The following is a 144,179-nucleotide window of genomic DNA, read 5'->3' on the forward strand; positions in this document are numbered from 1 at the left end:
CACTGGAGACTAGGTATGATTTTCGGGGGGGACAGACACTGTCTATGGTAATGCTCACTGGAGGTTCCAAAATAAGATGCAGTAATAGTAACCTGTCTTCTCTTCTTCAGTTCTCCAAACTAGAGGGAGAGACTTTTGGTAAGAGGAGTGAAGGGATCTTTAAATCCAGCAGGTGATTACGCCTTTGGAAAACATTTTAGCAAGGAGTTCACTTTTTTTTTTTTTTGGATGGAGGAGACTTTTGATCTGCAGGCACCATTTGTTTGAAAGATGCCATTAATTCTGTAGAGCCAGGATGACTCCCAGAGGAGAGTAAAGAAAGGCCAGCTGTTGAGAACATAATAAAATTTAAATGGTATTCACATTTGCATATTGTCTCCTTTAACTGCTTAGAGCAGAAAAGGTGGGAGGTTATGGCTCCGAACCACTGCTCTGGAATAAGGAGATCCCTGTGGGGTATTTCCCAGAGGTCTGAGGGCAGAGTAGATAAGGATGGGGAAACACCCTCAATTGCTAGTAAAAGCCAAGTGCCTCGGACACAGCATGGATTATGAGTAAAATGGGAACTCCTTTCAAAGGACACATTCATCCACACTGTTTCTGAAGAGAATGGCCTGGTGGAACTGGCATTGTAACTACTCTGGCTATAAACCATCATGTTTTGTCATTTCTCAGCACAATACATAGATGTAATTTTCTCTATCATAGATATTAACCAAGGACATGATAGTTCCATGCCTCAGCCATGATTCTAACTATTCCACTTTGATTCTCAGACATGACTTAGGTTCTTTCTTGACAAACCATTACTTTCAATTTTAGCATGTAGTTATACTCAAGGATCAGTTAAAGACTGCTCAGACATAGCATTTCCTTTTTGTTCTGTTACTCCTAAAAGACCAGATTGAAGGGATCTGTTTTTGTTTGCTTGCTTCTCTTAAATAGCTACTATTTACAAGTGATGCTGTCTGTGGTGCTTGCCGTACAGGGTTTATTTACCAAGATGTAGCATCTTTCTGTGCCAGGAAAGGCTAATACCTGTCTGACTGCCTCAGCTGTTCTGGCCACATGTCCCCAAATCATGCTGGAAAATCCACAGCTGACAATATGATAATCATGGTATGGATTTTTTTAAAAAAGTCAAACTGTAGACATTATTGCAGAGCTGCTTTTGGACTATCTTGAATAATTTACAAATAGCCCATCTTAATTCTCTCTAGTCCATCAGCTCAAATTTCCAGATTAAGGTCTTTTTACTGGGAAGCAAGTAAAAGGTATCTATTTTCCTATAGTCAGTATACAAAAAAGGGAACAAAACTGACCATGTGCCCCCATTCAATTCTGCTTCTCCTGGTTTCATGGTCCTTAGAATCAAGGGTTTATTTTCTCCTATTTATTCCCTAATCAGAGGTGTGTGAACTTAAGTATTTGGGCCCAGTGGGCAGTGAAAGTTTAATTAATCAAAAAGTTCTAGTTAGGTATCACTGGCAGAATCAATTATCTTTGGTTATGATGCAATTTAAGTCAAAATCTATTCACCGTCTGAACTCTTAAATGTCAGTAGTATTACTGTTCTTTTCTTCTTTTTTTAATGAAGAGGAACATAATATTCACATAAAAAAGTTTCCATACCTTCTTCATTCCTGCTCCCAAAGTTAGATAAATGAAAATTGAATTTCAGGAAATTTCCTATACAGATATATTCTGTGTGTGTTTCCAGAGAAACGCATAGCAGTCTCAGGTATAGGTAGGAACTGGTTAGATCATAAGGGTGGAGCCCTTATGAATGAGATTAGCATTCTTACAAAAGAGACCCCAGGGAGCTCCTTTGCTCCTTCCACCATGTGAGGACATAGACACAAGTCTGTAGTCTGCATCTCAGAAGAGAACCCTCACCAGAACCTGACCATGCTGGCACCCTGATCTCAGACTTCCAGCCTCCAGAACAGTTTTTAAGGACAACTTTTATTGCTACCAGAGGCTTTTATCATCAGTACATGGTTGTGACTGCAATACCTTCTTCAGACTGCACAGGGAGCTCAGGACCCAGAAGTCATTAAGAGAAATACAGGTAGGCTGGGGAGGCAGGGGGATTAACTTTTATCAAGAAAATCCTGATAGCTTAACATAAAACTAGGGTACTGAATTCAGTTATTACATGTTACAGTCCCAAATCATAGAGCTGCCCCAACATCTAGACAGTCTCTCCTACTGATTATAAATGAGTGTACAGTTCATTTATAATCAAAATAAATTTATAATCAAAATACATTTCTGTTATTTATAAGTCACTCTGTCTGTGCCACTCTGTTATAGCAACCCAAACGGACTAAGACGTGTCTTTAGTGGCTACCAGGATCCTTTCTTCTGGAGACTGAGGAAAGGGGAGAAATAAACAATGAAATTTCTTTTCCTTTTTAAAATGTGATTTTTTTTCTATCTTTATACATCAGGTGGAAACACAAACATTTATTTACACACATTAATTTAACCATTAAAATAAAGGTAAGGGTGGCTTGTGAAGAGAACATTCTCTTGGCAGCCGTTGTGACAGAATTCACAGTAGTCAAGAGTTAATTGATGTTGATTCCTGGACTTGCCAATATCTGACTTCTAATTTCCTAAACCCCATAAATACATCCCAAACTGGTCAAACTAGAGACCCTGATTTTTGGTTTCTCAAATGTGGTCCTGTGCCAGGATTACAGAGTGGTGATTATAGTATGTATAATGTAATACAATTGGATTTTTAAAAAATAGCAAACACAGAGCCAACACATCCAAATTAGTATTGATTTTGGAAGGCTATTTATGTATTGCGTGAATGCTGGTGTAACACAAAACTTCTTTGGAGCTTCTCTTTCACCTTTTCCTTTGAAGACAATTGGTGAGGTGCACAAGCAGACTATCCTTATTACTTTATATCAAAATTTTGCTTTTAAACCCAAAATGGTACTTTGCAACTCACCACACATCCTATTCACTAAATTAGGCAGCCATTACTTTTGGCTGTATTAAAGGTACAATTTCCCCCAAAGGATAGAGACTTGAAACTGTAGAGAATATTCAAAAGACTATTTATTGGACAAGTGAGTTTACCATAGGCTTTAAAGCCCAAACAACTGAGATGCCCAGGACTCAAAGAACTCACAGAGGGGTAACACAAACCACTGCTGGCAATCTCTGAGAACTCAGAGGGAATTGGAAAGGTGCCAGGAGACTAGAGCTGGGTAAATAGTATCCAGTATCATCTTTGTTTTTCAGTATATCCGAGAATTTATTGTATTTTATTTTACTTTATTATTCCTTTTTTTTGAGAACATTTAAGTTCTCTGTTAGCGAAGTTCAATTATATAGGGACTTCCCTGGTGGCTCAGTGGTTAAGAATTTGCCTGCCAGTGCAAGGGACACAGGTTCGATCCCTGGTCTGGGAAGATCCCACATGCCATGGAGCAACGAAGCCCGTGTGCCACAGCTACTGACTGTGTTCTCTAGAGCCTGTGAGCCACAACTACTGAGCCCATGCGACACACCTACTGAAGCTCGCGCACTCTAGGGCCCCCGTGCTACAACTACTGAAGCCCGTGCGCCTAGAGCTTGTGCTCTGCAACAGGAGAAGCCACTGCAGTGAGAAGCCCGCACACCTCGACGAAGAATAGCCCCTGTTCACTGCAACTAGAGAAAGCCTGTGCACAGCAACGAAGACCCAATGCAGCCAAAAAAAAAAAAAAATTTCAATTATATAATACATGTTAACAACTATAGTCACCACATTATACATTAGATCCTCAGGCCTTATTCATTTTATAGTTGAAAGTTTGTACCCCTTTACCAACCTCTCCCTATTTTCCCCACCCCTTAGCTCCTGGCAACCATTTTTCTACTGTCTGTTTCTATAAGTGTGACTTAAAAAAAAAAGTTTCCAAATATAAGTGATATCATATAGTATTTGTCTTCCTCTTTCTGGCTTATTTCACTTCGCGTAATACTACCAAGGTCCATCCATGGTGTTGAAAGTGGCAGGATTTCCATTTTTCTCGTGGCTGAATGATATTCACATATATATATATATCATATCTTCTTAATCCATTCTCTATTGACAGATGAATTGAAACAATTTCACCAAGTTCATTTATCATTTCCCCAAATTTATTGAATTCACATTTTCAACCTGTTACTGGGTGGCTGTTATGTTAGCACTATGTTCTGAAGACTAGAGATAAATAAGGCTTGACACCGTGCCCCCAAACCATGCCCTGAAAGAGTTTGATATATATATAGAGAGGGACACTTTAAAAATTGATAAATTGGGTAAAATATGAAATAAGATGGTAAGCTGAGAGCATGAGATGAGAGCACAGGTTCTGGTCCCTAGCTACACATGAAAACTAACTGGAGGCTTTTGAAAAAAATAGAGATGCCTTCTCCCCACTACCAGAGCATTGAATTACTCAGTATAGGTGGAGAGTCCAACATCTACATTAAAAAATTCTTCCTAGGTGATTCTGGTTTGTAGCCAAGTGTTGAGGCCCAGTGTGCTGCAGCAGTTCATTCTGCCTATGGGTGTTGTAGAACACAGCAGTGAAGAAATGCTCATTGAACTGAATCTTGGAGAATGAATAGGAGTTTCATGTCAAAAGGTAATCCAAACAGAAGAGACAGGGGTTTCAAAGTCAAGAAGCCAGGCCAGGCCCAGGTTGACCTGGGGATGTGTAAGTGCTTTTAGCAGCATGGTGGGCACGTAAGGGTGTAGTGCAGGTCTTATGTGTGCAGGAAATGGGGGCGAGGAGGGCACGCACACAGGGGCGGACAGACATGAGGGACTGGAGCTCATGGTGAATCCAGACTGGGTGGGCATTAGGGATCCCACGTGGGCTGTAGGAGAGAGACCCGGTCACAGCACCAGCAGTGGAGAGGAGAGAGACCCCAGGCAGCGAGGACCGCTGGGCAGGACTTTGAGAGACATTTCTAAGGCAGAAGTCACAGAATTTGACCAGTGTGCATGCTGTGTTATCTGTTAGTAATATCACTTCTGGAATTCTTTGAGCCTTCACTTCTGTATTTTTTTCCTCACACAGTAGAAAGCATTCCCTTGTGTATACTTAGGGAATTATTTTACCAGTTATTTTACCTTTTCTCTATACACTTAGGGAATACTAAATATGAAAAAAAAAAACTTGTGGCTATAATGATAGAATGAGATTTTATATATATACTCACTTATATACATATATATTTTGTATTCACATATATTTTATTTTTCTTATCATCAACAATCACCTTCCTCAGAGCACATACTGAAAATAAGCCTCTGAACTTTGTTAGCACCGTACCAGGAGAATTCAGTGAGCTCAGACTCTCCCTGTGTTGCATTATGGTCTCAAACTTGACATTTCTGAATGCAAATATGTCTGACAAGTGTAAATAAGGGTGTCACACCTCAGAGTAGTACCCATTCCCACCTTGCCGTTCCTTATCATGCGTGTGTTCAGAGGTGAACACGCCGTTTTCATCCTCTAATAGCTTCTCAGTTGGAATTTTGTGAAGAGTGCAGTGGTGAGTGCTGTGGTTTCCAAGATGTAGAAATGGATCTGCTTTCTTCTCCTTGCAGAGTTCAGCGCATTTTCAAATACCTTGAAAAGATGCCGGCATGAGGAAAAGAAATACTCAGTGTTCAGCCAGCGGACAGAAGAGGCGTCTGCCGAACAGTTCTTCCAGGTCAGGGGAGCGGTCCCAGGTGGAGCTGAGTCGTTTCAGAGTGACACACACCTGTGAATATACCTGGGCGAGGCGGTGGGTGGAGAAGAGAGTGCAGCGGTTTTTTTCTTCTGCCGCACTGTGCGGCATGTGGGATCTTAGTTCCCCGACCAGGGATCGAACGCATGCTCCCTGCCTTGGAAGCGGGGAGTCTTAACCACTGGACCGCCAGGGAAGTCCCAAGCGTGCGGCGGTTTTTAATGTGTGGTCCTCTGATCAGCAGCAACAGCATCACCTGGATTGGGATCTTGTCTCTGTCACTTAGTGAGTTGTCAGGACTTGGGCAAGTTGCTGTATCTTCCTGAGCCTCAGTTTCCTCAGCTGAGGAGCATATTTCATCTGATTGTTGTGGTGATTTAATTTGATTAGAGGATGTATGTGAAACAGTTAGCATGGTGCCTGGCACATAGAAAACTCTACCAAATGGTGGCCATTACAACGATGATATTTATTACTCACTGTCAGTGCTCATGGATTCATACGTACCACATCACCCAGCCGGCTTGCCTCAGGATCACCACCGTCACTGCCTTCTACCCGACCCCACCCTCTCCTGGGATTTCTATCCAAGGCCCATCTTTCTCTCTCGGCTGATGGGACTCATCAGGGCCATCCCTTTTGGCCCCGGCCCCTTTCTCTCTCACTTACCTCTGTTATTCTTGATCTGTGCTCTCTCAGCCTCTGCTTTGGGAGGGGACCCTGGGCACCAATCTGGTCAAGATCTAGGTCTGAATCCGCCATACGGATCAAGAGTCAAAGTTCCGAGGTCTCCTTAGAGTTGTGGGCCTCACACATGGGGCCAGTGTGGAGAGGTCCCGGGTGTGTTAGACCAAGCCTGCCTTGACCCAGGTGGCTGTAAGAGCCAAGTACCCGTGAAGGTCCTGCCTCATGGCGTGTTTACCCTCCCTGTCCTTCTCTCTCCCTTACAGTTTTATGGCTGCCTTTCCCAGCAGCAGAACATGATGCAAGATTTTGTGAGGACAGCCACTTACCACAGAGCCATCCTCCAGAACCACACTGACTTTAGAGATAAGGTAATGCTGGCAGCAGGTTATTAATCTCAAACCATTTTAAGAAACCTTGTCAAAAACTAGACTGAACATTCAGCTTTGATAGAATTACCCTATGACCCAGAAATTCCACTTCTGACTGTATACCTAACTAACTGAAAGAATTAAAAGCAGGTATTGAGGTAACTATTTGTACGTGAATGTTCGTAACAGCACTATTCACAGTAGCCAAAACGTGGGAGCTTTCCAAATGCCCATCAACTGACGAATAGATAAACCAAATGTGGTATATCCATTCGATGGAATATTATGAGTATTGTTTATATTTCTATTATTCATAAAAAGAATGTAACGCTGATGCACGCTGCAATGTGGATGATCCATGAAAACATATGCAGTGAAAGAAGCCAGCTACAAAAGCACATATGATTCCATTTATAGAAAACATCCAGAATAGAAATCCATAGTGAGAAGGCAGACTAGTGATTCCCAGGGGCTGGGGGAGGGGGACTTGGGGAGTGGCTGTTTAGTGGGTACAGGCTTGCCTTTTGGGGTGATGAAAATGTCTTGACAGAGGTAATAGTTGCATAACATAGTAAATGTACCAAAACCCGCTGAATTGTACCCTTTAAAATGGTTGATGGTTAATTTTATGTTACGTGAATTTTACCTCGGTAAAGAAATTAAGTTTTGAGAGCCAGGAACTCAAGAGACTAAATGCCGTATGTTTTGGTGCACAGTAGGAGCTGTATTGCTACATAATGAATAGCTCTTATTGTGTCACTTTACTTCAATTTTTTTTTCATGGACTCCACAAGTGCCTGCATTTATTTCCTTCCCAAAATGGATCTCAATGATGAATGATTGCTAACACTCTATACAAGTGTTGTCCCTTACTTTCCTACCTGTTAAACAGCCAAGGTGTTAAAGATACTATACAGCTCATCTCAGAAACAGGATCACTGGTCAGTGAATCAGCAGTCATGGGGTCTAGTTTCATATTTTCCCATTAAGTAGCTCTGTGATCTTAGGCAAATACTAGATTTCTCTGGGCCTCACAGTCTCTTCTACTGCCGTAGTAATTGTAGACCCGTGGCCTTTGAGATTTGCAGCATTAATTCCCCAGGAGGAATGTGGTAGAACATTGAAATAAGGATCCCAATCCCTGCATCCACACCCATTTGCAAAGTTGTACAGCTGCTCCTTTCATGAAGAGATAGTTTAGTTTTTTATCCCCTATCTCTGTGCAATCCTTGGGATGTACTTTGGTCAACAGAATATGATAGAGGAGACATTGTATGAGTTTCAGAGCCTAGGCCTTCATGAGCCTTGTGGCTTCTGGGCTCACCCTGGTGGAACCGTGAGACCACCATACTGTGAAGAAGCCCTGTCTAGCCTGCTGGAGGTTGGGAGTTCACTTGGAGGAGAAGTGAGGCAGTCCAGTCAATAGCCAGCACCAACTGCCAGACCAATAACTGAGGCCAGCCTGGACCTTCCTGTCCAACCATCCCTCCAGCTGAATGCAGGAACATGAATGAGTCTAGGCAAGACCAACAGAGAAACTGCCCAACCCTCCCACAGAGTTGGGAGAAATAATACATTGGTTCTCGTTCAAGCCACTAAATTGTGTCATAGTTTATGATGCTGAAATAGTTAATTGAAGTAGAGAGAAGACACATGAAAAAATAGTGATAAATAGGCCCCCAGCTAGAAGTTGATTTGCTCATGGGTTGCTTTCTGCTGTCATGTCCATTCTGCTCTAGAGACGTCAGAGAATTCTTAATTTTGGTTATATTTTTTCAATTCCAGAATTTCCATTTGGCTCTTCTTTATGTCATATATTTCTTGACTGAGACTATTTATTCTTCCCTTGATTTCAGTAGTGTTCATGATTGCTGCTTGGAGCTTTATTATAATAGCTACTTGAAGGTTTTTTCCAGATAATTGTAACATCTGTGTCACTGCTGTGTTTGCTTCAGTTGATTATCTTTTCCCAGGGAATTGATATTTTCCTGAGTCTTCCTATGCCAAGGAATTTTAGATTGTTTTCCATACATTTTGAATATTATGAGACTCTGGTCTTGTTTAAAGCCTATGGAGAGCATTAATATTTCTGATTTAGGATGCATTCAACCTGGTTAGGTTCGGACTGCGTGTTCCATGCCACTAGTTGATTTTCCAAGGGCTCTGGTTCCCGTGTCATTTCACTTTTCAAAGCCTTAGCAGTGCAGCTGGGCTCTGTTCCATGTGCATGTCACTGGATGGTCAGTCTGGCACCTAGACAGAGTTCTCAGAGTTTTGATGTGCTAATGATCAGGTCCATGCATGTATAGTTTGAGGGGTGAGTACAGGAATTTATTTTAAAAAATACTTTATAGGGTTTCTTTGCCCAGTTCCTTCCACTCCATGATCTCCCTGATACTTTCTGGTTCCCTGGGACCACTTTTTAGTCTCTGGACAAAAAGCTCACTCTGCCGTGCACGTCTGTGACCTCGCCTAGGTATCGCCAAGCAGAGAGAGGACAAAGAGAGGGGAAAAAAGCAGTGGGGCTTGGCCCCAGTTTGGGGGAACTAGGGCACCATTGAAGGCAGAGGGAGTGAAACCCCTGTCTCATAGTTTGGGCTGATGTGATGCTATGACCCCCACAAGATTTCTGGGGGCTGGAGCATAGAAGAAGGGAGGAAAGGGACGGAAAGGAAAGGAGTGGGGGGGAAGAGGAGGAGAGGGGAGGGGAGAGGAAAAGAAAAAAGAAGAGCAAAGGGAAGAACAATTTCCACACTCACTTTGAGCATTCGGAGTTCCCCTCCTTGCAGCTGGAGCCGGAACAGAGGACACCTCCTGCAGCTCTCTCGCCCGCACCCTGATGTCCATTTCTGGTGTGTTGAGTTCAGGCCACAGGTGAGGGTAAGGGGGTATGGATCAGTAGTATTTCAAGTTCTGATCCTCTTTCCCAGTCTCCCTGCTACTGTTGACTTTTCAGAGGCTTCAAGTAGCTGCTCCATGCATTCCATCCAGGTTTTATAGCTGTATTCAGTGGGAGAGTCAGGGTCAAGTGGGCTTTCTCCTGCTTGCCCAAAACTGGGCATTTTCAAAAACTCAAATATAGGTACTCTGGTGGATGAGGGTGATGGTAAGAGAAAAAGATAAGACCAGAAATGGCCATGCTTGACCACAGGGTCTCATATCTCTTGAGGTACCAGGACCCTTGCTTTGCCAGTGGGGCATTCCTGGTGAACAGTGAGGAAGTAATAAGCATTCCTAATGAGGAGGACCAGGTTATGGTAGGTAGGCAGGTGAGGATGGAGAGGAAAAGCTTGTTTCTTTTGACACCTTACCTGGTGTTCAAGGTTGTGGATAAGCAATCTTACTGACCTAAGTCTTACAGGTTTCTCATCAATTAAAATAATTAAACTCTCAACTGTTGATTGTTAATACTTTTATTTGGGGAAATTTCTCTCCTTCTGAAATTGCTTAGCTTTTTTTTTTAAGATTTTTTTTTGATGTAGACCAATTTTTTAAAGTCTTTATTGAATTTGTTACAGTATTGCTTTTTTTTTTAATGTGTTGGTGTTTTGGCCACAAGCCATGTGGGATCTTAGCTCCCCTGAGGGATCGAACCCACACCCCCTACATTGGAAGGCCAAGTCTCAACAACTGGGCCGCCAAGGAAGTCCCAAAATTGCTTAGTTTTAATCTGTAATCTATTTTCTATTTTCTATATTATCTATAATCTGTTTTTAATTCTGGTTATAGCTTCTAAAGACCACTCCCCCAAATTACTTGCGTTTGATGAGTTTTTCACAGAGTTTCATATAGATTTTGTCATTCATCTATAAAAACAAAGGTATTGGACCAGATCATCTCTAAGGTCACTCCCACCTCTAAACTCATTTGATTCTACAAAATACCTTTTTCCTGCCAGCCTGAAATGGGTTTTTCTGCCAATGAAATAAAATAGGCATCCATCTGTTGGGGTTTATGAAGGTGATAATTAATCACATGAGTGATAATTAATTATATCCCTTTCCCCCTCTGAGTTCTGAACCAGTTTAGAAATAGACATAGATGTCAGGTAGAAATCACAATATCAGCTTTATTTTTGGTAATGCTATTTGCAGAATGGGGCTTGGGCCTGTATCCACATAAGGCTTCCTCCCCCTTTTTTCCCCCTTAAACTGAACTTTTCCTCTCACTTGTATCCTGAACATGTGGTCTCCCCAGGCAAGTCCATAGCCTGCCCAGCAAACTTCCACCTGGGGGACTCAAGAGCACATGCTTGGGTAGAGGATCGGCAGGCTGGCCCCTTCCAAGTACCAGCACTATGCAAGCTCAGACCATTTTCCAGCATCACCAGTCAGATAAGTCACTCCTATTAGGAGAAAAAAAGAGGAAGGGGAGATGAACTCTCTTGCTTCTAGTACTGCCCCCTCCTGGGAGTAAGTATCTTCCCCACTGGAAACTGAAGGAACAAATTGTCCCAGTTTTAATGTCCCAGGAATCCCCTCAGTCCTAGACAGACTAGGATAGTTGGTCACACTAACTCCAAATCTATCAAATCCACCACAAATCCAAAATGTTTAAAAATCCTTTTCTGTTTGCTTCATCATACAGAAGACCCTCCTTGAATGACCCCTCAGTCCATGGAGGATGCTCCCTTTTTACTAAGCTCTTGTGTTCTTTCTCATTGAAATTGATTACCTAAAAGGGCATGGGTTTAGAATGATCGATACCAATGGCTATTATTTATTGAGCAACTCAAGTATCTGCAGGCACCATGCTGAGAGCTTTCCATACAGTTTCTGTCTCAGTTCAGGCTGCTATAACAAAAATACCATAGACTGTGTGTCTTAAACAACAAACACTGATTTCTCATAGTCCAAGATCAATGTGCCTGTAGAGCTGGTGTCTGGTGAAGGCTCATTTCCTTGCTTGTAGACAGCAGCCTTCTCGCTGTATCCTCACATGGCTGAGAGGGAGAGGAAGCAAGCTCTCCTGTTTCTTCTTATAAGGACACTAATCCCATCATGAGGGCTCCACCCTTGTGACCTAATTACCTCCCAAAGGCCACATATTCAAATACCATCACATTGGGATTTCAACATGTGAATTTTGGAGGGCACAAAAATTCAGTCTATAGCAGTTTCCTTTGATCTCCATTACAGCTTTATTAGATAAAGACTAATATTTTTGCCATTTTAGAGATGAGAGAACTGAGACCTGGGAATGTTGATAATTTACCTGATTTTATACAACTGATAAATGAGAAAGCCAGAATTTGAACCCAGTTAGCCTTACTTTAGAGCCCATGCACATAACCTCTGAAAGGCACTGCCGTGGGAAGGTTGGTTGAAATTGCCAAGAGAGACTTTTGTTTCTCTGGGCTTAAGGGTGGAGTGAAAACATTGTGGTTACTTAAACATCCCTATGCAGGTATGAGGCAGCATTGCACTGTGGTTATGTGCATGAGTTCTGGAGCCAGAGAGCTGAGTTCAAACTCCAGCTTGGCCACCTGCTGTGCATGTGCCATAGACCTTTATCCTGTGTGCCTTGAGGTCTTGAACAGGTTATCTAAAGTTTCTGGGCTTCAATTTCCTTATCTGTGAGCGTAGCAGCTACCTCCTAGAGTCCTTGCAGGATCAAGATGATACAATGCATAGGAAGTGCTTAGTACATACATGGCCTAAAATATCAACTCAGTCCATAATAGCAAGTATTATTATTATTGATGGTCTTGGGGATGGTGCTGTAGTTTCTACTGCTGCAATAATTTTAAATCTTTGAGATCTTGATTTCTTCATTCTGCCTCCTCCATGCAGTTTTAATGAAAATCCTTTCTTGGCCAGAGCACTGCTGGCTGAGAACCCCATTTGGAATCTATCCAGGAAACTGACGCTGCTGGAACCCACCCCTCCCCCTCCTCAGAGTTTCTGTTAATTGCCATATGGCTATTTTTAGTTTCTTTTGAGTGTGCACTTGGAACAAGCAGGGTAAGTCCATCCTGCTGAGGGTACTGGGATGTGTGAGCCGTAGGGTTTTAATTTGGAAATGTTTTGACACTTCATTTGTCAGGGCACCAGTTGCTGGAAACTTGTGAGAGTAAGCAGGAGCAGGGAGCGTATTATTTTTTTTAAATCAGCATTTTCACTAAAGGAGAGAATTCCCAGTTGCAACAGCTGCTTAGTGCATCCAAAAGTAAGGTTGGCTTAGGCAGAAGGGATTCAGGGATTTGAAAGCTTAAAAGAAAACATAAATAACTACAACAAACATGCAAAGCAACCTGTTCAGACTGTCAGCTGATATTCAGATTTGCAGAGCCTGAGCTTCTGACTCTTCCAGTTTGAGTGTTCTTTGGTGTGGACTTATCATCAGTTTGGTCGAATGTCCTTGAGTCCATCTCTGATCCTGCTCTGAAATTCTCTGACTTTAAAACACTGCTACTACTTTATTTGGTTAACCTGGCACACGAATGAGGCCCAACCTTAATCACTGATGGAATAAAGGCTGTAGCACAGGCCTGCCGGATAGTCGTGCTGGCATGTGTTAAAACAGGTCTTGCTTCCTGAAAAAATTTTTAACCTCTTTAATGAGGTATGAAGCACATACAAAAAGCTGTACATATTTAATGTATACAACTTGATGAGTTTAGGGATAAGTATACACCCATGAAACTATCATCACGATCTAGGCCATAACCATATCCATCACTTCCAAAAGTTTCCTCCTGTCCTCTTTATTTATAATGATAACTATTATTAATTTGTGATAAGAACACTTAACGTAAGATCCACTCTCAGCAAATTTTTAAGTAATAAATACAGCATTGTTAACTGTAGGCACTAAGCTGTGAAATAGATGTCTAGGAAGTAAGAATTATTCATCTTTTTTTAAAATAAATTTATTTATTTTGGGCTGCTTTGGGTCTTCGTTGCTGCGTGCAGGCTTTCTCTAGTTGCAGCAAACGGGGGCTACTCTTCGTTGTAGAGCGCGGGCTTCTCACTGCGGTGGCTTCTCTCGTTGCGGAGCACGAGCTCTAGGCGCATGGGCTTCAGTAGTTGTGGCACATGGGCTCAGTAGTTGTGGCTCACAGGCTCTAGAGCGCAGGCTCAGTAGTTGTGGCACACGGGCTTAGTTGCTCCGTGGCATGCGGGATCTTGCCGGACCAGGGCTTGAACCCGTGTTCCCTGCATTGGTAAGCGGATTCTTAACCACTGCGCCACCAGGGAAGTTCAAGAATTATTCATGTTGCATGACTGAAACTTTGTACCCTTTGACTCATACTTTCCCGTTTCCCTCTCTCCAGCCCCTGGTTACCACCGATCTACTCTCTGCTTCTAAGAGTTTAACTCTTTTAGATACTTCATATAAGTGAAATCATGCAGTATTTGTCCCTCTGTGTCTGGCTTATTTCACTTGGAATGATGTCCTCCAGCTTCACCCATGTTGTCTGTCACATATGGCAGGATCTCCATTTTTCTAAGGCAGCACGGTATTCCATTGTGTGCGTATGCCACAGTTTCTTTATCCGTTCTTCGAATCCTCCACATCTCGCGGCTGAGTGCTGTTAACCATTGACAGCAGCATCCTCATTTAGAACTGTGGAGGGAAGTGGGAAGAAGGGAAGTAACTCGTGACTCCTGCTAGGTGCTTTGCATATCTTATCTCATTTTAATCCTTGCATGTTAGTCAGGGTTCTTAGCTGCCAGCATCAGAAACCAACTCTGCTAATTTAAGAAAAAAAGAAAAAAGAATTTCCGAAAAGGATATAGGATCATCAGAGAGCTAGGCGTGGAGGCTACAAGGCAAAAAATAATTCCCAGAATCATGCTGCAGAACTGATCTCTGGGAGACATCCATGCAGCCAGACCTGGGCACCGCAACCTGCATAGGCTTCACCCGCTGCTACCCTGGAGTGTTGTCCTTAGAACCTTTCTCTGTTGTGCTGCTGGAACCGGGAGGTGGCCGTGACCGCACCTGAGTGGATTCTGTGCTGTCCTGCGTCTGCACACTGTCAGCTCCACAGTGCAAAGTGCATCTTAACAGGAGAGCCCCGGTCATGCCTGTGCTTTAGCTTCAGGGATGCTGGAAAAGAGCAGCAGACACCTGTAACTTCCCAAGTGGGAGGCTGGTGCTGCCCCAGAAGTGGGACATTCTCCAAGCATAGGAAGGGGGTTCAGATGCTGAGAGGCACAGAAGAAAGGTAAACGCCCACCACACCACACAACAAAAAAATTCAAGATATATTATTAGCCTGATAGTATAGATAAAGGGACCAGGGATACATAAATTTAACTAACTTGCTTTAAGGTACACGACTACTAAGTGGTAGAGCTATATGCGAACTCACGTCTGCCAGGACTGCACAGTGATTTGGGGAGCAACATAAAGCCATTCTCTATATGTTCTAGGTTGATAATCAAACTGATATTTTATTTTATCTATGTGATTTTTGGACCATGTATGAGGGCATGGGGGCAGGATGTGATAGTGAAAAGTGATCTCTAATTCATCTGTATATCTCTGCCTGTCTATGTGTGTGTGTGTGTGTGTGTTTCCCTATGGCTTGGACTTTGGAGGCCGTTTTAGTTTCCTAGGGCTGTCATAACAAAGTAGCACAAACTAGGTAGCTTAGAACAGCAGAATTTTATTCTCTCACAGTTCCAGAGGTCAGAAGTCCAAAATCAGGGTGTCAGCACGCCCATGCTCCCTCTGAAGGCTCCAGGGGAAGATCCTTCCTCGCCTCCTTCTAGCTTCTTGAGGTTGCTGGCAGTCCTTGGTGTTCCTTGACTTGTAGATGCACCACTCCAGTCTCTTCTTTGTCACGTGGCATTCTCCCCATGTGTCTGTGTCTCTATGTAAATTTCTCTCTCCTTGTAATGACTCCAGTCGCATTGGATTTAGGGCTCACCCTAATCCAGTATGACGTTATCTTAATTTGCTATATCTGTAAAAACCCTGTTTCCCAATAAGGTCACATTCACAGGTTCTGGGTAAACATGAATTTTGGAGGACACTATTCGACCTAGTACAGAGGCCAAGGTTCACATTAGGTCATATATCACAAAAACTCATATCCCTGGGATAAATCCTCTGTAATACAGGTGAGGAGAAAGAGGTAGAAAATGTATCTTGGTCTTAACTGATCTCTTTGGCCCCTTAAGCTCTAAGGGGGTGTCCACATAGATTTCCTGAATGTGAGTAAAGCAGATGGCGTGTCTGTGCCAGGATTCTCCTGAGCTTGAATAAAATCTGCTCCTGCAAGAGTACTGGAGAAAGATGCCAGAATCAGCAGAGGAAAATGCTTTCATTTGGTATGAAAGCAAAGCGCAGCTTTCAAGGAGAGCCAAGAAGACTGAATAAACAACCATCACAGACTGTCTTTCAAGGTATTTGGGAAAGAGGGAGCTAGGGGCTTTAATGCAGTCGATGGATTTTCTAGTCAAGATATCTGTGCTCCAAGCCTGTCTCTGTACCTTTCAAGATGCTGACATGTGACCTTAATCTTTTTGGGGTTAATTTTAAAATGGGATAAGGACACTTAACACATGGCGGCTATAAGAATTTAGTGAACTGCTCTACCGGAATCTCAGCACAGCATCAGAATTCTGCGGACATACTGGGAAATTTGAATCAGAAATCACTGGCACTTAACTGGGCTTATTAGGGTAAACTAGGTTATGCTGCTGTAACAGTCAACCCCCAGACCTCAGTGGTTTAAACCAATAGAGCTTTATATAGTGCTCATTTAATCCACTATAGGTTAGCTAAGGGCTGTATTTTGTCTCATTCTCACTCAAGGACCCAGGCTGAGGAAGCAGCCTCCACGTGAAACATGACTAGTTCCTGTTGCAGAGAGAAGCGGAGCGTGGCAAAGCACACTCCTGGTTCTTAAATCTTCCACCTGAAAGTGACCCACGTTAACTTCTGACCACATTACGTGGTCCAAAGCAAGTCACGTGGTCACTCCTAATTCCCAGAGAGCAAGGGATACAATTCTACCATGTGCCCATAAGGAGAACCAGAAATATCTGGTAAGTGGCACTGATGACTATCATACCAGATGCCACTCTCGCGAAATCATTAAAGAAGGGACAGATTGCTAAGGTGAAATTCTCAGTGCCTCAGCTCTGCATGGGAGGGAACTAGGGAAAAAAGAGGTTTGAAAAAAATGAGTATTTCACTGGTATGGTTTCACTGGCTAACTTACTGTTAACTTCTGCCTGGTGGATTCCCTTCCCGCTAAAGTCAAGGCATTTCAGAAACATCCTAGGGTTGAATTTCTAAACCTTTCCCATTCCCTCTAAGACAGTGCCATGAAGGGCCAGTTTGGAGCAATGACTGACTTTGTTAAAGCCTTATATAGAAGACACTGTGCAACAGTAACTTCTGAAGTAGATGTCTTTGTTTTAATATCTGCTTTCCAAGATAAAAATGTAAGCGGATAAATAGGATAAAGTCAGTAAAAAGGAGTTAAATTGCTGTACTAGAACCTGGTCTTTTCCAGCACTGAACCAGGAATTGGGCACTGATGAACTTAAGAGCTTGTGCCTCTATCTTCTTTTTGCTTGATTTCCTAAATCTGAGGTATTGACACAGTCACTCAACTCCAGAGCGATGGCTTAGGTTTAGAATTTAGAAGTTCAGAAACCCGGAAAAGACAGAATCACAGGAAAATTGTCAGTAAACATGTTGAATTTTGTTTCAGTAGCACCATTTGCTTAGCCTCAGTCCCCTAAATCACAAATCATGCAGCAAAGGCTTATGTGGTAGCATTTTCTTAGGGAGGGCAATCTCAGTGGAGCAGGACAGGCAGAGCAGAGGCGGGGAGAGCAGGTGTGAGGGAGGGTGTTACTGAGCTTGCCACAGCTCGATGAAAGACCGATCACTCGGTGTCGCCGGACAGCTTCAGGGAGGTCATATGAAGCCATTCTGTCTTCAAACAGTTCATCGGGGGAGAAAAGGAGAATGATTTCTCCATTGGCTGCCATCTCCCACTGGTGGAGCACGCCCCCGCAGGGTGTTAACCCCCTACTCTTCACGGTGCACATGCACGCGTGCCAAGTGGGTACTGTCGTGCCTGCCCCATGCCTCAGCTGCGACAAGAGCACTGCGGTAGGAGGGAAGGGACAAAGTGCATGTGGCGTGAGTGAGGTGGGCACTGTTCTATTGTACCCGTGAGCAATGTGAGGGAACAAGAGAAGCCTCCGCAGCAAACTCCTTGAGCTGTAGCAGCAGCAAGGAAACTCAGCTCCATGTTTCAAAGACCAGTACAAGCAATTCCTAGGGCCACTCTGGCTGGCCAGCAAGGTGAGCGTTCCATTCTGGCGTGCTACAAAACCTGAAGGTGTTATAAACGTCCCCCAAGCCAGGAACCTGGGAGTCAGGCTAGACTTTTTCTTTTCCTTTCCAGTTTCCAAATTCTTTAGCTTCTATTAATCCAGCATTTTTGCAACTCCTTCTCTTCCCCTTTGTCCCACAGCTGATTCTTTGTTCTCATTGTTACTGTATCTTTCCTGGAGGATTGCAAATGTTTTCCAATTAGTTTCCCTACTTGTCCCAGTTAAGATAGCTTTGGCCTCCAGTAGGAGGAAATCCCTACTTAAATTGGCTAAAATGTTGGAGGTAGTGTGATTCTGAGGTGTTTTAATCCAATTGCTCTGAGCATCACATTTCAAATTAACCATGTCCAAGAAAGGAGAAGCATCTTTCTTACGTCTGTCTTAGAACGGAGAAAACCTTTCCAGTAGTTCCCAGCAGACTTCCCCTCAGGTCTCATTAACAATATTTTATCACACACAAGTGTAGTGGCCACTGGCAAGAGAAATGGAGCCACTTACGATTGCCCTGGACCAATCAGGATCCCCGCCCTGGGACTGGGGATGGTTAACCACACAGAGGAGGATAAATACTCAATAAAGTGAGGTTCTGATAGGAAGTAAGAAGGGACTGATGTTAATTAGGAACCGCCAGTGTCTGCGCTGCACCCTCTGATCTTGTGCCCTCCAATCCACGCCACCACTATGACGCTGCTGAAATACAACTATGAAATAATTCTCTTCCACTGAAAACAGTTCTATGATCCTTCTTTGCCTAAGGATTGAGTCCAAGCTCTTAGTGTCGTATACAAGACCATCTACAAGCAAGCCTCAGCGTTTGCTCTTGCCATGTTCATTTCTCAACCGTGCCCCCACTTGTACCTCTAACACACACATCATGCTCCTGAGAAGATCTGCTGCCTCCCAGACATGACTGGCTCTACCATTCTTGGGCGCCTTTGTTCTGACTGCTCTCATCCTGGAGCTCCTGCCCCCGCCCCCTCCATTCAGACGGCACACGTTGATTTACCTCTTGATTTTCGCTCCTCGGGTCATCTCAGTGACGTCTCTCCAGAATCCTTGGTAGAGTAGACTCATCCTCCTTCATAGTTTCACTGGGTCCATTACATAATACTATCCTTGCCACTGTAACACATCATTGTGCTTCTCCCTACTAGACAGTCATGTTATTTTCATCTTTGCATTCCCAGCATCTAGCAGGATTTGTCACAATGGGTAATAGAAGGCACTTTTGATGTCTGATGAACGATTGAGTGCCTGAGGGCTTAGAGCCGAGTGAGCTAGTCTGAGTCTATTGGCAGCATATGAAGGGGGTTAATCGCGGAGAGAGAAGGTAGGAGTGATCAGCATCTTTGTCATTTTCTGTAAGAATAGAGAAAAATAGTTGGAGAACTGGTGAAAGGGTGGTTAAAAGATTGGTGAAGGGTTTATCTGTCCTCTGCCAGAAGGCCAGGTGGAATGAAACAAGGGTGCTCATAAGTATTATTTATTCCTTATTTAAATACAGGCAACCCTTTTGTTGAAAGCAAGTTTCACTGCACAGCAGATGCAGAGTTCTGTCTTATGGGGAGCTATCACAGCAGAATTCTTCTGCCATAGAGAAAGTTCTAATTATCTGAACAAGATTTAAGCCTAAGCTGCAAAGGCCATTGAGGGATGTCTTCTGCAACTCTTGAAGTGATTTGGAATTTTCCTTCTTTGACAAGAGCTAGAGTAAGAGATGTGATGGACTGCAAAAGGCTGTGTAGTTCTCTCATTCTGTTTCTGCTTGGCAGCTGTTCAGTCACCCTGTTGGTCAACAATTTGGATGTTGGAATAGTTGGGCGCTGTCTATGGGGCAGGGAGCCCATGGTAGGTAACTGTGATGATAAAGTACATGACAGTGCAAGAGCACAGGGTACTTGTAACTTGGGGTGATTCAGTAGAGATATCTACAGATGTAATAAAATAATGGCTGGAAGAAGCAGCAGTGGCTGTGGAAGTGCCAGGTGGGTAGGACACAATTTCGGAGTTTAAGGCATACAAAAATGACAGTTGGGGTATTGCAATTCAGAGCAGCCATTGATATGCTCAAGCAAATAAAGAATGAATAAATAATAACTGGCATAACTGGAAGAATTGACTGTGGGATAATCAGGACCTCAGTATTGGAAGACAGTTATAAAACTGTAGGGTGAAAAGAAGGCTAAATGGGACAAATACTACTGTAGCCTGAACAACACAGAAAATAGAATTGAAAAGGAAGGGAGTGGCTAAGAGCATAGGGTTTCAACTAGGTACATTTGTTTTTATCTCATCTCTGCCATTTATTAAGCATATGACTTCAACTCCATCTGATTCTCAGTCTCTTTATCTGCAACCTGGAGAAAATAATGGTACCCACGTTAGATAGTTGTCATCACGAGTAAATAAGGTAAAAGTACTAAGCAAGCATAGTACATACTAAGTATAAAAATAATGGTACATATTTATTTTTACTTTATTATTCAAGGGTAGCTTTGTTTCATGTTTTCTTAAGGACCTGGATGTTGTTCTTTGTTAATTTTAACCTAGTGAATCCAAATAAATAGCTTTGAACCCTCTTGGGGTTTTTTAGACCTGTTCAAACATTTTGCAGGATTTCTTTGCCTAGGAAACCATAGGAGCATGTAATTAAAATCATCTGTACAAGCAAAATGACCTTATATTTTTAATATTTTAAAAACTTTATTTAGGAAGAGATATGGGAACATATGTATATGTATAACTTATTCACTTTGTTATAAAGCAGAAACTAACACACCATTGTAAAGCAATTATACTCCAATAAAGATGTAAAAAGAAAAACTTTATTTACAAATATCTTCACAGAACTTTTGGCCACTGTCACATGGGCCAATTGTTGACTTTTCCCCATTAGTCCTGACAAGAATTTCATACCATTTTCTGGTGCTGCCCCATATAAGCCCTGAATTAGCCATTTGTATAGTTACTGCCTGTGTATCCAGGGGAAGCTGAGGATGCATTCTCTCTCTAGAGGAACATTGTATACCAGAGCTAACTGGATTGTAATGTAACGACAATATGGCAGTGTCCAAAGAAAGTCATCCTTTGAAGGATGCTTAAGATCGCCAGATTGAAGAGGATGTGTTACACTGGTAGAAGGTTCTTTCTTAGGGAGGTAACAGATTCGTGCTGTATCTTTTGGATCGTGAATCTGTTCCCTATCTGTGGCAGTGAGACACATTTTTATTATTCAGTTTGTTTAACAAAGACTTAGTGAGTGTTTTTTTGTTTTTTTTGTGGTACGCGGGCTTCTCACTGCTGTGGCCTCTCCCGTTGCGGAGCACAGGCTCCGGATGCGCAGGCTCAGCGGCCATGGCTCACGGGCCCAGCCGCTCCGCGGCATGTGGGATCTTCCCAGACCAGGGCACGAGCCTGCGTCCCCTGCATCGGCAGGCGGACTCGCAACCACTGTGCCACCAGGGAAGCCCTTAGTGAGTGTTTTTACTATGTGCCAGACCCCATGCTATATCAGGGATTCAGTAGTGACCAAGAAGCAGATAGAGGTCTCTCCTTTAATGAAGCTTACAGTCCAGGGGAGGGAGCAGAAATTAATCAAATAATCCCTCTTTGAATGAAAAATTATAACTGTGATGAATGTTATGAAGGAAGGGTTTGAGTAGGTGATGATAAGAAAGCGTAGAGCTGGAGGACTTGACTTAGCCCGGGAGGGGAGCAAAGGCTAAGGAAGTCTTCCCCGAGGGAGAGCTGTTTGAGATCTGAAGGATAAGTTGGTGTATCAGCCAGGGTTCCTGCAGGAGAGGCAAGGCACACCCGACAAGGTGTTTTAGAAGAGTTAAATAACAGGACCATTCACAATGACGTGGGCAGAGTAAAGGGAACCAACACGGTACGGTGAAGGGCCCTGGCACTACCAAGAGTGGGGACCTGTTATCACCCCTTGGCCTAAAGGGGGAGGGGGAAGGGGAGGTTATTGGAAACCTGAGAGACTAGTCATGGCGATAAGAGATGGAAGCCCAGCAAGAGCTGCGGCTTTTGGTAGAGGGGACCCAGGCAATCCATGGAGACCCGGGAGGGAGGAAGCCAGGAGAATAAGTCTTCTGACCTCACTGTCCTCACTCCCTCTGACCTCCTGTTGTCTCTTCTCTTGGGTGATCCCAACCAGAGTCCAATAGCATGGAGCCATCGGAAGGGTTTAGAGTGTGGTGTGGTCAGATTTACATCTCTTCACAGTCCACCCTTTCCTCCCATCTTTTGCTGCACAGAAAGATGGCCATGGTGCTACAGACGGCTGAGCACTGGGTTCTCATCCAGCTCTGCCCTTTACCAGTAGTGTTACCTTGGGCTGGAAACAGTCTCTCCAAGCCTGTTTCCTTCTCAGTACAATGGGGACATAACTATGTGCTCTCCATCCCAGCGGGGCATGAGGATCAAATAGATGGTGTCTGGGGAACGTCCTTTGGAAACTGGAAACTGCTTTACACGTGGAAGGGGATTTTATGACTCTCTTTTTTTTTTTTTTTTTTTTTTTTTTTTTTTGCTGTACACGGGCCTCTCACTGTTGTGGCCTCTCCCGTTGCGGAGCACAGGCTCCGGACGCGCAGGCTCAGCGGCCATGGCTCACGGGCCCAGCCGCTCCGCGGCATGTGGGATCCTCCCAGACCGGGGCACGAACCCGTGTCCCCTGCATCGGCAGGCGGACTCTTAACCACTGCGCCACCAGGGAAGCCCTTATGACTCTCTTTTGCCTCTGTCTGAGGTGAGATACTTTTCCCTAGAATAAGAAAGCATAACTTAATATCTGCCAAGGTCCTCAAACATACCCAGTTCTGTGACGGCCTGCCAGTGGTGGAATAAAAAATGGGCTCCATATAATCTTCTGTGAGGACAAGAAAACATGATTAGAGGCAGCTCCAAGGCTTCCTGAGGTGCCAGATAAGACGGTGTAACAGAATTATCTGTGTTAATGTCCTGTCTTCTCCTAGTCTGGGAAACCCCAGCTGGAAAGGGCTGAAGGAGTGTATTTCCATTAGAGCCTAAATACTTGCTTGGACTTGTTTGTTTTTCACCAGAGAATGAATTCTCAGTCTTCCTCAGCTTTGTTTCCAACGTTTCATGGCTTACGTAGACGGGGCAGAATGTCCCTCCCTCTCCTCTCCCTCTCCTACAGGCCCCAGACTGAAAATTCACTTGTTAACTTTTTAAATATACACACAAGCGGGAAACAGATGGCATTATCTGGATATTGCTAGCAAAAGATCAGATTCTTTTTCAAGGGCTATGCTCTGTTTTGAAATAGCCAAATGAATAAGGTTGTTTTCACTTGAAATTAGTTATTGAAATAAGGTATTTGGACAACAGTTTATAATTTTTCAACTCTTCTCTAGGTAGGGTCTGGGCCTGTCAATGCATCTTCCTACCAAAAGGCCTAATTTGGCAAAAAGCTGAACCGTATCAGGCTCCCTCCCATCTCTGAATTTTTCTCTCTCTCCCCGTTCCCTCTGTCTGCTGTCTCTCTCCCAGTGGTAAAATATTTCTTTGGTTTTTAGTCTGAAGGATCAAGAGAACTGAAAAACACTGCTCTAAGATGTGCTTCATGACACCCTAATAAAAGAGACAAAGTGTTCCCGTCACACATTTCTAGGACACCTGTCACCAGAGCAAGCAGGTGCAATTTCAATTGTATCTTAATTTTGTATCCATATTTTGGACTGAGCATAGTATCTAAGGTACTATATTTTTAAATTTATTTATTTATTTATTTTTGGCTGCGTTGGGTCTTCGTTGCTCTGCACGGGCTTTCTCCAGTTGCGGCGAGCGGGGACTTCTCGTTGTGGAGCACGGCTTCTAGGCGTGTGGGCTTCAGTAGTTGTGGCACGCAGGCTCAGCAGTTGCGGCTCGCAAGCTCTAGAGCACAGGCTCAATAGTTGTGGCACACGGGCTCAGCCGCTCTGCGGAATGTGGGATCCTCCCGGACCAGGGCTCGAACTCATGTCCCCTGCATTGGCAGGCGGATTCTTAACCACTGCGCCACTAGGGAAGTCCTATTATATTTTTAATTGAAGAAGGCTCTGGAAAGGTTCTTCTGGGTGTGGTGCATCTTTTTTAGGGGGCCATGGATTGCACTCTCCAACCTACAGCGTCCTCTCTCTAGACAGCAGTAATGGGTGTTCTTGCAATAAACCAGGACCATGTGAAGATGAAGTATTTCCTAGGCAGTATGAGGAGAAATGAATAGTGGTATTTCTAAAAGTATAGACAGCCTGACAGCAAATTCCAGAGACTGGGTGACATTTTAAATTAGTAATGCTCCTAATTATCCAAACCCTAGGAGACCATATGGAATACAGCCACAGCTCTAGGATTAATGTAAGTGAGCACCGTGAACCCATTCCTAACAGCATGTTCTCTTAGAATAATGGCACCATATCTGTGTCAGCACAGTGTGATACTGCAGTTAAAACACAGATACACACATGCACAACCTCTGATATTTCCTATTTTTTGGAAAAATTTTCCTGCTATCAAAGTAAAGAAAAAAACTATTATAAATTTTCCTGAAAAAAGTAATACTTTATTTCCTTGTCATTCATTGCCTATTGGTATTGCTGGGTTAAAATACCAGATTTATAAAAGTGAAATTAAATAATCAACGTGTGATTTTATAGAACATGAGCTTGGAAGGCAGAAGTGCCCAGATTCAACTCCTGGCTCCCCTACTTACTGCTAGGTGAACTTGGGCTCATTCAATGTCTCTGATTTTCAGTTTGTCATCCCACAAGTGGCCATAATAATGCTATCTATTCATACATTTATTGTGAGGATTTAGAGCCAAGTGAAATGCCTTGCTCAAAGCTAGTGTTAAAAGATGCTAAGAATAAAAGTCACTGATGAGACAGAAATACAGGAACCTGAGATTTCAGCGATCATACTGAGCTTCAGACCTCAGCTTCAGCTGTGCATGGGGCCAGGGGCCCAATCCATACTGTCCTCCTCTTCCTCGCAGCATTCAGGTCCAGATGTTGGTTGGTCCCTTTGTGCCAGTGAATGGTGGTCTTCTTGCTTTAAGTCCTAGGTCTGAACACAGAGAATAGAAGTTTCTGTAAATTCTGTGTGTCCACTGTCTTAATACCCTCCTACCCTCCATATAAACCTCCCCAGCTTTTTGGAGGAGGCCTAAAAAAACAGCACATATCTCACTTTTGGATTTTTAAAGACTGTCTTCAGTTTTTCCTGAATATATATACACACACATATACATATACATATAATATGCATATACATATGTATATATGTATATAATGCTAAAAATTATTTGAGACAGTTTTCATTTTGTTCATGCTGACAGGTAGGGTAAGCAGATTCATTCATGACCCACTACTTTTCTTGGCCCTAAACATCCTAAAAGTAAACCATGTTACAAAGAAACTGTAGTAATAATAACAATAATTTGAAAAACACCAGTTATACACTAAGTGCTTTGTATACACTTCATACTAATCCCCACAGTAAACCTTAAAAGATGGGTATTATTAACCCCATTTAACATAGGAGAAAAAGGAGTCTCACAGAGATTCATAACTTGGCCAAGGTAAGACCACTTGTAAAAATCAAAGCTAGTACTTTGTCTGATCACAATGCTCAAAGTTGGCATGATGCCAACAGCTAAGCTCTGGTTTGTGTTTCCACCCCTTTTTTGTCTTTTCCTTTCCTTCCAGGTTGTTCTGGATGTTGGTTGTGGATCAGGAATACTGTCATTTTTTGCTGTACAGGCCGGAGCTCGGAGAGTCTATGCAGTTGAGGCCAGTTCAGTAGCACAATATGCTGAGGTAAGTGGTTGTATTTTTACAGCAGTTACGAACTAGGTCTTCAGTAAACTTCAGGGGACTAAGTGATGGACCTTCCACGTAGGTCATTTTAGAAGAATTTTTGTTTTACCAGTCTGATTTTTTTTTTCCTGTTGAGATGTTACTGCTGAACGAGCTCGCCTTCACTGTAGTAATTGATATGAAAACAATTATTTTAAAAATTTCATGATACTAAAATTATAACAAAACTTTCTTGGGCCTGGGGGAGATGAATGCTATCTTATCTTTAATGACCTACTGAGGTGAGGAGTCAGACATCCCTGGAGCTAGGTTTATTTTTTTTCTTAAATGCTGTACTGACAATAACTGCACCACTCACTTTAAATTTCAATTTTGGTTTAAGGGACTGTTGCTACATGGTTGTAGTTGGAGCATGGACAGATGTCTGTGCTTCTTTTTCAGATTTCAGGTTCTGATTGGAAGACAGGGAGATGCTTTCTTTTAAATATGGTACTCCATTATCATTATAAAATGTGTACAAATATTGGAGAATAAGTCAGAGTCAAGAGTCAAGTAATAATAGCTTTCAGTAATATTGGGATGTAATAACAACCCAGTCAAGCTGCAGAGCTGGATGTGTGTGTGCACGCGCATGCACAGGGTAATGTGCTTGTCATTCACACCTGGAGGAAGCCTGCATTTAAATGAGGGATAGAATGGCAGATAGAGAGGGAAGCTTGGCTGCTGCTTCTGAGGAGCATCCTGAAACTTTCCTCCGACCTGGGACAAGTGCTAGCTCTGAGCGATGGTTGGGTTTGGATAGAATGACCCAGAATGGGTCAGAGACCAGTAGACAGAATGGCATGTTCAGAAGGAAAGACTGCCAGGGCCTGATGGCTGGCGTGTTGTTACACTCTCTTCTTCCAACAAGTCTTGGATAAAATATTTTTGGTCATTTGCTTACATACCAATTCTTAAGAGTCGTATTTATTAACTATTAGGTGCACACAAAAGAATATTTGTAAAATGTGTACATTTTAATATTTGTAAAATGTGTACATTTGTAAAACGTGTCAAGAATAACAATACAATGAATGTGTGTCCACTACGTCTTTTTTTTTTTTTTTGGCCACGCCACATGGCTTGCGGGATCTTAGTTCCCTCACCAGGGATCAAACCCATGTCCCCTGCAGTGGAAATGTGGAGTCTTAACCACTGGACAGCCAGGGAAGTCCCAACTATGTCTTTTAAGAGATAGGCCATTAGCATTTCCATTAAAGGTTCATGTGTCTTGTCCTGATCACTTCTCTTTTCTGCCCTAAACAGAGGTAACCACTATCTTGAAATTTTGTTAATCACGTTCTCTCTGTTCTTTATAGTTTTACCGCATATGTTTCTGTCCCTAAAAACATCCTGTCCCCAAAAATATCCTTTATGAACTTTCCATAAATGAAATCATAATGTATGTATCCTATAATTTGCTTTTTTCACCCAGCATGATGCTCCTGAGGGTCATTTTGTTGATGCATACAGCCATTGTTTATTCTTCTTCAATGCTGGATAGTGTTCCGTTATATGAAACGCTCAGTGCACTGAGCTGTTGACGGACTTCGGATGGCTTCCATTATAAAAGTATTTTTATTAATATTCTTATACACACTCCCCACTGCATCTGTGCTGGAGTTTCTCAGTATATACCCAAGAGTAGAATTGTTGGGTAATAGGGCATGTGTACCTTCACCTCTGTTCTGTGATGCCAAATTGTTTTCCTAAGTGGTGGTTCCAATTTTCACTCCCTGCAGCAGTTAACGAGAGTGCCAGTGTTCTCCAACTTTGTCAACACTTGATATTGTCAGGCTTTGGAATTCTTGCCAATCTGGTGTTTATTACATATTTGTGGTTTTAATTTGTATTTTCTACTCACTAATGACTTTGAGTATCTTTGCACAGTGTTTGGCCATTTGTACTTTCTCTTCTGTGAAATACCTGTTGCAATTTTTTTGACAATTTTTCTTTTGAATTGTTATACTAACTCTAATTCATTTGTAGAAATGATTTCTATATTCTGGATATTAATTCTGTTCAGTTATACATGTGAAAAATGTCTTCACCCAGTTTTGTACCTCATCTTTTCTCTTTATGGAGTTCTAAATAAGATTTAAATGTGGAATTCTAAATAAGAAAAGAGGAAGGGCTTCCCTGGTGGCACAGTGGTTGAGAGTCCGCCTGCCGATGCAGGGGACGCGGGTTCGTGCCCCTGTCCGGGAAGATCCCACATGCTGTGGAGTGGCTGGGCCCGTGAGCCATGGCTGCTGAGCCTGCGCGTCCGGAGCCTGTGCTCCGCAATGGGAGAGGCCACAACAGTGAGAGGCCCGCGTACCACCAAAAAAAAAAAAAAAAAAAAGAGGAAAATACAAGCTTATATAGAGAGAGCCCATAGATAAAAATACCTTTGCTTCGATTTTAATAGATCTCAAAATGCAGTCTTAAGGGTGAGGAGTGGAGGGTAGAACTTTGTCTCAGGTGTTGCCCATTCATTTAATCACATCTTCATTCACTTGCATCCCGCAAGTCTGTTTCTTGGGGGGTATAGGAGAAACAGAAATGACGAAGGTGTATTCCTGTATTCAGAGAGCTTCTGTTCTAATAAGAGATTGATCCTGTTGTTGTCTCTTGTATCAGACACCAAAAAGAGAGAGAGAGAAAGAGAGAGAGGCATTAATTTAGAGATTTCCTCTTTCTCATAGTTTGTTTTCTCACGTATTTAAGGTGGTATGAGACATACTTGATAGTTATTTTTAAAAATTTCATACCCTTGGTTGTAGTATTTTAAGGGAAGAGAGGAAGAGCGAGCTAGTGGTGCATTCCCTAGACATAGTCCTGTCTCCCTCAGGACTGTGTCCCAGCACACACTCCCAGTAATCACCAGCATACCCATGGGAGGGGCCGCTCTGAACTGTCTGTGTGATTGGTTTCTCCAAGAGACTTCTCAGCCTGATTAAACACATCAGCAGGACCGTTGGCTTCTCGCAGAGCGGGGCTACCCTCGTGGACACTTTTACCCAGAGGGTCCGCTGGATGATTGTAAGGGTCTCTAGCAAGAAGCCAATACAGAGAAGAAAAGGGAAGGAACTTAAAATTGTAAAACTTTGTATTGTTTTAAACTTTGAAACTATTTTAAACTACTTAAAGCGTGGACCTAATTTCAAACTTACAGATAAGTTGTAAAAATAAAAATAATTCAAAGGCTACCTGAATGCTCTTTACCTAGATTCACGTGTTGTTCACATTTTACCCCATTTGCTTTACCATTTACTCTTGCTCCCCTCTCACCATACCTGAATACACACATACACAGATATGGATACATACGTATAGGTGTGTGTGTGTGTGTATATATATTTTTACATATATGTAGATAGAAACACACACACTTTTTTTCTATGGGTTAGTTATATACATCATAGCCCTTTATCCTTAAACATTTCAGTGTGGATTTCCTAAGAACAAGACCATTTTGTTATATAAACCAAGAAGAATTTAAAGGTGAAAAAGAAGCTGTACAATGACTTGTCCATTGAGTCTTTCGATGTTACTGAATAAAAGGTTTTGGGGAGGCCCCAGCGTGAGCAGAGATACACTGTCACCATGGGCGTTGAGGCGAGAAGGGTCTACACTTAACTGCCTCTTTCCTTGCTTAGTATTTCCAGGGAGACTTGATTTTTAAAGCATTAAAACCAATGTTCCAAAGAATTCTGAAGCATCAGAGCTTGATTTTGTCTTTGGTTTTAGCTTCTATGGAGGATTTTTGTATTTCTGTAATCCTTCTTTTCAGTGTATGGCTAGGGTGGGGGGGTGAGCAAGGGTAGCTTTCCAAATGCTGCGAGGACTGTAAGGCATCCTTGAAACCCTTGCTGCCAAGTCTCCTTTGCCCCTGAGGCCTTCCTGGCATGTGGCCCTAAGGACAGGCTACTTAAGAATGCATTGAGGGCCAGGGTTGGTTAGAATCTTCTCAAAGGATGGCTTTAAGGACAGCCTGGTCCCTCCTGATGGAAACCATGGCCTCCGCCGCACTCCTGGCTGTTGCCATGGGTGTCATGAGATGTCCTCCCATGGACCAGGCCTTTCACCCTTGCAGAGGATGATCTGCACCAGCTCTTGGTTTCTGCTTCTTCTGCCGACACTTGTCTGTACAATTTGTGTGTGGCAAAGGCTAGTGTAAGCAGCACACAAAAGATTTTCACTCCAAGAATAGGCTTCAATAGCCTCTCGGCACACAGTACATGGTGCTACTTTCCACCTTTTCATTATTTGGTAATTGAACCGGCAGACATTTAATTCTTTTCTCTGGAGTCTTCATTAAATTGCTCGGAAAATATAAAATTGTAACAAGAAAGAAAAATGTATAAATTTAACTACCATTACCTGTCCGTGGATTCTTCTCATGAAAGACTTCTGGGCTTTAAGTAAACAATATTTTCAGCTTGCATAGAATTCAGTTTCAGTCGCATTCAGTGGCTCAAACTGATTCTGTAAGGGCTGACCTCAGATGACGAGATGATGCGAATGACTCCTTGTCTGCAGGGCATGTACATTTAGTCATTTTTTGCAGGATGGTCATGAACCTGCCCAGATGCAGCCATATGCTTTCACCCTGGGCCACATGTGACATTTCTGGGTTAGTAACAAGAGATCATTCTTGTCCAAGGAACAGGGCAGAACTAAAGATCTCCCACGGGTTCCCAACCCATGAGCCTGCCCACCTCTAAAGGGCAGCTCTCTCTTGGTCTTTTTTTCTTTTCTTATTATGAAACATAAAGCTGAAGCCCTCAGATCATACAGACCAAATGGGGAGAAAGGCATTAATCCAATTTATACATATATATGTATATAGTCAAGGGGAGGCTCTTTCTTAAAATTGTGCACGAATGCATGTCATGTCTCTCCATCTAGATGATAAATTCCTTGAAGGGCCAGGAGATTAAAAGACTATCAGGGTAAGCAATCATGAATAGATTTATGTGTTGTAGTCAATTTAAACTTACAACAGAGCTCTCTGGCTCTTAGATTTAACAATGTTCATAATAATTATTGGGCCACTTAACAATTAGACTTTACTAGCACACAGTTCTTATATATGCTTCATTAGGATGACTTTTAAGGAGTCAGACCAAGTATTTCTAGGTCATGGGTGGTGGAAGTAAAGGCAGGTGGAATTGGATCTGTTGTGACGCTGCCTTTCTAGACCTGCTGGATTCATAATCTAGGGCTGCTCTGTCCAATATGGTAGCCACTAGACGTGTGGCTCTTTACATGTAAATATAAACTAATTTTTAAAATATCTTTATTGTAATATAATTGCTTTACAATGTTGTGTTACTTTCTGCTGTATAACAAAGTGAATCAGCTATATGTATACACATATCCCCATATCCCCTCCCTTTTGAGTCTCCCTCCCTATCCCACCCTTCTAGGTCATCACAAAGCATCGAGCTGATCTCCCTGTGCTATGCAGCAGTTTCCCACTAGCCATCCATTTTACATTTGGTAATGTATATATGTCAATGCTACTCTCTTACTTCGTCCAAATTAAATTTCTTAGTCGCACTAGCTGCCTTTCAAGTGCTCAGTAGCCACAGGTAGCTAGTGGCTATCATATTGAACAGTGAAAATACAGAATATGTCCCTCATCAAAGAAAGTTCTAGTGGGTAGCGCTGATGAAGAGGACACAGGTGGCCATACATCACTTTTCTGGCATGTGATGGCCAGGCTGGTGGCTGTTTTCACTGCCAGGTGTTGGCAGCCATGGCCAGGTGAGACTGGTTTGATGTTAGGCGAGGCAGCCCTCCCTAATCCCTCTTGCTGAGGGCATTGTTTATCTTTCCCTTATTTATGTGTAAGATCTGGCATAGAACAGGTTCCCTAGGAAACAGACTCTAATACACAGATTTGCATGCAGGAAGTTTATTGCAGAAGGCTCTCAGGAACCTGACCTATGAAGGAAATAAGATAGAATTGGGTAGAGGAGTTAAGCTGAAATGTAGTTGGAATAAAGGGCTCAGGCAATCCCACAGGAAGTGCTTGAGCTGGGGAAACCCATCAGAGTTGAACCACCTGAGGCAAGGGCCTTTATATTTCACATTTTTAAATATACACTTCCTCAGGAAGGAGTGTAACTTTGGATAAGGTGGCTCTCTTGGGCCGAGGGAAGTTCGTAGACCAAAACTCAGCTGAGAGGCATCATCTGCCAACATTTTCAGCAGCTGGGAGAATGATGCCTTGGTCCTGAAGGAAGGATCTTTATGATGCGCCACAGCAAGTACTACAAAATCAAGATGCAGGATCCTAACTTTGGTCTATAGACAGGAAGCTGATGGAGAATAAAGATATAATAATAAATCAAGGAAGAGGGTTGAATTGGTGGAGCAAATGGGATGGTACTAAAAGCACAGGCAAGGCCACAGGGTAAATTTGTTATGTGTGCTTTAGGGGTGGGCAACAATTTTGTAGAAACTCAGTCCATCATCTGATCTGATGTGCTTTGTACTATTCTAAGGTCTGTGAGGACACAAAGTACATATAAGATGTGATTTCTCCCCTCAAGTAGTTTGTCATCCAATTGGATTTCACACAAGTGAGATTCTTGCCATAGGACAGTGAATGCCAAGTGCATCTGAATGGCAGAGACGAGAAATGTCACTACAAGGAACAATTCCCATCAGCTGGGCTGGTTACGGAACCATCCGAGAAGAGTTGCAGTTTGACTTCAATCCTTAAAGAGGAAGAGAAGTGAAGTGCTCCTCTTCCCCTTTTTCACCTCTTACAGCCAACAGTGAGATTTACAAAAAAAAACTTGGATTCTTACGGGATTCCTCACCTTAAATATGTTGATAATCTCTTCACAAATGCTTTGAAGGCCATTTGTTGAAAAGGTACTTCTAGGGCTTCCCTGGTGACGCAGCGGTTGAGAGTCCACCTGCCGATGCAGGGGACACGGGTTCGTGCCCCAGTCCGGGAAGATCCTGCATGCCGCGGAGCGGCTGGGCCCGTGAGCCATGACCACTGAGCCTGCGTGTCCGGAGCCTGTGCTCCGCAATGGGAGAGGCCACAACAATGAGAGGCCTGCGTACCGCAAAAAAAAAAAAAAAAGAAAAGGTACTTCTAATTTTTAATCTTGAACACTAGAAAGACTGTATACTTTGAAATTTTCTAATGTGAGTTTATCCTTTGAGCTAGGATTTTTCTCTAATTTCTTTAGTGTCTCCGATAGCTAACTTCTCCATTGTCACTCTCCCACAGACACCAAAAGCCTGAGTCACAAAATTCCATCCAGCCCATCAACACTTCTTTGTTTTTGAACTGACAATAAAGTTAAAAGGTGGCAATAACTAATCTGTTAAGGAAATAATAATATGCATTTTGCATAGTTGAAGTTTTAGAATTTAGGTTGCATTTCCACATCTATAAACTTATAGTTCTTCAGGAAGAGTTTTTGAGGTGCTTAGAGCAGATAATATCATCTCCACGATACAGATGAGGAAGAACCTTGAAGAAGTTAGGTCATGAGGATGGGACATGGCTCATGAGACACAGTCCTTCAGTGCCACCTGCTTCTTCAAGATCCAGGTAAGCAGTGACTAGTGGTGTCTTTGGAGGTGAAGAGACGAATGTGTTTGTCTAGAAGCTGGAGCACCTACCCCTGTAGATAGTTCATACAGGAGCCAGGAGGAAAAACATCTTTTTCTTCTGAAGAAATCTATTGTGGGGACTTCCCTGGTGGTGCAGTGGTTAAGAATCCACCTGCCAATGCAGCGGACACGGGTTCGACTCTTGGTCCAGGAAGATCCCACGTGCCGCAGAGCAACTAAGCCCATGTGTCACAACTACTGAGCCTGTGCTCTAGAGCCCATGAGCCACAACTACTGAGCCCGCGTGCCACAACTACTGAAGCCTGCGCTCCTAGAGCCCGTGCTCTGCAACAAGAGAAGCCACCGCAATAAGAAGCCCATGCACTGCAACGAAGAGTAGCCCCCTCTCGACACAACTAGAGAAAGCCTGCACGCAGCAACGAAGACCCATCACAGCCAAAAATAAATTAAAAAAAAAAAAAGAAATCTATTGTGAAGCACTTAAACAGGCAGATAGGTCTGCCATTGTAAGAAGGAAACCTTCCTCCATTGGCAAAATCAACTAGAAACACACTTAACAGAGGAGCAGTTTAAAGTAGTCCACGTGGAATGCCACCCCCTTTGCCCCAAAACCCCACCTAGGAAATAACCCTTCTTGTAGCTGGACTGGTGATGGATGAGGCAAGAAGGCGACTTGGGAGAGAATATTGATGCCTCTTCATCTCACTCAGTACTCTCTTTCCAGTAGGCAAGGCACTAAACACCTTTGCCAGGATTAGAATTGATGATGCAGGTTCTGGAATCACAACAGTGTGGGGTTTTATCCTTGATCCACGGCCTAATGGCCATGTGACCTTGACAAGTGTATTAGTTTCCTAATTGCTGCTGTAACAAACTAACACAAACTCAGTGGCTTAAAACAGTACATATTTATTACCTTACAGTTCTGGAAGTCAGACATCTGAAATGGGTTTTATGGGGTAAAATCAAGGTGTTACAGAAGTGTGTACTTTCTGGGGGTTCTAAGGGAGACTCCATTCTTTGCATTTTCCGGCGTTTTAGAGGCTGCCCACGTTACTTGGCTGGTGGCTGCATGACTCTTACTTCTGAATCATCACTTCTTCTCTGACTCTGACCCTGCTGCTTCTGTCGTATAAAGATCCTTGCAATTATATTGGCCCGCTAGGATAATCCACAATAATCTCTCCACCTCAAGATCCTTAATTTAATCACATTTACAAAGTCCTTTTGCCATGTAAAGTAACATATTCCCAAGTGTTCAGGGAGTAGGATGTAGACACTTCTGAAAGGCCATTCTGCCTCCCATCGCAAATTACCTGATCTTTCTCTACTTCATTTTCTTCAGCTATAAAATTATAGGTAATAATAGTCCCTTTTGAAGATATTATGAGAATTGAATGAGAAAATCAATATAAGCATTATTAGTACAGTGCCTGACATTCTCTAGCTATTGTTATCACCGTCATGGTAATTAGCAGTATCATTATGGAGTCTCATCCATGTCTCTGTACAAATCAACTGAACGGATATCATAGAAGAGGGCTGCCAGGCACAGTGGGAAGCATGGGGCCAGGCAGAGCACATTTTTCAAGACTGTGTGTTTAAATTGCATTTTGAAATTTCCTTATTAGTCCTTTTTATTTTTTTTAATGTTTCAGTAAAACTGTTGATGAATACTGTAATGTAATTTTATTTAATGTAATTTTATTTAATTTTCATGTGTCAAGTTATATCATTCTTCTTTTTATTTTTCCTAATCTTTTAAAAATCTAAAAACCCTTCTTAGCTTGCAGGCCATGCAAAAAGAGGTAGTGGGCCAGATCGGCCTGTGGGTAGTAGTGGTGACTCCTGGTCTAACATAACCCTAATTCATTACAAAAATTTTTGTTTTAGTTGATTACCTAGTGTGTATCAGGTCTTATGCTAGCCACTATAATGGCTAACAAGATAGACATGGTTCCTTTCCTCATGGAGCTCATGATATAATAACCACACATATATAATTAGAAACTGTCAGTAGTGGTTGAGAACCACTGTGAATCAGGGATGAAACAGCCCCTAAAATGTATTTCCCACAGTGTTTTTGAAGGATGCATCAAGGAGACCCTTCAGGGGCTGAATTAGAGAGAGAGAAAGGAGCTTGAACAGCAGCAGTGAGCCTACCTGCCCCAAGCCTCCTAAAGTGAGAGCAACACCTTCTTTTTACAATGATGGATAAATGTTATTATATCTAATTTAGTAAATAGCCAGAAAGACTAAAAGCTTAATAACACATGTATTCTGCACTCCATTGAGACGTGGTTAAAAACAACTTGACTGTCTTTTTTTTTTTTTTCCTTTCACTTTTTAAAAAGTTTGCTTTTATTTTTAACCTCAATTTTCATTTTTTTCCAGTTTTATTGAGAAATAGTTGACATACATCACTGTATAAGCATAAGTTGTACAACATGATGGCTTGATTTACATATATTGTGAAATGATTACCACAAGAGGTTAGTTAACATTCACCATCTAATATAGATACAATAAAAAGAAAAGGAAGATTTCTCCTTGTGATGAGAACTCTTACAATTTACTCTCAACAACTTTCCTATATATCATACCGTGGTGTTAATTGTAGTCAACATGTTGTATATTATATCCCTAGTACTTATTTATCTTATAACTGGAAGTTTGATCTTTTGACCACCTTCTTCCAATTCCTCCACCAGCCCCCCACCTCTAGTAACCACAAATCTGATCTCTTTTTCTATGAGTTTGGTGGGGTTGTTTTTGTTGTTTGGGTTTTTTTTTTTTTTTTTTTTAGATTCTACATATAAGTGAGATCATACAGTATTTGTCTTTCTCTGTCTGAGGCATAATGCCTTCAAGGTCCATCCTTGTTGTCATAAACGGTAGGATTTCCTCATTTCTTATGGATGAATAATATTCCATTATTTATAGATACATAGGTAGATAGGTAGATAGATCACAACTTCGTTATATAGTCATCCATTGATGGTCACTTAGCTTGTTTCGTTTTTTGGCTATTGTAGATAATGCTTCAGTTAACGTGGAAATGCAGATATCTTTTTGAGACAGTGGTTTTGTTTCCTTTAACACCCCCCCCTTTTTTGCTTGATTGAAGCATAATTGATATTTTTAATTGATATTGCACACACTTGAAGCGTATACATCTTGAAGAATTTGATGTATGCATGATCCATGATAACCATCACTACAACCAAGTTACTAAACATATCCATCACCTGCAAAAATTTCCTTGTGTTCTTCTGTTTTTATTTTTTTTTTGATAAGAACACTTTACATGAGATCTATCCGCTTAACATATTTTAAAGTACACAATGCTGCCTTGTTAAGTATAGGTGCTGTGTTGTACAGTAGGTCTCTAGAACTTATTTATCTTGTATAACAGAAACTTTATACCCATTGAAAAACAATTCTCCATTTCTCCCTCCCCTAGCCCCTGGCAACGCTGTTCTATTTTCTGCTTCAATTAGTTGGACTGTTTTACATACTTCATGTAAGGGGAATCATACAGTATTCTTCCTTCTGTGATTGACTTATTTCACTTAGCATATTATGTCCTCTAGGTTCATTTATGTTGTAGCAAATGGCAGGATTTCCTTCTTTTTTTAAGGCTGGATAATATTCCATTGGATGCATATACCACATTTTCTATTGTGACTAACGCAGCAATGAACACAAGTGCAGATATCTCTTCAAGGTCCTGATTTCACTTCTTGTGGATATACACTCAGAATTGAAATTCATAGATCCTACGGTAGTTCTATTTTTAATTTTTTGTGGGAACTCCAGTTTTCCATAGTGGCTGCACCATTTTTATATTCCCACCAACAATGTATAAGGAGGGTTCCAATTTTTCCACATCCTCACCAACTTATTTTTTTGCTATTATTTGTAAAAAGCCATCCTATTTAAGGTGATGTCTCATGGTGATTTTGACCTGCATTTCCCTGATGGTTAGGAGAGCAATACCCCTTTTATCTGTTTTACTTACTGGGTTTCTGGATCAACTTTTATTTAAAGAAGGGTCTGGAGGCTAAAAGAAAACCTTCTGAAGCTGATGTCCAATTCCTTCAAATTCCAGAGGGGGCCTAGATAAGTAAGGGCTTTGCCCACATCTACAGTTGCCTTTCTTCTGCTGTGGGAAACTGCCCTTATTTTCCACATTGACACGTCTTCATATCTAAACCATAACCCACGCAGCAGCTCCTTAGCTCACTTTGCAGCTTCTGAAATCTACCCTCCTTAAGACAGAGTCTCAGCTCACAGCCACTCACCTTCTTGTCCCTCTCTTCCTTCCTAGCAGCCCCCATGGTGCAGAGCTGTTGTTGGTCCCCCATTTCAGGGCCAGTTTGATTCTGGCCATTAGAGGAGAGAAGCAGCATGTTTGCAGAAAGTGTTTGTTGACCTGAAGCATTTTTCTGCGGTGGCAGCTACACATTTTAGGGGAATTGTGATTTAGGCTACACGTTTTCTTGGCAAGCAGAGCAGGGAATGTGGTACAGACTGTAATTTAAATTTGTCCAAGTAAGAAAGGTGTCATTTGAACTCTCCTGGGGAGTGAAACTAACAAGCATTCAGATGATTGATTACTAATGGTTGCTAACAATATCTTGATGTCTTAGAACTAACTCCCTTCAGCTCTAGCTGTGAATTTGCTTCACACTCCCATCCCCACCCCAACTTTACTTTCCCCAGCCAGTTCCAGGTAGCTCAAGAGTTTCACCCTATAGGAAGTCCCGCAAGAGAGGGAAAAAAAGAGTATCGGTGTTTAGCAGTGTGAGACCCTTGGAAGACCAGAGCAACGTCTGAAGAGGAAAAAATTCAGTCACACCAACAGGTCGGCTTCCCCACACAATGCTAAGTAATCACTTTGATTCCTCATTTTCCGCAGGATTGATGAATTCTCTTTCGCTCTGGCTGATGGTTTGGCCATGATGTAGCCTCAGATTGGTGTCCAGTCTTGCTCTTTTCATGTACTGTAGCTGAGGAAATGATAACTGGTTTTGCCACCTGGGTTACCTTTTAATGATCTGAAAGACCACAAGGAGCCGGCATTTCTTTTGTGCAGCTCCTCATTCAACAGCCTAATAGCCAGATTCTGAAAAGAGCTTTCTTGAAAAGAAAAAAGTCTGCTCCTCTCAGGCAGAAGCAATAATACCGCATGATTCTCTGATTAAACTATCACACTGCGCGTATTACTGGGCATCTGACCTGCTTGAAACGGACTTACCGCTGAGGCTTCTTGGTATTTGCACTGCTGCTTTTCTGCCAACAAGCCATGAAATGACAGATGAGTGTCCCTAAACTCTAGTGTGGACGGCAAGTAAAGTGCCCAAGAAACTGCTGGGGCCCAGCCACCTCCTGGGGCAGTGCTGGAAGGGGAAACGTGTTTTTCTTTAGGGTCACCCTCTGTGGAAATGAACTTCAATCACGGGTGAAACTAAAGCCAGCACCACAGGGTACACGAAACTGGAGCAAAAACACGCAGCACAGTCTCCCCTCTGCCCCAGCAAACAGGCAGCCTCTGCTGACAGGTATCGAACTTGGAACTCAAAGCAGGAAATTGTTCTCTCTCCTTTTGAGATTCTTTTAAAAAATAAAACATTTTAAACCTCAAAACCACCATAATGTAGTATTTAAAAAAGCAACTTCCTGTGTGTTGGAGTGGCTAGTACTTAAGGTGGGGACCTGGTCCTTACGGTGGTTATGTATCTGCAGAGCTCTGCTTGTGTATCCTGATTGGTGTACATTTTTAGCTATCCCATCAACATATATTTATATATAGATAAGTTTATTTTGAAAACTATGTATGTACTATTGTACTCACATATTATGTACATTATAAACATACTCCAAAGTTAAAAATGATGAGACCCCACTATACACCCGCACATAGCTCAAGTTTAAAAGACTGACGATAAAGCCAGTTGGACCTGCATACATCGTTGGTGGTAATGTAAAATGACATAAGAACTTTCGAGAATAATTGGGCAGTTTCTCTTAAAGTTAAAAATGCACTCCCCTGTGACCCAGCAGTTCCACTCCTTGGTGGTTACCTAAATGAAGTAAGGAATTTCTTTGTGGAATATATGTTTCCACAGAGATTTGTATATGAAAATCTAGAAGCAACCCAAATGTCCATCAGCAGATGAAAGGACAAGCCAATTGTAATAGTACGTCCAAACAATGGAATGCTATTAAGTAATACAAATTGATAAACTACTTTTACACATAACAATATGGATGAATCTCAAAAATATTATGCTGAGTAAAAGAAGCCGGATACAAAAAAGAGCATATTAATTTATTCATATGAAATACTGAAGTAGGCAGAACTAATCTAATAGAGACAGAAAGCACATCAGTGGTTGCCTGAGGGTAGGTGGTGGCGAGTGGGGTGAAGGAGGGGTCAGGATTGACCGTGAAGGAAATCGGGGGTGCTGGATATTTTCTATATCTTGATTGTGGTGGTAGTTACTTGGGTACACATATTTATTAAAACATATTAAACTATATACACTTAAAATGAGTGTGTTTCATTGTATTTAAATTATTCAACAAGCATTCAGTAAACATGCTTTTTAAAAAACAAAAGTAAAGTTCTATTCACTTTTGTACTGGAAGTCTTAGTTCGTGCAGTAATATAAGAACCAGGAATAAAATGCATGAAAAGGGAGGAAAAAATGAGACAAGGATGAAAATCAATAATATTTTAAAACATATGTATTTCACTAATAGCACACAAAAACCTATAGAGTTGTGTGATTTTAAATATTGATTTAATATTTGGTGATAATGTGATTTAAAAGTCTGGTTCTGTATTAAATATATTTTAATTAGTTAATGAGGGCTGTTGCTGCTGGGTGGAAAACATACAAATACATGTAAATTTAAATGGAAGAAGGGCAAAATAATTTGAGCTAAATAAATCACAACACTCAATTTTTAACCCATCTACCGTTATGCAATGCAAATAAAATTTAGTTAATACATATCTCTTTTCTCTGATAGTCAATCAAAAAGTCTTACAAACTAATCAGAAGGTGTTACATTTTTACATTTTTAAGAAATAAGTTTAAAGTTATTAAAATTCTTCTTTTCGAAGATTTTTAAGCAAATTAGAAAATCGTACTCCCAAGTTTAAAAAGTTTTTCCGATCTGAGACTTTTTATATCATTTTCAGAAATGAAATCATGAAGCCATGAAATACCCCAAAACAATTTTCAAAATGTTCTTTCCATAGCATGAGTTTCTCTTGAAAAATTGTTCCTCCCTCATTCATTACTAAAAGTCATCTTTGAAAGGGCAAATTAAGTTTATTTTTTCAAAAGTGCCTGCTGGTAGAATAATTCTGACAGCTACATGTCATCATAGAAAATTTCAGCAAATTGCAGCTCTTGTCTTTAACAAGAAAATTCCATGATTCATTTGTAAGTGGAGCAGCTGTTATAAATACTTTGCTATGAAATAGCCAGCAAAGGCTCATTGCTGTAAAGATTTCCCAGGACATCCCTATGTTATTACAAAGTACTATAAACAGTGTACTGTCTCGTAAAGGCTTTCTTAAAAAACATAAAATTATTCACATCGATGACATCCCATAGCCCATGTGGACTTCTTACTTAAACGTTTTGTCTTTAATAACTTACTGATATGTGATGCCGTGAAGGAATTTCATGTGTGGAGCTGTCTCTAAAACATTCTCTTTATGTGAATTTTTTAGAAATTGGCACCAAAATAACTGCTTCATCAGTGGTTACATGTACACAGTTTTCCCATACGTTGATATTATCAGAGATCATGCATCTTCTTCTTCATGGTTTCTTTAGTGGGCTCTCAGAAAAACAGTTGTTCTGGTACCTGTTTTTGAAACAGAATCTATAATTTAACATAACTTATGTTAGGAACATCTGTATTTAATACAAACATAGCAAACCTTCCACATAGCATATTTTTTCTGAATTGTTTCTTAAAATCATCAACAATGTTTTCTCTGAGTTGTCAATAATATTTGCTAATAATAGATGAATGCATTTTACTTTTTTGCTATATTGTTTCCATGTATTATTTCAGTCGTTTTTACCACAGCAGGAAGAACCAGTATTTCTCATTGATGTATGGCTTTGATGATTTGTTATTATGTAAGGAACCTCAGAAATGGCATATAAAGCTTGGAGAAATTTTATGCAGAACTGGACTGAGTAATGTATTCCTTTAAACAGTTGTTCAAAAAAAAAAAATTGTAAAAGTTTGTCTCCGTATCTCAGATGATAAGCTGTTTAAATGTCTTACCAGTCCAGATGCTTTTTACTAGCACCATATATAACCTTGAGGTGAGCTTTGTTGTGAATGATATTGGGTGTAAATATATATTTCAAAAAGATTTCTTTGTAATTTTGAATCTTTTAAGCTGTCTTGTAAGAATTAAATATCCATTATTTTTGCATGGATCTAATGAGCTAGTAATGAGAAGAGTCAGGTCTGCCACTGTCTTGTGTGCTTGTTCCTGTATGATGACTATAGGGGTACATCTGGGATGTCCTGGACCCTGAAAGAGGGTGACAGGGTGCTATGTCGGAAGAAAATGGGTAACTGGAGCTCCTCAGTTTGCTTCTCCCCCGCCCACCTCCGCTGCCAGTCCTGTGATTGGCATATAAAATAGAGATCACGAGTGTAGGCTCTGGGCCCCATGCCCTGGGTCGTGGAGCGGCCGCCCGCGGTCTCCTGCGCAGATGGGCCCCGTGGCCTAGCGCCCCGGTCCCCAACGCCGAGGCCCGCGAGGGGTCGCCCCCGAGGTTTCCACCAACCCACGAGGACAAGCGCAGCAGGCATCCCCTCCAGCGGCTCGCTCATGGCCACCCACGACTACTGCCGGCGCCGCCTGGGCTCCGCTTCCAGTTCACAGCTCCTGCGGAAGCCCTTCCCCTCCACCCCGTCTCCCCAAAGCCCACCCGGGACACTGGTGGGCTGGCTGCTTTTCCGGGAAGTCCGCTCTCCCATTCGTGGCCACAGTGTTGGAGTCTCGCCAGCACTCAGAATCTGCCCAGGCCTCCACCGGCAGTGATCACCTGTGACCTGGCTCGGGAAGCCGTGGGCAAGCAGCAGCCTGGCGGCCGGCCTGACAAAACCCCCAGCAGGCCCCCGTCCTGAAGGGCCACCGCCAGCTCCCAGGCTTCCTTCCGAGGCGCTAGGCTTCTCAGAGCCCCGCCCCTCCTTCCCCTCCCCCAGACTAAGCAGGCTGCAGCCAATGGAAGCAGTTGGGTTTTTTAATATCAAAACAGCAAAACACCGAAAAGGAAGTTGAGAAGACCCCACTCTTTACTATCCAAGCCACATGAGAGCCTTACTGACACCCCGTAACCCTGTGCCTTGCACCAAGTGGAAAATAAACTTCAAGCAGGCAGCAAAAAAAAAAAAAAAAAAAGTGTGTAGGCTCTGATACCAGTGTCTGTCTGGGGGAAAGGCTGGCTCTACCATCTACTTAGCTATGGTCTTGCACAGGCTGCTTCAGCTCTCTGCACTTTGGTTTCCTCATCTGTACAATGAGGATATTAATAATAGTACATCCGATTATCTGTTCCTTTCCCTTTCTCCGTATCCAACACATCAGGTCTAGCAAGCTCTTCCTTCAAAATATATCCTGAATCCACCCACTGTTCCCCACTCCCCTCCAGGCAAAGCCGTCTCTTACCCAGAAGAGCAGATTAGCCTCCTAACTAGCCTTCTTGCTGCTCTCCGTGTCCCTTTTGTTCTGTTTTGCACGTTGCGGCCTCAGTAATTCTTTAAAAGGATATGTCAGAACCTGGCGCTCCTCTGCTCAAACCTTCCAGAGGCTCCCCAGACTAGCCTGAGTGGAGTCCAGAGTCCTTCCCGCTGGCCTCCCCCCGCCCCCCTTCCCGACCACGTTTCCTACCACACTTCCCCTCGCTCACTCTGCTCCAGCCTTTCTGCCTTATCGCTCTTCTCCGAAGGAACAGGCACACCTCCTACTCCTCCTGGTCTCTGCTCTCACTGGTCCCTCTTACAGGAAAATTCTTCCCCCAAGTGGCCACAGGGCTGACACTCGTTCCACAGTTCTCCTCAAACATTAACGTAGAACCGAGGTCTTCCCTGATCACTCAGTGAAGAAGCACCTCCCTTTGGACCATTCGTTATTCCTTTACCCACTTTATGTTCACTAACGGCACTTTTATACCCTAAGATATTTCAAATCAATAGCCCGCTTGTCTGTCTCCTACCACTAGCCCAGTGTCTCTCAGTCTGGGCTGATCTTGCCTCCCTGGGGACATTTCTCAGTGTCTAGAGACATTTTGGGTTGTCATATTGGGAGGAAGGGGTAGAGGGCAGGGATGCTGCTAAGCACCTCAAATGCTCCAGACAGAAGCCCCCAACAGAAAATTATCTGGCTCCAGACATCAATAATGCTGACATAAGCAACCTCACTGTAGAATAGAAGGGGTGTGAGAGCAGAGACCTGGTCTGTGTTGTCGCCATTGTCCACCATGGTTACAGCCATGCTTGGCACATAGGAGGTGCACAGTACCTTTCGGTTGAGTAAATGAATACAATGAGAGTGTGTAAACCATTCAGCATAGAGTCTGCAAACAGAACTCTTCCCTTTAACGTTGAACAGATATTTATCGAGCTTCACAACGTGCCAGGCACTGTGCTAACTTCTGAGGATGTAACAGTGAGCACGATATCGTAGGTCTCTGCTCTCTTTAAGGCTCCCTTTTAGTGGGCGTTAATATTAGCTGTTCTTGTTATTAGCTTGGTCATTGTTTATATCAGTCATCCTGGCACTACCTACGGTTTTCCATGAAACTATGGTTTGTTTTGTTGTGTTGTGTTATGGTTTTTCTTTTTCAGCGATACTTTGGAAAACTTAGAGAGTTTAGATTTACCACAAGCAGCCTGGCATAGTGTAAATAAGGACTGTAGAATTTGGAATCAAACAGCCTAGGTTGATATATGGGCTGTAGCATTTAATGTAGGTGTATCTGTCAGGATAGGCAAGGTTTTTTCCTCAAGGTTCTGTTACAGTAACAAAAAACTCCAACTTCTGGGGCCTAACAACAACAAAAGGTTTATTTTTTTGCTCCCATGTCCATGGCTATGGCTTATTTTATTGACTAAAGCAACTCACATGACCAAGCCTGATGGGAATGGGTCACAGGAAGGGGAAGAGAATATTTGTGGACAATAGGAAAACAGTTTGGTTTCTTCAACTTCAAAGATAAGTCTAATTTTGTAAAATCTGTTAGTCAGGTTTTAGGTTGCAAATCACAGAAGTATAACTCACATTGGCTTAAGAGAAAAAAGAATTTATTGCCTCACATAACCAGGGAGTCCAGAGGGGCAGTGGCTAGCCATCCAAATGAGGTTCGTTCTCTCTCTCTCTCCCCCTCCCTCTCTCTCTCTCTTTCCCTCTCTCTCTCTCCTCCCCCACTTTACCTCTGCTTCCTTCTCTCTATGTTGGATTTATGCTCCTACCATAGACAGTCCATCTACATGTGGAAGGGAAGACCATCAGCAGCCCCTGAATAACATCCTTTCAGATGCATGACTCAGAAAACAAACCTTCTCCCCCAGGTCTACGTTGAAAAAATCTCAAGAAAGGATTTTGATTAGTCTAGCTACCTATCCTTCTGATCATTGTTGTCTGAGGAATGGGGGTACTGCAATTGCCTGGCCTGGGTCCCAGGCCCACTTCTGTGGCTTGGGCGGCTGGGGGGAAGCTGGCTGTAATTGGCAGCCTCACCAGCATTGCAGGATCAGAATAGGGGAGGAAGAATTGCCCAGAAATTCCCAGGAAGAGCAGGTCCTGCTCAGGTGAAATCAACGCAAGGCTCAAACACATACCTGCCTAGCTCTAAATAAGATAAAGCATGTGAAAGCCTTTTGCAAACTGTGAAGCGTTGTCCAAATGCTACTGGCTGTTCTTATTCGTTTCAAGTTGAACACAAAGCCCCATTATTTACAAGGGTACATTAATGCTTTGGGCAGGCCAGCATTGTTACACGCTTACTTAGGTGAAAGTAAAGTTGCAATAAACAGGCAAGAGGTTACTAGCAAATCGCGTCAGTGACAAAAACTGTTTAGTATTAAACCTAGAAATGGGTGCTTGTTACTTTGGAATGATGTTGCACCTGCCAGACAACAGCTTTATGGTGACAATGTGAATAGTTCTGCAATATGCATTTGCTGAGTGCTACTATGACCCTGGCTTGGCGCTAGGGGATATTCTGGAAGAATAAGACACAGCCTCTCTCCTGGAGAAATGTTTCACTCTGAGCAGATCCCAGTAGCTCCAAATATGCAGATTATGTCAAGGAAGGATCAGGACAAATTGAATTTTTCACTTTCCTCCTGATGCCTTGACAGCCTATTTCTCATACTTACTGAATGATGTTTAATTTAATTTGTGTGCTTGAGGCCGCACGCTCTGCGTTGCAGCTGTGCACAGTTTGTTTGAAAGGGCTTTCGTGGCAAGGCCAAAGGCAGGAAGCACACTACCATGGTACCTTGATGAATGGATCCCTTGGGAAGGAAGCACCTTTATAATGAAGTCACAAAAGAAATCTTCATAAATCCTTGGAAGCTCAGCAGCGAGTGTGTGTGAGTGCAAACAAAAATACTTGCACAACGACCCTGTTGAAGGTAGATAAAGCCAATGCTAGGCAGAATGTTTAAAAATCTTACTGCTGTGTCTCCAGGCACCATTTCTATAGCCGTCTTCCCAAACACACACACACATGCACACACACGTACGCACACACTGCATTCATCTCTGTTGTGAAGATTCCTCCTGCTTCCAGAACCCAATGTCTCCTGCTTTTCCAACCAAAACAGGGAAGAAGAAATAACTGTCACTTTCCCTTGTTGATTGATCAACTGGGTTGCTCTTGTGTTACTGAATTTCACCTTCTTAATCCCTTTGCGTTTTAGGCCTTGAACTCTAACTGGGATAAATGACAGCTTCTGAGAAAACGAATATGTGTGTTGGGGAGATGGGCAAGGTGTTTGGAATCACACTTAACCTTATTGTGACAACAGTCCTGAAGGTGAGTCTGATTCAGTCTTTATAGTCAGAGGAGGGGACAGTGATAAGATCCATCTCTCTTGAGCCTCCCGCTTCCCAGAGCCTTAATTGGCTGGGGGCTTTGTCCCACCGCTGGCATGCAGAAAGGCCCAGTCTCTTGATCTTGAATCTCTTCCAGGAACCAGAGCTGCCCCAGAGACAAAGAGGATTCACTGACAAATATGTTCCTTTCCTGTTCCTATATCACCTGTCTATTCGTTTCCTTGGGCTGCCATAACAAAGTACCACAGACTGAGTGGTTTCAACAACAGAAATTCATTGTCTCACAGTTCTGGAGGCTAGAGGTCCAAGATCAAGGTGTCAGCAGGGAGGGTTGGTTTCTTCTGGGGCCTCTCTCCTTAACTTGTAGACAGCTGTCTTGTCCCTGTGTCTTCCCATGGACTTTTCTCTGTGTGTGTCTCTGTCGGGACTAGGGTCTGTGTTTGTGTGTGGATTAAGGCCCACCCTAATGACCTCATTTTAACTTAGTTACCTCTTTAAGGCCCCTCTCTCCAAATACAGCACATCTGAGGTGCTAGGGGGTTAGGACTCTTAACATATAAACTTGGGGAGTGGGGGAGGTACACAATTAGCCCTTAACAACTCACCTTCCTCCCCTTATCCTGACAAGTGGCCTGGCCCCTTCCCTTCCCTTAACTGCCTGATCAGGCAGACTTGGCTGTCCCAGCTCCCTAGTGGCCAGATGTGTGGAACCAGAGAGAAGAACTAAATGGTTTCCCCCCAAAAAAGCTGGAGACAAAGCCAGGAAGCCCTTGAAGCAGGGGGTGGAAAGCGTGGCAGGTGTGAGATGGTCATAGAAGCTGAGGTTTAGATCTGAGGAGTCAGGCAGCCAGAGTGGACATGAATGAGGAACAAGAAATCAGCGTGGTGACAAGAGGGTGGCCTGGGCTAGCAGCAGAGGCGGCAGGCTCTAGCCCAGGGCTGCTTTCTAGACGTTAGTGGCACTAATCCAGACTTACATGGTTTATTCGAAATCTGGGCTTTCTCTTCCTTGCCTTGCCATCTCCAATTTGTGATTTTGTGACGTTATACTGGTCGTTTTCTCTGCTCAAAATCTCCTCCTACCCCAGTATTAACCTCAAAGCTCCTGCATGACCTTCTGGATTTTATAAACTTCTGATGTCAAGCCTCCCTAATTCAGTACATTTTCATTTAGCTGTTCAGAGATCCAACTAGATTATTAAATTCCATGAAAATAGAGACACACCTTACACTTTTTGAGTCTCTGCAGTTGTAAGTTCTCAACAAATGCCTTATGGAATGAATGTTTTGTATTAAGTTACTCAAAATCTTTCTTTGAACTGACTTGGCTTATATATCCCTTATGTGGCTCTCATTCTGCCTTATATGTAAGGAAGTGTATGGTGTTTAGCTCAATGCTTTAAATAGTATAAGCAGTTTAGTGAAATGGTTATGAATGCAGACTCTGGCACCAGACTGCTTGGGTTTGTGTTCATTTTTTATCGGCTTGGTGACTGTATTGGCTTGCTAAGGCTGCTGTAACAAAGTACCACTGGATAGCTTAAACATAGATTTATTGTCTCAGTTCTGGAGGCTAGGAGACTGAGGTCAAGGTGTCGGCTGGGTTGGTTCCTTATGACAGTTATGAGGGTGAATGGGTTCCATGCCTTTCTCCTAGCATCTGTGGTTTGCTGGAATCTTTGGCGTTCCTTGGCTTCTGCTGTATCAACCTGATCTCTGCCTTCATCTTCACATGGTGTTCTCTCTGCGTGCATGCTGGTGTCCAAGTTTCCCTTTTTTGATAAGGAGACCAGTCATGTTGGATTAGGGGCCCACCCTACTCCAGTGACTTAAACCTGACTTAATTACATCTGCAACAACTGTATTTCCACGTAAGGTCACATTCAGAGGTACTGGTGATTAGGACTGCAACCATATTAATTAAGTGGGGGAGAGACAATCAACCTGTAACAGGGACCCTTGGCAAATTACCTAGTTTCATTTTCCACCTTAGCAAAATAGAATAAAAAATATAGCCTACTTTGTAGAGATATTGTGGTTCAACAAATGAATATATTAGGCACTTGAGATAATGCAGAACATAAGTAGGCCCTGCATCAGCCTTAGCTGTTATTTTTGGCCGTGTATGTGTCTGTCTCCTCCACTAACCTATAGTGTCCACGTCCCCCGCTTGGTCATATTTGTAACGCTGTCCCGTCATGTAGTACAACAGAGCCCAGAGCCCTTTGTGCCTGGTACCTAATCTTCGCACTGATGGGTTAAACCAAACATAGGGACAATTCAGAGTGACACTGGGGCTGGAATTCAACGTCCATCTGGCTTTGTGAGATAGTGTATTTGGTAGATTACACTTTATCATGCCATTCGCATAGTTGGGTCCCAAAAGGCTTGCCCTGGGAAGTATTTGAAACCCCTCCCCTTTCTTGATCTCTTCCTGAGGTTTCTGGCTTTCTTAGAAATGCTTAGGGAATTTGGTATTACATATACACATGCTGTGTTTTGTCTCCAGGTATAGAGAGAGCATTCGGCCTGACTGGCGTACCTTTATGTATTAGCATAATTGAACGCTGGCGTTCTGTGATTTTCTACTCTTCTCCTTTGTGGTGTTATCAGTGCAAGTCAGGAAAAAGAAGGGAAGAGCGATGTGACATTTCTTCCTCAGAGGCCAGGCTGGGCCATCTGACCATCTTTAAATCTGGGTGCCAGATTGAATAACATGCTTTGGGTGACCTTTTTCTTTTTTCCTGGTACACGGGCCTCTAACTGTTGTGGCCTCTCCCGTTGTGGAGCACAGGCTCCGGACGCGCAGGCTCAGCGGCCATGGCTCACGGGCCCAGCCGCTCTGCGGCATGTGGGATCTTCCCGGACCGGGGCACGAACCCGTGTCCCCTGCATCGGCAGGCGGACTCTCAACCACTGCGCCACCAGGGAAGCCCTGGGTGACTTTTTTTTTTTTTTTTGCGGTACGCGGGCCTCTCACTGCTGTGGCCTCTCCCGCTGCGGAGCACAGGCTCCGGACGCGCAGGCTCAGCGGCCATGGCTCACAGGCCCAGCCGCTCCACAGCATGTGGGATTTTCCCGGACCGGGGCACGAACCCGCGCCCCCTGCATCAGCAGGCGGACTCCCAACCACTGCGCCACCAGGGAAGCCCCTGGGTGACTTTTTAAATGTATTATTCAGGGTAGATGTTGTTTTAACCTCTGTGCTTCACACAACTTCCTAGCTAGTAGGAATCTTTTCTCTCCTTTGCTTGAAAATTATATGGAACACCGCCCACTAGAGACTAATAAATCAGCAGGAGAATTCCTCAGCTGGTCTGCCTAGCAGCTAGTGATGGAGAAGGTGGTTGAATGAGTCTGCGTAAAGCCAGGACAAGGAAACGATGTGCAAGTGTCATTCAGCAAATCTGTGAGGCACAGTCTGGATCCTGACTGATCTAGCACCTCGGATCTTCCTCCCGATGGGGGACAGTGAGTTCAGCTTCTAGCCTTGACTGGGTTGCTCCTTGGTTTCTTGAAATTGACAAGTCACATCACTTTTCTGCATCTCAGTTTCCTCTCTTGTACAATGAGGTCATTGAACTATGATTGTGATCTTGGAGGTCCCTTCTATGCTTTCACTTCTTCCATCACATTTTATAAACCTATAAGCCCCAAGTCTTCTGTCTTCAGGCTAAATGGTTACAGTCACTCGAGTTTCTGACAACCTACCCTTTAATTACTCTCTTGGAGCTCAGTGCCAATATTTGTATATTCTAAATTGCATTATCTCAAACTGAACTCAAGACTCGAATGAGAGCCCGAGTCTGTTTTATAAACAAACCCTATGAAACAAGGGGGACACATGAGGTCAACTCTATTAATACTGAGAAATTATCTGAGTGTCTCAGCAAAGAAGTGTCCCCACATGTTAAGATAGAAGACTAGGCATCATCACTGTGCATATGTGTTAAAGGAAAACTGTTTCTCTACTCACAACTCTTATGACACCAAATGTGTGGGGTTTCTCCCCCCATACCAACCAATTTTCCAACTCTCCGGATACCAACTGGGTGTCATATAATTTAATTCAATTCTGACACTAATTACTTGGAGTGAGTGTCAGATTCCACAGGTTTAAGGGCTCAGCTTCACAAGACTGCCCTCACTGCAGACACCAGTCGCAAGTGATGGGTCCCCAGGGTACCCATACTTCTGTCCATCTTGGCTACTAAGTCAGGGTTTCCTACAAACCCACTCAGTTTCAGTAATTTGCTAGAACAGCTCACAAAACTTAAGGAAACATCTACTTACATTTATCAGTTTATCATAAAGCATACTATAAAGGGTACAGATGAACAGCCAGATAAAGAAGTACATAGGGTGAAGTCTAGAAGGGTCCCAAGTACAGAACTTCTGTCTCCATGGAGTTGGGGTGTGCTACTGGCACGTGCATGCATTCACCAACCTGGAAGCTCTCTGAACCCCCTAGATGAGGGATTTTTGTGGCGGCTTCATCATGTAGGCACGATCACTATTGATTATTATTAACCCAATCTCCAGCCCCTTTCCCATCCTTGGACAGTGGGGGATGGGACTAAACACTCCAAGCTTCTAATCATGGCTTGATCTTTCTGGTGACCATCCTCCATCCTGAAGTTAGCCAGGAGCCCCACAAGAGTCAGCTCATTAGAACAAAAGATGCTTCTATCACCCAGGAAATTCCAGGGGATTTAGGAGCTCTGTGTCGGGGCACCAGGGGCAGGGATCAAATATATTTCTTATTTTGTCACAGTGTCTTTGTGAAGTTATAGAGTAAAACAGAAATCAAGAGAAGGGGGAACTTCCCTGGTGGTCCAGTGATAAAGAATCTGCCTTCCAGTGCAGGGGATGCGGGTTTGATCTCTGGTCGGGGAACTAAGATCCCACATGCCGTGGGGCAACTAAGCCCGCGTGCTGCGACTGCTGAGCTCGCGTGCCTCAACTAGAGAACCTGCGTGCCGCAAAAACGACAGAGCCCACGTGCCCTGGAGCCCACGTGACACAACTAGAGAGAGAAAATCCACATGCCACAATTAGAGAGAAGCCCACGCACCCCAACGAAGAGCCGGCGCCTCAATGAAAAATCCTGCGTCCCTTGAGGCAGATCCAGCGTGCCGCAACTAAGACCCGACGCAGCCACTCACCCCCCCCAAAAAAAAAGAAATCGAGAGAAGGAAATGCAAAGAGGGAAAAGCATCCTTCGCCTTTAACTTAGGACTTCTTAGCAGGAGGACTAAGGTCATTGATAACTGGCAGAAACAGATGAAGGGTCTTCCAGAAATACTTCACCAGGTCCCTTTGTAGTCAGATCTTGCTGAAACATTTCTCGGAGATAACAAGTCAGGTAAGGCACTAACGGCCTGGGGATGAAATTTTCTTTGGAAAGCTTAACTGGGACAGTGTGTGGTTTGGGATCATCTTGGAAGGAAGATGCTCTGTGGCTGTATATTCCTCTGAAGCCAGAGGGCTTCAGATATGGAAGAAGTTCTGAAACGTCCAGTCTTACTGAACCATCCCTGTAAGAAGGGAAGTGGTGTGGGGAAGGAGGAAGAACACGTATCAAGAGCCAGATGCTAAGGGTCTGTGAGTTTTAAGAGTAAATGTGTTTGATTCAGACCTAGTTCCTTATTAGAGCCCTACTGCGTCTGTGTGTTTATTCTATAAGCTCCTAATTATAGTCACTCCATAATGGAGTTCTGCCCAAGCTAACACTTCTTTAGATCTGTTTGTGGTTGTTACACATACTTCCACGTATTCATAATACTGCTTGGATGAACTTTTAGAAATGTGCTTCTTTCATAGGCAGCTTTTTTAGACTGGGTATTCTTCTTAAAAGGGACCTGGAGAAAAGAAAATTCAGGATGCCTCGGCTACATATTTGTGACAAAGGCGTTTTATCCGCCCTCACCCTGGAGGAACAATCCCATCTACTCATCTGCTGTCTTCAGAGCTCTGTAGAGCTGCCTGGAGATCGCACCGCTAGATATTCTCAAGTCACTAATTGCTCTCAAAGCCAAGGATGGGCTAATCAGCTGAATTGCACATTTGAGAAGATGAAACATTTGAAATTTGGTAACACCTGAGACAGTTTTTTTTGTTTGTTTGTTTGTTTTTACGGTACGCAGGCCTCTCACTGCTGTGGCCTCTCCCGCTGCGGAGCACGGGCTCCGGACGTGCAGGCTCAGCGGCCATGGCTCACGGTCCTAGCCGCTCCGCGGCATGTGGGATCTTCCCGGACCAGGACACGAACCCGCGTCCCCTGAATCGGCAGGCGGACTCTCAACCACTGCGCCACCAGGGAAGCCCTGAGACAGTTTTTATACTCACATATTTGGTGGAAAATGCAATCCAAATAATCCCACTTCCTTCATATTCAAATTGTTAAAATGTTGCTTTGTCAGAATTATTTTATAGATGCATATTTTTTTCCAACAAGGCTCCTCACATTGTTTTGACCAATAGTCAGTTTACTAGTATTGTTTTTATAACTTCCAAATCAGCAGAATGAAGAATATAATTTGTCATTTTTATATATTGAAAGCTCTAACTTCAAATGCTCTTTGTTGTATACTTTTAAATGACTTTTGCTATTAAAAAATCTCAGTTCAGTCAAGAGTTCCTTTAGCGACCAGTTGGTACAGCGAAACAGGAGTAGCCTTGATAGAATTAATCATATTGAATTTCAGGTTTCATATCTGTAAAGTAGAAATAATATTAACACCTCACTCACTGTGTTATGGAATAGATATGAGAAAGTAAATGGGACATGCTTTGTGATAGGTAAGGGTCTAACATTATCATTGATTCTACTAAAAGCAAAGCCACCAAAATATAATCATATAAATATATAATTATATAACCTAACCATAACCATAGTTATATAATCATACAACTAAATACTCTTGCTATATCTGCCCAGAGGAGGCAAATCAAAATTTAATTTTTGTATTCATATGCTGATATTTAACATTTCTCTAATGACCGTAATTGCACCGGAGACTCACAGCCCTGAAGATTGCTTATGGATGGAAAAAAATGCCTCACTGGAGAAATGACTCATTTGTATAAGGGGAAGCACAGACAGAAGAGGAGACTCTTCACCCATCCACGCAAGACCTCTACTACTGTGTGCTCCCTTGGAGCCCACAAGTAACTCAGCTAAAAGCAAAAGGGTAGAAATTGATCTGAGTTCTCAAACTACATGGTTCTGTTATGACTCGCATGGTTAAGAAGGCCCCTTGGGCTGAAGAAGACACCCAGCATTTATCAGTTAGTTCATCTCCATGTAACTAACACAAAATCCAAATTAACACTGACTTAAGCACACAGGAGCTTTTCTGTCACATGCAAAGGAAGTCTGATTGAGGGAACCTAAAGCAGTGTGGCAGCTCCACAAAATTTGTAGACCCTCAGGCTTCTTGCATCTTCCTGCTGCACTAGCCTGGTACATGGCTTACCTCTTGCAAGTCACCTCAATGTCCAAGATGGCTGCTGGAGCTTCAGCCAACAAATCCATGTTCTAGCCAATAGGATGGATAAAGGGAAGACTCAAAAATGTCTTTCCCTAGCTTTTCCTCCCTCTTTCAAGGAACCTCCCAACAAATTCAAGCTCTCATCTCAGAGGCCAGAACTTGGGCATTAGCCACACTTCACTGCAAGAGAGGCTGGGAAATACAGTATTTCAGCTGGTACATTGTGGCCCACAGTAATATAGGCATTTTATTAATCAGGTGCAAGGCAAGAATGGATTTGGATAGGCAACTAGCAATTGCCACACAAAGTATAAATTACTTGGGGCTTTCTGGGGAAAGCATAGAAAGGGAAACTTATGGTCAAGGAGAATTGCTGCCAGGTGACTTGACCAACTGCCTACTTCCACACACCCACTCCTACTATACACTGATCGCGGAAAGCCTGGTTCACCCACCACAGGGCAAAAAAAAAAAGAGGGTTAATAGCTAGCATCTATGGTGCACTTGCTATTTGCCAAGCTATGTATAATCACTTATCATGCATTATCTCATTGTCTCAGAGCAACCCATAAAGTAGGTGCTGATATTATTCCTGTTCTACATACATGGAAACCGAGGCTTGAGATTAATTAATTTAACCAAGATTACTAGGAGATAGAGAAGCAGAGATTTGAAGTCAGGTCAGTTATCTCCAAAGCAAGTACTCTTCACTAATGTGCTGTACATTACACCTAAAAGAAAAGGAAAAAGGAAGAGGAAAAGAGTCATGAAGAGGTGACAGAATAAGTCCCAGCACTGAAGTGAAAATGGTATATTAAAATGCTAAAATATAATTTTTTAATGTAAAGTCATGACTCCATACAGATATTAAATTAATGTGACAGCTATTTTATTTAACTCATTAATAGGTTAAATGGGTACGATATTAAACCTGTTCAAAGGAGAAGTCAAAGGACCACATATATAGGCAATGAGGAATGCTGGAAAGAATTTACAAATAGGTGCAAGACTGGTCTATCTGTAGGGCAATCATCATTTGCATTCTACCAGATATAATTCCTTTCCATTTCTAAGGACAAGAATTACTTGCGTCATCATTAGTTTTGCTTACAGAGTTGAAATATAGCTCTAAGACTCTGAAAGGCCAAGATACCCTGAAAGGGTGTGCACCACAGGACACGCAGTAACCTTTCTGTCCATTTTAAAATATCATAATTTAAAAACTTTCCTGAAACACCTAAATTGTCCTCTCTCTGTTGCCAAATATGCCAGCATTTAGAGAGACATAAAGAATATCCCCCAGGGGCTTCCCTGGTGGCCCAGTGGTTGAGAGTCCTCCTGCCGATGCAGGGGACACGGGTTTGTGCCCCGGTCCGGGAAGATCCCACATGCCGCTGAGCGGCTGGGCCCGTGAGCCATGGCCGCTGAGCCTGCGCGTGCGGAGCCTGTGCTCCACAACGGGAGAGGCCACAACAGTGAGAGGCCCGCGTACCGCAAAAAAAAAGAAAAGAATATCCCCCAAATTCCTTTTATCTACTTAACCCTCCATTTATCTGCTGCTAGAGGAGCAGCAAAGAGCAAGGGAAGGGCACAGAATCATCTTTTCAAACTAAGATGGAAGCTGAATTTCCAAGGGCTGCCATATCACCTTTAGTGAGGCAATTAACAAATACTGATTAGATGCCTTCGATGTTCCAGACACTCCGCTGGACAAGCACAGTAGACATGGCCCCTGCTGTCAGATGCTTACAGTCTACAGGGGACAGCTTAACCTTCCAATGGAGGGCAGATTACCTGGCTAATAGGACGTACTAAGGTTCAAACCCCCTCTCACCCACACACACACGTATATACAACTCTGAGTCGCTTCTACAGGCATTACTTATTTCTTAGTGCTTATTTTATAACTTAGTCAAAGCATCCTTTCCAAGTCTAGACAGCTTGTCTGCCTTCTTGATGTTCTTATTCCCCAGTCGTTGAGCATTCTGGAACATCATCAGAGGGAAACAACTATGAGTATTAAAGTTGCCAGAATGTTTTTGTTGTTGTTGGCAGCCAAACTGTAGGATTGGCAGCGTTTCCCTCATGAAAGCTTCACGTTACTTCCTTCTGCCACCTTTGGCGATTCTGCGGTGATAAAGGGGTGTATAATCACTCCGTACAAAGAAACTTCTGGACTCCTCAAACTCTGCCCGTAAGTCACCCCAAAGAGAAACAAGAAACCGTCCCTCTCTTTGCCTCTCCTTCCCATCCTTCTGCATCTGTCACTCTCTGTCTTTCTCACTCTGTGTGTTTGTCCTCTTTGCCCTGCCAGCGAGCTCTTGTTTGCAAAGGTTTTTTTGTACTCACAGCTCTCACTGGTTCCTCCGGGGGCCCATTTACTCTTTCGTGGCTGCAGATTCCAGAAGGCCCTGGTTTCTGCACCCTATTAATGACACACCGGTAGCCCAAGAGGGGTCATATGGGGTGCTCAGTGCTCACCTTGATTACAGGCAGCTGCACGCTGACAGAGGGAGAGGAAAAGGGGGAGGGACAGTGACCAGGTACTTCCTCTTCAGAACCTTCTCAGAAAGCAGCCAACCCATAATGCTACCAGCTCTGATAACAGTTACAAACTAAACTTGTTCAAACCCATTGATAGATATAATCACTTTCCCCCAAGTCTGCCATTGCCTTGTAGCGTGTCCTGGGCTTGGACATTGACCTCCCCAGGACTCAGATTCCTGAGTTATAAAATGATGGGGTCAGAACAGCAAGTTAGTAAAGAACTTTAGCAATACATATTCTGTTTAAGTAAACTAAAGCCAATGAATTTTTTAACAGTAAGGTTAATATGACTTTTTAAAATATTTAAGCAGATATGCGGAATGCCCACTAAGGAACAGGGTTGAAAGGAGAGAACAGTTTAGGTATTCTGTTGTTTGGGGGACTGCTCACTGACTTTTTAAAATTAAAGTAATACTTGAACATGAGGAAGGGGAATCAAACGGTATAGGAGAGTCTAAAATAAAAAGTAATCATCTCGCTCTCACTCCACTCATGCCTGATCACATTTCCCAGTGTGAACTACTCTGAACTTCCGTTATTTAATTTCTTTAGCTGATTACCATGGTAACTTTATGTCTCTAAAACTCATATTTCTGTTTCCTGAACTATCTACTTTGCATGCACTGCTGACCCTCAGTGTAATAGTGGAAGAACTTTCCTCTGCTAGTGTAACTCCCAATTTTGTTTGGTTATATTATTTCTAGATTGTCAAGATTTAAAATATGTACTTCACTAAGTCTTTAATGCTTTGTTTGTAGGTTGCTTCAGAAAATTTACCCCCCACCAAAAAGCATACTAAGTATAACGATCATATAAATACCTTTCACTATGGAACCAAGTATTTTTTTAACCTCATGATAAAAATTCACTCCTTCCTATGAAAGAAATGAAGTCACCAGCACTCTCATACCTCCTCCTTCCTCCTGTACCTTTTGTTAGTTATATATTATTTTTATTGGTATATTGTCAAGGTGTAATGTAATTCTCATTGAAATATAACTGAAGTTCATGTAACTGTTTAGTATTTGTTGTGTAATTAAATGGATTCATTTCAAACCATTAGTCTTTTGTGTGTGTGTGTGTGAATAGCAGAAACATTTATTCCACCCAACAAAGTCACTGAAGAAAAGTGAAGTTCCAACACATTTCTTTTGTCTTCTCAGTTAATAAATAAAAGAACAGGCATTTTATCAAAGAAGACATACACCTGGCAAATGAACGCAATGAAAATGTTCAACATTATGAGTCATTAGGGAAATGCAATCGGACTATAGTGAGATGCCGCTACACACTTTAAAACAGGCAGCATTTTAACTACTGACCATACTAATCAAGTACTGGTGAGGACTATAGGGGAACTGGAATGCTTCCATACTGTTGACGGGAATGCATAAGGGTACAGTCATTCAATTTAGAATATGAAACCATATATTCAAATGAAGAATTTTATGCACATGTTCATAGTAAGCTTATTTGTGGTGGCCAAACTGCAAACAAACCAGAAAACCCCTTTTGTTATTTTTCAGGAAGAAAATGAACTATTCATACCTGCAACTTAAATGATTCTCAAAATAATTATGCATCATGAAAGAAAAATAGAAAAGTAAACGTTAAGATGCCAATGATATTAACAGTCTTGAAAACACTAACTGAGTGGGGGAAAAAAGTAAATCAATTGTAATTGCCTGGGAGTCCTGGGAGACATGTCAGAAGGTAGATATTGGTGTTGGATGTTTGTTATTATGATAATGGATCCGTGGCTTTACAAATATGAAAACTTACCAAACTGTACATTTTAGGTATGTTCATTTCAGTGCATACCAACTATACAGCTCAGTTAAGTTTTAATAGAAATTGGCTTCACATAAAAATCTGAATCTCCTTTTCAGTAGAACTCTGCCAACCACATGTTAACTCCACCACCTCTCCTTGTCCATGGGAGGGATTCTGTTGCAGTAGCAATGAAGCCTGGTGAGCAATGAAAGGCGTTTCCACTTGAGTTATCCAGGAACTCTGCCTGGGTCCTAAAAATCACATGCCTGAACTACACGACTTCCACTCTCATACAGCTCCAAAATCACTGGTGGTTCTCACAACTGTCCTCATCTTAGGGTGACCTCTGAACCCACCAAAAATTCTGACATCCAGGACTCAACATTAGTCCCACAGAGCCCTGTGGTCTACCCTAGGAGGCCTTGGAAAACGATGCAAATTAGATCACAACTGGAGCGAACGCTATTTTCTGCCGTTATCAAACCATTAGTTTTTTAATATAGCTTCTTTATTACCAAATTCTTTATTTAATTCATATCTTAATTATATGAATTTATTTTTTATTTTTGGCAAAGCAGTTTTTGAGGAAGGGCTTATGTGTGCTATCCTGATTTCTTTCATGTTGAAAATATGAATAGTACCTCCTCTGGATTTAATCTTCTTTTGGTCACAATTTTCTTTTCTTCTAAATTTTGTAGATGTTGTCCCATTGTCTTTTTTAAATGAATATGACTATAGAGCAGTCTAATGCCAGCCTGATTTTCTTTCACTTTTAAGGTGATTTTTTTTTTCTGCAGGGTGCCCAAGGAATTAATTCTTTTTTCTTTAAATCTAAAATCTTGAGCAGAATATAGTTCCATGTTGCTATTACTGTATGACATTTTCTTATGACCACTATGTGTTTTTGCTGTTAACAGATTCCATTTTTTTTACTTCAGGGGAATTTTATTTTAATATACCTTTGAGTGATTTTTCCATTCTTCAGAGACATTAATTACCTTTATGCTGCTTTGTTTTAATCTGTCTCTCATATCTGTTAGCTTCTATCTGATTGCAGAAATCAGTTTGTCTTTTTAAATCTGCATTTATTATGATTATCTCAAACTTTTCTATTAAAAGTATAATTTTAAATTTCCTATTATAAAATACTTTTTGCATCCAAAAATAAAGGTGAATATAAATATAAAAACCACATATATACCTACAACCCAGTGTAACAACTAGAATAATATAACCATGTATTAAAATTCCTATACGCTTCTCCCAAAGTTCATACCCTCTCTTCACTCCCAAAAGTACCAACATCTAGGCGTAAAAGAGTTTTAAAAAATAATGTAGTATACCCTAATCAATACAGTTTACTTTGGAATCCATTTAACCTTTTAAATAAAAGGAATCATACTATATATTCTTCAGCAACCTGTTTCTTTTCTTCCTGAAAATTCTGCTTGTGAAATTAATTTATGTTAACACAAATACCTGTAGTTCTTTTTTCTCACTGTTCAGTCGTATTCACAGTACAGATATAACACTATTATTTTTTATAAATTTATTTGTTTTTATTTATTTTTGACTGTGTTGGGTCTTTGTTGCTGCATGCAGGCTATCTTGAATTGCGGCGAGTGGACTTCTCATTGTGATGGCTTCTTTTGTTGCGGAGCACGGGCTCTAGGCACGCGGGCTTCAGTAGTTGTGGCACGCAGGCTCAGTAGTTGTGGCACGCAGGCTCTAGAGTGCAGGCTCAGTAGTTGTGGCTCACGGGCTTAGTTGCTCCATGGCATGTGGGATCTTCCTGGACCAGGGCTCGAACCCGTGTCCGCTGTATTGACAGGCTGATTCTTAACCACTGTGCCACCAGGGAAGCCCCTAGATATAACACCATTTATTCATTCATTTCCCTGTGAATAGTGAATTCCAGTTTATTTTAAATTTTTATTTTATAATTACCAATATTATTGTAAAGTTTTAGTACAGGTTATGTTATACACATGTTCAAAAATTTCTCTAGAATATATATTTATAAAGGGAGTGATATTTCTAAGTTATAGAAATCTTCAGCTAATTGAATAATGCCAAATGGTTTTCTAAAATGGTTATATATGATTTAAGTGTAATATATTCTCTTCCTGGATATTGGTTATGTATTACTCTAGAAAGGATAGCTCTGCTGAACTTCAATTTTGGAAGAATGGGATCTGAAGTGACAGGCTAACATAGAACTATCTGTTGTAAACCAAAGAGCAAGGAAGGCAGCAAGACTGACTCAAAGAATAGAGTGTGTCTCACATGTGGAATTAGCTGCTCTTGTGTCTTAGAGATATTATTGGTTGAGTTTATGTCCTGTTCTCAAATATCTCTGTCGAGGAATCAATCGTATTCAAATGTAGGATTATCAAATAACTATTTTTATTGTTTCTTAAAGATTGATCTGTGGCAGATAAATAACCATTCAAGAAAAAAACTGCAAAGTATTCAAGTAAGTTTGGATGTCTGATTTAGCCAAACCAAACAGTTTTCTGCAGAATTTCTCAAATCCATTAGTATGCTAATAGACGCTGTGAATTTGTAAGAAGGATATCTATTATAAAGAAGTTCCAATATTATTTGATCATGAAACTCCTTATGTTCATGGACTCCTGGAACGTACTTTGCAGAAGTTTTGCTTTTTTTCTAATCATGACATGTTAGAACTAAAAGGAACCTTAAAACAACCCAGTTTTAAACTCCAGTTTTGCAAGAGGGATAAAATTAAGAGAGTATTTCCCCAAGGACACACAGCTCTTTGATGGTTAAGGCGGGATTAGGATTTGCATCTTCAGATTCTTGGTCTAGTGTTCTTTGAATTTGGTTAAAAAATGAATGAAGTTGCAAGATGCAGTGGCCTGTACGTATGTGGTGTGTCCTTCTTTACCAGTGAGAATAGTGAGACTCAGATTCTTTCCTGTGAACCTCAAATTGCCCTTCTGACAGCTTATAACATCCTCTCTCTGAAACTATATTAGATCTCTGATCTTCATGAGGGTTCAAGAGTCTAGGATTATTCTATGTAAAGTATCCATGTAGAGTAGATATCACACACACTTGATCATCCTATCTTATTGGTCCCTCCAGCAAGATTTAGCCAGAAAAATGTCCCTTCCAACATCATGGTTCAGGTGGATGAGGCAGTTTTATACATTGAGGTTGTGTGGACACCCTCACACCCCATAAGCAGAATTTAGGAAGGGCTTGAAATTTAGAAATGGAATCACCTTTCCATTAGGCAGTGGAACAGTGTGAACCAGAGACCCTTAAAAGTTCCAGACCCTTTAACTTTGAAAAAAGTTGTGAGAAGTATGTCCCCAGATTGAATTGCATTGTTATTTGTTGATACACTGTTGTAATAATGAAACATTTGATGTAATCTGAATGTCCGGTAACTTGGGGTTGGTTAAATGAATTAAGGTATGCTATGAAATACTATACAGCCAATAAAAATTATGTTCTAGAGCAATTCATGGAAAGATGTCTAAAACAGGGCTTCCCAAAAAGTGTGCCAGGTAGTAGGTTTTGATGCCCTTTGCCCTCATGCGAGATGGTCAGGGTCTTGTGTGGCCTGAACCCCCAGCTCAGAGGTCTCAAACTGCAGGCAGTCTTTCCTGTTCACACTGGTGTATCATAAAAATGACTGTTATTTTTTTATGTATGCCATGATGCAAAAAATATTCAGAAAACTGGTCTAAAACATATTACATGAAACAAAAGGTTATGAAATACTACTACAAAAAGTACATTTTTAAAAATAAATTTATTTTATTTTTGTCTGCGTTGGGTCTTCGTTGCTGCGAGCAGGCTTTCTCTAGTTGTGGCGAGCGGAGGCTACTCTTCATTTCAGTGCACGGGCTTCTCATTGCAGTGGCTTTTCCTGTTGTGGAGCATGGGCTCTAGGTGCGCAGGCTTCAGTAGTTGGGCACGCAGGCTCAGTAGCTGTAGTGCATGGGCTTAGTTGCTCTGCGGCATGTGGGATCTTCCTGGACCAGGGCTCGAACCCGTTTCCCCTGCATCGGCAGGTGGATTCCTAACCACTGCGCCACCAGGGAAGCCCCAGAAGTACATATTTTTATAAACAGAGATACACTCAAAAGTCTGCTAGGAAATACACCCTGCCTACACCCAGATGATGGGAATACAGTTATTTTTATTTTCATTCTTTTGCTCATCTACATTTCTCTTTTTCAGTGAACACTTTTCTTTAATAACAATAATGTGACAATACTAATTTAATACTTACATGACCCTTAATATGCTTTATCTTGTTTTAGCCTCAAGCAGGCCTGTGAAGTAGACACTGCTATTATTATTTTCATTATATAAATGCTATTTTTAAATTTCCGATTTGAAGCTATTAAGACTGGGCAAGTTGATGCAGAAAGGAAAAGGTGGAAATGAGACATATCTGAAAAGTAGAAATAAGAAAAGATAGTAACTAATTGTCCATGGGAAGCAACTATGTATGCCTCCAGGATATTGAGGATTATGACATTAGTAACCAAAACAGAATCAAGGAAATACCAGATTGTATAGAGATTTTAAAGAAATTTAGAGAAATGGTTAGTTTTCAAGAAGAAGCTGAGGTTGGCTCTTTACTTGTTGAGGTTGAAGAGATAACAAAGCAGGTTGGTAGAAATGTCTGGGTAATGGCCAGCACTCAGGTGAGAGGAGAAACCTAAAGCTGTAGTGGGGACAGCCATCCACAGTGGAGCCATGCTTACAGCTATGCAGGTGAAGGGCTCTCCTGAGAAGAGAATGTACAGAGACAAGCAGGGTACCAAAAGTTTTACCCTTTAGGCCTCGTGTCCACAGACCCCTGAACTTGACATCCATGTGTAGAATGTTGATAGAATGGAATTCCACAAGTCCTTGTGCATGGGTAAATGTTGACAGTGGATGACATGTACAAATAGTTTTCTTCATTGTTTTTCCTTAGATCAGAGATTACTTGATTTCTTTTAAGGAAAGTATAAGTGGAGAAGACATTTAACAAACTTACAGTGTAATGTTGGTGAGAAGCACCCTAGAGGATGGAATTCAAAGTCAAACATACCCTAGCTTTGGAAAGAAGTGATCAGAAATTGAGAAAATGCAACTGAATCATGACAAATGTTTGTTATACTGCATTTAGGGTGAGGAAAGGGTCAAGTTCCAAAAATTCAAAATGGAGGGCCTCTGACTACATACAAATACAGTGAGCAAAGATCTAAGAGTCTCAGGAAACCACAACTTGAAAAGGGATGTGCTGTATATATTTGTGCTGGTGCATATAAGATGTTTATTAGGAAATATTTTTTCAGGCAGCAGAAAGACATACGTGTGATAATACAGCCACCTTGTCATATTTGACATTAAGAAGAAATATATTAGAAATATCATAATTATATTTCTCTTCAAGGTCCCTCTTGTAAGAGAGTTCAAAGTTATTAAATAGAATACAGAGGACATCAAAGAAAAAAGAACAGATAACTGTAAAATGTACTTCTAAAAAAAGGCTAATGAACATGGTATTACTTATTTTTGGAATCAGAAGATCAAGGGATGATTTAATAAGGATCAGGGTTGTTAAGTTATGCAAGATTATTATACAGAGCTTTGGGGCATCTTTATTGCCAGTAGAAAAGTAAGAAATAAGATGAAACTATTAATAACCCCCCCCCGAAGTACATGTGCATATATACACACACAAACATGGACCACACATACTCACACACATGCACATGTAAGTGTATGTTTGTATAAAGAGCCCGGAAGGGTCTACATCAAACTATTAATTGTTATTATTTGTGTGTGGTATTGATTATAGGTGTTTTTATTTGTTCCATATCTGTATCTTCTAATTTATCCATAGTAAACATGAAATGTTTGTGCAATAAGAAAAATGTTTTTATGGTATTTATAGAAGCAAATAGGTCACTTCCCTCTCATCCCTATCACCCTGCCAACCCCAACCTATAAAACTTAATTTTTATAATATTCTGTGTAACAGTAGTACTGGTACTCTACTTTATGTTTTACAGATGCTAGTGAAAAGTAACCACCTTTCAGACAAGATCATTGTTTTGCCAGGGAAAATTGAAGAAATCTCACTTCCTGAGGCTGTAGATGTGATCATTTCAGAGCCATTGGGATACATGCTGTTCAGTGAAAGGATGTTGGAAAGTTACCTTCATTCCAAAAAATGGCTGAAAGCAAATGGTGAGTTGGCCAATTCCTGTTTTAGAAAGTAGGCTAACTTCTCTGTAAAATAGGCCGTCTTACTTCCCCCATATTCAGTCCTTTACAGAAAGGAGGAGAGAGCATTTCTGTTAAACCAGTTCTTTGATTTTCTCATCCTATTCTCCCATAATAAATGAGCTAGTCTCCAAAAGACATTGATGGCAGTGGCTGTGTGGTATTCAGTATGGTAAAGGAGACCAGTTCCGAGTTATGTATTTTTGTCCTAGTTCAATCACTGTTTTCCTTAGCTAACTTGGCCTAACGCTTGACCTTTTGACCTTGTCTTCCCCATCTGTATTATTTTAAGTAATCTCTAAAGCCTTTTCAAGTGTTGACCTTCTGTAATGTGAGAAACTCTCTGGTGTCCATTTCTTCTTTCTAACATATTCTCTTCCTACTGTATGTCTCTTTCCCTATGGTCACTACATATAATCGAGATAATAATATAAAGTCCAGTATTCTCTTTGTGCTTAACGAGTATCTGTGTGTGCTAAGCAATTTCCATAAATTATTTTATGAAAACCTTACAAAGTGTGAATAATGAAAGTTTTCAGTTTATTTGGAGGGTTAGTGCAGAGGTTCTCGGTGAGTTTATACTCCTTTCCCAGGGGACATATGGTGATGTCTGAAGACATTTTTGAGTTGTCACAGCTGGCAGAGGTGGTGCTACCCGCACCTAGGGGGAAGGGCCAGGGACTTGCTCAACATCTTCCAATGTGCAGGACAGCCCTCACACACATCAAAGGGTTATCCAGCCCAAAATGTCAGTAGGGCCAAGATTGAGACCTGGCTTAGTGGGAGACAGTATTACGATCTGCACTTATGAAGGGAAAACTGAAACACGATGAGGGAAAGCATCGTAGCAACGACACACCTCTAATAAATGACAGAGCAGGGGTTTGACCCCAGATCTGTCTGACCCTGAAACCCACACTCACAACTCCTTGCACACTCACTAACTTTCCACTGTTCACCAGAGAGAGTGGACATGTTCCAACAGCACATTTTTTTTCAATTAAGGGTTAGAAGGTAACTGGCCAGTTTTAACAGTTGCATCTCTGATGAGAATTGCAGCTCCTTACAGGTTTTACTTACTTTAAAGTACTATTGTTGTGGCTCCCTAGTCATACCCAGTGAAGACAAAACAGAGAATAAACTACAACTCCTACTCACCAGGTTACCCGGTCTATATGCATAAGTAAAGCTTTAAGTTTGTAATTTCCTGCATGTTTCAAAATTTAGGGATTTAGAAATAGGCATTTTTAAAAAAAACTCATGCAGAAATAAATAAACTTGGGCACAGTACACCTAACGTCAAGAACTCCATTAGCATTCCCATTATAAACCAGCCCAGGATGATCTTGGAGGCCTTGTGTTCATGTGATAAAATTGAACTATGTGAGATGAAAGCAAAGTAGCTTGGATTTCCTCCTCAATGCCTCCCAGAAAGAATATTTGTATTTTTTTTTCTGGATTTTTCTCAAATGATTAGGTGCTTTTTTTTTTTTTTTTTTTTTTGCATTACGTGGGCTTCTCACTGCTGTGGCCTCTCCCGTTGCGGAGCACAGGCTCTGGACGCGCAGGCCCAGTAGCCATGGCTCACGGGCCTAGCCGCTCCGCGGCATGTGGGATCCTCCCAGACCGGGGCACGAACCCGCGTCCCCTGCATCGGCAGGCGGACTCTCAACCACTGCGCCACCAGGGAAGCCCTGATTAGGTGCTTTTGAATGATGAGACTTTAAACAAAGTTAATTAACATGCATCTGTTGAGCTGCCCTCTAAGCCGAATATTTAGACTTAATATCTGGGCATCCTTTTTCCCCAGATATTTGAAATGGTTATGAAATTTTATATTTGGCTATGTATCTTTAACTAGACAAGTAGAAATGAATACTGATTTTATCAGCTTTCTACCCTGTGCATTCCTGAGGGAAGAAGGATGATTGTTTTTTTCCTAATTATTTTTATTTTCCATCAAAATAAGACATAGCTTACAACATCACATGACAATAAAAAGGCTTACAATGAAAAATAGTCACCCTCTGCCACACCTCTTCCTATCCAGAGACTGCTCCCCAAAGGCTTTTCCTTTCAACTCTGTTCTCTGTTGCTTCTATTATTTACCTACATATTTCTATGTAAAATTATCATATTGCTATTCTTGTCATTCTCTGGTTGAGAGGTTAGCGTTCCTACATAGCAGCTCCTTCCCTTCTTGAGGCATCCCCCCATCCTCTAAATGTATTTATACAGGTCCTCAATCCCTTATCCAAACCCTTGGGGCCAGATATGTTTCAGAATTCAAAATCTGGAGGACTTTGGAAAGGTCATAGAGTCATATACCATGTGTTACTTAACACCTCCAGTGGGATCTGAGGCAGCCCTCCATAATGAAACACATAGTATTTCTGCAACAAAACATGGACATGGATACCAAGTAGGATAACTAAAGACTATAAACTCATGTCAGTTCAGGTCAGGTTTTGCCATCAAATGATGCTGCAAACTTACAAAAATCTGTTGCTTTGCAGAGCTTTTTGGATTTCAGAATTTTTTTTTAATATAAGGAAATATAGACCTAGATTATTACTTGTTTAAATCAGTAATCGATGTTTACATTATTATGACGATGTAAGTACTGTTCAGTGCTGAGTCAGGTGGTATAGTAGGTGCATATGATTATATATTTTTTCATGAAATCTTTTGTTTTTCCTGGAGTAAATTGCCTTGTTTTTTCATTAGTTTAGTTTTCTGTATACTCATGACTAGTTTTTTCCATGCTTTAACAGGTCTGACCGATTGCCTATAAATATTTATTTTGTGGAATTCTCCTGTAATGTTCTGTCCTCCTCGACCACACATGAACTGGTAGCTCTCTAGTCCTGTTGTGTGGCTACCCCACTTTGACTTTCCGTCATATTCTTTTTTTTTTTTTTTTTTTTGCCGTACGCGGTCCTCTCACTGTTGTGGCCTCTCCCGTTGTGGAGCACAGGCTCCAGACGCGCAGGCTCAGTGGCCATGGCTCACGGGCCCAGCCACTCTGCGGCATGTGGGATCTTCCAGGACCGGGGCACGAACCCGCGTCCCCTGCATCGGCAGGCAGACTCTCAACCACTGCGCCACCAGGGAAGCCCCCATCATATTCTTTTGTCTTCCCCTTTCTTGGTTTATACCATTCATTTCAGCAAAGAATATTTTCTAATAGCTTCTGGAGAAAGGGTGGTTGAGAAGTTTCTGTTTATTGAGTCCTCGTATTATCATTTTGTTAGGTAGAGAATTTTAACTTGAAAACAATTTTTTTCTCAGTATTTTTAAGGCATCTTTTTTTGGCATCTGATACCCAATGTTGTTATTGAAAAGTCGAATGCCATTCTGACTCCTGAAGTTTTAAAATGACATAGTTTTTCCCTCTGGATGCTTTTACTATTCTTTTTTTCATTTCTAGTTGTCTTAGTGTGAAACTTTTAAAATTCTTGTGCTGGACATTTAGTGGGTATGTTAAATCAGAAGACTCATTTTCTTCTACTCTTGGAATTTTTCTTATATTTTACCTTTGATGATTTCCCCACCTCCATTTTATCTAATATCTTTGCAATTCCTGTTAGGCTTGGGCTCAGAACATCCTCCTCTGAAACTTCCCAAGTTTACACAAATAATGATACATATGACTTTTCCAAAGTTGTTTAATATCCTTGTATCTTGAAATTGAAAAACCACCAAGCAATCATTATTGTTTTAACAATAGTGCTTGAGATTTATATGGAGAAATATGAATGATGTTACAGTTGTGGTTTTTCTCTGACCACCTCTGAAAATACCGTAATTAAAATGATCTGTTCTATTTTAACAGACATCAAGGGGAACATAGTTAAAGTATGAGACCATTGACTATTGGAAGAGATTTCACCCCTGGGTATTTTCCTTCTGCTTATTAGCTCTGTGGTTATGGCTGAATCATTTAAATTTCCCTGTTCCTTAGTTTTCTCATTTATAAAATGGTTATAATAATAGAACCTACTTTATATTATTATGAGGATTAAATTAATTAATACATGGAAAGCCCATAAAAAGGTTTAAGGCAGAGTTAACATAAACAAGAAATTTTAGGTATTATTATTAGAATGATGATGATGATGATGAAGATCTGTAGTTTTTTAGATGGTGAGAATAATAATGCTGATTGCCACATCTGCCTGCCCAGAAGGGCCCAGCTTCAGGTCTGCCAGCCTAGGTGTTTGTTTGCCTGCTAAGTTACCTGCCTTTTCCCCCAGTGACTGCAAATGTCAGGAACAAAACACAAGTGCTGCGGGCTTCCCAGCATGGAGGATGGTGAGCCTGCACATAAGCATAGATTCTAACAGCACTTAAAAAGATAAATAGTCAATATGATTATACATCAACAAAGTCCAAGAATGAAAATAATAATGTGATAGGATGATGGAATGTTGATTGTAATGTGATAGGATGATGGAATGTTGATTGTTTTCAAAGCTAAGTTGTTTTTACAGTAAATAAAAGAAGTGCCCAGAATTCCAAGCACCGGACATACAGAAAGGAAAAAAACTAGTAGCTGAGGTGGGAAGCAGCTGCATAGCACAGGGAGATCAGCTTGATGCTTTGTGAGCACCTAGAGGGGTGGGTTAGGGAGAGTGGGAGTGAGGCGCAAGAGAGAGGGGATATGGGGATGTATGTATATGTATAGCTGATTCACTTTGTTATACAGCAGAAACTAACACACCATTGTAAAGCAGTTATACTCCAGGGACTTCCCTGGTGGCACAGTGGTTGGGAATCTGCCTGCCAATGCAGGGGACACAGGTTCAAGCCCTGGTCCGGGAAGATTTCACATGCTGCGGAGCAGCTGGGCCCGTGCGCCGCAACTACTGAGCTTGCGCTCTAGAGTCCATGAGCCACAACTACTGAGCCCACGTGCCACAACTACTGAAGCCCACGCGCCTAGAGCCTGTGCTCCACAACAAGGGAAGCCACTGCAATGAGAAGCCTGCGCACCGCAACAAAGAGTAGCCCCTGCGCACTGCAACTAGAGAAAGCCCGCGCGCAGCAACGAAGACCCAATGCAGCCAAAAATAAAATAAATTTAAAAAAATATCATACTCCAATAAAGATGTTAAAAAAAAAAAAGCAACCAGTAGCTGAGAAAGCCTATATGCCAGGTTAAATGCCTCACCTAGGACTCTAAACTTTTATTATAATGTAGCTTTGTGCCTTGCTTTGAAATTCTTTTTTATATTCCCTCTAATCTTCTGCCTAATTTTCTTATCATTGCTTTGAGGCAAGTTTACGTTTTAGCCTGCTGTGTAATAACTGAGATGGAATGAAAGAATGGAACAGGTCAAGTGGCAGGTCTTCAAGTAAGAAGGCAGTAGGAGTCAACTTTGAGTCTATTGTCTTCTCAATAGGAATGATGTTCCCGACATTCGGCGACATCCACCTGGCTCCCTTTTCTGATGAACAGCTGTACTTGGAACACCACTCCAGAGCCAACTTTTGGTAACGTTCTCTTCTCCCTTCCCCTCCTTTCAGAGTAAACCAGAGTTCTTAAACTGTTGACATTGTGGGTCATATACTGGGGTCAGGGGCTATCCCGTGCACTGTAGGCTGTTTAGCAGCTTTCCTGGCATGTACTTCCTGGATGCCCGTAGCACCTTCCCCCTAGTTGTGGCAACCAAAAAAGTCTCCGGACATTACCAAAACATCCCCTTGGAAGGCAGAATCACCCCCTGTTGAGAACTACTGAAATGGACAAATAAGGGAGCCGGTTAGGCAAAATCAAACATCCAAAAAACTGCCCTAATGCTAAAGTAATAGCATCCTCCCCCTGCCTGCTGTTCCTCCCTTTCCACTTCCTCCATCCATTCTTTTGGCCCAAGGCTATGGCTTCTGCTAGAACATGCCTTTGTCAGAGCAGATCAATCAATATACCTTCATGTAAATGAGTTGATCAGAAAATTTTGGGAGCTTTCCTGCTAATTAGCTGTTGACTTTTGGGCAGCTCACTTCATTGTCTGAGACTTGGTTTCTTCCATTGGTAAAATGAGAACTAACACAAAACTCCTGCCAGTTTGAAACCACCATTCCTTCTGCCTTTCTTTCCTGAGACTGGTTTTTATAAGGAGAAGGAGGAGAGGAGAATGACAGTATTGGACCTGTGGGAGGGAGAAACAGAACAGATACCATCCAAGTGGGAATGTGAGGCGCGTAGGAGGGGGCACAGCATGCACCGGCAGGTGGGTGAGGATGAGTACTAAAATGTAAACTTTTCAGTTCTGGCTGAGGATGCAGAACCATCCAGCAGCAATATCCAAAGTTGATTTCCAGGGCTTTCTCTTTGGAACGCCATCCCTTGGTGAAGGGGCAGGAAATCGGAAGTGCTTTGGTTTCCCGCACTACAGAGTTCTGTGAGTGAGGTCAAAGGGTTATGATTTTTCTTTCTCCCCAGTTTTTTTCTTGGAAAATAAGCTTTCCCACCACAGTTTCATAACCTTTAATGGCTTCGATCCAATCTGTAATTTTGAAACTACAAGCCACAGAATTTCCAGTGGTGGTGAATGGCCTCTTAGTGTGTATGTGTGTGGCGACAGAGGGGGCAATGATGTCATGTAAGGTCATGCTGACCCTAAATGTTTCTATTTTAAATGGAGATGTTGGAGAGAGGAATTTCAGGTGACAGAGTATGCCAGACTTATAGGGGAGGTTGGTTGTCCAGGCAGTTTTTGTGTGATCTCCCAGCAGTACCATCTGCTGCACTGGTGGTTTTGGCAGAATGTCTTGAGAGAAATCAAAGAGGCGGGGTGGGGGGGCGGGGGGAGTTGGAGACTGTTGAGTACAGACACCCCTTTTGAGGAATTTCACTGCAAAGGGAGTTAGAGAGATGGGTGGTGGCTGACCAGGGAAGTGAGGTATAAAAAAGGTAGTTGTTTTAATGGAATAAATAGAACATGTTTGTATGTTTGATGGGGAGCCCAGCCAGTCCACTGTGATTATTAATACTCTCTAGCTAGTAAGAACTCCCTTGATGAGCTCACCCATTCCCACAGTTCAAATACCATCTCTATGCTAATGATTTCTGAGTGTCTCTTTCCAGACTTGTCCTGCGAACTCCATACTTTTTCCATAGCCAACTGCCTCCTGGACGTCTGCCCTTGGAGAGACGTACCATGTCCACAGCTCAACTCCTGATCTCCCCCACTGCCACCCCACACCTGCGCTACACACAGTCTTTCCACCTCAGTTGCCGACAGCTTTATCCTCCTAATCATTCAGGCTCCGAATCTTGAAGGCCTTCTTTCTTTGTTCCCCATACCTAAACCATTAAGAAATTATGTTGGTTTTACTTCCAAAGTACATTTGACCCCTGAACAACACAGATTTGAACTGTGTGGACTTTTTTCAGTAAATACATATTATAGTTCTACATGTGAATCTGTGCATGTGGAACCATGGCTACAGAGGGCTGACTGTAAAGTTAATGAGCATTTTTGACTGCGTGGAGGGTGGGTGCACCAACAAACCCCCCCTTTTGTTCAAGGATCAACTGTATATCCAGAATCTGACCAGTTCCCCTGTATTTACTGTTTCCCCTTGATCACAGCACTATCATCTCTCATCTCAGTTATTACGTAACTTCTTAACCTGTCTATCCCAACATCCCCAAAGCCCTCCAGTAGGTTCTACCCAGTCTGGCTCCTCATTTTCTACTGCTGTGTTCACTCCATTCCAGCCTCCCAGACTTCCTTGCCCATCCTCAGGCATACCTGACACACTCCCACCTTAGGGCCTTGCATTTGCTCATCCTCCTCTGGAATACTTTTCCCTCCAGATTCACACGGCTAATTCCTTCAACTCCATAAAGTCTTTGTTAAATGCCTTCTCAATAGGACCTACCCTGACCACCATATTTAAAGTGGCAGCCATACCACTCCTAATCCCACTTTTTCTGCTCTGTATTTTTCCTCCAACACTTATCACCTCCTAAAAGACTTACTTATTATTGTTTATTGTCTGTATCCCTCCTCATAGAATGTAAACACTGCAAGAGCCGGAACACTGTCACTGTTCACTACCTATCCTGCCACATGGTAGGCCCTCAATAAATATTTCTGATAAAAACTCCTGTGATCTCAAGCATGTATGGAAATAATTACCATCAAGATTTTAGTTGATACCTTTCTCATTTTTCTTTTTCTTTATAAAATTAGATTCATACCATAAATACCATTTTATAGTGCTTTTTAAAAATGTTATTAATACCTTGTTGACATGTTCTCAGGTCTTTTAGATATTATTTTGCTGCAGAGTATTTCTTTTGTGGCTCTCTTGTAATTTATTGACTCAAGATCCAATGTTGGGTATTAAATTATTTTAATTATAATTTAACCCTATACATTCTATTAAGAAACAATACTAAGGTATTGTTCCTATATTCCACAAGAATGTAGAATTTTATAGACTTCTATAAATTCTATAGGAAACAATGCTAAAGTGAACATCCTGTTATAGAAATCTTGTACATTCTGATTATTACCTTACAATAAATTGCTAGAAGCAGAATCACTGGACCAAAAGGTGTGAAGAAGGAACTTAAAAAAAATTATTCTGGGGCTTCCCTGGTGGCGCAGTGGTTGAGAGTCCACCTGCCAATGCAGGGGACACGGGTTCGTGCCCTGGTCCGGGAAGATCCCACCGGCCGCGGAGCGGCTAGGCCCGTGAGCCATGGCTGCTGAGCCTGCGCGTCCGGAGCCTGTGCTCCGCCACGGGAGAGGCCACAACAGTGAGAGGCCCGCGTACCACACACACACACAAAAAAATTATTCTTATATGTTGCCAAGTTGCCCTGTAGAAAAGCTTTACCAATTAACACTTCCACCAGTGGTATATGAGAATGTCTGCTGAGTCTTGCCCATACAGGATATGTTTTGTTAAATGTCAATTTGATTTGCAAAAAAAATGGTGGCCGATTTATTTTTAATCTGTATTTATTTGATAGCTGGTGCATTTGAATGGTTTTATTTTTAGTCAGCAGATACACAAAATTTTTTAATATATAGTTATCAAAATTCATAGCCTTCACTCTGTTTCTACTTTCTGTCCCTTTATAAGGGGATTTCTGCATTAGACTACTAGCATGAAGGCCCTCTGTTGTACTGATCCAAGGAACAGGTGGTGAAAGCTTGCACGATTTCTGATTTCCGTTAGAAGAGGGAAAGAAGTGGATGCTGGCTGAAAGGTGGGAGGGGGATGCAAAAAGTGAGTCTGGGTGTATTCTGAGGGAGTGGGCTGAGAGACTGAGGAATAACTGACAGGCTAAATAAATAAGATCCCCAGATACAACCCATCATCAGTCCTCACCTGACTTAACTATCAACAACGCCGCTTGATGCCTTTGACTCTTCACTTCACTTCTGAGCCTAAGCCTGATTTTCTTCCTTCCTTATTGGTCCTAATTCTCCTTTGCTGATTCTTCCTCATGACTCAAATCTTTGATGTTGGATTGACTCCTGGTTAGTTCTTAGATGTCTTCCTATTTCTGTCTGTGCTCACTTTCTTACTGATCTCATTTAAATACCGTCTTTTTGTTGACAGCTCCCATAGTTAGAACTCCAGGCCAGACTTCTCCCCAGAACCATAGACTTTAGATGTCCAAGTGGCTGGTGACAGCTCACCTTGGATGTCTATTGGGCATCTTAAATTTAATACATCCAAATGCAAGCTGCTGATTTTCACCACCACCCCCTGCCCACCCCTGCAAAACAAACATAAAACAAGCAAAACAAAAAACCCTGCTTCTACTAGTCTTGAAACAGCCTCCTAACTCATTTCCTCTTTTTAAACAACAACCAACATGATCTTGATAACACATGATTAGATCATGTTCTTCTTCCACCCAGAACCCTCCACTGGCTTCCGATCATCTGCATAAGAAAGTCCAAAGTCCTCCCGATAGATGGTAAGACTCCGCCTGATCAAGTTCCACCCTGCTGTCCCTCGGACACCATCTCCTGCTACTTGCTCTCTTGTCCTCTCCACTCTGGCCTCATTGGTTGGGCTCCCTGCTTCCCCTCGAACATACTAGGCTTGCTTGGCACCTCACTGCCCTTCCCTCTGCCTGAAACGCAGGTGTCACTGTGGCCCGCTCTCACCTCCTTCAGGTCTTAGCTCACCTGTCATCATCTCAGGGAGACCATCTGTCAGTTAAAACTTGTAATCTCTTCCCTCCTGGAAGCCCTTATCCCACTTCTCACTTCATTTTTCTCTATAGCACTTATTATCATCTGCCATATATATGCTTTTACTTATCTTTTATTTCTTGGCCATCTCCTCCCCCATGAGACTACAAGTTCTGTAAGAGTGGCTGTTTTGTTTACTGCTGTGTCCCCATCGTCTGACCTAGATGATCATAATTGCTCAATACATTTTTGTTAACTAGAAGACAAATGCATTATTTATAAGATTTCTTTATATATTAAGGATATTAAGACTTTGTTGTAGTTTCTTCAGAATTTTCTCTTCGCCTTGTAGATATTCTTTGTGGTGGTTTTTACCACAAAAGTAGTTAAAAACTTTTATGTATGTAAATCTACCAATATTTTATTTTACAGTTTATTTCTTTTCCTTTATTTGAAAAAGAGGCTTCCCCACCCTGAGTCTGGTATTAGCTTCCTTCTCCTTCTTTCATATTTTACTTTTTTTTACACTTAACAGTCTTTCAAATATACATTTAACTCTAAAATTCATTTTAGTTTAAGTATGCAGTAAGCATATAACTTTACCCTTTTTAAATAACCAGTCATGGGGTTCACTCTTGGTAGACAAGCTTACTACATTCTGATGTTAGTAGCAGTCACCTACAGAATTAATAATTTCCTTTTCTTACTTGATTAAGATTCCTTGGCCCTTATTAATTAAGATTCTGAAAAGTATCTCCTGAGAGTAAGGCTCAGTCATGAAGAATCATCATTCTCAGCTGTAAAACTTCTTTAGGTGATGGGTAGTACTGACAGTACTGAAAATATATAATTGGTTCAGGGGGTTAAAACCAAGGCTTTTAAATACAATTTTTAATGGAGTCTCATATCAAGAAAAATATATACATAGGATCAATTAAGAGGAGTAACCAAATATTCTCAAGAAGTTTGAGATGATACTAGTTTACCTCATTACATTTATTACAGTTATAGAACTTACAAGCATAGGCAAGTAGGCAGTAGTTAAAAAGTAGATAAATCAGAGTCTAGAACCAGATTCAACTGTGTTTAATTCTTGATTCTGTCAATTACTAACTGTAATTGTAAAACCTTAGCCAAGTTAATCTAATTTATTTTAGACCCAAGTTTCTTATTTATAAACTAAAGATAACAGTGTTACCTACCTGGGGATGGGGAGTTTCAGGGATGGGACCTCTCCCTGTACAACTGTCATAGCCCTTTCTTCAGAGGCCAGTGTGAGGGTTCTAACAGATGCTGAATATGTCTATCCCAGTTGCACATTCAGGGACTGGGAAAATAACTACATAGTGGGTATGAACTCACTGGACACCCTGTGCAATAGACTTGGTCAGACCTTCCTTTGCTACCTCCATAAACCCTTACTAACCAGAGATATCCTAAGATTTCTCATATCAATATCACTTCTTATCTCACATTCCTCAAAAAATCTAGATATTCTCCTTTCTCCCACATAGTTGCTTTGCCACAGAGAAGAATTGGGGAATGTTTACCATATGTTCCTGCAGTGGCATTGCAGAGCCCTCCCTCAAGGGACTGGGTTTCCACTTCAGTCATGGGCCAGTGGTCACTGGATCCATAAACCAGATCTCTAAGTTAGATCTGGAAATTGGGTGAGGGACCTAATCTTCCCATTGTGACAGCTGACATTCTACTCGTAAGCTAGCAAGATTTTTGTTGTTGTTGTTATAGAAATTGAGTACTGTCTAGTGACTGTGCATGTATTTCACCTCTCTGGTAACACTAGGACCTTTTAGCAACCACTTACAGGTCCCTCTGGATCAGGGTACCCTGACTGTCACTCTGGTCTTGCCGTCCAACACAGTAATTATGTCATTCTAGCCTATGATGGTTAATTACTGCTTTCTTGCTTCTGACATTCTGAAATTCCATCCAGATTATGCTCATTCGGTGCAGAATTTAATGGCAGCATCACCCGTCACTGTCTTTGATGTACTGAGGACAGCATGCCTCAGATCTTTCACTAGTTTGTTCCCCATTACCTATATGAATGGAGAGTTGGAGAGTTTCCTGGACTTTGCCTGAGAATAGTCAGGTGGAACATTCTTACATCGTCCACAGTAAATCCGTCTAGCACTTCCACCTCTCTGAGCCTTTGGACCCCTTCCTCAGTACTATACTGCAGAAATTCTGGAATCTCCATGTCATTAACTGCAGGCCATCATGATGACCGAGCTTCAAAGTGACATACATCCCAGCAGACTACTAGGAGTGGCATCTGCTAGAACACTGAATCCTGGGAGTGCTGTTGTTGATGAATTGCACCCTGTGCTGACATATTCTACCCCCACTAGTCCAACACCCTTAAAGTCCACTCCAATACCCATTTCCCTGGTTCTTAGCAGAAAATAGTAGCCAGCTTCTCTAATGTTTTAGTTACATAAGTTATCTCCTCCTGGAGTAGGAATTGTACTTAGTGCTTGGGCTGTGCTGGAGTTACCAGCCTGACAGCAATGAGGGGCCATTAGCCTGGAGGCAGTGCGCAACAGTCAGGCAGATCTTGAGGGGAATAAGATTATCTTGCAAGGCCCAGGCTTCAAGAGGAGTTGTTGTGCAGTCTTCAGGCAAAGGGAAGCTGTTCTCCTCTGACAGGACGGATGAGAATTAGGCTTCTGCTGGTTTGAAGGATTCAGAGGAGTTGGGAAGGTCTTTTCAGGATTCTCTGCCTTGTCCACTCTACTATCTTAATTCCAGGTCTCAGGGCCCTAGTCTCTTCCTGTCAGGGCCCCAACTGTGATATGTAAGATCTGTCAAGGTTGCACACCAAATATTCTTCTCAACTCTTCCACTGTTGCTGCTTTACTATCTTGTTTAGGGTGGGGAGACGGGGCAGTTCCAGTTTCAAGGATGTGGCTTTTAACTCTCAAATTCTATATCTGATTTTCTGCACAGAAGGCCTTGGAGCACCAAGGAGATAGGGATTCCCTGAAATTCTGCTAAGGAAGCCCTCTGGATTTCACAGTGTGTCTTAAGTTGGGAGTTGACTGCTCTGAGATAATAGTCTTCTTTTTGAAAAGCTTCCAATGCTATTAACAGAGCCTTGTCTCTGTTAATAGGGGTCCAAAGGCTCAAAGCCTCAATCCATATAATTATCATCACCCCAAAACTTCAAGCACGCAGTTACCATATAGCCCAGTGCTTCACCTTCTACCTTTACTGCATCCTAATTAGCCACTAGTGAGACTGTTAGTAATTGTGATGAAACTACATGCTAAGAGTTTTCTCTCCCCACTTACCAGTAATTCTACATTCAAGGGCCACACCCGTATTGATTGTCTTAGCTTGGGTTCCCCAGGAATCAGGGTCTTAGGCAAAGCTCATAAGCTACTTTATTAACGAATGCCATCCCAGTAAAACAAGAATGAGGAGAAAACAGAGGGAGGCAGGAAAGGAGGGAGAGAGGATGCAAAAGTGCATTCCTGAGCTGACCACCACATGGTAGCAAATACCAAGAGATTGCTTGATCCCTCGGGACCATATTTAGAGGTCAAGTGAACTATATCTCAGGACAGTTTATACAGATGATGGGAGAGAAGTGTATTTATCCATTGGCTCTTAACTCCTCATTGGGCAACTGTTTACCCCTTAACATTAAGTAGTTTGAACTTCGGGGTTGTGCATGCATGGACACCAAATGGGGGTCAGGGCACCTCATGCCCCACAGTCTGCAGGGATGCTCAGGGCAGGAGAGGAGAGCACACGGTGCAGGTCTGAGGTTAGGCGCTGCTGGGTTGTGCTCACGTGGAGTCAGATGAGTCCATACCTTGACACAGCGGGGGCAGAATACCTGGCTGAGGACTCCAGAGGCAGATAAGACAGAGGATCTGAGGTGACCCTTAAAAGGTGATATACCACTTAAGGAACCAAAAGACATTTCCCAGTTTCCTTTTCAGAGTATTGTGAGTGGATTGTACGCACCCATCATGCTTGACAGCGGCAGAGCGAGTTGAGCCATAGCAGGGATGCCAGTGGTGGATGGTCTATAGTCAGCTGTTCTTTACAGAAATCAGAAGTCTGTGCTTACAAAGGACAAGGGAAGATGAATGTAAGCAGAATTCTGCCACGGGCAGTGAGAGCTCCCTTCTTGCACCTTTCCACTCTGACTCTACTAAATGCCTTCCTGACCATGGTGTTGCTGAGAAACATTATTTTGAAGGGAATCCATTCTGCTGAATGCACAAGCTGCTACATTCTACTGCAAAGGCACTGGATGGTTTGTTCTTAGGCTAGTTCTGCCCCCAAACTGAAATTTCTACTAAAGGTTCTTCTGGTATAGCTAGAAGTTTAGGCCTTCTGGTCTTTCCCAAAAATATATTTGGCCCTGATAGTCACTGGTTCTTAGGAATACCATATGGACCAAATAAGAACATTTCAAGTTACCATGAGATACAACCAAATTTTTGTCGGAAGTCAAGTGTATGCACAAAGTATCACAGAGAACTTTTGCAGGAATACTACCAACACAATTGTGTTTGGACTTTCATAGGCCACTGTCCTTACTTCATTTACATTCAGTGATTCCTGGGACTGTAACCTTCGTTCAGCTACCCAGTATTTCTTCTTGATATTTCCTCTGCTTCTCTTTTATGTCTGCAGCTCTTGAACTCACCAGGCTTTTGCTCATGAAATAGGCCTCAATTTCTGTATTCATCTTTTTTGTAACCTATGTCAAACTCATAGCCCTTTCATAGTGTTCTGCCACTGGGCCCATCCACATCCAGATCTGTGTTGTCAGGGATACACTATTTCAGTTTCTGGATCCTCTGGCATCAGAGCTCTCCATTTTCAGACAGAGTTCCACTTCAGCGGACATCACTTCATCATCCCTGGGCCTGGTTCTATACACTCTAAGCTAAAGCACTTTAGTTCTGTACTCACAGAATTAGGACTCCCCTGAATTAGGCAAAACTATTCATCAGAATTATATTCATAGCACACATAATGGCACAGTCTTATTAACTGTTTTCTTTTTAGTTAAGGCACTTATGGTTTTAAGTGACAAAAGAAAGAATTTAAAAATGGCTCAAAAAAAAGAATATTTTTGACTAATGTATCTGAAAAGCCTGAGTAGATTCAGCTTCTCAGGCACAAATGGATTCCAGGGCACAGACACTTATTGGGTCCAGGTCTGTCTCTATGCCTTAGCTCAGCTCCATTCTTGGATAGGGCTCTTCCCTCATGGCAGCAATGTGGTTTCCAGCAAATCCAGATTTATAGATTCATAGCTCCATGTCCACTTCTCTGTTGCAACAGTTTGAACAAAAGTCTTAGACTTGACTTTCCTTGGGTCACATGCTTAACCCTGAGTCCATCATTAAGGCCAGAGAGATAAGACACTCTGATTGGCTACAACTCAGCTACATGCCAGAATTTATTGCTGAGGGCAGAGTCAAACCATCCAAACCCCAAGAACTGAGAGTGAGGAAGAAGTGCCTCTCAGAAGAAAATCTGGTGCCATAATCAGAAGAAGAGCAACTATTTGCTGGGTAGAATGAACAAAAGATGCCCACCATCGTTGTCTTGGCTGATCCACTTTTTCTTCTGATCCATTTCCATAGGTCCAATTCTTATACAAACCAGTAGTGTCTAGATTTATGTTGGTACACCGAGGGGTGCTCCACGGATTCCTTTACAGAATCCCAGGCTTTCCCTTTCTTCTTAATGAAAGAGGCAGTCTGAAGCTTGGTTTCTTTTAAGGCCTGTGCACCCATTTCCCTTTCTCCTTTATACTAAAAAAACCCTATTTTTACAAATAAAAAAAGCATATAAATATAGCACATGTAAAATATAAGGCACTTTGCTGGGGTTTAAGCCAGCAAAACCAGAGACATAATGAGCTGAGCATCTTTATAGATACCACTTTACAGAATGGTATGTCTGCATGCTGTTGATGCAGAAAATTGTCAAAAACAGCCACGCTTCAAGTCCTGCTATATAAAAGGAATGTATAAGAAATAAAATTAAGTTGCAAATTGTTTTAAGACATGCTTCCTTCTCCTACCAGGCATTCCCATCAGGCCATTCCAGCCACCCTCTTACACTGCATCCTCAGCATCGTGTGCAGCTTAGGTGACGTTTTTGGATCCTTGTTTTTGTTTCCTAGTTCTTAGGGTTATATATGTCTCTCCTCAGGTTGGCATATCACTGGTTGTTAATTCTGGTAGAACATATTCCATTAAGATACCCAAAAGTTGCTTAATTGTCGAACAGCAGAATAGGATTTTCCTTCCTCCCTTTTCTTCCTTCTCTCTCTCTTTTTTTTTTTTTTTGCCTTTTTAAAGGAAGTATTTAATGGGGATGAGTGAATTTTTTTGTTAGAATAGAATGAGGAAGCAAAGATTTTTAAAAAGATATTTTTATTGGAGTCTAGTTGATTTACAATGTTGTGTTAGTTTCTGAAAGATTTTTATTATAGTCAAACCTCTGAGTTATGCTACGAGAGCGTGGGTTCATATTAGCAAGACAAAGGAGTGTGTGTGTTAGAGAAACCCCCCACTGTTAACTTCTGCAAGAGAACCTCGGGCAGTACCACCATCCTTCTAAGACAGATCCAGGACACTGTGGGAGGAGGAAGGACAAAAGTCCAAGGTGAGCTAGAGGAGAGACAAAAACAAAAGAGACCCAAGAGGGAGGATTCCCCTGGATGCTTCTCCAAGCTCGGCTCTGCATGGAGACCATGGAGAGGCTGATGGGATGGTAAATGGGTGGCCTCTTCTGCTGTACTCTGGGTGTGTTTAGGTGTAGCTAATGTAAGATTGTTTTCTTTCTGGACTGTATTTGCAAGATTTTTCAGATGTTGCATGTCTTATGGTGGAGAAGGAGGAGAGGAAGAGGGAGGTACACTTGAAATTTGAAGTCAAGAGAAAGAAATGCATGTAGACTCCTCCTTATGCGCTCATAAAGAGGCCATAAGCTCACTTGGAAAATAAAACCCACATATGATGAAAACAATGGAAATTATCCCCAGCTTCCAAGTCAACAGATTCATTTCCTGATCCATCCCCCAGCAGTGTATCTTAGGAAAAACAGAAAGGTGCCACCTCCCATCTGCTTTCATTATTTTATGATGCATTTCAGAAGGAGATTTGAGATTTCTAAGAAATGGAAATATGGTCCAGCCAGAAAGTTTTTAAAACCCAGGCAGTGGGCTCTTTGCCTACAGCTCTCCGTCTGCCCCAGGAATGGTGCCCGTTTGCACCACACTGATCTTGGCTGCTGGGTTCTAATTGGCAGTGAACACACAAAGAGAATGGCACATCCTGGGCCCCTCTCAGAGCTGAGGTTGAATGCAAAGACTCTAGTACACAGAGAATAGAGAGCAGTTCCCAGCCTCCACCACTGCCAGGTGGAGGGCTGTCTTTGCCTTTGGGATTTTCTCTTTCACCTACTTGGCCAGGATTCTAGAGCAGCCAACTTAGTAGTCTTCCACCGTGATCGTGCATTAGAATCACCTGTTGAGCTTTGGAAACAAGTGCTAGGGCTGCACCCCCAGATCAAATAAGTCACAACCTGGGGGATGCAGTCCAGGCATCAGCACTTTTTAAAAGCTTTCTAGGGGATTCTCAAGGACAGTCAAGGTTGAGTCCTTCTGGGCTCTCTGGGAAGTTCTCTGTCTCTGTCTGGCCCTCCACTCCTCTCCCCTTCCCTGCCTTCACCCCTTCTTCCCTCCCACCCCTCTCCTCTCTTCCCCTTCCCCCTCTCTCCCCCCTTCCCTCCAATAAAAAATTTTGTGATAATGACTTACTTCCCCAAGAAAACTTCCACTCTCTTTCTAAATACTGAAAAGATCGTCTAAACGTACAGTGTTCTGTTTCCAAACATTTTCTAGGATTATAGGAGTCTTGTTTTCAAAATGTGTATTTATAAAGTGATATACAGCAGTTTGGCTTTACCTGTGGACGGCCTGGCTCTGGCCCTTGATGGAAGGAGAAGATTAGGAAACGAGATGAAGCCAAAGAAACTTTGGCGAATGATTTTCTCTTTCCCCATTGTCCTTATTGGCACCAGTGCTCACACACAGGGCCATTTAGGACACCAAGTTCTCCATTCATTCATTAAATACATAGATAGATACGTAGATATTTTTAGTCCTAACAGTATTCGAGGCCCCATGCTAAGTGCTAAATATACACTGAAAGAAAAAGAATAACTTCTGCTTTTAAGTACCTAAAACTTGAATATTTAATTATAATACCAGGTTTTACATTTTCAAATGGAAATATTTGAGCTGAGTCATAAAGATTGAGTAGGAATTAATAGGGCAATAGAAGGAAAGGAGCATTCTAGGCAGGAGGGAAAATAGGCAAAGGCTCAGAGGTGAGAAATGGTATAAGCCCTTCAGGATCTGTAAGAGGCTCTGGGGGATGGTGTTTTGCTTGCAGGTTGGCGACTGGCTGTTGACTTTACAATATTAGGCCTCCCTGCCTCTCGTGAGGGCCTCTGAGGCATTGCCTCCTGATTAAGAGCCTTACTTTGACTGAAAATCTAACTGCACGCCCCCAATTTTTATGATTATTCTGTGTTTTTTTCCTCTCTTTTCCCTGCAGGTCAGCAGGTGTAGGGGTGTGGGAGGATAGACACTGATGAATTGAATTTCCATTTGATTCACAGGCTATATACAGCATGTGCACACACACCCTTAGTAGGGAAAACTCTTTTCAATCTAGGGATAAAGGCCTTCAACCTCTAGTGATAAGGGCCCCAAACCTTTCTGGAGTTAAGCCTGGGAATTTGAATTTTTAACAAGCTCTCCAAGTAATCCCATGGCACAGTCATACTGGGAAGCACTGCCCTAGTGCCCAGTGCTGATCTGAGAAGGTGAAGTTCAGGGAATAATAGCCAACACTTATATAGTCGTAACAAAATGCCCAGCACTGCTTAAAGTGCTTTACTTATAGTAACTCCTTTAACCCTTACTGAAACCCTACAAAGTAAGCTTATAATTATCCCCATTTTAGAGATAAGGAAACGAAAGCACAGAGTTCAGGTGACTTGCCCAATGCACACAGTCAGTCAGTGGCAGAGGGTGAACAAAGCCACTCTTAATCCACACCCTAGATCTCCTCTGTAAAGAGCCAAGACCATTAGCCAAGCTGGCAGGGAGTTCTTGCTGTGCTCCAGGCACCATTCATGTGCTGGTAGATGCTTCACATCTGGCTCAGTGAGGGGAGGAAGCACTTGTAGAATTTGTCCATTTCTATGGTCCAGATGTCCCTGACCACTGAATTGGGAAGAAATGTGCCCAGTGATGAGTCAGCTCCAGTTCACCACCAGACACAGCTGTCACTGACTTGTGACTCTCACGGGTGTTGGCCACCATGGCAAATGCCAGCAAGGTGCAGGCCAGTGGCTATGGGAGAACAGAAAAAGGAAATCTGTTTCCTAAAACAGTGGGGGAGTATCAAGAGGCTTTGGAGATCTCAAGTTGTGCTCTGGGTTGAGATAATGAGAGGGCCAAGGAATTGTATTTCAGGACATGGAAGGCATGTCCTGGAGCAGGCAGCCACCTTGTGGTGTGAGGTCAAGGGTGGGGACCCTAAGGGCTTCCTGCCCCCAAATATCCTTGTCAGTATTCTCCCCACAAGTAATTTCCTCCATCTCCGCTACCTCCTCCCTTCTCTCCCCACCCCAGTTCAAGTGCAGATTCTCTAGAGAGGTTTCTTCCTCTAATCTACCCCTTGCCCTTCACACTTTCTCACACTTGCTCCAGGGCTAACTTAGAGGACCAGTGAGGCAGCCTCGCAGCGCATCACAGCTCTGTGGGTCTTGGGGACGTAGGACAGATGCACGCTGATTCTTTGTGCTACCTGTTTTAGGTACCAGCAGTGCTTCTACGGGGTTAACCTGTCCAGTCTCCGGAGTGCTGCGGTGGACGAATACTTCAGACAGCCAATAATAGTAAGTGTGCTCTTTCTTCCCATGTGTTTATCTATTGATTCATTCACTTACTAACTCAGGCACCTGGGACGCACTGTGCTCTCAGGCTCTGTGCTAAGCCATCACAGAAGCAAAGAAAGAGCTCCTTGGAGCACTGTGTTTCAAGTTTTCCAGCTCTGATCTCCCGAGCAATTAGGAAAATTCTCAGAGAATGATACTGTTGAAAGCAAGGAGATTTTCCATCTGCCTTTCAGTAAGTAACTTCTGATTCTCCAACTGTCCTGACTCACCCCATGCACATACTCAGCCCTCATACTTGTTCAATAATTCACATCCTCCCATTGATTCCAGTGGCCCAAGGCATAATAAAAGGGGAAGCTTTGGATGATAAATAGCTTGGAGCAGGAGTTTTGTTGTCAGACAGATTTGGGTTTCAATTGTGGTCCCATCTAGCTGTGTAACCTCGGGCAACTTAAGTTTGCATTATCTGAAACTCTTTCAGTTTTAAGTGGAAGGAAACCCAACTCAGACTGGCTTAAACTAAAATGAAATTATTGGTCCTCAAATATTGCGAAGCCTGGACACAGAGCTTGCTTCAGGGACCTGTTGCAGGAGTTCAGACAATGTCACAATGGTCTGGTTTTTCTATTCTCATAACTTATCTCCATTTCCTCTGGTTTTACTCTGTTCCTAGACAGGATCTCTCCTCATGGTAGCAAGATGGCAGCAGAAGCTACAACGTCAGATTCTTACAACTCTTAAGTCCCACAGGAGAGCCTGCCTTTTCCTAATAACTTTGGCAAAACCCCCAGAATTAGTTTAGATAGAGCCTGATTGTCCTGCCTTGGGTCCTGTGTCCATCTGTGAGCCAGTTCCTGTCTTCAGGGGAAAAGTAATGCTCTCGTTGGCCAATCTGAGGTCATAGGCCACACCTGGAGCTGATGGTAGACTAAATTCCTATGGAACTTCTTGTAGTGTCGAGAGGAGGTAAATTCTGGATGGTCCAAAAAACACCAAATGCCTGCTCCAGAGTCGTTGGTAAGGATTAAATGATACAACCTAGTAAAGCACTTACTAAATAAAGCACTTACGAAATAATTGTGAGCTTTTATTATTAATATTATACTCATTAAGCTCATGCCCTCTAAATTCGAACTCTTGTTGACTTAAAATTTCAGGAGGAAAGCTAGACTGCAATCTTGTCTGAGTTCAGTTTATTCTGATAGAAAGGTATCTTTGGTTTTTTTCCCCAAGGACACTTTTGACATTAGGATTTTGATGGCTCGGACAGTCAAGTACACAGTAAACTTTATGGATGCAGAAGAGGCAGATCTCCACAGGTTGGTACCAACCAATGTTGCTTTTGATTTTTAAAATCTCCTCTACCCCCTGCATCCCCCAAACTTCAGGGCAGAGTTCCACAGCTCACACAGGGAAGAGATTTCAGGTGTGAGTCACACACAGGAATGGTCCATCAATTACTAGTTTCATTTATTGCAAAATGAGGGAAATGATGCCTCCTTCATAGGATTGCTTTAGGAATTGAATGAGAAAAATTAGATAGTAGTAGCTAATGCTAACATAGCCAGACACTGTTCTGAGCCCTTTACATATAATGACTCATTTAATCCTCACAGCAACCCTATGCAGATGGTACTATTTTTGTCCCCACTTCACCAATGACAGAAATGAAGCAGAGTGGAACAGTAAGTTGCATATACAGAATTATGTAGAATGCACAGAATTAATATGTGTGTTAGAGGTAGTATTGAACCTTTCAGAAGGCCAGCGTCTGGGCTTTTTAACCACTCACCCAAGCCAGTACCACAATAATGACAGGAAGAGGAGCTACACCTTGTTGAGTGCTTACTACATAGTAGGTAACATGCTAAGAATTTTACATGCACTGGTTCATTTTCAAAGAGGGCCCTCAGTAAATGTTAGTTTTTGCCCTCTTTTTTCCACTTGAAGAGACTCTGAAGTGAAGACTCATTTCTCAGGTGGTGATATGAATCCCCTTTGGATGACCTTTCATTAGTATTTTACCCTTTTCTGCCTGAGAAGATTGATATTTGTATTTTTTTCTGGGTAAGAAATGTAAGACCCAGCTAAGTTATAATTTGCCTGGACTACCGAGGAAGCAAGAGTCAGACTTCAGAAGGTACAGCTGGCTAACTCAGACCATCATCTCTCTTGAGATCATGATGGACAAAGGATGCTCTATCAGTCAGGATTGGTTAGAGCATGCTGCAGTAACAAAACCAAACTTCAGTAACTTATGATAACACAGGGGCCTTTCTCCCCTACACTGTTTATTCATGTGCACCAGCTTTAGCTCCATGCAGCGTCGCCAACCCCAGCAGTCAGGCTGGTGCAGCAGCCTCTGTCTGTAACAAGGCTGATGACTGAGGAAGAAGAAACAGCATGGCAAAGCATGTACTGACAATAAAAGCTTCTGCCCAGAAATGACACAGCTCACTTCTGTTCACATTTAATTGGTCAGAGCAAATGATGTGGCAGTACCTAAGCACAAGTGGGTGGATGAATGCAGTACTACTGCGTGCTCAGAGCAAGAGAAGTGGCATTTGGGGACAAGTCTAATAACTACCACAGGTCCAGACAAAATTGACTTCCATTGGCTTTATTTGCTGCTCTGAGCGGCCTCCTGAGTCAGGGAATTTTTTGAAAATTATGTCTTTGTTGGCTTTTCAGAGATGTCATTCATTAATTTGTTGCATTGATTCAGCAAATGTTTGTTAAGATTCTACTTTGTGCTGGGTACTGTACTGGTGCTTGCACAGATACATTAAGTAATTTCTTAAGTCTCTCCTTGAGGAGCTCATGGTCTGTTTAGGGGAATTCCAAAAGTGGGAGGAAATAATTACAGTGCATTAACGGACAAATTCAATGTGACAGGTATAATGGAAAACTCTATAAATGCTCTGACTACTGCAGGGTAGAAGAAGTTAGGCCTTTGGAGGCACCATAAATGCAAATATAAGATTTTCCTTTGAAAATCTCTAGCACATTCACTAAAATGTGTCTCCCTGGAGCAGTACAGCACCAGCAGTGGACCAATAATATCATCTTTTAATTGTGGAATACTTAGAAGTTTACAAAGCACTCTCATATACATTTTTTCCCACTTGACACTCACAAGAACCATGAAAGGGAAGTAGAAGAGAGATTTTGCCACTCTTCAACAAAAGAGGAAGCTGAGGCTCAGAGAATTTAAGTGACTTACCAAAGTTCCACAGCTAAAACAGGTCCAGCTTCTAGATTTTGTTATATCTTTTCCAACATTCTTTCTCTTCCAACTTACTCTGCATTTGGCATCAACCATGGCCACTTCTGCATGACTCTTGCTGTAGCCTGGTGGGAAGTTAAATTGCCTCCCTGAAAAATAAATGAACTATGACAGTGACCTTCTGAGCTTGATGTTCCCCCTTGTGGTCCATTTCATCTTTTAGGGGCCTGAATAGCCTTTCCCTTCTGCACAGCTGCAAAGGGGAGCTGCCACAGCCCATGTGTTGGCTTCTGGAAGGACAGTTGTCAGCTATGTCCTGAGTCATCCTCCTGTTCAGTAGTCCAACCCAGCTCCGGATGCTGCACTCGCCCTGTGGAGTTCTGGGTCACTGCAGCACAGTGGGCTGGTCCTTGCAGAGTTTCATCCAGAAGCAACATTCTCAAATGTGCAGCATCACCCAAGCATTCATCACCCACTAAGAGAATCTTGCTGCCAAAGCAAGAGCGCTTAAGAGAAAAAGAAAATATTCTGTGAATGTTCCCACTGATCTCACAAATGTATCCAGTATGTCTGTCAACAACAACAAAAATAATTCCAAGTGTTTCTTTTTTTTTTATTTCCTTGCAGAATAGAAATTCCGTTTGTGTTTCAGATGGCGCAGTCTGGCCTCATCCACGGCCTGGCATTCTGGTTTGACGTGGCCTTTGTTGGCTCTCTGTATGTATCATACCCCTTCTTTGCCTACTCTCTCCCGTGCCATCCTCTACTATTTGTCACCATAACTTTAAAGTTTTGAAAAAACTAAGCTCAACAGCCGTAATACTTGTTTCTCCACGTTTCCAGAAAATAAACACTGATGTTAATGTTACTTTTAGATTTTAGAGTGAAATGAAAATAAGACAGTTTTCTGTAGTTGCCATATCAACTCTAGCTAAAATACTCTTAGGCCAGTTGTGTTGGGATTTGGAGGAGTAAGAAGAGGGCCTGTGCTTTATCAACCAGCCTGTTCTTTTCCACAGTAGATGGGGGCATGGGGGAGGCCAGCCCCTGACATTGTTTCCGTCACACCTGGTTATAGAACCTCTTGTGTCTGAGTCATTCCTCAAATCACTTTCCCCCATGTTGGTTCACAGTTTTCAGTTTCACGATCTAGAATCCTTTTTCAATGATCAGGCAGGCGGCATTAGGTAACTTCCCCCTCTGTGCACTCCTCTCTCCCCTACTGGAAAGGTTTGCAAGTTGTAGGGGAGAGACCACCTACTAGTTGACTGTCAGTGTTGGGTGTGCTTTTAAGGGCTGCGCTGCTCCTACGACCCCCAAGTCTCTGCTCTCCTCCTGACACCCCTGCTCTCTTCCCAGGCTTCTCCATGGGTCCCAGCTAGCAGTGAGGGTTTATCTGGGCCACGCGACCAGGCAGAAGGAAAACTGACAGTACACTCTCTTCCACTTCTTATAAAAACATCCAGGCTCTCCATAGCGTCTACTGAGAAAGACGTGTCTGTGGGTCTGTGATACAGCTCAGGGGGCTTGGGCGACTCAGGGGAGGCCGGGATCCCTGGAAGCCTTATCTGGGCTGCCAATCAGAGAGAAAGGAAACAATGTACGAGTCATTCCTATTCCACACAGCATGTGTGTTCAAGGAATCTGTGCATGTATTTCTCAGACTCTCCCCCACTAACATCCCAAGTAAACGAATTTGTTCCTGCAAGGGTAAGGGAGATAAGCTTGAAGCCGCCTGCTTGAAGGGGGAAATTTCTTTGAAGTTAAATGCTTTATCTTAAAAAGCTGTAGAACATTTGCATTCTACTCCATAATATAGCTGAGTATATATTTTGATATAAAGGTGGTTTATATTACTTAGCAGTTAAATTATATAAAATTTCCCCCCAAACTCTTCAAGGCAAAATGTCCTCTCTAGCAATTTTCCCCGTGTTCAGTGTGCACCTTACTACCTGCAAGCCCATGACCACTGCCTAATCCCAGGACAGGTGACCCCAGCGTTCAAAGCACCAGCAGGGTGTCCCCACTTCTTCATATGAAATGAAGAACGTCAACTTGAACACACACACACACACACACACACACACGATGTCTGGGCTTGAAGGGCAGGAGAGGCCATCTGCCCCCATAGTTTTTCTTGCTTCCAGAAACCCCCATCAGGACCCCTAAAGAGGTGGGCATGAGACAGTAAGAGGCTACACTCCAGACTTCTCACCCTGCCAGACTTTTCCAACAAATCAATTGCCAATTTAACTCTGCTGTTATCGGGCTTCTAATGAACTTTGACATAGCCATACAGATTGACAGAGTGACCAAGTGCCTGGGTTTGAAGCCTGGCCCGACTCTGTAGGGTTGTTGTGGGATTTAATGGGCTAATTACATAATGCTCTTGGCACTGTACCCAGCACATAGTAACTGCTCAATAAATTGAGCCATTCGTATCTTAAAAGTGTTCCATGAGTTAATAAACAAAACCACTCGTCCCCAGTTCAATCCATTAATGTGGGCCTGGAGTCTAATTGGCTTTTAACTCTTGCCTTGCCCCACAGGGTAACAGTTTGGCTGTCAACAGCGCCCACTGAGCCTCTGACTCACTGGTATCAGGTGCGGTGCCTTCTTCAGACTCCTCTCTTTGCCAAGGAAGGAGAGACCCTCTCAGGGAGAGTGCTGTTTGTGGCCAATAAACGGTAAGCAGGAGAGTACCGACGGATCCCGCCTGTTTACTGGGCTCTGACAGGTGGGGGAGCAAGAGGAAGCTGGCAGGCCCCTGAGACTCCAGCACCAGAAATGGGCAGCAGGCTTTACAGAGGCCTGGCTGAATTTGCCGAGATGCCCTTAGCCTCAGAGCCTGCAGACCACACGTCACCTTGCACTGAGCACGGCCAGGAAGAGAAGCTTAAGATAAGTCAAGGGCAGTGTTCCCCACCTGACCGCAGAGGGAGGAAGGAAGGAAGGAAGGAAATCCATTAGCTTATGGGAACACTTGCCAAAGACTTGAATTATCAAGCGCTCTAAAGCCCACGTCAGCTTCCTGGCCTTACTTCCATCTGTCTAGCCACACATCCCCAAATTTAGTACTGGGAAATCGATCTGTACTGCAGGGGGGAAAGTACTGCAGGAGTGGTGCATGGTGTGTGAGGCAGGACCGGCTGCTTCCCTCTGGTAATGGACTCACGAGGTCTCAGCAGTGAATACTTTGATTTACCTCATTTTTAGAAGGCTCTATTTTCTTTCATCTTGTTGGAGCTTTTCCTGGGTGAATTAGAGGAGAAAGGCATAGAGGAGTAGCTCAAGGACTCTCAGGATATTAAGGGTACTTAGAGGTCATCTCATCCAACTTTCTTCCCTCCCTACCGGCACTCCCACCCCCACCACCTTCCTTGGGCCTGTGCTTAAACACTCCAGTGACAGAGAGCTCACTACCTCACCAATCAACCCTTCCATTTTTAACGTCTTTATTTTTTTCATGACAAAAACCAAACATGCTCACATGTAAGTTGAAAACTACAAGAGTGTCTAGAGTCCAGCCATTCTCCCACCCTCACCCCATTCCCCAGATGTGAGCCCTTAGTCCTTATCCTTTCAAGTGTTTTTTGGTGCATATACCAACAAAAACATCATTGTAGAATTGTTATTGTTTTATAGGAAGGTTACACTAGCAGTCTGCAACTTAAGTTTTCACTTAGTAATAAGTCCTGAATCTGTACAGATAGATCTGCTTTGTTCTTTTCATAAATGCAGAACAGCCAAGGACATGGATATACCATAATGTCTTTTTAAAAATCCCTGATTCACTGACATTTAGGTTGCTTCCAATTTTTTTTTTTTGCCATTACAAAAAATTCTGCACTAAGTATCCTTGAACATAGAGCTTGCACAGTGACATGAATATTTCTAAATGAGATGCCTAAAAATAGAAATGCTGGATCAAAGGGTGGGTACATGTTACAGTCTACTAGATCCTACCTTTCTCAGTGACTGCACCAATTTCCACTCATACCAGCAACAGATAAGCAAACTCTTTTCTCCACGTCTTCCCTGAAACTGGATGATAACCGTCTCTGTGGCTTTTGCTAATCCAATAGACTCCAAAATAAGTGTTTAAAGTTGCATCTTGTTGTTTTGGTTTATAATTCTTTAATTACTTATAAGGTTATGACTTTTCATATAGTCATTGACTGTTGACCACTTTCTTCTACTTTAGACATCTTTAATTATTAAAAACTTATTCTTGCTGTTGATCACAGATCTATTGATACTTCCTGTAGATTCAACTCATTGATCTTAGTTATGTTTCTGAATTCAGAAGAAATAGGTCTGTTCCAACCTCCAAATGGCAGTTGTTCAAGTATTAGGAGCATCTTACCGAATATACTCCTGGTCTCCCTGTCCTCAGGCCAACATCCTCAACTCCTCCCTCCTATAAGAGTGATTTTGAAATAGGTTAAAATTCTCAGTCCTTCCCTCTGGAAATACGCAGGTTCTCAATGTCCCCTTTAAAATAGTTCTCCAGAAAAGGGAACCCTCTTGCACTCTTGGTGGGAATGTAAATTGATACAGCCACTATGGAGAACAGTATGGAGGTTCCTTAAAAAACTAAAAATAGAACTTCCATACGACCCAGCAATCCCACTACTGGGCATACACCCTGAGAAAACCATAATTCAAAAAGAGTCATGTACCACAGTGTTCATTGCAGCTCTATTTACAATAGCCCAGACATGGAAGCAACCTAAATGTCCATCGACAGATGAATGGATAAAGAATATGTGACACATATACACAATGGAGTATTACTCAGCCATAAAAAGAAACGAAATTGAGTTATTTGTAGTGAGGTGGATGGACCTAGAGACTGTCATACAGAGTGAAGTAAGTCAGAAAGAGAAAAACAAATACAGTATGCTAACACATATATATGGAATCTTAAAAAAAAAATGGTCATGAAGAACCTAGGGGCAGGACAGGAATAAAGACGCAGATGCAGAGAATGGACTTGAGGACACGGGGAGGGGGAAGGGTAAGCTGGGACAAAGTGAGAGAGTGGCATGGACATATATACACTACCAAATGTAAAATAGATAGCTAGTGGGAAGAAGCCGCATAGTACAGGGAGATCAGCTCGGTGCTTTGTGTCCACCTAGAGGGGTAGGATGGGGAGGGTGGGAGGGAGACGCAAGAGGGAAGGGATATGGGGATATATGTATATGCATAGCTGATTCACTTTGTTATAAAGCAGAAACTAACATCATTATAAAGCAATTATACTCCAATAAAGAAGTTTAAAAATAAAATAAAATTAAAATAGTTCTCCAAAACTAAATACAGGACAGCATACATGTCCTGGTAAGTGCTGGCTACAAAACGATAGTGAACACTGCTGTTTTGAGTACCATACTTATAATAATAATGTAATTAAAGTTTAAATTAAGTTGGGGGCCATTTTACTTGAGTGTTTAGATAATTAAAGGCAAAAAGTGTATTTTTACACTATCTTTAAGTCATTTCTCCCTTCTCCTAGTATGCAGCTGATTTTTTTTTTTTTTTGCGGTATGTGGGCCTCTCACTGCCGTGGCCTCTCCCGTTGCGGAGCACAGGCTCTGGACGCGCAGGCTCAGCGGCCATGGCTCACGGGCCCAGCCGCTCCACGGCACATGGGATTCCCCCTGGACCGGGGCACGAACCTGCGCCCCCTGCATCGACAGGCAGACCCTCAACCACTGCGCCACCAGGGAAGCCCATGCAGCTGATTTTTGTCAGCTTCAATTCAAGTTTTTGTATTTATTCCACTCATGCATTCATCATGCTGTTTTTAGATCCTTACTAGAGCCAGTGGATTATCTTACTTAAAAAAAATTTTTTGTGTAGCATGTTAGTGAGTCCTACCATTTTGTATCATTTGCAAATTTAATAGGCAAACTTTCATTTAAAAATTATTAAGCAGAAAGAGGCCCAGAGTGTAAACCTTCCTTCAAAATTCGCATAGCCTAATTATCCTGAGCAAAAGAAGCCAGTCATAATATGTTACATACTGTATGACCCCATATGTGTGACTTTCTTGAAAAGACAAAACTATAGTGATGGAGACAGATCAGTGGTTGCCAGGGGTTATGGGTGGGGAGACAGTGTGACTGCAAAGGAATAATAACATCCTGATTGTGGTGGCAGTATTTACATAAATCTCTACATGTGTTCAAATTCACAGAACTGTACACCAAAAAAGGAGGGCGGCAGTCAACTGTACTGTATAATTTAAAATATAAAATAAATAAAATATTGATTCAGAGGCCTATTCCACAATTAATATAAAGCTATGTTAGAAATAAGACAAATTCTGGGTATTTAATGTACAGCATGGTGGTTATAGTTAATAATACTGTATTATATACTTGAAAGTTGCTAAGAGAGTAGATCTTCAATGTTCTCACAAGAAAAAAAGAAACAGTAATTATGTGAAGTGATGGAGGTGTTGGCTAATGCTATGGTGGGAATCATTTTGGAATATGTAAGTGTATCGAATCAATGTATTGTTTACCTTAAACTTACACAACGTTATATCTCAATTATGTCTCAATAAAGCCCCACCCAAAAAAATTAAAAATTTTTTCATAGCCTAATCTACACCCTTTGGATCTGGCCTGGAAGCAGCTCAAAATTCCTCCACCTGTGCTCATACCCAGCCCACATTCCTCCATCCAGGCCAGAGGAAATGTGAACCAACCTTTATTGAATGTGATTCCAGATGAGCTTAACCTCTAGTTTCACCCTCATTGCCCAGTCCAATAACACTGCCAAAAAGGGAAATGAACGTAATTGGACACAGCTATTACTATTCTTTTGTGAAACTATGCTTTATCTCTAGTTTTCATAACTTTCTATCTTCTTAAATGGCTGTTTAATTTTTTAATAGATAATATAGTTACACTGTACAAAACAGAAATGTACAAAAAGGCTTACAGTGGGCTTCCCTGGTGGTGCAGTGGTTGAGAGTCCGCCTGCCAATGCAGGGGACACGGGTTCGTGCCCTGGTCCGGGAAGATCCCACATGCCGCGGAGCGGCTGGGCCCGTGAGCCATGGCCGCTGAGCCTGTGCATCCGGAGCCTGTGCTCTGCAATGGGAGAGGCCTCAACAGTGAGAGGCCCATGTATCGCAAAAAAAAAAATGTAGCCCAGCACAACTGAAAGAAGATGTGGAGATACCATGGGCATGCATTGCTTTTGCAGGAGGAAGAAAGGGAGGAAGTTCTGTATCTTATTAGACCAGCACCCTTGTGTAGTGAAAGAGGCTAGGTTTTGGGGTCTGGGTGTCGCCCAGTTCTGTCCAGTCTCTTTTCCATACTGGTTGCTACTTGAGTGATCTTGGGCAAGTTAATGAATCTCTCTAACACCCCAGTTTCCTTACCTCATCATCTATAAAGTAGAATGTATAATAATTGTCTCACTAGGATTTTGCAGATATTAAGGGAGAAAACATAGTATAGTAATTAACACATAGTAGGTCCACAGTAAACCTTAGTTCCCTTTCCTCTTCCCTTGCTCTCTTTCTTACTCTCATTGTGTCTCATCAGATTTTTTTAATCTTAAAATTGTTTTCCTTGGTATTTTCTACAAACCTCAGCACTTCCTTAATGTCAGGGTTTTCACACTGTTTTTTCAGTATGGGGCTGCCTCTTTGTTCTGCCTTAGATTGGACTTCCCCCTCCCTTATCATCAAATATTCTTTTAAACTCTGACCTCCTGGGAGAACTCCCTGTGCAACCACACCAGTGTGACAATGACTGCCCTTTTCTTCCCTGCCAGGAACATTTATGATTGTACTAGTAGCGTTTTATTTCTTACAGCCTCCCATCATTCTTGAGCCGTCATTCATTTTATTGCTCTGGACAGTAAAAGAGAACATCTCTTTTTTATGCAGTTTATGAAATTTATATCCCTAAAGTTCACAGGAATGGTCTCCAAAGTTGTTTGATTATGTGCACATATGAGTAAAATCACTTTATGCATGTGTTCCCCAAGTAGACTAACATTTCTCTTTTAATTATGTGAATGTGGACTTCCCTCATGAAACAGTGGTTGAGAATCCACCTGCCAATGCAGGGGACACGGGTTTGAGCCCTGGTCCAGGAAGATCCCACATGCCACGTAGCAACTAAGCCCGTGTGCCACAACTACTGAGCCTGTGCTCTGGAGCCCACGAGCCACAACTACTGAGCCTGCATGCTGCTACTTCTGAAGCCTCTGCACCTAGAGCCCGTGCTCCGCAACAAGAGAAGCCACCACAAGGAGAAGCCCATGCACTGCAATGAATAGTAGCCCCAGCTGGCCACAACTGGAGGGGGCCCGCACACAGCAACGAAGACCCAATGCAGCCAAAAATAAAATAAATATATATAGAAAAAGCTTTAATTATGTGAATATACTACAGTAATAATAGAAAGTACAAAACCAAGTGCTATAGATAGACCTATATGGATGTATATATTGTGTGTGTGTGTGTGTGTGTGTATTTACACACTATATATATACACACATGCATAGAGAGGTCTGTGTACACATACAGAAATTCATATAGTGTGCATTTTATAAGACAAAAATAAAACTAAAAAAAAGGAATTAAATCAGTTTGGCTTATCGCTGGATCTAGCTCAGCTGCTTATCCTGTGCCAAAATGTTTTGAAACAAAATTTAAAAATTTTGGATCCCTAGCGAAGGTCTGCTGTGCCCAGGTGTGCTGCCAGAGAAGTTGGTTTGCAGAGAGTTTGTTGAGATACGTGGTTTATAAAACTAGAAGACATGCTGACCGAAGAATGAACGCTTTGGAAGCTTCCAGTGCTGCTCCTAATGCTCAGCATGAAACTGCTTCACCTTGGACTTCAGCGAAGACGAAACCTCTCACTAGGTATGGATTAGGACAGCTGTAGCAGAAAGAATTCTAGGGGGAAACTGTTGTGCACACTTAGGTGCAGTGAAGGAACAAATCTGAACTTTTCATTGACCACACTGAGCCATGGCAGGACATGAAGCTCTTTTTTCCTTCCATTAGGGAGATAGGACTTTGATGAGGGGTAAAGAAGAGGAGTGGGTTGTAAAAAGTGAGTATAAAGTGGCAATATTATCATATTTAGCATCTGAAAAAGAGCCCTGCTGAAGACCCCGCAGCAAGAACGTACTGATTGTTCTTCCAAATCACAGCAGGAACCGTCCAGTTCTTAGTTGCGAGCAATCTGACTCTCTGCATCCACAGACACACACATTTGAAAATACTTCTGAGTACTCCATTCATGCTTTAAGTTCTGCGTTAATTACTTCAAGTATTGATAATAAGGTGTCTTTTATTTGGTGAAATGTGTTGGTGTGTCCATCCCTGACTTGTTTGCCAGGCTGATCTGTCAGCCTTTCTACAACGCCAGCAAAGGTTGCCCCCTCCTGAGGAGCTCACTGTTTCAATGTCTAGTTCTCGGGTCTGCCTTCAGGTATCACAAATGCTGTGAACTACTGGATATGGGTATCATGGAAGATACATTTTAAAACAAACAAAAAGTTCCAAGTCAGATGAGTTGAAATGAAATAGGATCAAAGGACATTTTAAAAAATATATGGCTATGGAGGGGTGGAGTCAAGACGGCCTACTAGGAGGACGTGGAGTTTGCATCTCCTCACAACTAGAGCACCTACCAGGCACCAGTGGGGGACCACGGACACCTAAGGGGACGGGAGGAACCCCCAGCGACCGGGTAGGATGTGGGGCATGGGGGGAGTGAAGGGGGAGGAGAAGTGGAGGCGGGACAGGACTGGCACCCCTGAGGGGCGGCTGGGGGAGGGGAAGGGATCCCACGCCCCAAGGGGGAAATTGGGGAACCATTGGGAGGGCAGAGGATCAAAAGGGAGCATGGCCAGGTTTCCCCTGCCCACTTGGGTCCCCAGGAACCTGCTGACATCCTGGGCCTGATCCTCTGCCCACCTAGGTCCCCTCCAGCCCTGCAGGTCCTAAGGGAGTGGGAGGGAAGGAAGCAAGAGCAAAAGTAAAGGCTGGACTATGGGACTGGCACCCCTGAGGGGCAGCTGGGGGAAGGGAGGAGTTCCTACACCCAGCGAGACCCACCCATGGTTAGAGGTCCAGTGGGGACACGGGAGACCGTGGGGGAGACCGTGGGGGTGGGCTGCGTGGAGGAATGGAATGGAACACAGCCAGTGCTTTCCCTATCCACTTAGGCACTGGGGAGCCTGTTGGGGTCCTGGGCCTAACCCTCTGCCCTCGGAGCCTCCCTCCTGCTGCGCAGAACACAAGCCTCGCGCCTACACCCCACCCAGGGCCCCACCTCTACACTCAGAGACCCCCTCTGAGACCCCCTCCAATGCGCTGGGCCTAAACCCCACCCACACACAGGGCCCTACCTCCAAACTCCAGAACTCCACATTCCAGAGGCTCTCCTCTCCACATGCTGCTTCTCCCCTTCCACGCAGGTCCTAAGCAGAGGCCCCGCCCCATGCTTGAACGTCACCTCGCCTAGGTCCCACCCCACCCTAAACTCCACCCCTGCCTAAGTTCCATCCCCACCTAAACTCTGCCCCCATAGGCAAGGATTTTTTTTTTTTCTTTTTTTCTGTTTTAGATTGGGGTTCTATTTTACCTTGTTGATTCATTGTTGTTGATTGTTTTATATTTTTATTTTTCCTAATACATCTTCTATTTTTCTCATTTTATTCTTCATACTTTGGTACTGTTCTCTCCTTTTGGCTTGTCCCACCCCCTCCCCTTTTTTATTCTTTTTTCTGTTCTGGTTTTATTTTACCTTGTTGCCGTTGTTTCAATTATAGTTTTATTTTTCTAATATATTTTTTATCTTTCTGAATTTATTTTGTTTTTTATTCTTTGATATTGTACTGCTCCTTTTTTTTCTTTCTTTCTTTTTATATTCTTTCTTTTTTTTTACCATGCCACGAAACTTGTGGGATCTTGGTTCCCAGGCCAGAGGTCAGGCCTGAGCTCCTGTGGTGGGAGCTCTGAGTCCAAACCGCTGGACTAACAGAGAACCTCAGACCCCAGGGAATATCAATCAGAGTGAGGCCACCCAGAGGTCCTCATCTCAGCACCAAGACCCGGCTGTATCCAAAGCCTGCAAATTCCAGTGCTGGATGTCTCAGGCCAAACAAGCAGTAAGACAGGAATATAGCACCACCCATCAAAAAATTTTAAAAAAAGAAATGACAAAAAAAAATTACAGATGAAGAAGCAAGGTAAAAACCTACAAGATCAAATAAATGAAGACGAAGTGAGCAACCTACCTGAAAAATAATTCAGAGAAATGATAGTAAGGATGATCCAAAATCTCAGAAATAGAATGGAGAAAATACAAGAAATATTTAACAAGGATCTGGAAGAAGTAAAGAGCAAGCAGACAGTGATAAACAACACAATTACTGAAATTAAAAATACTCTAGAAGGAATCAATAACAGAATAACTGAGGCAGGAGAACAGATAAGTGAGCTGGAAGATAAAATGGTGGAAGTAACTGCCAGGGAGCAGAATAAAGAAAAAAGAATGAAAAGAAGTGCGGACAGTCACAGAGACCTCTGGGAGAACATTAAACGCACCAACATTTGAATTATGGGGGTTCCAGAAGAAGAGGAGAAAAAGAAAGGGTCTGAGAAAATATTTGAAGAGATTATAGTTGAAAACTTCCCTAACGTGGGAAAAGAAATAGTCAAGTCCAGGAAGCACAGAGAGTCCTATACAGGATAAACCCAAAGAGAAACACGCAGAGACACATATTAATCAAACTATCAAAAATTAAATACAAATAACAAATATTAAAAGTAGCAAGGGAAAAGCCACAAATAATATATAAGGGAATCCCCATAAAGTTAACAGCTAATTTTTCAGCAGAAACTCTGCAAGCCAGAAGGGAGTGGCAGGACATATTTAAAGTGACGAAAGAGAAAAACCTACAATGAAGATTACCCAGCAAGGATCTCATTCAGATTCGATGGAGAAATTAAAACCCTTAAAGATAAGCAAAAGTTAAGAGAATTCAGCACCACCAAACCAGCTTTACAACAAATGCTAAAGGAACTTCTCTAGGCAGGAAACACAAGAGAAGGAAAAGGCCTACAAAAACAAACCCAAAACAATCAAGGAAATGGTAATAGGAGCATACATATCGATAATTACCTTAAATGTAAATGGATTAAATGCCCCAACCAAAAGACATAGCCTGGCTGAATGGATACAAAAACAAGACCTGTACATATGCTGTCTACAAGAGACCCACTTCAGACCTAGGGACACATACAGACTGAAAGTGAGGGGATGGAAAAAGATATTCCATGCAAATGGAAATCAAAAGAAAGCTGGAGTAACAATTCTCATATCACACAAAATAGACTTTAAAATAAAGAGTATTACAAGAGGCAAAGAAGGACACTACAGAATGAGCAAGGGATCAATCCAAGAAGAAGATATAACAATTGTAAATATTTATGCATGCAACATAGGAGCACCTCAATACATAAGGCAAATACTAACAGGCATAAAAGGGGAAATCAACAGTAACATAATAATAATAGGGGACTTTAACACCCCATTTTTACCAATGGACAGATCATCCAAAATGAAAATAAATAAGGACACATGAGCTTTAAATGACACATTAAACAAGATGGACTTAATTGATATCTATAGGACATTCTATCCAAAAACAACAGAATACAATTTCTTCTCAAGTGCTCATGGAGCATTCTCCAGGTTAGACCATATCCTGGGTCACAGATGAAGCTTTGGTTAATTTAAGAAAATTGAAATCGTATCAAGTATCTTTTCTGACCACAGTGCTATGAGACTAGATATCAATTACAGGAAAAAATCTGTAAAAAATACAAACACATGGAGGCTAAACAATATGTTACTAAATAACTGAGAGATCACTGAAGAAATCAGAGGAAATCAAAAAATACCTAGAAACGACAATGAAAACACGACAACCCAAAACCTATGGAATGCGGCAAAAACAGTTCTAAGAGGGAAGTTTATTGCAATACTATCCTACCTTAAGAAACAAGAAACATCTCAAACAACCTAACCTTACACCTAAAGCAATTAGTGAAAGAAGAACAAAAAAAAAAAAAACCCCAGAGTTAGCAGAAGGAAAGAAATCATAAAGATCGGATGAGATTAAATGAAAAAGAAATGAAGGAAACAATAGCAAAGATCAGTAAAACTAAAAGCTGGTTCTTTGAGAAGATAAACAAAATTGATAAACTATTAGCCAGATTCATCAAGAAAAAAAGGGAGAAGACTCAGATCAACAGAATTAGAAATGAAAAAAGAGAAGTAACAACTTACACTGCAGAAATACAAAGAATCATGAGAGATTACTACAAGCAACTCTATGCCAATAAAATGGACAACCTGGAAGAAATGGATAAATTCTTAGAAAAGCAAAACCTTCTGAGACTGATCCAGGAAGAAAGAGAAAATAAAAACAGACCAATCACAAGCATTGAAACTGAAACTGTGATTAAAAATCTTCCAACAAACAAAAGCCCAGGACCAGATGTCTTCGCAGGCAAAATCTGTCAAACATTTAGAGAAGAGGTAACATCTATCCTGCTCAAACTCTTCCAAAATATAGCAGAGAAAGGAACACTCCCCAACTCATTCTACAAAGTTACCATCACCCTGGTACCAAAACCAGACAAAGATGTCACAAAAAAAGAAAACTACAGGCCAATATCACTGATGAACATAGATGCAAAAATCCTCAACAAAATACTAGCAAACAGAATCCAACCACACATTAAAAGGATCATACACCATCATCAAGTGGGGTTTATCCCAGGAATGCAAGGATTCTTCACAATATGCAAATCAATCAATGTGATACACCATATTAACAACTTCAAGGGTAAAATCCATATGATCAACTCAATAGATGCAGAAAAAGCTTTTGACAAAATCCAACACCTGTTTATGACAAAAACTCTCCAGAAAGTAGGCATAGAGGGAACCTACCTCAACATAATAAAGGCCATATATGACAAACCCACGGGCAACATCGTTCTCAATGGTGAAATACTGAAACCATTTCCTCTAAGATCAGGAACAAGACAAGGTTGCCCACTCTCACCACTGTTATTCAACATAGTTTTGGAAGTTTTAGCCACAGCGATCAGACAGGAAAAAAATAAAAGGAATCGAAATTGGAAAAGAAGAAGTAAAACTGTCACTGTTTGCAGATGACATGATACTATACATAGGGAATCCTAAAGATGCTACCAGTAAACTATTAGACCTAATTAATGAATTTGGTAGAGTAGCAGGATACAAAATAAATGCACAGAAATCTCTTGCATTCCTATACACTAATGATGAAAAAATCTGAAAAAGAAATTAAGGAAACACTCCCATTCACCACTGAAACAAAAAGAATAAAATACCTAGGAATAAACCTACCTAAGGAGACAAAAGATCTGTATGCAGAAAAGTATAAGACACTGATGAAAGAAATTAAAGATGATACAAACAGATGGAGAGAGATACCGTGTTCTTGTATTGGAAGAATCAACATTGCAAAAATGACTATACTACCCAAAGCAATCTACAGATTCAGTGAAATCCCTGTCTAACTACCAGTGGCATTTTTCACAGAACTAGAACAAAATATTTCACAATTTATATGGAAACACAAAAGACCCTGAATAGCCAAAGCAATCTTGAGAAAGAAAAACGGAGCTGGAGGAATCAGGTTCCTGGACTTCACACTATACAACAAAGCTACAGTATTCAAGACAGTATGATACTGGCACAAAAACAGAAATATAGATCAATGAACAGGATAGAAAGCCCAGAGATAAACCTACACACATATGGTCACCTTGTTTTTGATAAAGGAGGCAAGAATATACAGTGGAGAAAAGATAGCCTCTTCAATAAGTGGTGCTGGGAAAACTGGACAGCTACATGTAAAAGAATGAAATTAGAACACTTCTTGACACTGTACACAAAAATAACCTCAAAATGGATTAAAGACCTAAATGTAAGGCCAGACACTATAAAACTCAGAGGGAAACATAGCCAGAACACTCTATGACATCAATCACAGCAAGATCCTTTTTGACCCACCTCCTAGAGTAATGGAAATAGAAACAAAAGTAAACAAATGAGACCTAATCAAACTTAAAAGCTTTTGCACAGCAAAGGAAACCATAAACAAGACAAAAAGGCAACCCTCAGAATGGGAGAAAATATTTGCAAATGAAGCAACTGACAAAGGATTAATCTGCAAAATATACAAGCAGCTCATGCAGCTCAATATCAAAAAAACAAACAACCCAATCCAAAAAATGGGCAGAAGACCTAAACAGATATTCTTCCAAAGAAGATACACAGATTGCCAACAAACACATGAATAGATGCTCAACATCACTAATCATTAGAGCAATGCAAATCAAAACTACAATGAGGTATCACCTTACACCTGTCAGAATGTTCATCACCAAAAAATCTACAAACAATAAATGCTGGAGAGGGTGTGGAGAAAAGAGAACCCTCTTGCACTGTTAGTGGGAATGTAAATTCATACAGCCACTCTGGAGAACAATGGAGGTTCTTTAAAAACTAAAAGTAGAACTACCATATGACCCAGCAGTCCCACTGCTGGCCATATACCGTGATAAAACCATAATTCAAAGAGAGTCATGTACCACAATGTTCATTGCAGCACTATTTACAGTAGCCAGGACATGGAAGCAACCTAAGTGTCCATTGACAATGAATGGATAAAGAAGATGTGGCACATATATACAATGGAATATTACTCAGTCATAAAAAGAAACGATATTGAGTTATTTATAGTGACGTAGATGCACCTAGAGATTGTCATACAGAGTGAAGTAAGTCAGAGAAAAACCAATACCATATGCTAACACATATATATGGTATCAAAAAAAAAAAGTCGTTCTGATGAATCTAGGGACAGTACAGGAATAAAGACGCAGACCTAGAGAATGGACTTGAGGACACGGGGAGGGGGAAGGGTAAGCTGGGACGAAGTGAGAGAGTGGCATGGACATACATACACTACCAAATGTAAAATAGATAGCTAGTGGGGAGAAGCCACATAGAACCGGGAGGTCAGCTCGGTGCTTTGTGTCCACGTAGAGGGGTGGGATAGGGAGGGTGGGAGGGAGACGCAAGAGGGAGGGGATATGGGGTTATACATATGCATATAGCTGATTCACTGTAATACAGCAGAAACTAACACAACATTGTAAAGCAATTATACTCCAATTAAGATGTTTAAAAATACAAAAATAAAATGCCCACAGAAATGAGTGCTTAAAAATATATATATGGCTGTGTCTTCTTCTTATTTTGTTTGTCCTCAGTAAAATCTAGACCTAGAGTTACTGGTTTCACAGATTCTGACCTTATATTTAAACCTACCCAGGCCACTATTGGGAATGATAGGGAGGGATTTATATCACTCACTAATTTCTGGAATTTAAAAAAGAAGCCTAGTTACCAAGGAAATTCAAATTAAAATAATAATATTTTAATCCCAAACATTTAAATATTAAGAATTGGAAAAAGTGTAATGAAATTAGTAGTTTTATGCTTTGTAGGTGAGGAAGTAATTTGGTACACTTTCTGGAAGATATTTTAGCAGTAGGTCTTGAGAGCCTTAAATATGTTTTATATGCTTTAGCCTGGTGAGTCTACCTCTAGGAATTTATCCCAAGAAATATAATCCTAAATAGTACATAAAGATATATTACAGGAATGTCTTTTGCAGAGAATTTCTGTCATAAAACCAGATTTTTGTTACCATAAGTAATAATATGTTATTATAAAAACATATATGTTTAACAATGAGAAATTGCTAAGTGAATTGTGCTATACCCACATAATGGTATTGAAAAATACATTGTTGAGAATTATAGGATAAAGGCTAACGTTAAATAAAATAAGGAGGTAAGAAGGACTATTTAAGCAATTTAAGCATGATTTTGCTCAAAATTTATAAATATAGAGAGGGAAAATTACATAGAAGGGAAATATTCTACAATGCTAGTTGAAGGAATCCTTGTCTAGTGACATTATGGATTATTCTATTTCTATTTTTCCTTATTTTTCTACAGTGAGTATGTCACTCTTTTATAACCAAAAGAAATACATATATTCTTGAGAATGACTAATAAAAATCCCACAAACATAACCACTTCAGATTAGTCATCAGGATATAGCATATTACTTGTTATTATTAGCTGCTTCTTCTCACTGTAATTGCTTGAACCTTCATCTGGGGTCTCTTAAAATCAATCACATTTGTTGGCTGTTTTAGGTCAGTTTGAGATTTTAGCTTAGCCAATTCTCGCATGATTAAGATTGTTTTGGTACATCAGTGGTGACCCATGAAGGGTCTATGTTACTTAAAGCCATTTCTGCCTTTGATATTGATAAAGTTTTTTTTAAATACTTTAATCAACCAGAAATACCGTTACCTTTGTAATATTTAAACCAAGAAATTATAGCTATCAGACTCTTGTAATAAACAGTTTGCAAGCAAACAAGCCTTCAATTGCCTCTACCAATATTAATCGTATCCAAATAAACAGATGCAGAAATGTATAAGATGCCAAACACATGCTCTTAAAACCCGCATGAAGTAGGTATGCGTAGATGATGCCCAGGACTTCCCTGGTGGTCCAGTGGTGGTTAAGACTCCACGCTTCCACTGCAGGGGACATGGGTTCAATCCCTGGTCAGCAAACTAGGATCCCACATGCCACATGGTGCGCCCAAAAAAGTAGAAAAAAAAGGAAAAAAGAAGATGCGCTAAATATATGTGACTGGCTAACACCAGCCTTGTGAGTTGATATGTTGGTTTTCTTTTTCTGCCTTACAGACAGAGCTATGACATTCAGATCGTGGCGCTGGTAAACCAGACAGGCTTCAGGTCTGGGAACACCCTCGATTTAAAGAATCCTTTCTGTAGGTAAGAAATGCCCTCATCCATTTCACACCTATGTGTATAGGATCTCAACTGACCATATGACTAGGTAAAGAGGTTTAGAATAATTCCACCTTTCCTAAGAGGAGAAAAAGCATCTATTCTTCTTCTCTAAGGAGACTTGGATCCCGATATGGAGTTGAGTGTTTTATGTTCCATTAAATAGAATTCAATATATAACAGTCTGATCCTGATACAGTGCAGGAGAGTCCTACAAAGTGAATTCTCCTTACAACTGAGCTGTAGAGAGCTGTGTGACCTCAGGTAAAGTCACTTTCCTTCTGGCATTCAGTTTTCTCATCTGCAAAATGTAGAGTTTAAAGATGATCTTCTTTGACCTTCATTCACTATGGGATGATTTTATGTAGCAGTTATTCCAATACACCTAAAACATGAGTCCATTTAAAGTAAATTTTTTAGATGTTTTTTTGAGATCATGTAAGTCAGGACATAATTTTCTTTGGCAGCTGTGCAGATTTTGTCTGATACGAAGAACTTGCCACAGTGGGTTGGATACAACAAATGTTTCTGGAAAATCTCCCCATTTGTATAGCTATTCAATATGAGCCAGTTAAATATCCACACATGAAATCAACCATGCAAATAAAACCACTGGACACTGTCACTCTTGACTTTCTTAATAGAAAGTGACTTTTCTCTCATATTTTAATGTCTCCCCAAGGCTTTAATTCAAAGCATCATGTCTGTATAGTATTAAAAAGCTTGAAGAAAAGAGGAAACTCAGGAAACCACACCAAGAATTCTTTGGCCAAGATGGGAAAAGGAAATGTTGACCTTGAAGCAGTGGAGGCAAGGCTGTAACTGTATATGTTGTATGTAGGCTGTCACACATGGTGTGACTCTTTGAAACCTATTGCCAGTTAGGGATTTGGATCTGTCTCGAATTCCAAGGGAAGAGAGAAGTCCTCGCTCCCATCCCCTTGCACAATCCTGCCATGTTAAGCAAAGGGCACAGGTTTTGGCCTCGGAGAGAACAGGCTGACTACTCACCAGTACTGTTGAATCTGCCTAGCCCTCAGTTTTCTCATCTGTAAGATGGGATAAACAGCACACCTCACCAGGCGATTGCAAGGATCTATAACATGTCCAAGTACTTAGTAGTTCACAAAACCGGTGCTCGATAAATGGCACTTTCTTTTCTTCCTGTTCTTGGCTCACCAGCTCTCTCTCTCTGAGTAAATAGATGTTGATTTGTAGTTCATTCCAAACAGAATCATATGGGTTTTGGAAAAGAAAATGAATTCTTGTAGGGTTTCAGAAAACCCACTTTTGAATGAAAGAACCACATAAGCTAGTAACTCTGAGTCCCCCTTCCACTTCATCGCAAAGACCGAGGTTTGAACCAGAAAACCACGGAGAGAGGGCCCAGGCCTTGGCCAGCCCCTGCTTCGCACGAAGACATAAACACAGTAGCCACAAGGTCAAAGTGAGAGTGTCAAAGGTCTGCTGATGCCTAAGATGGCTACAGCCCTGTCAAACAGATGGACAGTGGAGCAAGGGGCAGATACTTTTCCTTTTCCCCTTTTCCCTCACTTAGCAGCAAGTCTGATTCATGTATTTAATTAAGCAAATGAGGTGCTTGAAAATGTAACTTCCCTGGGAATCACAGACCTTGACTATATTTCTTCACCATCCCTTCCTGATGTCTAGGCCTCGGTTTCCTCAATGGAGATGTGGGCCAACTGACAGAATTTTTGACGAGTACTTGGTATATAGTAGGTGCTTAGTTAAATGTCCAACAGTGTTAATATCCTTCTCCTCTCCAGTTTGCTATTGCAGCAACCGAGAAGCATCAGCCCAAGGGGGAGAGAGAGAGAGAGAGAGAGAGAGAGAGTGTGTGTGTATTGTATGTGTGTATTTGGGAGAATTAAAATAAATGGCATTACCCAGAGGAACAATTGGTAATATGCTTTTTATTCCTCCCATTTTTAGGGCACAGTAGGCCCTACTGACACACAAAAGCAAAAGACTCATTTTGGGGTTTTGGCAGATCCCCAGTACCATCTGGCCACTAGTGACATGCTAAAAACGTGTCAAGATCAACAAATTAATTGCTGAACACATGAGCATCCACCATTACACATAATGTGAAAGTTTCTCTTTCTCCTTGGGCAGGGTCAGGGGACTTTTATTTTGACTATTAATTATTTTAAAGTAATTTGAAAATAAAAGAAGAGCTAACAGCTGTTCCTAAAAGTGAGCAAAGGCACAAAAGCCACTCCATCAGGGAGGGAAAGTTCTCCTGTAACCTAGTAGATTTTCCAAGAACTGTGAGACTAGTCCTTCATCATTAGGGTCCCACACAGTCTGTCCCATGACCTGGCTGGGCCACTCACTGTGCTGGGCTGTGGAAATGCGGCTGTGACCAGGGCAGGTGCAGCCCCTGCCTCCATGAAACTCTCATTGTAGTGGGAGGGAAGTGGGCATTACATAGCTTTCTGCATAATTAATTATATCATCATAACTGCAATAGTGACACGAAGGAGAAGTAGAGGGCACCAAGAGAGTGTTAATCCATAAAACCACCACCACGGGTGCCCCAAACCCAGAAACAGCTGAAGCTGCTTCAGAGCACCAGGAGAGAGAGCTCTGAGGTACTGTTGCCAAGTCCCACTAAGGAAAGCTGGGGCCCAAAGTTTCCTATTGAAACTTGAGACCTTAATCAAGTTTGCTCACTTCTGAGAAGCCTCCGAAGCCCGAGGCTGGCTGAGATGCCCCTTGCACATCACTCAAAGAGCCCTGTGCAGATACCACTTTTAGGGCACCCAGATGGCTCTGTCTCAATTATTATTTTATTTGTCTGCAAAGCCACATACCTTGAGCACAAGATTTTGCCTACTGCCGTTTATAATGCAGTGTAATGCAGTATCTAGCACATTAGGTGCTAGACAAACACTTGCTGAATGAGTGAATGAATGTGGCCCCATGGAGCTCCTGATGGCTCCTAAAAGAACTGTGACCAAGATGCCATGGCCCAAAGAGCACTTCATCTTCCATGCTCACACCGCAAGCCAAGCTTCTGTTCTACTCATGGCTTCTCACAAAACAATTTGACCCTTCTTCCCCCAAAATACTAAGTTCCCTTGATTTCCTCAAGTTAAATATTGGTTTCCTTTGTGCTTTTTTTCAACCAGTTTATTAAGTAATTATTGTGTGCCAGGCACTCTTCTCAGTGCTGGGGTATAAGAGACAATGAGATGGGTACAAACTCCCTGGTCTCATGGTTTGATGTCTCCCAACAGACATCAGGAAAGTAAGCAAATAAATAAGATAATTTCAGACAGTGGTAACCTCTGAAAAAGATAAACAGAGTAATGTCTACCTGATTTCAAGAATTAAAAGAAAGCTACAGTAATCACGGCAGTGCAGTACTGATGAATGGATGGCATACAGATGAATGGAAAGAAATAGAGATCAGAAACGGACCCAAACGTATATGTCAATCGATTTTCAACAAAGTTGCAAAGGCAACTCAATGGAGAAGTGATAGTCTTTAAAAAGTGGTGCTGGAATGATTGGATGTCAGTATGCCATTAAAAAAAAAATTCCTCCCATATCTCACACCATCTCTAAAAATTAACTCGAGATCAAAAGGGATCATAGATTAAAATGTAAAGCATAGAAGAAAATTTTTGTGACCTTGGATTAGACAGTAGTTTCATAGATATGGCACCAGAAACAATTCATGAAAAGAAAAAAATGATAAACTGTCCTTTATCAAAATTAAAAATGAATGAAAAGATAAGTCACAAACTGGGTGAAAATATTTGGAAATCATATATCTGAGAAGAAAACTAGTATCCAGAATATTAAAAAGAAGGTGTGATGCAATACTCTCAAAAATAATAAGAAAAATAATAAGAAAATAATGATTTTTTTAAAGAGCAAAAGATTTGAACAGGTACTTTATCACAGAAGGTATAATAGCAAATAAGCACATGAAAAGATGTTCAACATCGTTAGTCATTACGGAAAATGCACATTATAACCATAATGACATACCATTACACACCTATTAGAATGACTAAAATAAAAATCCTGACAATACCAAGTGCTGAGGAATACGTGGAGCTCCTGGAACTCTCATTCATTACTGGTTGGAATACAAAATGGTACAGCCACTTTGGAAAACAGTTGAATAGTTTCTTCTATCATTAAAAATTCACTTACCATATCACCCAGCAATCCCACTCCTGGGTATTTACACAAGTGAAATGAAAACTGTATTTGAATGTTTATTGTATCTTTATTTATAATCACAAAAAATTGGAAATAGATGGAACGTCTTTCAAATGGAGAATGAATAGCATCCATACAATGGAATAATTTTCAGCAGTCAGAAGAAATGTAGTACTGATACATGTAATAATACAGCTGAATCTCAACTACATTATGCTAAGTGAAAAAAAGCCAGACTTAAAAGGCTACGTACTATGTGACTCCATTTCTATGACATTCTGGCAAAGGGAACACTGTAAATACAGGAAACAGATCAGAGCTAGGGTTGGGAGAGGGTTGGCTATAAAGGGGGTATGGGAACATTGTGCAGGGCGATGGAATTTTTCTAGATCCTGATTGTAATCGTGGCAGTATGTCTTTATGTGTTTGTCAAAACTTGCAGACCTGGACACTAAAAAGGGTGAACTTTACTGTATCTATAAACATGCTTTAATTATATAAAAACTTAATGAAAAAGGGATAGCAGAAAACAAATGAACAGAGTGATGTGCTGGACAGTGGCAAGGCCAGGGATCGGGGGTGGGTGTTATTTACGTGGAGTGATCTTCTAGGCCTCTCCAAAGAGGTAGCCGCAGAGTGAAGACACAAATGTCAGGAAGGAACCAGCCTGGGCAGACATGCACGCAGAGCCTTCTACAGGAGAGCAGGAAGGGCAAAGCCCTGAGGCAAAACGAGCCTATTGAATAGCAAGGAAAGGGAGAAAGAAGCCGGTGCTTAGTCTTTGCTGTAAACCTATAAAAAAAGCAAGTCTTTCAGTGAACAAAAATCTGGATCATCATCTCAGATCTGAATTTAGGCTATGCATAATCAAACTCACTAAATATAGTGGGTAAATACAGATCTAAGGCTGCCCATAAAAACTCCAGGAAACAGCATGGAGCAGGAAGAAGGAAGTAAGAGGGGGCAGGGAGGGAAGGAGGGGATGTGAACAGACAACCGGCTTGCCTGTAGCTTTGGATCTGGTGGAATTTAATTACTCAGTGTCACAGAATCACCTTCTCTGTTTTAGGTTTGCTTAGAAGATAGTGACAAGCCAAGCCATAAGTAAATGAAGGCCTGAGAAGTCCCTTGACATGCAAGTTAATCCTTCATGTTCACATGCATTCTAAATTTTACAAGGATGTTTAGGTTTATTTAAGTTCCTTTTTTCCACCTTAACTTTAAAATGTGCCTCCTTATTTTACTGACAAATCTATTTCTTGGTGCTTCTTTAGCTGGACTGGTCCTTAACAGCTTTCTGCATGTAGCCGAAGAATGACTTTCTTTTCTGGTTGTTGTTGTTGTTTTTTATAGTAAAGCCAACAATGTTGCTTTAATTTTTGAAGTATTTAAAAAAGAAATTGAACAAAATCCTACCTCATGTTTATAACATATGCATATGTATGACATGACATTAGAGCATGTGAGGGGTGATCTGTTTGCAATTTTAATCTGTTCTTACAAATATTTTCAGTAAATCATAGCTAGTGCCTAGCTCAGCGATGTGTTAAAGAATTTTTGCTTTATTCAGGTCATGGAATAATATGATGTCAGGAATGTTCTTCATTGGCAATAGTTGATGACTCTGTGTGTAGTTAAGAAAATAAAGATGGAACCTTTGTCAGTCCTCTTAGGTTTACAATAAAAATGTACAGTGTGAGACACCAGTAGGCCTCTCCTTTACGTTAAGACATTTGTTGTATGTCACACTTCAAATGGTGGTGAAAGATGATCTTTCTAAAGAGCAGGTTTTCCCCTGGCTTAACAACCCTTATAAAAATGGATGTCACGTCAGCACCACAGTCTAATGAAGCCCAAGAGGCAACCTGCTCACTCTGTGGGGGAACCTGGGATAAAGAGCAGTTACATATTCTCATCAGTCAGCCGGTCACCCACAGCCGTCAGCTTTCCACTCTGGTGCTTTCACTCCTTCTGGCAGCTCAGTTTGAAATAGCCTTCTCCTTCTATCCATTCCAACAGTCTTACTCCCAAGACTGCAAGGCTTCCTTGCAACTCACCCTCACCAGCGTGCCTCTCTAAAAGTACCCTTTCCTACCTTTAATGTGTCTCCCTTCTTGAACGAACCCTTTCATGCAGCATTTTATCACTTCCTACCATAAACACACACATCTTTCTCTTCTGTTAACTGGTTCTTTGTGGGTTGGATCAGAGACCGATTCACTTTTTAATTTTCCACAATGCCTAACAGTACACCGAGTGCATGGAAGGTGCTCAATAAATGTACATTGGTAAAATAAATAAATCTATCCTGAAGTTAAGAGTAATTAGAATAATGGAATCGGGCCTGACGGTGTTCTTTTTTTTTAATCAATATTTTTTTATTGAAGTATAGTTGGTTTACGGTGTTGTGTTAATTTCTGCTGTACAGCAAAGTGATTCAGTTATACATATATATACATTTAAAAATACTTTTTCCGTTATGGTTTATTGTAGGATATTGAATATAGTTCTCTGTGCTGTACAGTAGGACCTTTTTGTTTATCCATCCCATATATAATAGCTTACATCTGCTGACCCCAACCTCCCACTCCATCCCTCCCCCAACCCCCTCCCCCTTGTCAACCACAAGTCTGTTCTCTATGTCCATGATTCTGTTTCTGTTTCATACATAGGTTCATTTGTGTCATATTTTAGATTTCATATATTACTGATTTCATATGGTATTTGGTTTTGTCTTTCTGACTTCACTTAGTATGATAATCTCTAGTTGTATACATGTTGCTGCAAATGGCATTATTTTGTTGTTTTTTATGGCTGAGTAGTATTCCATTGTATATATGTAATACCACATCTTCTTTATCCATTCATCTATTGATGGACATTTAGGTTTTTTCCATGTCTTGGCTATTGTGAATGGTACTGCTGTGAACACAGGGGTGCATATATCTTTATGAATTATAGTTTTGTCTGGATATATGCCCAGGAGTGGGATTGCTGGATCATATGGTAGTTCTATTTTTAGTTCTTTAAGGAATCTCCATACTGTTCCCCATAGTGGCTGTACCAACTTACATACCCACCAACAGTGTAGGAGAGTTCCCTTTTCTCCACACCCTCTCCAGCATTTGTTATTTGTAGACTTTTTAATGATGGCCATTCTGACCAGTGTGAGGCGGTACCTCCTTGTAGTTTTGATTTACATTTCTCTAGTAATTAGCAATGTTGAACATCTTTCCGTGTGCTTATTGGCCATCTGTATGTCTTCTTTGGAGAAATGTCTATTTAGGTCTTCTGTCCACTTCTTGATTGGGTTGTTTTTGTTGTTGTTACTGTCAAGTTATATGAGCTGTTTGTATATTCTGGAAACTAAGCCCTTGTTGGTCACATCATTTGCAAATATTTTCTCCCGTTTGGTAGCTCGTCTTTTCATTTTGTTTATGGTTTCCTTTGCTGTGCAAAAGCTTGTAAGTTTGATTAGGTCCTATTTGTTTATTTTTGTTTTTTTCTATTGCCTTGGGAGACTGACCTAAGAAAACATTGGTACAATTTATGAGGCCTGACAGTGTTCTAATTGCTTTTCAAGAAACTGTAAACCCTGGATTACAGAAACACAATACGGCTGCTGCCACTGCCTCCACCCACACCCGGGGCAGACATTCATAATCAATCCCCACACTCTTTCCCACCGAACCCTGATGTGACCTCACAGTCCTTCTCAGCCTGACACCCTAGGAAGCCATTATCAATCTATAGATATGGACACAAGAGATGAAACCCATGACTTTTAATGATTCAAAACATTGATATTATTTCCCAAACTTTGAACAGTCCTGAAGATCTATAATATTATGAATTTATAATTTATAATTTGTGCTGAAGCACAAATTTGATAACAGATACCTGCTACAAGGGTGGATGATAGGGAGGGTCTTTTTGTCAATAACTCAGAGGATGCATCTCCATGTCATCAATAACTATCTCGAGGTATTCCTTAAAAATTGTCATCATCTTCACCCTATTTTTAGAAATTTAAGTAAGCTCTTAGTGTTACTAAACAAATGATATAGAGTAAGCTTACTTTAATGGAGGAATCTAGTAACTTTACTACTTATTCCAGTCCTATATCTTTTTTTTTTTTTTTTGCGGTACGCAGGCCTCACACTGTTGTGGCCTCCCCTGTTGCGGAGCACAGGCTCCGGACGCGCAGGCCTAGCGGCCATGGCTCACGGGCCTAGCCGCTCCGCGGCATGCGGGACCCTCCCGGACCGGGGCACGAACCCGTGTCCCCTGCATCGGCAGGCGGACTCTCAACCACTGCGCCACCAGGGAAGCCCCTCCAGTCCTATATCTTATAGAATTTTTAAGAATCAAAGGGAATTACTTATTAAGTGTTAATTTACTGTGTTTTATGGGGAAATTACATTGCCATATTACTTGCAAATTTGAAAGTGACCTCAAAGCATGTCCCCTGTGAATATCAAGAGTAGATTCTGAATTTAGGGAAACCTTGGAAGCCTCAGTCTTTCATGAAGCCATCACATCATAATTAAGACAGGGCCAGAGCCCTGGGCCGTCATGGCAAGTTGGTCAGGACCTGATGTCAGGAGCTGCTCTGAGGTAGCCCGCATCTCGGGAAGTGCAACCAGGACAACTGTGGGACTTAGAGGTCGCACAAGCTGAGGAGCTCCAGGACATACACCAGGCAGTTGCTGTAGAGGTTAAATTGTGCCCTTGACTGCCAGTAAAATGAGGCACTGACTGAAAATAAACAGTAACTTTATCATATCACAGGACAAAAAGTCCAGAGGTAGAGTGGACTCCAGGATTGGTGACTCAGTGGCTTGGTGTTTTCATCAAGGACCGAGGTTCTTCCCCCCTTTGGCTCTGCCATCCTCCCTCATGGGTCAGCCCCCTTAAGAGGCACAAGGAGACCATGAAAGTTACAGGAGTCACATCTACACACACCGATGTCCAGAGTCATAAGAAGAGGCTGTCACTTCTGGTGTCTCCTCTTAAAGAAATGATGGTTATCACTTATGTAACACTTATTATGTACCAGGCACTCTTCTAAGCACTTTACAAACATAAACGAATTGTGATCCTTACAGCAATCCTGTAGGTCTGTATTATTATTAACCCCATTGAACAGATGAGGAAATGGAAACAGAAAGGTTAAGTAATTTTCCTGATGACACACGGTGGTGGTGCCAGGATTGTAAACCAGGCAGTCCACTCCAGAGTCTGTGCTCTTAACCACAAAGCTCTCTGTACTGCAAAAGAGCCTTTCAGAAGCAACCACAGACTTGCCTTTGTGCTTCTGTGGCCAGACATGAGTCACATGCCCACCTCTAAACCAGTCAGTGACAAGAGACATGGGATTACTACAGAGGGGCTAAACTGAACAAGATTTATCTCTGAGCTGGAGATGGACTCAGCCTGAAAAAAAGTAGGGTTCCATTCCCCAAGAAGGGGAATGGACATAAGACAAGGAACCACTGTCACCTGCTTATGAGGGGCTGCCTACAAACAGTTCAGCTGCACTACTAATTCCATTTCCTCTGCACTTACAAGGTAAGACGGTGTATTATACCGTAGTCATCCACACATGTATGTCTCCCTCTTCCCACTTGCTTGCAAGCACTCCGAAGATAGGAACAGATCTCACAACTCTGCATATTCCCCACAGGGCCTGGCATAGGGCCTGGCTCATAGAAAGTGTTCAAGAAACGTTTGTTCATTATAATTGAATTTTCATTCTCAAGTCTACTTAATTGGAGAGGTCAACAGTTGGCCATGCTCAAGGCAGGCCGATAATGCATTTTCACATTGATCTAGCAATCAAATAAATTCTGAGAGACTTCCCTTGCCATGCAAAATAGCATGAAATCACACATTAACATAGGTCAATACAAAAGCCTAAACTTATTAAATTGTTAGTGTCTTGCACTCAGCACCCTTGGAAGTAATATTAATGTCACATTTTATTGTGACTTGACAGTTCCACTATATTTAACGAAACACATCAGAGAGCCATAGACAGAGCAGGCTTCATAATTTGTACCACTCAGTGCAAAAAAAAAGATGCAGAGACCCAGCCTGGGTAGATGAGTCCGTCTCTCCTTTCATGAGCTTATTGTTCCAAACCACGGTGGACAGGTGACCCCGCAAGAGACTGTGACTTTCCAGTACTGAGATTGAGAGTGGGTGCGAGGGCCCCACGGATTTGCAGACTGAGCTCAGTCCCTGAGCAGGAACTAGCATTTCTCTTCCCCACCTCTGGAAACAGCTGGACACATGCCTGATCCAGCTCTACCTGTGTCTTGCACCCCCCTGGGGGCAGAGTGTAACAGTAGAACTCAGGCCACCCTGCCTGGTTGCTCCTGTAGTCAGAGGGGCAGAGGCAGGGAGGGAGAAGCCAGGCAGAGCCTGGGGCTTAGTGAATGGATCCCAGAGAGGCAGTGGGAGGGCGGGACCCCCTGTGAGCCAAAGCTACCAGCCCCAGGCGCGTGCGCTGTAGTCCCAGCATACTCCACTGACAAAACACAAATTCAAAGGTAAAAGTATTAAGGATCTCAGGACAGCAGCTACAGAGCGATAAACCACAGGACCCTGTGCAACTGCACGTATCACACGCCCTGGCCACAGAGGTGAACTGTAGTGCCTTGCTCAAATGTGAATATCCATCTATGGAGAAGAGAGACGCCATTTTAAGTTGTGCTATTATACAAAAGCTGGTTGAATGCATGAGCTTATCTCAGGGGATGGGGCAGAGGTTAGACAATGAAGAGAGTAACTGCTCTCTGTACAAGTGTTCATCCCGGGTTCCATTCAGTGGCTCCTCTCCTGATGGATGCCATGGTGACTTTGGACTTTACCCTGTAGACGGGGAACCAGGAACCATTCCACATTTTTCAAGTGGAGGAGTGACATATTCAGATTTGTCTCAAGCATGGGTTTCTTTGGGGGCAGTGTGGAGGAGGAATTCAGCTGACCCTAGGCAGGCAAATCAACCAAGTTCTACATCAGTTATTACTGAAAGTAATATAATAGCACCATGGTTAAAGGTGAGGGCTCTTTAGTTAGAGTATAGCTGGATTCAAATCCTGGTTCTGTCACTTACTAGATATATAAACTTGAGCCAGTCACCTGCCTTCTCTGAGTCCTTATCTGCTAAAATGAAGTAATAGCAATAGGGTTCTTGGGAGGGTTGGTGCAGTGATATACATAAAGCATTTAACACAGTGCCTGCATCATTAAATATAGCTGTTATCATATTTTATTGCCATAGGAAATAGGTTCTTATTCGTTTCTCTTCCCAGCTCCATGTTGGTACCCTTTCTAAAACTTCTGTGCTTCCATTTATAAGAGGAAAAGGGGCACATGCCTGACCACCCCCATCTGCCACTCTCTCTCCCCTCTGGAACCTATAATTCCTTGGGGCAGAAGGAGTGACTCTTACTTCCCCTGCTTTATAACCGTATTCCTCTACCTTAGGATAGCAGTCTCAAGATCTAGCTGTCCAGTGTGGAGTAGCATCTTATCTACTTACAGAAGGAACTCTTGTCTGGGTCTCTTTGATATGAAAGGAATTTAGAAAATTCCACTTTCTGTTCATAACCTAATTTTAAACATGTTGTGGCTGAAGAAGTCATCTCATTCATTTACTCATTCCTTCATTCATTCACCCTCTTGCCCTGGATCAAAAAGTCTATGTAAAGGATGAACTAAAGGGTGATGACTTAAGGAAGAAATAAAAATATATTAGTTTAATATTTGCAGTATATTGTTTCCATTAAAAACAAAATCCATCAGTGTTATATTAATATACGTGAAGTAATATGGAAATCCCATTTATCTGTAACTCACCAGAAGAGAGATCATTGGGGGGACACAACAAAAGCAGTTATACCTCAGGAGCACCAGAGGCGACTGGCACTGTTTCCCAGGTATTAGGAAATACCTAGAAATTAGAATGAAAGAATGTGTGTATCAAAACAAAAACTCCAGGGCCATGTTCTTTCAAAAATGGAGAAGTTAAACATCACGAGCTTTAGAATTGGGCACACTAGGTTTGCATGTGCATGGAGACTGGCAATTTTAGGGTTTGCAATTTGGCAAAACCTGTGGGCAATTGGAATTGCCTTGCCGGGCCCACTGAGCGATGCTACAAATGAGAAGCGGGTGTGTTGACCTCCTTGACCCTAATGGTCAGTTAGAGAAGTTGGTGCTGGGCTAGGGCAGGAAATGGAGATGCAAGTGGTCTCTGGGTGCTACTCCTCAAACTTTAATGTGCATATGAATCTCCTGGAGAGCTTGTTAAGGTGCAGAATCTGATTCAATAGATCTGGGGGTGTGACTTGAGATTCTTTATTTCGAACACACTCCCCAGTGATGCCCGTGCTGCTGGCCATGGCCCACGCTTTGAGTAGTGAGGGAGCATACTCCAGTGGGTGGCTCTGTGCCAAGTTAGCTTTTGCTGCTGGTCCTGCTCTCACCTGGTGCTTCAGTATTTGTACATTTCTATGTTGTGCATCAAACTGGTAACTGGGTCTCTTTCTTTCTTATTCAGTTGTTAACAGATATCTGCAGAATACTTACTATTGCAGAGATAATGGCAATTTGAAGGTTTGAAGCAGCGGGGTGATGGGACTGGATTTATCCGATGTACTGGTTCACTTTGGCTGCTTTTGATAAATGGTATGTGGGCAAGAATGGAAACAGGGAAATCAATTAGGAAGCTGTCTCCACAGAACAAATGAGTGGTGAGGAGGTAGGGCAAGGTTTTTAGTGGTGGAGATGCTGAGAAGTGACCAGATTTAGGACCTGTTTTGGAGACGGTAGTAACAGAACTTGCCAATAGATTGGCTGTCAGTAGGAGAGGAAAAGAAGAATCAAGGTCAACTCCCAGGTTTTTGGTCTGAGCACCAAAGGGCTACTTAACTAAGATGGAGAAGACTAGGGGAGGGGCAGGTTTGGGAGGGAAAATCAAGAGTTGTGTTGTGGGCATGTTGGGGTTGAGATGGCCGCTTGTGTCAGAGGAGAGTTGAGAGCAGGCAGTTCGATGTGTGCATCTGGAACTCAAGGGGAGCCCAGTCTGGAGGTGGGGGTGGGAGAGCCACAGAGCATGCAGGTGGGAATTAAAGCACAGGCCTGGATGAGGCCCCCTGGGAGACAGCATAGAGACGAGAAGAGAGCCCAGAGCAGAGAACTCTAACATTGAAAAGTTGGAGAGAGTAGAAAGGGTCTGCCAGAGAGCCTGAGCAGTTTGCCCAGTAGAGTAGGAGGAACGAGTGACAGAACAAAAGAAGAAATTGCTTCAAGGATGAGGGATGAACAGTTTGGGTCAAATGTGGCTATGAGGTCATATATGGTGGGAACAGACAGCCCTTGGGACAAATAACATGGAAGTTATCAATGGCCGTGATAAGAGCCATTTCAGGGGTGAAGAGTGAAGGGGAAGATGACAAAGTGGGCAAAGTGTATCTAGACAGCTCTTCCCAGGAGTCGTGATGTGAAGAATAGCAGAGACATGGGGTGAGAGCTGGGTGCCTCTGTCTGAATCTCTGCCTTGACAGCATGTATAGCACCTCATTTTCTCCACCTTGGGTTGGACTTGGGCCGCAGCTTGGTCTTTATAGACTACATGTAGGCTGGAGTCTTTCCCTGAATCTTAGCCCCACGTCTGGCAATGTACAACCGTCTGCCCGACGACCCTGAAGACAAGTTTCTGCCCACTAGAGTCTCCGTTTAAAGTAAGAGTAAAAAAAAAAAAAAAAGTTAAAAATAAAATTAATTAAATAAATAAATAAAGTAAGAGTAAACCATGTACCCAGGAGAGACGTGGACAAAAAGAGAAAGAGAGAGGTAAGTCTTTTCTTTCTTTTTTTTAATTGAAGTACAGTTATTTACAATGTTGTGTTAGTTTCTGGTGTACAGCGAAGTCATTCAGTTATACATACATATATATTCTTCTTCATATTCTTTCCCATTATGGTTTATTACAGGATATTGAGTAGAGTTCCCTGTGCTATACAGTAGGTCCTTGTTGATTATCTACTTTATATACAGTAGTTTGTGTCTCCTAATCCCAAGCTCCTAATTTATCCCTCCCCCACCCCCTCTTTCCCCTTTGGTAACCATAAGTTTGCTTTCTATGTCAGTGAGTCTGTTTCTGTTTCATAGATAGGTTTATTTGTCTTATATTTTAGATTCCACACATAAGTGATATCATCTGGTATTTGTCTTTCTCTAAGTAGGTATTTTCCTTACAAAACCAGAAAAGTTCTATGTAGTTGATGGCAGTCAGTGACGATGCTGGGTCTTCAGAAAGCATGACCATCAAAACGATGACGGTTGAAGGTAAGACGTCAGAGGCCTCCCATCATCAGCAATTATAAGCAAGGTGACAGACGCTCACAATGCTAGGAATTATTTAAATTTAATTTTTGAATTGTCAATACATTCACATGGTTCAAAGTTCATAAAGTAAAAAGAATGTACAGTGGAGTCTCCATCTGAGCCCTGTCCCCAGCCTTCCAGTTCCCATCCCCTAAGTCAACTAAGGTTGTATGTTTCTTGCCTATCCTTCAGTACACACATGCAAATACACATGCATTGTTCCCTCTCTCCACCTTTGGGCAAAAGTGGTATTATAGCCGACATACGATTCTGCATCTACAAAGACAGGAATTTGGCAACTTGGAGAGAAGTGGATTTTTGCAGCTTCACCTAACAGCTGTGAAATTCATGATAAACGTCTTTTAGGAAAGCAGTTTTTTATTAGGTAGTAGGTATGAAAAATGGAGTCTAAGTTGAGATCTCATGTGTCTGGGAGCATCTGTTGAATGGGGTGGACCTGTGAGGAGGTAGAAGGTACCTGGGAGAACAAGGTAGGAAATGTGACATTTGTGCCTAAGAATTCTCATACAAGTTCCCAGGTCTGTCATGGAACCTTGCCGTCACTGACGTGTTTGCTCGCCATCACCCCATCCCTTCCAGCACTCTGGGAAGGCTCTGCCCTCCTGCCAGCACACCCACGGGGGTCCTTGGCTGGATCCCTCTGAAGTCAGTCACCTACGAAGGTCACCTCCTGTTCTCTGTCAAAATTGACCTTGTATCGCAAATGCCTCCGTCTTGGCTGGCCATCCTTGCGGTGCCTCCATCAGGATTTATCGTGTGACCAGGTCCCCGTGCTCCTGGTTTAACGTCCCACCACCAGCTGCATATCTGAGCCCCTCTCCTAGCAGGGTGGGTGTGCCTCTTGAATGTGAATCAATTCTAATATTTTAAAAAAAAGGACCCAGTTTTTTAAATTACCATCTGACATGCCACGTGAAGTGAAGCTCATTTTCAAATGATTCCCAGCTGTCATAATAGCATTGTGCCTGGATGGCTCAGTCATCACAGAAGAAAGGAGGGCGATTTTATTTCAAACTTAACCTGGTAACAGGAATTGTGATTGGAAATCAACTTGAGATAGTTAGAGCAGCTACTTAGAATCACATCAATTAACATTTGTCCATTGCTTTACTGTTGATAAAGCACTCTTACGTACACTGCCGTCATATATGTTAGGGAGTGATGGTGGCTCCAAGGAGAGAACAGAACTGAAGTACTTTACTGCCTAAGCTTAGAAATGGTGAGGAAACAGACAGATTCTTTCAAAAGGAGACCACGGAGCTAAGCACAAAAGCATAAGCATTACCAGTGCCAAACCCAGAGAGACTGAGATGAAAACATTGTCAATTCAAGATAGATATATTGTAGGAGGAGAGTCAAGCCAAACTGAGCTCCTATAACAAAGCGTCAGGATGGAGGGCTGTTAGACAACTGTTTGGCCAAAGTAGGTTGCTTGTTCTTTTATTTATCGCATAGGTAATACATAGCTTTGTATTAAAATATCACAACTTCAGATAAACCCGAAAGAAAGTGGCACTCTATGTATTTTAGGCTTCTCTGTCTAGCCTCTCTGATGGCCACATTCTTGGAAACATTTGCCTGAATTCCATCTCCACTGAGACCCCCAATTTGCTGCTGCTTTCCTTGTTTCCCTGTAAAGTCTTTACCAACCTGCTGTCTCTTCCAGTGGTTTGGGAATCAGCATTTTCCTAGCTGTTGATGACTCAGGAATGGACTTAATTGATGATAACCGCATGTCCCGGAGGGTTGGCACTCATAGTTATCGTTTGTCTCAGAAGCTGAAATGCACACTCCATCCATATAAATTGTGAGAGAATTCATCTTGATGAATGCCGAGCACGATTCGCCACATCTGGCAATTCTGACTGGCCAACTGTGAATAAGTATTTTCTTGACGGTGCTTTCCCCAGAGTTTTGCGGAACTGGCTAGAACACATTTTTGTGTTTCTACTTCCCACCCTCACTCCATTTGCCTATCAGGTTCCCTTGCGTACAGTAGGTACTCAATACACGTTTACTGAATGAAAGTTCTCTTTCTTAGAGCACGATGAGGCTCCCCCGCTGAATGGGTTCAGAAGGCTTCGTTTCCCATGAACTCCTCCTGTGCGAAGCGATTGTCCTGTTGAGAAAGTGAGAGCTGAACTGTTGAAAAGGCTGATTCTCCCCCTTGAATCAGGTGAATATATGGGAAGGTGTGAGACTTAACGGGCATCACTACTGTGTGATGAGTCTGAGTATGTGCGTGTACGTAGGTATCATTACTTTATTCCTGGACTGTGGACGTTCCCAGTGTGTGACCCTTCTCACGAGGAGCCAGCATTCAGAATTCTTTCTTCTCTGACAGTTCTCTTCTCGAGACTCCCCTCCCTCTATAACTCATCCATCTGATTACAGCTGTCCCCAAATGCCTTGAGTGAAAAATGGGCAGGACACAGGTAGAGGTGAGCTCTCCAGAATGAAGACCAGTGATGGCCAAGAGAATGGAACAAGAGTGGGAACGGTGCCAAGAAGATGAACACTGACCTAGCGTTTCTGGAACACACTTGAGGGGGGCTGTTTTTCCTGGAAAGTTCTAATAGTGCTAAGCCTGCACTTACCCCAGACCCTCTCCTGGGTCAGAGATGAGGAGGGTGGCAGGGATGGGACACAGAAGGCAGGAGAGGAGCCTGAGAGCAAAGAGAAGTTGAATCAGAGGGAGAAAAGAGAGGGAAATTGAAAGTAGAATCAATGGAAACAGTAAGGATTTATCAATAGCCCTTTTCCCAGGTGGCTGTTAAAGAGTATCTGTCTATCTGCCTATATATCTGTCTATCCCTCCATCCACTCATCTATCCATCCATCCTGCCTTTTTCCAAAAGGATTTAAGTGCGTTTCCAAGGATAAAGTATATGTGATGACATAGTATAAACTATAACTGGGTAGAAAAACAAAGAAATGCAAGGATGGGGACAAAACGGAGCTGAGAGCAGGGCTCACCCCCATGTGCTGGGCTGGATGGCCGAGGGGCTGCCTGTGACAGTGAGAGGCAGTGACACACATGACCAGAGGGAGAATCTCACTAAACCTGGAGCTCTGGGCTGTGAAGTGTGTCTTCCCTGGTCATGTCTTGCTTGGACTTAGCACACCTGGTTGGGCCTTGTGGGTTGGCTGCCCTTTGCCACAGGTGGCAGGGGAAAGGCAGACCTACATGCGTGTGATTGTGAGGATTGTCTACGTTAAAGCCTGAATGCAATGGTTGCTTCACTCGCATAAGGCGAATTAGCTGAAAGAACCTGCCCAACTATAGAAAATACCTTGTCAGGAGTTACAACATCATTCATTTTTTTTCGGAGTTCCAAAAAGAGCCAATTTTAAAAGCTTTTTTTGAGTTGAGAAAAAAATGGCCTTAAAATCCCATCGACCAGGCCTGTGAGATTCTTTTCTTAGCTGACATCTCCCTCTACTGACAGTACATCCTCTCACGTCTCCTTCACAACCCAGCAGGGAAGTCCTTTGAAAGCGACAAGCCTGTGAAATGCCTTTGAGTCCCTGCTCACAGATTGAGGAGGACCCCGGCGGGGCGGGGCAGGAGATCATAGGTTCTGCTTGGGACTTGGGGAATGTGAGCCGTCCAAGTTCAGGCAGCAACAGGATACACCTGTCTGGAGCTCAGAAGCGAGACCTCAGACAGAGAAAAGTGGTGGAGTGTTCCGTGGGAGGGAATGAAAGAAAAGGAGGTGGAGGAGGAAGATGCCTGAACTGGAGAGCCTCTCAGAAAGGTCAGGAAGTTGGGTAGGCGCAAAACAACCTAAGTTCAGGAATTCACTCCCCTGAAGGCCTTTTTACAGCCACCCATCTTGGCTTGTTGAATCCCAGTGTTGGGAAACTCACTCCTTCACTGTCAAGAACTGTTTGACAATGTTTATTGTTAGAAAGTTATTACTTATAATGAGCTGGAATCTGCTTCCCCACAATCTCCATCCGTTTTTATCATCCTGCTGTTCTGTGCTATAAAGATAGAATCTGTCACCTCACACGCTTTCCCAACAAATGCTTCCCCACAAGAATCCCATGAGAAAAATATGGCTAAATGGTTCAGTTACCCAGTTCAAGGTCTATTCTCTCCTCCGCCACCCCTATAAGCCCTTGAGAGCAAAGACTCCCCTCCCTCCCCAGCCTCCAACCTAGCAAACTTTTCTATTGTACTAAGGGCTTTGTTTGCATGATCTCTTTAGACATCATATCAATTGAATGAGCTAGGCATTATTATTACCACCATTTACAGATGAGAAAGCTGAGGCTCAGAGAGGGAGGTTACTTGTACAAAGCCACATAGCAAGTGTGGGTAGAGCCCAGCTTGACATCCATGTCTCTCTAATAATCAAAGCCTGGGCCCTTAAATCAATGTGATTCTACCTATTTTGTCTCCGGACAGCGTGGGGTGTGGAAAAAGCCCATAGTGTTGCCCACTGGACTGAACCTACTTGAAAATTGGTAATTTGGGGTCGTGGTGCTTATAGATAATATGGTTAGGACTTTGTCTCTGGACCCATTTCTTCCCAGCTGATGCTACTGACTCTTCCTCATCTCAATATCAGCATCCGTGGAAGCCGCCTTCCTTCCCAGGTTTATTCCATCCGCTTAGCAGCGCCGCCGATGTCTCCTATTTGATTCTACCTGGGGGTGACACAGGCGCCCTCCAGCCCTCTCCGCTCAGCGCTCATCCATACAGGACTCCTGTTCTCCTAAAGTGTCGATCAGTCCTTCCAGCACCCGTTATTCTGGATTCCTCCGGAGGACAACAGATTCCTGCTGGCCATATTTTGGATGCAGTTGGCTCCCTACCCACCAGCTCTGAGACCTCAGTAAGTTACTGAACTCCTTTGATTCTTGAGTTTCTTACCTTTGAAAAGGGAACAAGTACTTGATGGTATGCTGTGAGTTTAACTGAGAATGTAAGTGAAATGTCCAACATAGTGCCTGTCCCACATCACATCTACGCAAAAGTAGTAGCTATTATCGGTCTGTGCTGGGAAAGGGAAAAATATGTGATTGTTCTTTCTACCTGGAGAAGGTAAACCATTAGAGGAAATGCTGGCAGTAAAGGGAGAGAGAAGTCCGGGGAGTAAGAGAGCAAATAAAATGCACTGTCATGGAAGCCACAGAAAGAGAAGGTGTTTTCCTTAGGTCCTGCTTCCTAGTGGATGTTCAAGAGTCTCTATCTTGCACTTGACAAAGAGATAACAGGGGGTTTTCAAGACTTGTTTCTGTGGAGCAGTGGGGATAAAGACAGATGGCAGGGCTTCCCTGGTGGCGCAGTGGTTGAGAGTCCGCCTGCCGATGCAGGGGACACGGGTTCGTGCCCCGGTCCGGGAAGATCCCACATGCCGCAGAGCGGCTGGGCCCGTGAGCCGTGGCCGCTGAGCCTGCGCGTCCGGAGCCTGTGCTCCGCAACGGGAGAGGCCACAACAGTGAGAGGCCTGTGTACCACAAAACAAAAAAAATGACAGATGGCAGAGAAACAGAGCAAGATCTTCAGGAAATAAAAGCAGTACTGAGGACTCTTTATAAAGTGTGGCACGAAAAGAAAGCAGAGGAGAGAGGCAGCAGTCCAAGAGCAATGGGATATGTCAAGTAGATGACTGATAAATATTCACTGAGGATTTATCAGGGGGCTGAGAGAGCGACTGAGCCAGTAAATGAAGATGCTTAGGGTGTGATTAAATGTATTTGACAACGTTGGCATTGTTTAGTCTGTGGCACCTATATGCCTTTTTAGTAATACTGGTGGGAGAAAAATGGGGAGGACTATATAATATTTTCAGCCCCCCAAAACACATCTTTACCAAGAGCCTTAGGTAAAAAATCCTTTCACCTGCTACCATCTGTGCAGATTCTGCCTAAATTAATCTGGGTGGGCCCTAAGAGTCTACTTGGAAGAAGCTCCCTGTTGGCACTGCTGGCTGTGCTGCTGGGCGCCAGTATGATGGGCCATACTTTGGGTAACAAGCTTATAGCATATCTGACCTTGGTTTGCCCACACCCACTGTGACATGTGGTGGGTACCTGAGACACTCTTGGTGTCAACTCAGTTCTAGCCCTGGTCTCTTCCCCTTCGCCTCTCCCCACCACCAACCCTCACCAGGAAAATGCAATAAATAAAAATTCAGTAACAACAGTTGCTTAGCATCTTGAATTCACAGCTTCAAGATATTGTCCCTCTATTTGCTTTGGGCGGGGAGGGGAATCATTTTTCTTCATTTTTGAATCTCAGAATTCTTGATTTTTTTTTTTTTTTTTTGACATTAATGGTTTGGTGCAAACCCACTTTTGTTGATTTGGTATTTCCTCTGTGGATAAACTTTCTGGCTTTGGGAAAAGCCTCCTTCTTTTATGAGGCACTTTTAACCTGCAGGATTTCCATTTAGCTTAATTGGCATATTTATGTATTGAGATGGGTGCCTAGAGGGCTCAGGCCACGGCATCTTTTGTATAAATCGAAAAAAATGAAATGAGCTGTTCTCACAGTTGTGTGCCCTTCAGTCATGGAGCGCGGTAAAAGGCTCATCATTTACAGGCTGCGAAAGCTCAGGAAGATCAATAGGCATAATGCAACCCGGAGTCATTTAGAAAAGCAAAACTTGGGGTTTTCAAAGCCCAATTATTTCAGGAGCTTGGCCATTACTAATTCCCTGTTAAATCCTTCCAGGGCCTTCATTCTGTCTCGATGTGAAGGAATGGCCTTCTCCACCCCTGATGAATCCTCCTCCTCAGGTGAGGCTGGAGAGCCTTCTCCTGAGGGTCGGACAATTTGTAAAGTGTGAGAAGCTGACTGTTCCCGGCCAGCCCCCTCGGATGACAAGCCCAGCTGCAGACTGTCACTCTTCAGGCCCCTTCTGGAGCCTGGCATGCTTTGAAGGCAAGTGTGGGAATGGATTCTTATTGGTTTAATATGGCTATAGTTAATGGCTTATAGATTTTTAGATAGTCTGGCCCCGCTAGGCATGTCTATTAATTCTCTCTTAAGATTGTCAGAGGTGAGAGAAGGTCAGAGAGCCTGGGACATGGGCGTGGCTTTTCTCCAAGCCAGACCAAGAAAGGTCTCCTTAACAAGAATTCTTATGACCTCCTAAAGGCTTGAGAAAGAAAGAGAGACCTTTTGGTGGATACTGAAAGAATTTGGCCTCTGGGCTTAAGAAGGCATGTTTCACAAGAGGGACAGGTGATATCAGAGTAGCACAAATGCCCTGCTTGGATGAGTTCATAAAAATAGACACAGGTGAACCAGCTGCCCTTGGAGGTTTTAGCTTCTGCCACTATGGCTACAGTGGGTTGACTGGTGGTCCTAGACACTTGTGAACGTGACCTTATTCGGGAAAGAGATCTTTTTTTTAAATTAAAAAAAAATTGAAATTGAAGTATAGTTGATTTACAATGTTGTGTTATTTTCAGGTATACAGCAAAGTGATTCAGCTATATATATATATAGATATATACATATATATATACATATATAGATATAGATATAGATAGATATATTCTTTTTCAGATTCTTTCCCCTTATAGGTTATTATAAAATATTGAGTGTAGGTCTCTGCTATACAGTAGGTCCTTGGGAAAGAGGTCTTTTGCAGATGTAATTAAGTCAAGGATCTCTTGGTGGGCTCTTTCTGGATTATCGAAATGGGCCCTAAATCCAGTGATAAGTGTCCTCATAGGAAGAGGAGAGGACACAGATACAGGGGAAAAGACCATGTAAAGACGGTGGCAGAGACTGGAGTGATGCAGCTACAAGCCAAGGTGTGCCAGGGATCGCCAGAAGTCACCAGAAACTAGGAGAGAGGCAAGAAATGGGTTCTCACTCAGAGCCTTCAGCAGGAACCAATCCTACCAACAGCTTGATTTTGGACTTCCGGCCTCTAGAACTATGAGAGAATACATTTCTGTTGTCTTAAGCCACCAAGTTTGTGGTCACTGGTTACAGCAGCCTTAGGAAACCCATACAATGACCAACCACCCAGGCTGCTGGCTCCCTGCTCCAGAATCAATCCTGGAGTAACTCAAGTACCAAAAAGAAATATGGATTCTAGAAACTAGTGATAAAAAGTGTGGGGCTTCCCTGGTGGCACAGTGTTTGAGAGTCCGCCTGCCGATGCAGGGGACACGGGTTCGTGCCCTGGTCCGGGAAGATCCCACATGCCGCGGAGCGTCTGGGCCCGTGAGCCATGGCCTCTGGGCCTGCGCGTCTGGAGCCTGTGCTCCGCAGCGGGAGAGGCCACGACAGTGAGAGGCCCGCGTACCGCAAAAAAAAAAAAAATTGTGCGCTGCCCCTGAGGGTTGCCTGGCTTTGTGGGAGGACCAGTGGGGGACTAGAAGCCAGAAGGGTGGCCTGAGGCCACAGTGAGAAGAGAAGTTGTAGGAAAGCCTATGAATCTCCCCTTCCTCTCCTCCAGGTCACTGGGAGAAATCACAGACCACCCTTCAGATTCCCTCTGTCCGTGTAACTGGGATGCAGGCAGGCCCTAACGCCTCCTAGGGTAAAGGTGTTGAAGGAAAGGAGCTACCGGACAGGGCAGTCTTGAAGGATTCACTCCTCTCCTCCTCCACCTCTACCCCAGAGCGATTGCTTATAACATAAGGTAGTGAAGAGATGCCCTCCCAACGGTACTACTTCTCTCTAAGTTTTTATTTATTTTTTATCTTTATTGGAGTATAACTGCTTTACAATGGTGTGTTAATTTCTGCTGTATAACAAAGTGAATCAGCTATACACATACATAATCCCCATATCTCCTCCCATCTTTCGTCTCCCTACCACCCTCCCTATCCCACCCCTCTAGGTGGTCACAGAGCACCAAGCTGATCTTCCTGTGCTATGCACTTCCTGCACTAGCTTGGTTCTGAAGAACCTAGGGGCAGGACAGGAATAAAGGCGCAGACGTAGAGAGTGGATTTGAGGACACGGGGAGGGGGAATGGTAAGCTGGGACGAAGTGAGAGAGCAGCATGGATTTATATGTTCTCTAAGTTTTTAAAGATGCATTTCCGATCACAGGAGTTGCCTGGTAACTCATGGGGCTCATCCTTTCCTCTCTTCAAAGTCACACACACGAGCCCTTCAGACTCCATCCAAAGCAGCATTGCTGGAACAAGAATTTAAATGAACACAAGAAATGCCTGTGATAAGGGCTATTAGATATACAAAACAAAATATCAAAAAAGAACCAGGTGAGGGCTTCCCTGGTGGCGCAGTGGTTGAGAATCCGCCTGCCAACGCAGGGGACACGGGTTCGAGCCCTGGTGCAAGAGGATCCCACGTGCCGCAGAGCAACTAAGCCCGTGCGCCACAACTACTGAGCCTGTGCTCTGGAGCCCGCGAGCCACAACTACTGTAGCCTGCGCACCTAGAGCCCGTGCTCTGCAACAAGAGAAGCCACCGCAATGAGAAGCCTGCGCACCACAATGAAGAGTAGCCCCCGCTCGCCACAACTAGAGAAAGCCTGTGCGCAGCAACAAAGACCCAATGCAGCCAAAAATTAAAAAAAAAAAAGAACCAGGTGAAAACTGATATTTTAAAGAGAATATAATAGATGGAGTAAATAATAGGGCAGATACAGCTGAAGAATGAAGCAGGGAAATAGAAGATCAGTTTGTAATAAATATAGACAATGGGCTGAAAACCTTACTATATAAGGAAACTGCGTAAATTGAAAATAAAACCTCTTAACACTCCAATTTGTGAACATGCAAAGGAAATGAGCAAAAATTCTCAATAGAAACAGAAAAGACCAATAAACATGAAAAAATCCAAACTTACCGATAATAAAATAAATATAAAATAAAGCACTGATGTACTGTTTTAATCCCAAATTGGAAAAGATGTAAAGCATTTTCAGTGATCAACTTTGGATGTCATTGATGAGTGTTTAAACAGAAATATCATTGAGAGAGTTAGGAGTTTTATCAGTGATACAGATTTTAATGCAGTACCTAAAACTGGGGCTTGATAGAAAATTGAGAAGAGAGATCATGAACTCACTGGGTACCTAGTAATGAGGTCAAGTGTGACCAAGGAGGGCAGTGAGGTAGCCACTCTCATAGATTGCTGGCTCACAGCTTCTCTGGGGGGCAGTTTAAAAACACGAATTAAGACCCTTTTGGAGCTTCCCTGGTGGCACAGTGATTGAGAATCTGCCTGCCACTGCAGGGGACACAGGTTCGAGCCCTGGTCCGGGAAGATCCCACATGCCGCAGAGCAACTAAGCCTATGCACCAAAACTACTGAACCTGTGCTCTAGAGCCCGCATGCCACAACTACTGAAGCCCGCGCATCTAGAGCCTGTGCTCTGCAACAAGAGAAGCCACGGTGAGGAGAAGCCCGCGCACCACAACCAGGAGTAGCCCCCGCTCGCCGCAACTAGAGAATAGCCTGTGTGCAGCAACAAAGACCCAACGCAGCCAAAAAAAGACCCTTTTGGCCTACTAGTAGTCCAGAGATCTATACAGAGATGTGGGCAAACATTTGTGACCTCCGTTGACTTCCAGCCTCTGCCCTGTCAGGGGAAATGTCCTCCATCTTCTCTCCTCTCTTCTCCTCAAAGGCAAAGCCTCTTCATCCTCCCATTCTAGGTCTAGGTTGAGGCTTTGCTAAACTCCAAGAAGAGTGGTTGCCTTCTGGCAGCCATCTTGGATGATGAAATAACATCCTTGGGGATGCAGCCGTGACCCAGGGTGGGGAGGCAAAAGGAGATGCCTGTATTCCTGGTAGCAGTGAGTCATCATACCTACCTTGGACTGCCTACCTCTGGATCCTTTTTTATGTCAAAATTATACCCCTCATCTGTTTAAGCTACTCACATCAGGTCTCTGATTACCAGCCGTCAAATGCAATTTAAATCTAAAGGCTTTTAATGAAGATTTTGAGCTTAGTTACCTCTGTTCACTAGCACACTTGCCATTAAACTTCTCTTTGGTTGCAGGCATTTGGGTGAGTCTGACATCCATTTCCTGAAATGCTATGAAACTCATTAATCATTGAGTAGTTTATTTTCTACTTAAATTTTTCAAATCCATTTGTTCTGTGACAGCTCTAGAGCATGTGGTTGATGATGCATGAAGAGGCCTTGTCCAAGTAATACACGAGAGTGAGCAGATGTTAAAGGGCTTTACCAGTTAAAATGGAAAGAACATCTGTGAAATAGATTTTACCAGTAGATGAGGCCAGACCTTACCAAGGAGAGGTTGGGAAGAAAGAAGGAGGTGACTGGGACCAACTGGCATAGGTGGAATAAGGGTGAAGGCACACTGGCACTCAGGCACTCTGTTGTTGTATGTCACCTTGTTTAAATTCACATGAAATACAAAGTTAGTTTGATCCACTGAGGTCATTTGTAAATGAGATGTTAAGACATAAAGGAGAGTTCATCTCTAGTCTCTTTTTCCATCCTATTAAATATGTAGAAACATTATTTTTTACTGAAAAAATATGAGAGGGTAATTCTTTTATAATTCAAGTCTTCTGAATCTAAAAGGAAGTAATAAGAATTACGTAAATGAGATGTTGTTATAAAACAGGTTTGGATGGGGACTTCCCTGGTTCTCCTGGGGCTCCAGGCCCCAATGCAGGGGGCCTGATTCGATCCCTTGTCGGGGAACTAGATCCCTCTTGCATGCTGCAACTAAGGATCCCTCATGCCACAACTAAGACCCGGCGCAGCCAAAATAAATAAGTAAATATTAAAAAAAAAAAAAAAAAACAAGGATAAAAAAAAAAAAACAGGATGAAAAGACTTCCTAAGAGCAAACATTGGGAAGAGGGAGGAAAGAAATGAAACTAAATAGATACGTTTTTTCATTACTGAAGATTCAATGCAAAAGCAAAGGGCAAAGAATAGCTAGGGCACTGCTGAAGAAGAAGATGGGAGAACTTTCTCCATCATACATCAAGACTAACTATGGTGCTCTAGACAGACATCCAGGTATGGGTACAAGGATGAGCAAGTAGAAAGTGGCACAAAATAAAAAACCCAGACAAATATAAATTGGTGCAGCCATTAGGGAAAACACTATGGAGTTTCCTCAAAAACCTAAAAGTAGAGTTGGTATATGATCCAGCAATCCCACTCCTAGGCATATACCCAGAGAAGACTATAATTTGAAAAGATACATGCACCCTTATGTTCATAGCAGCACTATTTACAATAGCCAAAACATGAAAGCAACCTAAATGTCCATCGACAGATGGATGGATAAAGAAGATGTGGTGCATATATACAATGGAATATTACTCAGCCATCAAAAAGAATGAAGTAATGCCATTTGCAGCAACATGGATGAACCTAGAGATTATCATACTAAGCAAAGTAAGTCAGAAAGAGAAAGACAAATACCATATAATATCACTTATATGTGGAATCTGAAATACGACACAAATGAACATATCTAAGAAATAGAAACAGACTCACAGATATTGAGAACATACTTGTGGTTGCCAGTGCAGAGGGAAGGATTGGGAGTTTGGGATTAGCAGATGCAAACTAGTATATATAGGACGGATAAACAACAAGGTCCTACTGTATAGCCCAGGGAACTATATTCAATATCCTATGATAAACCATAATGAAAAAAATATGAAAAAGAATATATATATCTATAACTGAGTCACTTTGCAGTATAGCAGAAATTAACACAACATTGTAAATCAACTATACTTCAGTAAATTTTTTTTAAAAACCCAGGCACAGATTCATACATAGACAATCACTTTATAACTAAAGAACCACTGCAAAGTAACAGGGAAGGATGTCTTTTTAAATAAATGGTGCTGTAACAATTGAATATCCTTAAGTGAAAAAAGAAAGAGGGAAGGAAAGGGAGAAGGAAGGAGAGTGGGAAGGGTTTTGATTGCTACTTCCCTTTGGATGAGGGAATCCAAATAAAAATGTGCTCACCTTCATTAATTCAGAGTGGAATAAAAATCAAAGCTGCAGTGAGCTGTCACTGCACATTCTCTAGATTGGCTAAATTTTAAAAGTCGAACAATGTCAAATGTTGATAAGAACGTGGAACAGTGAGATCTAATATGCAGTGTTGGTGGAAGTATACATTTGGATATCCACATTGGGAAGTAGTTTGGCACCATCTAGTAATACTTTAGATGTTCATCTTCTTGATGTAGCAGTCTTATCCCTAGAAAAGGTCTGCATAAGCACATCATGAGACATGTAGAAGAATCTCCAGAGCAACACTATTCATAATAACAAAAGACCAGAAAAAATGACCACCAAAGTAAAACCAATAGAGAAATTTTTATGCAATTGCATTCCATACAGCAGCAAAAATCAGTGAACAACAGCTACAATAAGAGGAGAGTAAGTCTCCTACATACGAACGAGTTCCATTTCGATAGCGCATTCATAAGTCCAACTTGTTTGTAAGTCCAACAAAGTTAGCCTAGGTCCCTGACTAACACAGTCGGCTATATAGTACTGTACTGCAATAGGTTTACAATACTTTTCACAGAAATAATGCATAAAAAACAAACAAAAATAAAGAAAACATTTTAAATCTTACAGTACAGTACCTTGAAAAGGACAATAGTGCAGTACAACAGCTGGTGTACAGGGGCTGGCATCGAGTGAACAGGCAAACAGAGTTACTGACTGGAGGAGGGAGAGGAGGTGGGAGACGGTAGAGCTGAAGGATCATCAGCAACAGGAGACGGAGGGCAAGCTGCAATTTCACTCACGCCTGACGTTGATGACACAGATTCTGGTTCCTTGTTGGATTCAATTCTGTCTACCCTCTTGAAAAAACGATCCAGTGACACGTGTTTGAATCTTTGAAAGTTTGCAATTTGAAGGTTCATATGTAGGGGACTTAACTATAAATCTTTTTTTTTTAATGTTGAGCAAAGGAAGGTAGGCACAGAATGAGTCCTGTCTTAGTCCCTTCAGGCTGCTATACAAAGTACCACAGACAAGGTGACTTAGAAACAACGGACATTTATTTCTCACAGCTCTGGAGGCTGAAGTCCAAGATTAGGGTGCCAGCACAGTTGGGTTCTGGTAAGAGCCTTCTTATGAGTTACTTTTCATTGTCTTCCTCACAGGGCAGAGAGCAGAGCACAGAGGAAACAAGCTCTCTCATGACCCTCACAAGGGCACGAATGTCACTCATGAGGGCTCCACCCTTATGACCTCATCTAAGTTACCTCCCAAAGGCCCTACCTTCTAATACCATAATGCTGTGGGGCAGGGTTTCAACATAGGAACTTTAGAAGGACACAAGCAATCAGACCATAACAATTCTCCATGATTTCATTTTTATAAAGGTCAAAAATGGCAAAAAACTAAGATACAGTGTTGAGAGATGCACACTCATGTGGTAAAAGGGAAGAAAAAGAAGGAAGTGAAGAGCATAAAAGTGGGGGTGGGTTCAGGAGGGACTTGGGGGACTTTTAGGGTACTGGAAATGTATTTCTTGACACAAATGGTTGTTACTCGGACAGTCACTTTATACTGATTCACTGAGCTGCATATTTATGTTTCATGTGTTTTTGTATATGTGTAATTATTTTTTTCCAAATGAAGTTAAAAAGAGGCTCAATTCATGCGGATATATGAATCGCGGGAAATTGGTAGATTTGATAAATGACCTCTTCATACTTCAAGTAACGTCCATCATACTTTGAGATGTTTGTTTTCTGGTTTTGTTAAGACATTGTAACTGTTTTCATCATGTGTCTCTCCTGGGCAGTAATGACTGAATCAGTGATCATGTACAGCAAGAATATTTGATTTTCACAAAAGTGGTATTTCATATAAAATATTCAACTTACATCAATTTTTCTTTACTCTGCATGAGGGGAGACAGGTAAGAATGTTCAGAGAAGCATTATTCAAAATAGCAAAAAAACAGGAAAAGGTGTCCATCAAAGTGAAATTGATAAATCGTGCTATATTTTGGCTATATTCAGCTACAAAATAAAAGCTACATACAGCAATCTGGATCAATCTTTTTTTTTCTTTTTTTTAATATTGAGCAAAAGAGGACCAATACAAAGGTTTTCTATGACTCCATTTTCATCAAATCCAAAAACATGCAAAATCTAAACTGTGGTGTTTAGAGGTGCACGCTTATATGGTAAAAGTGTGAAGAAAACCCAGGAAGTGATGAGCATTAAAAGGATGGGTGGGCTTCCCTGGTGGCGCAGTGGTTGAGAATCCGCCTACCGATGCAGGGGACACGGGTTCGTGCCCCGGTCCGGGAGGATCCCACATGCCGCAGAGCAGCTGGGCCCGTGAGCCATGGCCGCTGAGCCTGTGCGTCCGGAGCCTGTGCTCCACAACGGGAGAGGCCACAACAGTGAGAGGCCCGCGTACCGCAAAAAAAAAAAAAAAAAAGTGGGAATCTCATTCCCTAAGGATGCTGAATAGATTCTAGAATCATATATAGCATCTCAGAATTGGAAGGAATCCTAAAGATCACTAAGATAAGTAGCCCTTTGATTTTTTTCATTTCAATTTTCATTATTATGTTTCAAGACAATTTAGAGATTTCAATAGAGGGTTTCCAAACTTTTAATTTTGCCAAGTAAGGTATATTTAAAAACATACTACTATCATTACCATTATTTCGTACGAGGTATAGCATTTCACCCTTATAAAGTAAGAGGTAAAAAATAGAATAAATGGTAGTCCTTTAAATTGAATAAATGAAGGTTTAGAAACTTTCACTTATAAGATATATTGCCTATATCTTTCCAGGGACTTTGTAAAAATTTTATAGTGGACCATCAGCAGTCCCTAGACTAGCATATGGTGAACCTTGACCTCACCGACCACTTCTCTAATACTTGAGCCTTCTTCCCAAATCCCTGAGAAGTGTCATTTGCTTGAATACTTGTGGTGAATGAGAACTCACTGCCCCCTAATGACATCTCTTCATCTTTGAACATCTGCAGCTATTTGAACATTCTTCTGTTTGTTGAACCTAATTCCAGTTCTTTCCCTTTTGATTAATCGGTCCTAGATCAGCAACTGCACATCCTGTCCAGACTGTACAGTCTTTTATTTGTCAGCCTCAAGATCTCAAAGCAACGTGCTTTTTCACCTACCCGTGACCCATGATCCTCCTCATATTTAAACAGCCTCAGATCTTTTCTACAGATTTCATATACATATCCCAAGTCATCAGCATCCTTGTCACTCTGCTAATAGTGTTCCTATTTGTCTATATCCACTTTAAAAATGTGATATTCCAACCTGAGTACAAACAACTTTCTAGGTGTACTAGCCCAGAGGAGAGTAAGCCCTTCATCTTTCTTATTCTAGACTTTATACTTCTTCATTTAGTGTAGTCTAATTACAGTTTTCTCCGGATATGTGCCCAGGAGTGGTATTGCAGGATCATATGGTAGCTCTATTTTTAGTTTTTTAAGGACTTTCCATACTGTTCTCCATAGTGGCTGTACCAATTTACATTCCCACCAGTAGTGCAGCAGAGTTCCCTTTTCTCTGCATCTGCTCCAGCATTTATTATTTGTAGACTTTATGGTGGTGGCCATTCTGACCAGAGTGAGGTGATACTTTATTGTAGTTTTGATTTGCATTTCTCTAATAATTAGCCATGTTGAACATTTTTTCATGTGCCTGTTGGACATCTTTATGTCTTCTTTGAAGAAATGTCTGTTTAGATATTCTGCCTTTTTTTTTTTTTTTTTTTTTTTTTGTGGTACGTGGGCCTCTCACTGTTGTGGCCTCTCCCGTTGCGGAGCACAGGCTCCGGACGCGCTGGCTCAGCGGCCATGGCTCATGGGCCCAGTCGCTCCGTGGCATGTGGGATCTTCCCGGACCGGGGCACGAACCCGTGTCCCCTGCATCGGCAGGCGGACTCTCAACCACTGCGCCACCAGGGAAGCCCTCTGCCCATTTTTTGATTGGGTTTTTTGTTTTCTTGATATTGAGTTGTATTAGTTGTTTGTATATTTTGGAAATTAATCCCTTGTCGGTTGCATTGTGTGCAAATATTTTCTCCCATTCAGTAGGCTGACTTTTTGTTTTGTTTATGGTTTCTTTGCTGTGCAAACTTTTAAGTTTAATTAGGTCCCATTTGTTTATTTTTGTTTTTATTTCCTAATGTATTGTAAAATTGCCCAGATCAACTCTCTGACTGTTATTAACTCATCTGATAAAAACAATCTCATATGTGATTCAGTGTGAATCTAGAAATTGGTTGGTCATAGAAAGGATAGAATAGAATCTTACAATTTGTTAAGATATGAGAATGGCCAATTATTTTTTAAGTGCTCCAAATTCACCTAATTTGTGCTTAGCCCACATCTCTCGACTTGTCAGAAAGTGTACAGTGAGGTCCTCAAATGTCTTTCAGGGAACTCATGCATGACTGTAGTGTGCTGGCCAGTGTAGCGTGCTCCAGGAAAAAGGAATTGAAGTTACTGAGCTGCCACTTGTCCTTGGGCCCGGCTCGCTGGCTCCACCCACTGGCATCAGGGTGTCTTACAGCTTCTCCGGGCTGGCTGACTCTCTGGAACTGAGACTCAGCGCCCCACTCTGCAGCTTGCAGAATTTTTCTCCCTTCTTGGAAAATGAGAATAACGTGAATTTCCCACTTACAGTCTTCTGTTACCCATGTTACTCTTGAGGTTACAGAAGTCCCACCAGTAGGAATTCAGTATCTCATTACCTACACCTTGATTTGCCTGGACCAAAAGGCACAAAAGTAAAATGACAAAATGTCCTTACCTATCTTGTGCATAATGATGAAGTAAGACAATTTACAGAGAAATTAAATTATTAATAATAAAAGTACCAATTTGCATTTGTACTGTTAAGAGATTGTGTGTTTGTATAAAATTTATCCCAGCCTCTATTATTTAGCAATATGTATGTAGCTAAGTATAACCTTATTATATATGTTTGATATCATATTTAATAGAAATTCACTCATGACCCACAAGCCATTTGCAGAGAGACAGTATGAAATAGGGTTTCTTTTTTTCAAATTCAAAAGAGGAGAAAATATTTATTTTCATAAAATATTCTCTAACCTAAATAAAAAGGCTTAAATGCATTTGCATTACATAAAATTAAGATATTTATGCAGAGTGTATTATTATAATTACCAAACCAAAGCTTGTTCTCTGTTTTACTTGTCTAATCCTTAAGAAGTCACCCTCTGGGGAACTCACCCATGGTATTTTTGTTCTTCCAGCATCAATAAAATACAGTGGTAGAAAAAAGACTGAAAAATTGAAATTCAAGAATTATTTGCACTCCCATCCCATTCCAGTCTGGCTCGTTCCTTTAACAAGTATAACTTGAGCATCTACTACACACCTAGTCCTGTTGTTCTAGGCACTAGGGAGACTGACGTGAAACAGACAAATCCCTGCCCTTTTGTAGCTCCGTTTTAGTGTGGGAAACAGCAATAAAGTAAATATATAGATAATTTAGATAAGGTTAAGAGTGGTGAAGAAAGTAAAGCTAGAGGTTAATGGAGTGAGGGAAGGAGGTTTTTAGGTAGAATGACTTGGAGACTCAAAAGTTGCCATATTTTCTGTTACTCTAACAGTTGGACTTTGCTGGCTTTCATCAATTACTACACCCCCCCTCATCCTCCTCACCTGGAGGGAGAAGAAAGGCAAGGAAAACCAAAGGACAAATGACTGAGCGTTATTTCTGGGACTGAGTGAGACTCATCTTGATTTTGTGTTTGGGGTTTTTTAAAAATTATTTGTTTATTTTTGGCTGCGTTGGGTCTTCATTGCCGCGCATGGGCTTTTCTCTAGTTGTGGTGAGCGGAGGCTACTCTTTGTTGCGATGCGCAGGCTTCTCATTGCGGTGGTTTCTCTTGTTGCGGAGCACCGGCTTTAGGTGCGCGGATTTCATTAGTTGTGGCTTTTAAGCTCTAGAGCACAGGCTCAGTAGTTGTGGCGCACGGGCGTAGTTGCTCCGCAGATACCTTGAAATATCATTTTTGCTCATTAGTATTTCAAAACCACAATAGGCAGGAGGCCCACCCCTGGATCTCATTTACTGCATTAATAAAGCAGCACATGTATTACTGTATCTCACATTTTCTTCAGTATTCTGATGATTGCATTTCAATATAATTGGCTTACTTTGTAATCCTTTGTATTCTAAATATTATGCATTTAAAAACATAATGCTGAGAAGGAGTTCAGAAGCCTCAGCCGAATGCCAGAGGGCTAAGAACTCTTGTATTACACTCTGTCAAGAGCTTGATTGGGAAGAACAGAATCCTTCAAGTCGTTCTGTGCCAAGGGAGCCTGCAGAACTGCCAAAGAACAGATAGGACCGCATTCACCCCTTGGCCTCTGGGGCTCCAGGCACTCGACTTTAGGAGAGACTAATAATAATCAGTACTCTCCCTTCTAGCTTGCTAAGGAGTCACCCGTCCATCCTGTGGGTTTGGATACTGTCAGACATTTCAGGGGAAATAGTGCCGCCTGGTGGCAGATGTTCTTCCTCAGCCACACGCTTCCGTCTGTCTTGCAGGTAGGAACATTCAGGGCAGAACACATTGACATTTAGAATGGTCTGTGCATAGCTCTACCCCTACCCCATGCACTTTCCTTCCACTACACGTGCCCAGGCTTGCCAATTCCCAATATCACAAATTTGATCCGTGATAATATTCAAGCCAGGTTTTGCAGAATCGTACTTTATGTCTCCTTTTAGAAATGTTCGTCAGTGGGCAGTGATTGGCAGTGTTTAAATTCCCATGCTCACAGGGCTTCTATAATGGTGACAGTCTCTTTCCCCTCAAAAAAGCATTTTTATTTGTCTTAGTGCTTGGAGCGTTTCAAATGCAACGTGCACAGAGAGATAGGAAGGCTGCAGGGGACTCCTTTTCTGTCTGTCTTGAGGCTTCAGGTGGCATTGATCTCAGTGGATTCTGGGTTTCTGACACGTTGACCCTGGATTTGCTTCCTCACTTTGGTCAATTTGTCCTTGAGTCATCAGTTGCGACGCCAGCTCCTGACGTGGGCTCTGCTACTTCTCCTCCCTTCCCCAGCCACTTCTCACGACCTCCACTGCCCCCTCAGTGGTCTAAGCCACCAGCCTTTCCTCTCAGGTTGTCATAACAGCCTCCTAACTGGGCTGCCTTCTTCCTTTGTCCCCTTGAGTTCATTCTCCATGTGGCAGACAGTGAACCTATAGAGACACAAGTCAAATCATACCACTTCTCTGCTCAAAATCCATCTTACTCGGAGTCAGAATAAGTCTTTACAATATCCTACAAGGCTCTGTAATCAGGCCTGCGGATAACTCTCTGATCTCACCTCCTACTACCCTCACCCTCAGCAACAACACTGGCCTCCTTGCTGTTCCTCAACCAAACCAGGCATGTTTCTGCCTCAGGACATTTTTACTTGCTGTTTCCTCTGCCTAAAACGCTGTTCCTCCAGGGACCAACATGGCTCACTCTCTCACTTCTTTCATGGGACCAGAGACCCATACCCCTTATTTTACTTTTCTCTGTAGTACTTACCACCATCTCACATTTTATGTATTTTACTTATTAATTTTTATTGTCTTCCTCCACCTGCTAAAACATGATCTCCATGAGAGCAGCGATTGTTGTCTCTTCAGATGATGATAGTATCCCTAACATCTAAAAAAGTGCCAGTCACAGAGCAGAAAATCCAGTGTCTGTTGTATGAGTCCTATTTCCTGCCATTAGGAGATCACACTCTACCTGATGGATGGACCGTCTTTCACGCCTGCAGTGAGATCTGTCCCCCAGCCGCCACTCAAGACTCTCCTGGCCTGTGAGGTCACTGGATGACTTTCCTGTTCCGAGCTATATAGCAGGCTTCTCTGTTGCTTGTAGCATTAAAGCAGGACACCCCCCAAAGCAGCGTGGCCCAAATCTACTTTTTCTGTCAAATTTGAACCAACCTTGGGATGCAAGGATCACTAAGTGGTAAGTTTTCAATATGATTACTTTAGGGAAGTAACAGTATGCAAATTGACAATGCTTGTATAGGGTGGCTTTGCTTTAGTTTCTCCTGGGAGCTTTTAAAAAATACCAATGCTTAGGTCCTTCCGCTAAGGGAGCGTGACCCCATTAGTCTGAGCTAGTGGTGGGGGGCGGGGCGTTGTGGGGTGTCAGGCATTGGTAGTTTAAAAAAGCTACCAGGTGTGCAGCCAGGGAGGAGAAAGCCTGATTCAGGACTTTAGAACTGGCAAAGCATTTTCATGCATTATTGTCTTTGCTTCTCACATTACGTCCACGCGACAGGTGGGGTGGCAGATGTTTTTGGCCCCATTTTCCAGGAGATCCAAGAAGATCGCTGACTTGGCAGCCAGGAAGTCTAAGAGTTAGGATTTGAATCCAGCTTTGGCCCCAAATCCGGGACTCTTTCCCACCAGCATAGAGCAAAAGTCACCTCTAAATGAGGTTGTAAATCCATCCAGAGCAACGTTCTCCTCGATGGTGTATTTCTAACTGCACTGCTTTCTCCGTGAGCCTTCATGAGAACAGAGACCAGGCTGCCTTATTCGCTCAGAGCCTAGCGCAAGTTATTTGTTGAGTGAATGAATGAGGAATGAGTGAATGCAGCCTTTGCACCGTTGGCCCATTTGCTCTGCTCTTCTCCGCAAGTTCATTGTCAGTTTGGGGGCGTTTGCGCTGCTTCGGTTGGCTACACTGTCCTGTGACAGTTCCACTCAGATGCTGGTTTTACTCCAGGGACATCTGAGCTCACATTTTACCCAGGTCAGGGGAGCTGCCATGAACCCTCTTTTCTTCCCTTTTCCTCAGCACATTTCTGCAGCTGAAAGATTGACTGAGGCATCGGCATGAAGAAATTACATTCTGTCTGCTCAGAAGTCCCACACCAGTGGGCTCATTATAGGTAGGCCTCAGTGGAATAGTTCTCTTTCCCAGCAAGTCAGAGTGGAAAGAGAAGGGAAGAGTGATCTTCATTAAGATGTGTTCACCCATCAATTTCTTTCCAGATGAATCTAATAGCTCCCTTCCAACTGGACAAGTCCCATCACCTCCTGTTTCCGTGAGGGTGCTTTTGGATGAGATAGCATTAAATTGGTTGACTTTGAGGAAAGCAGATTGCCCCTATCAGGTGGGTGGGCCTTATCCAGTCAGTTGAAAACCTGAATAGAACAAAAGACTGACGTCCTGGAAGCAAGAGGGAGTTCTGCCAGCAGACGGCCTTTGGACTTGAACTGCAATGTCAGCTCTTCCCTGGATCTTCATCTTGATCGCCTTTCGACTTGAACTACAGATTTTGGACTTGCCAGCCTCCATAATCACGTGAGTCAATTGTTTAAAATCAGTGTGTGTCTCTCTCTCTCTATGTATGTATACACAGATCCTATGGATTCTTTCTCTGGAGAACTCTGACGAATACACCCCAGCAGTAACAACCCAAAATATCTCCAGGCATTGCCAGGTGACCACTGGGGGGCAGAATAGTCTCAGTTGAGAACCACCGCAGGTGACAGGTGAGGCTCCCTCACGGCATAGTTTCTGGAGAGGCTGACCTGGCTAGAATAGTCCAGAACCTAATGGAAGCTAAAATACCTCCTAGAAGGTGTTCTCTATGTGTAATTCAGTTGGAGTTTGTTCCAAGTCTGGTCTGACAACAGAGGTCTCAAGGAGTCTCTGGAGTATCTTAAGCTAAAACTAAGCAGCTTTGCCTTGAGCCTTGCCTTGAGCATCAAATTCTCTCTTCTAGAAAAACTGTGTCATACGTGCCTGAATTTTACTTCAAAGAAAAATGAAAGCAAATCACCTTTGAATCCAGTCCTTACAGACTTTCTCATTTATAAGATTTTTCTCTCGGTTACCTTATGTTGAAAAATAGAATATTGCTTAGAGAAGATGAGCCATAAACTAGTTCAGATCAACGCAGATTTTGGGTGTGAGTAGAAGGCTCCGGAGAAAAATCAGGGGTTTTTTTGTTTTTGTTTTTAAGGGGAAAAGAAATATTATACAGTCATTATTCCTGGGTGGTAAACTTGAATGTTGAAAGTCCTTTCTGAAAACAGTATTGGGTGACTCCAAAAGTGCCTCTAATGATGACAAGGATACTTCCATCAAAAATGAATATGAATAAGGCAAGCTAAAAAAAAAAAGACATCCTAGACAAAAAAACAAACAGACAATGAATATGAAGGCTTTATTAAATGAAACATAAAAGCAAATAATATTTCCAAATTTGTATCTTATTTTAAATGTGGCTTTGAGTATGTTCATGTCACTAAGTAAATTAAATATTACAAGGAGACATTTGGCTAGTTCCCTGTGTCTATAAAAGTTGGCCCAAATGTACTTTTGCAGATTGTCTCACTGACAGGAAGGAGCCCTGAATGGTCAGCATCCGTGGTATTCTTTAAGCAAAAGTATCGGAGGGTGACCAAGCCTGTCCCCTCC

The 144,179-nt window shown here is 42.2% G+C and overlaps 1 protein-coding gene and 1 pseudogene across 2 annotated transcripts; both read left to right on the forward strand.

Moving 5' to 3' along the window:
- Window positions 1–6,701: 6,701 nt before the first annotated feature.
- Window positions 6,702–106,197, forward strand: LOC307055047 (histone-arginine methyltransferase CARM1-like). The gene is made up of 9 exons (XM_079706984.1): window positions 6,702–6,791; window positions 25,822–25,932; window positions 64,539–64,716; window positions 70,158–70,248; window positions 84,818–84,899; window positions 86,133–86,218; window positions 88,753–88,842; window positions 90,675–90,812; window positions 106,033–106,197. Exons 1-9 carry the CDS (start codon window positions 6,717–6,719, stop codon window positions 106,124–106,126), a joined length of 945 nt encoding a protein of 314 aa, XP_079563110.1. The 5' UTR covers window positions 6,702–6,716; the 3' UTR covers window positions 106,127–106,197.
- LOC307054252 (pancreatic progenitor cell differentiation and proliferation factor-like) lies at window positions 42,281–42,741 on the forward strand (annotated as a pseudogene). The gene has a single exon. The product of its transcript is annotated as a pancreatic progenitor cell differentiation and proliferation factor-like (transcript).
- Window positions 106,198–144,179: the final 37,982 nt, after the last annotated feature.

The sequence above is a fragment of the Hyperoodon ampullatus genome, assembly GCF_949752795.1.
Source record: "Hyperoodon ampullatus genome assembly, chromosome: 6".
In the NCBI taxonomy this organism is placed as follows: domain Eukaryota; kingdom Metazoa; phylum Chordata; class Mammalia; order Artiodactyla; family Ziphiidae; genus Hyperoodon; species Hyperoodon ampullatus.

Bases quoted from the DNA above. Each gene is read 5' to 3' on its own strand.
- LOC307055047 (XM_079706984.1), top strand. From the start codon at position 6,717: ATGATGCAAGATTTTGTGAGGACAGCCACTTACCACAGAGCCATCCTC. The intron at 84,900-86,132 runs GTAAGTGTGCTC...TTTTTCCCCAAG, and splicing joins ACTTCAGACAGCCAATAATA to GACACTTTTGACATTAGGAT. The intron at 86,219-88,752 runs GTTGGTACCAAC...ATTTCCTTGCAG, and splicing joins GAAGAGGCAGATCTCCACAG to AATAGAAATTCCGTTTGTGT.